The sequence below is a fragment of the Mytilus edulis genome, chromosome 3 (genome assembly GCF_963676685.1).
Source record: "Mytilus edulis chromosome 3, xbMytEdul2.2, whole genome shotgun sequence".
In the NCBI taxonomy this organism is placed as follows: domain Eukaryota; kingdom Metazoa; phylum Mollusca; class Bivalvia; order Mytilida; family Mytilidae; genus Mytilus; species Mytilus edulis.
The window spans coordinates 79,632,401-79,768,161 of record NC_092346.1 but is presented as its reverse complement, the minus strand read 5'-3'; the positions used below and the strand labels follow the sequence as shown (position 1 = coordinate 79,768,161).

Below are 135,761 nucleotides of genomic sequence, written 5' to 3'. Positions count from 1 at the left end.
TATCTTATGTATAAAATGAAGGATAAAACCTGGTTTTATAGCTAGCTAAACCTCTCACTTGTATGACAGTCGTTAATGTGATTGAAATTTTTGTAGTATGACTAAAAAGTAATTTACATCAAATACCAAAACTTATTTCTATTATTTTTTATTAATTTTAATCATATATGTTTTAACGGTATGATACTAAACATCTAACAGAAGGAATTGTGCTATCTTTTTCATATGATGATGACATAATCTTTCAATCAGTTAAATTGAGGTCTAGAGCTTGCATGTCAGTAACTGATAGTAGTCCTTTGTTCATTTATGTATCATTGTCATTTTGCTAAGTTACTTTTGTTACCTACTCTTACATCGGACTCGGAGTTTTATTTAAACTGAGTTTTACTGTGCGTGTTGCTGTGTGTTTGTTTGTTTTTCTACATTGGCTAGAGTTATAGGGGGAGGGTTGAGATCTCACGAATCATATTTAATCCCGCCACATTTTTGCGCCTGTCCCAAGTCGGGAACCTCTAGCTTTTTTTAGTCTTGTTTGATTTTTGATTTTAGTTCATTTATATGTTTAGGAGTTTAATATGACGTCCACTATCACTGAATTAGTGCACATTTTTGTTTAGGGGCCAACTGAAGCACGCCTCTGGTGCGGTCTTTTCTCGCTGTGTTGATAACCCATGGATGGCCTTCGGCTGTTTACTGCTCTTTGTCGGGTTGTTGTCTCTTTGACACATTCCCCATTTCTATGCTTAATTTTATGAACAAAAGACAACAACTGAACCGCAGGATCCTGACTTGGGACAGGCTCATACAACATGTAGCGGAGTTAAACAGTTGTGTCATGTGTGCTGTTGTTTGTTTGTCTTTTTCATTTTTAGCCATGACGTTGTCAGTTTGTTTTAGATTTATGAGTTTGACCGTCCCTTTGGTATCTTTCGTCCCTCTTTTGTGTAGGCGCGGCCAACCCTACCTTAACTTGATACAGTGGTGTAACAGTACAACATTAGAACAATTATAAAATCAGTAAAAAAAAAGCTTAGAATTAATTTCATAACAGTGTGGTCGACGGTAAAACGTTTGTAGGTTGTAACTCGTTTGTCAACGGCTATGATTTTATGCTCACCCAGTCTGTCAGAGGCCTTCCAGTGGGGATTGAAATATTCACTTGTTACACATTTCGATACATAAAATGAAACTTTCATTTTACAAAGCTTGCAAGGAATTTGTTTTAAAAATTTGTTATATCATCACATACAACCGTGTAATAATAATGTTCAGAGATGATATCATTTAATAATAATAAAAAAATAGGTTTATCCATTGTAAAAAAAACCTATTAAGTTGATGGGGTTTCCAAATAGCTTTTTGACTTTCCAATAACTTGCAAGTACGCAGACAGGGCAGAAGTATATTCTTTTGAAGGTGGATTATGCACTCGTTTTTAAATAAAACTAAGACCAGATAAAAGTTTAAAGATGACTTAATTCGACAACCGCAGTTGTTAAATCGCTTTGACGTCCGCAAAAAGATGATCAATCAACACATAGATATAGGAAGATGTGGTATGAGTGCCAATGAGACAACTCTCCTTCCAAGTAATAATTCATAAAATTAAACCATTATAGGTCAAGGTACGACCTGCAACTAGGAGCCTTTGCTCACACCGAACAGCAAGCTATAGAGGGCCCCAAAAACTACTAGTGTAAAACCAAACAAACGGGAAAACCAACGAGAAACGAAAAACACATATGAACTACATAAACAGACGACAACATGCGTTGTAACTTTTAAAACCAATTAAGTAAAAAAATAATCTGAAAGAACGTGCGATATCATATTAGGAAAATTGATGGTCAAACCATAACAAAAAATCAAGTAAAGAAGTTTAAGTATTGATTTCAACCTTTATAGCTTGCTGTTCGGTATCTTCGGTGTGAGCCAGGCTCCGTGTTGAATGCCATTTTTATTTATATTCAAATCACAAAGGTTATTCCTGATTAGTATTTTTAATTATTTTATTTAGGCGTTTAGAACCTTTGGTGACCTCACAGTTTAAATTTCTATAATAAGTACATCGTGAGCAGTGGACATTACAGACGAACGTTCACTTAATTTCCCCCAGTCAATGAATGGCTGTAGCTACACTGTTATGAATTTCATTCTAATTCATCAGATCGATTCAAAGTAGCTGACAAACATTGAACAAGAAGAAAAAAAACCGGACTAGGCAAGAATTTATGCACCAGAAAAGATGATAAAAACACTCAGTAGCAAAACTATTTATGTACAAAACAGTAAACGAAAACCAATATGAAAGACAACGACCAACGACAAACACTGAATTACAGACTCCTGATTTAGGACAGGCACATTCGGAATATTGCGGAGTTTTAACATGTTAGCTAGCCCCTAATCTGAGATAGTGACGTAACAGCATGACATACGAACAGACAGTTGACATTACTCGAAAAAGGTTTTAATCATCAGATTTACCTAAATAGATATAGGAAGATGTGGTATGAGTGTCAATAGGACAACTCTCCATCCAAAATACAATTTATAAAAGGAAACCATTAAAGCATTATTTAGATTATTTTCACATGTCTGTCCCAAGTCAGTAAGATCGTCAGTAGTTAGAAAGATTTATTGATGCAGATGCAGATTCAGATTCCATATTTTATTAAAGTCTCACCACATACAATAACATATACGTTTTTGTATTTACACAATAAAATATTCATACAGGTACATAAAACATACATGTATAACAACAAATTTTAAATTCACATTGTATGTGCCAATCTTAAAAGATTTAAGAGAGACTGTACAATCAATACAATTAACAAACAATTAGATATTGTACATATTATATATATTATATATTTGCTTATGAATATCATTAAAAACAGCATAATCAATTACATAAAAAAAAACATTTCTTCTGATTAAAATGCTATAGCAGGTTCTGGCGACACTTTCAAAAACTTTATCATTATTGAATAAAAAAATTAACTTTTCATTATCTGATAAAATGTCGTCCTGAATATGCATGAAATATTTGCCACTGGACGTTAAGCAACCAACAATCAATCAATCAATCTGATAAAATGTTAAAATCCACAATGCATCAATTTATTAAAAAAAAATATATTTTCATCAGTTAATGTTATTTTTTTTATTGAGTGTGTAATTACAGAGTCTTTATTGTTTTGTTAAATCAATTCGCAAGTTTTATGTACTCATGATGATTTAGAGCTTGACATATAAACACCTGCATATTGTTCGAGACTGTATGTTGTCCTCTAGTTGTATGTTGGTTGTTTTGATGTATAACCATATTTGCACTAAAGGTAATTTTGGTATTTTCTGTCTCTCATAAATTCCTTATTTAGGTTACTAGGCTCAATAATTGTGTTTTAGTTAAAGATTGAAGATTGAAGACTTACGAAAGGAATAAAACTCACTGATGCTTGATATCTTTTAAAAGATGCATGCTAACCCTTATAGGAACCTTGTAATATTTAAAGTTAATGTGGATTTATTAAATTTGATTGATGAAAAATTGGGAAAGATAACTCTTCCTTCTAATATGGAAGTCGATATACAATTATATGAATTTCCAAATATGTTTAAAAATGAGCTAAAAATATATGTAACCCGACTTTAAAGATAATTTTTCTATTTGTTAATTCCTTCTGCTTGAAACTGTAAATAAAAGCAACAGTAGTATACCTCTGATCAAAAGTAATAAATCGATTGAGAGAAAACAAATCCGGGTAACAAACTAAAATCGGATGAAACACCTCAACTATAAGAAGAGAACAACGGAACAACAGAACACTGAAATGCAACAAAAAAATATAAAATTAAAAGACAATACAACATACATAGAACGAACTTTTAGATAAGAACTGCAATATTCATGAATTGGTACAGGACATTTAATGAAAAAATGTGAGTTGAATCTGGTTTTGTGTTTTGTAAGCGTAAAACCCAAAGGCAATTACACGAAAGTATCAAAATACAATTACACGACGTACAGACATTGACACACTGGAAGATATAAGCAGATGTGGTATGAGTGCCAATGAGACAACTCTCCATCCAAGTCACAATTTGTAAAAAGTAAATCATTATAGGTCAATGTACGGCCTTCAACACCGAACAGCAAGCTATAAATGGCCCCACAAATGACTAACGTAGAACCATTCAAACAGTCAAACCAACGGTCTAATCTATCCCAAAAAGGAGAAACGAAAAACACTTTGTTTGTTCATATAGTGATTAAGATGATAACACAATGTTGACTGCTGTATCCCTATTTTTGACATTTTCCCTATTGTGTCTGTTTGTTTTGTTCACGCATCGTTGTCAATATAATTGAATTTGATGCGACTGTCATACAAGTGAGAGGTTTATCTAGCTATAAAACACATTCGATCCACCATTTTCTTAGAAAATACCTGTACCAATTCAGGAATATGACAGTTGCTTTTCATTCATTTGATGTGTTTGAGCTTCTGAATTTGCCGTTTGATTAGGGACTTTCCTTTTTGAATTTTCCTCGGAGTTCGGTTTTTATGTGATTTTACTGTTTGTGAGCCACATAAACAAACGACAACAACTGAACAATCGGTTCCTGACTAAGGACAGGTGCAAACAACTGCAGCGGGTCTAACCGTTATTAAAGGCGCCAACCGTCACTCGAAACAGCTGCACAACATTACAACATAGAAAGACACACTATATAAAAAATTGCACATTTTATTCAAGGTCTCATTCTAGGTCTTAAGTATCATACCTTGATTCCCTTGAAAGGGAATTGCTGATCAAAAGGACGCTATCAAACAAAGAGTTACAAATGTAGAAGTTAAAATCATCCCTTAGAAATGTTGCGGACATCATCATGAGTTAAATTGTTTGTTATTTTTTATCTGTTTCACAGATGACGACGAGTATGGTCAATCGTCGTTACAACACTCCCGTTCTCCTCTCCTCCGAATGTGACCTATCTTATGAGATTATCACCGGATTTTTACATGAGAAACAAGACGGATGTCACATGTAGAGCAGGATCTGCTTACCTTGCCGAAGCACCTGAGATAATCCAGTTTTTACTGTTGTTTGTCTTTTTTATTTTTATGCCATGGCATTGTAAGTGTATTTTCGAATTTAAAGTTTGAATTTGCATTGGTACATTTTGCTCTATCTCACCTTCTAATAAAATACTGTACTAATATTTTCATACGATATAAAATCATGCGTTTATTTTAAATAATTAAATTGTTTTGCAAATACCCCTGCTGAACATTATATATCTGTTCATTATTTTACAGAAGTCATTTTATGGGCTTTTGTACAAAAAATATGTCGGACAATTTACGTCATTTGTACGTCTTTAGAATGCAATTATGATAATTACAATAATTATAAACAAACATTTGAAATGAAATTGTGTCTCCTCGATTTAGTAACAAAAGCTATTGTTTGAATTAGTATAGACAGAAACATCAAAATAATTTATTTACATTGTCAAATATTCATTTCAGTTTTGTTTTTTGGTCAAATATAATTGCAGACTAACATTTTGTATTTCTAAATAAAAGTTGATTAAAAGTACAAAGGAACAACTTTATAATTGTCTCTTAACATTTGAAAATAAAAGAACAGAAGGAAATAATCTGAATGAATTCGTGCACCAGTGGCACGATCTTGCTTACTTGTCGTCATAGCTCACACATATAAAAAGGTACATTTCCGGCAATCTTTACAGAAACCAAGATGGACCTGAAGCTAGTTACTGTTTTATTTGGTCTCCTGTGTTTTGCACAGTCACTCCCGTTCCAGGTAAGTCTTAATATTTATGTTTCCAATGCATTTTTTTCCTCAGTTATAAAGGTGGACTGGTGTGTATATTTCTTAATAGCATTTTGATGATGATGGACGGCTGCTTAACGTCCAGCGGCGAATTGATATGAATATTCAAGACGAAAACATGCTTATGTTATATGAATATTAATCCTGATTTGTACTAGGTCGACACGCTAATTAGCTGAATTTTAAACATGCTAGTTCACAAGGTAACAGTCCACAGGAAGACATGTCATCTTACCCGGACACACTATTCTGACTCCGAGTCCCTGGTCTTACTTCTTAATGGCGCGTGCTTAGCGGGGAATTCCAATTTGAAAGTCTTTTGGTTTGACCCGGCCGAGGTAAGAATCCATAACTAATAGCATTTTGAAGTATTTGTTTAAAATAACCAAATTCATCCTGAAGATTTGAAATAAAAAATATCATGATATTTAGAATACAATTTTATTTGAAAGGGGCATTAGCTGTCAAATTTATGATCACCGATTTCACTAAAATTCTGAAATATTTTGTATAACCTAATGAATCATATATCCTAATTATAAAAGTCTAATACAAGCAATTTACAATGCGTGTACTCGATAGTATCACTATTTCATGTGTATTTTTCATATATATATATATTAGACTGTTGCATTTCCTGTTTCAATGTTTTTACACAAGTCATTTTGAGGACCCTTTAATTATAGCTTGCAGTTCAGTGTGAGCAAAGGCTCCGTGTTGAAGTACTTATACCTATAATGGTTTTTCATTTACAAATTGTGACTTGGATGGAGAGTTGTCTCATTGGCACTCATAGCACATCTTTCTTATATTCATATAATTTATGCGTAACCCATCTCTAGCGTAAAGGTTAACTCAAGGGTCACATGAATACGGGTTTAATTGACAACCATACCGCATCTTTTTTATGCCCCACCTACGATAGTAGAGGGGCACTATGTTTTCTGGTTTGTGCCTCCGTTCGTTCGCCCGTCCATCTGTGCGTCCGTTCGCTTCAGGTTAAAGTTTTTGGTCAAGGTAGTGTTTGATGAAGTTAAAGTCCAATCAACTTGAAGCTTAGTACACATGTTCCCTATGATATGATCTTTCTAATTTTAATTCCAAATTAAAGTTTAGTCCCCAATTTCACAGTCCACTGAACATAGAAAATGATAGTGCGAGTGGGGCATCTGTGTACTATGGACACATTCTTGTCGTTACATCAATGAGGTCGAATCATTCAATTTCAGGTGTTATATTATATATTATATACACGTATAACTAGAATTATCATTTTTCATCTTAACATCTTATTTCTAGGACATTTACTTCATTTGTAGACAAAGAAAATTGTCAAACTAAATTTTTAACAATATTTTTTTAATAAATTTAAATTCAGGAGAACCAAGCTGTATTAAAGTGTTTTAAAAATTGAAGCTACCAATATTGATGGCATTTCAATCCGAATATTAGATCGTATATTCTTAAATGCAAAGTTTTATTAGAAGAAAGTTATTTGTTATTTTAGTGATGGAATGAAGTAAAATTTAATCTTTTATATTTTTAAATAAAGGAACGTGGAGATATAGATGACAGAAGAGAACTGGAAGAAATCTTGAAAGAGCTTAAATATCTAAGAGGTAGTGTTAAAATTCAGTAATCACATGATAAATTCTGCAAGTACATTTGTTAAAAAACAAAAATGCAATTCATATAAGAACTCTATTTGCTTCCAAAATTGTACCACTTTGTCAACACAGTTTCGTTGACAAATCATAGTCTAGAATGATTAAAAATTGAGAATGGAAATGGGGAATGTGTCAAAGAGACAACAACCCGATTAGAGATCAGACAACAGCTGTAGGCAACTAATGGGCCTTCAATACATCGAAAAAAAAATCCCGCACACGGAGGCGTTCTTCAGCTGACCCCTAAACAAAAATATGCACTAGTTCAGAGATAAATGATTTGATGCGTCCGATGCAGTTTTCTGGATTTACCGTCACCAGGAACACTCACAACAGATTATTTGAAAGGCTTGCTATAGATCATGTATTTACCGAAGTACTAATTACTTTGATGATTGAGCCCTCGGGGACTGATACACAAATTTATTGATCACTAAATAAAAAGATGAATATGATTTTTTAAAGGAAAACCAAGACCAACTGGATTGCCTAAAGAAGACGATAGTAAAGGTACATATTAATGATATAAAATTTGGACATGGGATGTGATTGCGAATGAGAAAACTATCTATCCAATTTTAACTGAAGTCGATGAAAGCAATTATAATGCATATTAAAATCACGTCATAGATGTCAGGATTGCAATTTTCTACGTCAAGCCACGCGCGTTTCGTTTACAAAGAAATCGAAAAGATTAAATAAAGTACGAAGCTGAATCCAATTAACGACTCAAAATTAAAAATTACAAAATTTGTTATCATATTTGCTTTATGGACCTTCAAAAAGGGAACATTAAATTCTGTTTTTTTAATGTCTTAATGGGAAATTTCTTAACCTGATATTTGATCGTAAGAAACTGTTTAATTACTTGTTTAAAAAGATGCGATTTGTGGTTTTATCAAATGACACAATATCAATTAACCATTATTCAAAGAACATAAAAAGATTTTAATACAAATATGATACACTGTTGACCATTCCTTTGATTACTATATGTTTTAGCAGGAAAACCAAAACCAACTGGATTGCCAAAAGAGGACAAAAGTGAAGGTACATAGTGTTTTAATCAAATGTGTTTGTATTTGAAAATGGGCGTTAAAAATGAGTTACATTCCAAGTGTGTCTATTCGTAGTATTGATCGGGGTTCATGGTTAAGAAGAATTATCTGTAAGGAGAAGTATTTTAAAACATTTGTACGGGATTTTCATGTTTCTTTAGATTTCCTATAAAAACAAAATGTTTAGTCATTGAATGCATGTGCTATCTAGCTTTTGTACCTATCTAGAGCTAATACATTGGTTAGATGTGGTAATTTTTTTTATAAATTTCCAGTTTACAAAACATTGAATTTTTCGAAAAACTAAGGATTTTCTTATCCCAGGCATAGATTACCTTAGCCGTATTTGGCATAACTTTTTGGAATTTTGGATCCTCAATGCTCTTCAACTTTTTACTTGTTTGGCTTAATAAATATTTTGATATGAGCGTCACTGATGAGTCTTATGTAGACGAAACGCGCGTCTGGCGTACTAAATTATAATCCTGGTACCTTTGATAACTATTTACACCACTGGGTCGATGCCACTGCTGGTGGACGTTTCGTCCCCGAGGGTATCACCAGCCCAGTAGTCAACACTTCGGTGTTGACATGAATATCAATAATGTGGTAATTTTTTTTTATAAATTTCCAGTTTACAAAACATTGAATTTTTCGAAAAACTAAGGATTTTCTTATCCCAGGCATAGATTACCTTAGCCGTATTTGGCATAACTTTTTGGAATTTTGGATCCTCAATGCTCTTCAACTTTTTACTTGTTTGGCTTAATAAATATTTTGATATGAGCGTCACTGATGAGTCTTATGTAGACGAAACGCGCGTCTGGCGTACTAAATTATAATCCTGATACCTTTGATAACTATTTACACCACTGGGTCGATGCCACTGCTGGTGGACGTTTCGTCCCCGAGGGTATCACCAGCCCAGTAGTCAACACTTCGGTGTTGACATGAATATCAATAATGTGGTAATTTTTTTTTATAAATTTCCAGTTTACAAAACATTGAATTTTTCGAAAAACTAAGGATTTTCTTATCCCAGGCATAGATTACCTTAGCCGTATTTGGCATAACTTTTTGGAATTTTGGATCCTCAATGCTCTTCAACTTTTTACTTGTTTGGCTTAATAAATATTTTGATATGAGCGTCACTGATGAGTCTTATGTAGACGAAACGCGCGTCTGGCGTACTAAATTATAATCCTGGTACCTTTGATAACTATTTACACCACTGGGTCGATGCCACTGCTGGTGGACGTTTCGTCCCCGAGGGTATCACCAGCCCAGTAGTCAACACTTCGGTGTTGATATGAATATCAATAATGTGGTAATTTTTTTTATAAATTTCCAGTTTACAAAACATTGAATTTTTCGAAAAACTAAGGATTTTCTTATCCCAGGCATAGATTACCTTAGCCGTATTTGGCATAACTTTTTGGAATTTTGGATCCTCAATGCTCTTCAACTTTTTACTTGTTTGGCTTAATAAATATTTTGATATGAGCGTCACTGATGAGTCTTATGTAGACGAAACGCGCGTCTGGCGTACTAAATTATAATCCTGATACCTTTGATAACTATTTACACCACTGGGTCGATGCCACTGCTGGTGGACGTTTCGTCCCCGAGGGTATCACCAGCCTATTAGTCAACACTTCGGTGCTGACATGAATATCAATAATGTGGTAATTTTTTTTTATAAATTTCCAGTTTACAAAACATTGAATTTTTCGAAAAACTAAGGATTTTCTTATCCCAGGCATAGATTACCTTAGCCGTATTTGGCATAACTTTTTGGAATTTTGGATCCTCAATGCTCTTCAACTTTTTACTTGTTTGGCTTAATAAATATTTTGATATGAGCGTCACTGATGAGTCTTATGTAGACGAAACGCGCGTCTGGCGTACTAAATTATAATCCTGGTACCTTTGATAACTATTTACACCACTGGGTCGATGCCACTGCTGGTGGACGTTTCGTCCCCGAGGGTATCACCAGCCCAGTAGTCAACACTTCGGTGTTGATATGAATATCAATAATGTGGTAATTTTTTTTATAAATTTCCAGTTTACAAAACATTGAATTTTTCGAAAAACTAAGGATTTTCTTATCCCAGGCATAGATTACCTTAGCCGTATTTGGCATAACTTTTTGGAATTTTGGATCCTCAATGCTCTTCAACTTTTTACTTGTTTGGCTTAATAAATATTTTGATATGAGCGTCACTGATGAGTCTTATGTAGACGAAACGCGCGTCTGGCGTACTAAATTATAATCCTGGTACCTTTGATAACTATTTACACCACTGGGTCGATGCCACTGCTGGTGGACGTTTCGTCCCCGAGGGTATCACCAGCCTATTAGTCAACACTTCGGTGCTGACATGAATATCAATAATGTGGTAATTTTTTTTTATAAATTTCCAGTTTACAAAACATTGAATTTTTCGAAAAACTAAGGATTTTCTTATCCCAGGCATAGATTACCTTAGCCGTATTTGGCATAACTTTTTGGAATTTTGGATCCTCAATGCTCTTCAACTTTTTACTTGTTTGGCTTAATAAATATTTTGATATGAGCGTCACTGATGAGTCTTATGTAGACGAAACGCGCGTCTGGCGTACTAAATTATAATCCTGGTACCTTTGATAACTAATTAGATAATGTATCATATTGGCGACACTATGTTCACCCTTAAAAGTGTGTTTAGTGTAAAATTTGTTTTCTTGTTTCTTTAATATTAACTCGAAACACACAAAAAATAACACAATAATCGAACAATTATGGCCCGACTATTTCGACACTAAATGATCTTTATCTACAGTTGTAACAATCATGGAATGAATTTAAAACAAGATCAGGCCAAGGGAAGACAAAATAACAACTAGCTAGTTGATTTTCTTGAAATTTTTCAGAAATTTTTTTGTGTTACACATTGTTTGTGCATAACCTTTTTAACTTTGCAAATGTAGCTATTTCTAATTTTGAATGCTACTCTTTTTACTGTATATGTGGAATATTTATTCTTTAATCAAACGAGAGTCCTTTACATTCTTAAACTTTTTTGAAACACGTTGTTTCAGTTTTACCTATTAAACATGAAATGTTTTACATTGTCATATCGGGGCCTTTTATAGCTGACTATGCGGTATGGGCTTTGCTTATTGTTGAAGGCCGTACGGTGACCTATAGATGTTAATGTCTGTGTCATTTTGGTCTCTTGTGGACGGTTGTCTCATTGGCAATCATACCACATTTTCTTTTTTATATAATTTAGCTTTTACTCATTTTGAATGTCTCTACTGTTTCTTACAAATGACTTACTGGTCATGTAAACAGTAAATATATTTTGTTATTGAATTATATTATAGATTCTGTTTTATATATTCATTCCAACAAAACACTTTCCTTAGATGCAATTTTCGGTTCCTATATTTTTGTATAGCAAACGAAAGACCACCACCAAAAGAGAGAAAACTTGGAAAAGGCGGAAAAGATAATGTAGATGATGATGATAAATGTAAGATTTAAAATCATTGATAAGTCTTTGTAAAAAATATTTGATTCAGAAATGTTAATAGAGATGATACACACAAGACAATTTTTCTTTTTAAATTCACAATTGTTATCTTTTGAATTTTCTTTTTCTGTAGAACGTTTTGCAGAATTTGCAACATCATCTCTCTTTCATTAAGTTTGTTTCATTCATGCAGATGACTTTCTTAATTACAATGTGTTATTGTCAAATATATTAGGTCAGTAATCATTTGGCCATCCTTTAGTAGTCTTTTTTAATTGTTGAATATCGATGCAGTCTTTTCATGACATTGAATTAGTGCAATATCTGTTAACTATGTATCACAATAGACTACTAGTATATTATGTTAGATACACATTTTATTCCGTATCCTATTCTAGTTTCCAAGGTGCTTATTTAATAACAAAAGGCACTGTTTTATGATTTTCAATTGAGCTAGGAAATTTTAGCAGAATATTTTGATGCAATAGATTAATAAAATCCCTAAATAGATATAAGACGATGTGGTATGAGTACCAATGAGACAACTCTCCATCCAAGTCACAATTTATAAAAGTAAACCATTATAGGTCAAAGTACGGTCTTCAACACGGTGCCTTGGCTTACACCGAACATCCATCAATAAAGGGCATAAACATTACTAGTGTCAAACGGGAAAACCAATGGTCTAACCTATATAAAAACTAGAAACGAGAACCACATCAACAAACGACAACTACTGAACATCAGAATCGTGACTTAGGACATGTGCAATTGCCACGGGTTTAAATGTTTGAATGGTACCAAACCTTCACCCTTATCTGAAACAATAGTGTAACATCACAACATAGAAAGACACATTATCAAATATCAATTGAAATTGCTTAACTCAATCAAAAGACATATTAACTCAAGTGGACATACACTGAAAGAATGAATTTGTGTCAAAACGTATTGGATTTTTAAATTCAGTTCGACGTTTTAATTAAATTAGTTAGTTTTTCTTGCGTTATTGAAAAAAAAAAAAATTATGCTACGATGCGGAGAGTCGCCAAACACTGATCATTTCCCATACTGGCATTGGTAAAGAATTTTGAGTGAAACAAAAAAATCAAAAAACCTAAAAGAAGCAAAGCCTATACAAATACATTGGTATCAAATAAAAATCAAATCTGTTTTAGCTGGAAAACCAAAACCGACTGGATTGCCAAAACGAGAAGGCAAAAAAGACGAAAGCGAAGGTACATATTAGAACACATTTATATATCTGCAGGTGAAATTGACCGTTAACAGTTTTTTTTTGTGTCTGTCCAAACTGTTTAAACGTGGTAAGTGGTCTTGGACAATTGTGTTTGATAACATTGTGATTTTGATTTTCTAACAAAAATGGATCGTTTACAGTCATTACTGTTATGTCCAGTTATAGATACTTTTGACAATTGACAGTTAGTCATTTCAGATACACATTCAATCTATCCATGTAGCCATTTTCAAATCATAACCGTTGCTTTATAGGTATCTCATTTGCTATTGTTTTGTTATTTGGTTTTAGTTCCTTTGGTAAACACCACATCTTTGATTTATAATAATTATAAAAGTTCATATTAAATGGTGAAGATATGCATATGCATTATATTGCTTACCTACTTGCTTTTCCTATAATTTAATTATAAAACCTATCTAAAAACATTTATATCAGGATACAAAATTAATATAATCTGTTTTAGCTGGAAAACCAAAACCAACTGGATTGCCTAAAGGAGAGGGTAACAAAGACGAAAGCGAAGGTACATATTAGAACACATTTATATATCTGCAGGTGAAATTGACCGTTAACAGTTTTTTGTGTCTATCCAAACTTTTTTTAACGTGGTAAGTATTCTTGGACAATTGTGTTTGATAATATTGTGATTTTGATTTTCTAACAAAAATGGATCGTTTACAGTCATTACTGTTATGTCCAGTTATAAAGCCTCTGAACCCATTTAGAGCTTACACATAGTATTATGCTGGTTAACATATTTTTACTTCTAGAAATGTTTTTAATAGAAATCAGTTGATATTAATGGCGGGTTTTTTTCTATAATAAATTCCTTGTTTAATAAACGACCACCTGAAACAAGACAAACAGAAAATTTCGACCCAATTATTTTGAAATTTATAAATATTCGTCCATAATTGTAACAATGACGTAATGAACATAACAAAAAAGAATGCAACAAAATACAACAACATAGTTTTCACTTCTTTCCTTTCCTTTATAGTCTTATGTTTTATGTTACACGTCGTTAGAGTTAACTTTTAAAATTTGGCAGATGTAGCAATTTCTAGTTCATAATGTTAATCATTCTGTTTTATAATTTATGATAACGATAAACGTTTCTAAGATGTTATTTACTATTTGTATATGTTGCCTTTATTTATGTACAGAAAAGAAAAGACCCCCACCAAAGGAGAGACGATTCGGAGGAGGCGGAAAAGATAGTTCTGATACTGATGACAAAAGTAAGATTTTGAGGTTATTTTTTTTTAACGTATGGAAATGAAAAACATTACATAATATCACAGAGGAATGTTTCTTTCCTATTTGCAATTTTGACCATTTGAATTTTCTTCTTCTGTAGTACATGGTGGTTAGTTTGTCCATCAACATGATATACACCATTATGACGGTCTAACTAAGATTGTTTCATAGGCGAATACTTCCAATTGAAGTGAAATGTGTTTTCGTGTAAAATATTAATGTCACGAATTGTTTTGCCGTTCATTATTGTTTTTGTTAAATAATAGTGCAGATTATTGATTCAGTTGTCTCATGACTGTGAACTAGTCTTTCTTCGATATATATGTCACAATAGACAATTTAACATTTGCTACATTTTATTTTTCGGTATGATTCCTAGTGTCTCAATGTTATCAAACTAACGTTTTCCTTGACGGATAATTATTTTTAATTGAGTAAGAATGTTTAATAGCTTTTGGAAGTTATATTCACATATTCTAGAGACTTTTGACAATTGACAGTTAGTCATTTCAGATACACATTCAATCTATCCATGTAGCCATTTTTAAATCATAACCGTTGCTTTATAGATATCTCATTTGCTATTTTTTTGTTATTTGGTTTTAGTTCCTTTGGTAAACACCACATCTTTGATTTATAATAATTATAAAAGTTCATATTAAATGGTGAAGATATGCATATGTATTATATTGCTTACCTACTTGCTTTTCCTTTAATTTAATTATAAAACCTATCCAAAAACATTTATATCAGGATACAAAATTAATATAATCTGTTTTAGCTGGAAAACCAAAACCAACTGGATTGCCAAAAGGAGAGGGTGACAAAGACGAAAGCGAAGGTACATATTAGAACACATTTATATATCTGCAGGTGAAATTGACCGTTAACAGTTTTTTGTGTCTATCCAAACTTTTTTGACGTGGTAAGTGGTCTTGGACAATTGTGTTTGATAATATTGTGATTTTGATTTTCTAACAAAAATGGATTGTTTACAGTCATTACTGTTATGTCCAGTTATAAAGCCTCTGATCCCATTTAGAGCTTACACATAGTATTATGCTGGTTAACATATTTTTACTTCTAGAAATGTTTTTAATAGAAATCAGTTGATATTAATAGCGGTTTTTTTTTCTATAATATTTTCTTTGTTTAATAAACGACCACCTGAAACAAAACACACAGAAAACTACGACCCAATTATTTTGAAATTTATAAATATTCGTCCATTTTTGTAACAATGACGTGATGAACTTAACCCCCATACAAAGAATGCAACAAAATACAACAACATAGTTTTCACTTTTTCCTTTCCTTCATAGTCTTATGTTTTGTGTTACACGTGGTTAGAGTTAACTTTTAAAATTTGGCAGATGTAGCAATTTCTAGTTCATAATGTTAAATATTCTGTTTTATAATTTATGATAACGGTAAACGTTTCTAAGATGTTATTTACTATTTGTATATGTTTATGTACAGAAAAGAAAAGACCCCCACCAAAGGAGAGACGATTCGGAGGAGGCGGAAAAGATAGTTCTGATAATGATGACAAAAGTAAGATTTTGAGGGTTTTTTTTAACGAATGGAAGTGGAAAACATTACATAATATCACAGAGGAATGTTTCTTTCCTATTTGCAATTTTGACCATTTGAATTTTCTTCTTCTGTAGTACGTGGTGGTGAGTTTTTCCATCAACATGATATACAACATTATGACGGTCTAACTAAGATTGTTTCATAGGCGAATACTTCCAATTGAAGTGTAATGTGTATTGGTGTAAAATATCAATGTCAGGAATTGTTTTGCCGTTCATTATTGTTTTTGTTAAATAATAGTGCAGATTATTGATTCAGTTGTCTCATGACTGTGAACTAGTCTTTCTTCGATATATATGTCACAATAGACAATATAACATTTGCTACATTTTATATTTCGGTATGATTCCTAGTGTCTCAATGTTATCAAACTAACGTTTTCTTTAACGGATAATAATTTCTAATTGAGTAAGAATATTTAATAGCTTTTGGAAGTTATATTCACATATTCTAGAGACTTTTGACAATTGACAGTTAGTCATTTCAGATACACATTCAATCTATCCATGTAGCCATTTTTAAATCATAACCGTTGCTTTAAAAATATCTCATTTGCTATTTTTTTGTTATTTGGTTTTAGTTCCTTTGGTAAACACCACATCTTTGATTTATAATAATTATAAAAGTTCATATTAAATGGTGAAGATATGCATATGCATTATATTGCTTACCTACTTGCTTTTCCTTTAATTTAATTATAAAACCTATCCAAAAACATTTATATCAGGATACAAAATTAATATAATCTGTTTTAGCTGGAAAACCAAAACCGACTGGATTGCCAAAAGGAGAGGGTAACAAAGACGAAAGCGAAGGTACATATTAGTACACATTTATATATCTGCAGGTGAAATTGACCGTTAACAGTTTTTTGTGTCTATCCAAACTTTTTTAACGTGGTAAGTGGTCTTGGACAATTGTGTTTGATAATATTGTGATTTTGATTTTCTAACAAAAATGGATTGTTTACAGTCATTACTGTTATGTCCAGTTATAAAGCCTCTGATCCCATTGAGAGCTTACACATAGTATTATGCTGGTTAACATATTTTTACTTCTAGAAATGTTTTTAATAGAAATCAGTTGATATTAATAGCGTTTTTTTTCTATAATATGTTCTTTGTTTAATAAACGACCACCTGAAACAAGACACACAGAAAACTACGACCCAATTATTTTGAAATTTATAAATATTCGTCCATTTTTGTAACAATGACGTGATGAACGTAACCCCCATACAAAGAATGCAACAAAATACAACAACATAGTTTTCACTTTTTCCTTTCCTTTATAGTCTTATGTTTTGTGTTACACGTGGTTAGAGTTAACTTTTAACATTTGGCAGATGTAGCAATTTCTAGTTCATAATGTTAAATATTCTGTTAAATAATTTATGATAACGCTAAACGTTTCTAAGATGTTATTTACTACTTGTATATGTTTATGAACAGAAAAGAAAAGACCCCCACCAAAGGAGAGACGATTCGGAGGAGGCGGAAAAGATAGTTCTGATAATGATGACAAAAGTAAGATTTTGAGGTTTCTTTTTAACGTATGGAAGTGGAAAACATTACATAATATCACAGAGGAATGTTTCTTTCCTATTTGCAATTTTGAACATTTGAATTTTCTTCTTCTGTAGTACGTGGTGGTGAGTTTGTCCATCAACATGATATACAACATTATGACGGTCTAACTAAGATTGTTTCATAGGCGAATACTTCCAATTGAAGTGAAATGTGTTTTCGTGTATAATATTAATGTCATGAATTGTTTTGCCGTTCATTATTGTTTTTGTTAAATAATAGTGCAGATTATTGATTCAGTTGTCTCATGACTGTGAACTAGTCTTTCTTCGATATATATGTCACAATAGACAATATAACATTTGCTACATTTTATTTTTCGGTATGATTCCTAGTGTCTTAATGTTATCAAACTAACGTTTTCCTTGACGGATAATTATTTTTAATTGAGTAAGAATATTTAATAGCTTTTGGAAGTTATATTCACATATTCTAGAGACTTTTGACAATTAACAGTTAGTCATTTCAGATACACATTCAATCAATCCATGTAGCCATTTTTAAATCATAACCGTTGCTTTATAGATATCTCATTTGCTTATTTTTTGTTATTTGGTTGTAGTTCCTTTGGTAAACACCACGTCTTTGATTTATAATAATTATATAATTTCATATTAAATAGTGAAGATATGCATATGCATTATATTGCTTACCTACTTGCTTTTCCTATAATTTAATTATAAAACCTATCCAAAAACATTTATATCAGGATACAAAATTAATGTAATCTGTTTTAGCTGGAAAACCAAAACCAACTGGATTGCCAAAAGGAGAGGGTGACAAAGACGAAAGTGAAGGTACATATTAAAATAAACAAATATGTCTGTAGATGAAATTGACATTTGGTAGTAAATTACTTTCAAATATGTCTCTTCAAATTTTTGAATTTGGAAATTTTGTTTTTTACAATTGCATTCTATATTAATTCCATGCCAGTTTCTTTTAAAATAGATTCTGAAGAGTCATTATTTTATTTTGAGTTATTTAGTCTTTTGACCTCGGGTTATCGTTTGTTTATCTCTAGAAATATGTTTATGTAAATGGATTGATGAATCAGTGACGTATTTTATCATTTTCTTTTTCGTTAACTAAAACATGAAATTCCACAAACAATAACAATACATTACATGCAATGAGGGGGGGTAGGACCTTTATCGGGACTCCGAGATCAGGTGTTTTTAAGCTCGGGATTTCGGGATTGACCCTTTCGGGATCCGGGAATTTTTTTTTTCTGATTTCGGGACGTCGGGATTTACTTTATTTAAATTCGGGACCTCGGGATTTCGTGTTTTTAAGCCCGGGATTTCGGGATCAGGACCCCTCCTATCCCCCCTCTGCAATAGTTCCGAACAAAATGATGTATGTCAATAGTTGTAACATTTACACTAGTTTTGATTAATACATTAATTAAAAGTTATGTCTGGTCATGTTATATAATAAATAATATTTGCTATTGAATCATATGATATATTTTGCTGTAGATTTTATTGTAACGGAAGACGTTTATTTAAATGTATTTTTCATTTTGTATGTTAATATACAGGAAAGAAAAGGCCCCCACCAAAAGAGAGACGACTCGGAAAAGGCGGTGAAGATAGTTATGATGATGACAAAAGTAAGATTTGAATGCATTGCATTTCGAAAGCTATTCTTTTTTATAACCTTTGTAAATCAAACATTTTAACAAGACTGCATAACTGAACAATGAAGTGATTCTTTATTATTTAAAATTTTGATAATATGAATTTCATTCACTTTAACATTTTCTGCAGCATCTATCAATCAATACTACCTACAACATAATTTATGTCCCATTAAGTTTGTTCAAATGACGAATAAATTTGAAAGCTATATCAATTGTGTATTCTTGTTAAATGTTAATCACTGGTGTTAAACTGATCACCGTAACTGCAGTAACTGTGATCCCAACACGGCGGAGCCCAAAACAGTTAAATAATCTGTTTGTAACTTCTCCGTGTACACGCATTGTTTTAAAGAATTACTCAGCCGCTAGGTTGATATGTACGGTATTGTTGTATATGTGTGTTCTTAATATCAAATGTTACCTTGTCACCGAAATAATAGCCGTTGAAAATTTACGGAAGATCATCGTAACTCCAAGAATTTTGTTTGTTATGATAGTGGTAACTTGATTATTAGATAGTCGTAACTTGTACATGATCATAGTAACTTGTCAGTGATGATCGTTACTTTCTTTATATGCTGATGGGCGACTATACATAAATCGTGTTTGAATGTTTGATAACTAGTGAATAATTTACTAATTTTCTTTTTGCTTTGTAGATATACTAGGGTCGAACCATCTCCTGTTACAATTTAATGAAATTTCAAACTATAATTATAATAAAGTATAGTTTTAACATTAGGATGCATTATATTCTTAATATCGTTGACATGTGGTTGTCCCGAATAGTATACCAATACTTGTATAAATGATCATGAAAAATTGCAAACTTACCTTATGTTGAAAAAATATTTCGATCACGAATGTTGTTTACGCGTTTGTTGTTTTCTTTACACAACATTTATTATAAGCGAATATTCGGTTAGCAGGGGTTTCTGACAAAATCAGTTACTATGATCATAGACATATTTTATACAATTACGATTGTCTTTTTTAGTTATTTGTCCACAAGTTAAGACTATCTTCTTTCGGAGTTACGATGATCTTCCGTAAATTTTCAATGTCCAGTATTTCAGTAACAAGGTCACATATGATATTAAGAACACACACATAAAACAATACAGTACATATCAACCTAGCGACTGAGTAATTCTTTAAAACAATGCGTGTACACAGAGAAATTACAAAAAGACGATTTTACCTATTTTGGCATCCGCCATGTTGGGATCACCGTAACTGCAGTTACGGTTGTCAGTTTAACACCAGTAGTTAATGTCGTGACCTTTTTGGACGTTCATTATGAGTCTCTTTTTATTAACAATGTTGATAATTGTTGCAGTATTCTCACGACTATGAACTATTCTTACTTCGATTTTTTGTTGTAAAAAGACAAATTGATATGTCTATTGATTATTTTTGAATATGCCATTCTGGTTCGGAAGGTGCTAAAACTAGTCTGTACCTTTTACAAAACAAAATTTGAATTTGAGCAAGGAAACTATAGCCAACCGTTTGGAGGCAAGATATTTGCAAAACAACCTAAAGTTAAGAGATGTCCATATTAGTTTTATATTTGAATTCTTTACAAGCGTTTTATTAAATAAGGTAAAAGTAACCTTCAAATGCGGCAATGTGCCAAAATGTTTTTTCTATTGGTATTGGTGGAAAAAAAATTCTGTAAAATAAAGAATTCATAACTTATATTTGTAAGATAGTCTTTTGAATGATACTGTCTTTGTTTTAACCTTTGTGAGCTTCGGAAATTCTTTTTAGTTGAGATTTCGACTACGTCGCATAGTCCTAATAATTGACGTTATTGGGGTTCCAGTTGGGGTACACAAATCTTCATACATATCCCGGCTGTTTCCAGGATATATACTGACAACTCTCATATTGTGTAATTATCCACTCACGAACAAAGTTGTAATCCATATTGTTATGATGTAACCTATGCAAATACATATCAATAACTGAATAATAATTAAATTTGTATTTCAAAGAAAAACCAAGACCATCTGGGCTGCCAAAGGAAGACAAAAGCGAAGGTACACACTCACTAATCATACAAAAATACAAATATATCATGCATTTTTAGTTAAAAGGTTGTAGTTTTCATTTGATGATAATTTGTTCTTTTTAAGGGGCACCAATTTGACTCAAGTCCTCATATTTGATTGATAACATACTAAAACATATGTTCAAAATACTTAAACAAGTCTGAACAGTTAACACTGTATGTACTCAATAATATATTTCAGAATTTCGTGTGTATTGTAGTCTAGACGCCATCTAATTAACTTTCGAGATGACCATCGGAGACTGCCGATTGTCACATAACCCGATATAAACATAAACATAGAAATAAAAAAAAAAATAGCAATCTCGTGCAATTTTTTTTTTTTTTTTTTTTTTTTTTTTAGGTCTGTTTGATTTCATGTTATAGGCTAAAGAAACGGTTCATTATCGTTTTAAATGGAACAGATTATTTTATTGTAGATCGAATTGGCCAATGAAATGGTCTAACTCTGTTTAACTTTAAATGTTGACATTATTTACCTTTTAGTGGCGGACCATGATTTATACATGCGCAATTAGTCTTTAGCTATTGGATTTAATTGAAGGTCACATAAATACGAATTCAGTTAAGTTTCTTTGGTTATTTTGACAAATTAAACCAAATTGGTTGCTAAAAATGAATTATTATTTCATCATTTCTCTTATATTGATGATTGAACAAAATCAGATTCTATTTATTTAATATCTCGTAGCTAGTCTCCCTATAATGTGATAAGTTGTTGAGTGCTTATCGTAAATGAGATAATTTTTGCTGGCTTTATGACTTGTTAAGAAGATTTTTGTGTATGTTAAATGAACATCATTTAACCGTTAAGTTAAGTAAAAACCGAAATTAAAAGAGTATGATACGCTGTTCAACATTCTAACAATCAATGTGAGAGATTTTTTTTTCATCCAATTCGCTTAGATGTTTCACATCATAATCACCATTAAACAAAATAAGTGTAATGTATATCAGCAGGTTTAGTACTTCTGTTTGCTTTAAGAAATTGTAAACATTTTTCATCCATCTTTTTTTATTTACATCAGTGTTAATTTTTTATCATTACCGTAGAGGTAACAAATAGTTACCTATTAATTTATTATTTGCGTAAATCGTATGTTTTGGGAATATTCACATAACCGTTCGGACGTTAATTTTGAAGGCTATATCAATATTAAGTTAAAATAACTTCATAACAAATCAACACCCGAAAATAACACTCATCAAAGGAGAAGGGTCATTAAGGGCCATTTTTGGCCCAATCTCAAAACTAGTGCTGTGAAGGATTTCCTGGTGAAACTAACATGACTTTGCCATAAAATGTTATTTTCTAACACTTTTGGCCATTTTTTCACCATTTTTGGGCAAAAAAGTAAAAAAATCAAGAAAAAGTGAGAATTTCTGGATTTGAGTAATAACAAATTTATTAAACACAAGTTAAATGTATCCAATAATGCATATGTTATATAACAACACCAACAACTATATCAGAGTTTTTAATTGACATTAAACTGCAATTAAATGTCTTTTTTGGGGCAAATACCATTAAAAATATACATAAAATGAGGATTTCTGGGATTATTTAATAACAATCACTCCACAAATAGTTTAAATAACAAGTATGGTGCATATGTTTTGAATTGATACAGTTTACAATATCAAAGTTGTAAAAATACATAAGAATGCATTTTAAAGTCATTTTTTGGCAAAATACTGTAAAAATCTTCATAAAGTGAGGATTTCTGGGATAACTTAATAACAATCGCTACACAAATAGTTAAAACAAAAAGTATGGTACATATATTTTGAATTGATACAGTTCACAATATCAAAGTTGTAAAAATACATAAGAATGCATTTTAAAGTCATTTTTTGGCAAAATACTGTAAAATCTTCATAAAGTGAGGATTTCTGGGATAATTTAATAACAATCACTGCACAAATAGTTAAAACAAAAAGTATGGTGCATATGTTTTGAATTGATACAGTTTAAAATATCAAAGATGTAAAAATACATAAGAATGCATTTTAAAGTCATTTTTTGGCAAAATACTGTAAAAATCTTAATTCGTGTTTTGTTAAATGATTTGTAAGATTCTATTACTTTGTATTCTTTATTGTACCATAAATGTAATACGTTTATTATATGTATTTTTTCATCGTCTTGTATTTCTATGTAAAGGAAAAGAAAGACTCCCACCAAAAGAAAGACGAGGCGGAAAAGATAGTAAGTTAATTTTGTATGCATTGGTATGTACAAACTTATCTATGGGGCGAAAATTCTAATAATAATCCCATAATCACACAAGAGAACAATTAAGAAATAATTCATGGCAGCGGTAGATTTGTTTTCATTTAATCATAGGTTGGGCATTTATAATCGATTATTTTACCCGCTAACGTTTGTCATTCGGATGATTGGCTAAAACTATATTATGCTCTGAAAATTAGATATATTTAAAGTGTGATAATTCAAATTCGTTAATGTGATCAATGGTTATCTGCAGCTGTATATAATTCGTTGGGTTCTTTATTAAAAAATGTTTAGAGGTCAATGACAAGAGTTTAGTTAGATTATGAGATATCTAGCCTTTGTTCATTTTTCTTTGAAGATTTTGAGTTTTGTTTGAATTGCTTTATTGTTGGTTGCTTAACTTCCAGTTGTGTTTTACTTAGACATTGTATATTATTGATGACCATACTTCCAACTATACATATCATTCTGTGTCAAGAAGTTGATTTGTGTTTGTCGTACTTTGAGAATTATTTTTTTCAAGAGTTACTACCTGATATTACACGACAAACCACAGTATACTTAACGTCATACCATTGTACGTTCATTATAATAAATCTTTGTCAAAGATGAACACGAATATAATTCAACTGACGGAATCCTAATTCCGTCTCATTTTTGTCGATTGTGAAATCCCCAAATGAGATTTATTTCAGCTGAGAATGACTTTTCGTCGATTCCCCTTCTTTATCATGGTATTGTCTGTTTTAGTTCAAACCAATAATTTTTTCCCTTAAAATGTCCTGTACCAAGTCAGGAAAATGGCAGTTGTTATCTTATACTAGTAGTTTGTTTCTGTGCATGTTGCATCTTTTTTTTGTTGCACTTCAGTGTTTTTGTTGTTTTCTTGTTTTCTTCTTATAGTTGATGTGTTTCCATCAGTTTTTATTTGTAACCCGGATTTGTTTTCTCTCAATTGATTTATGACGTTCGAGCAGCGGTATGCTGCTATTGCCATTATTTTGCCGCTCGTTATATATTACATACTTTTATATCAACATCGGCCAGTTATGATTGAATCCGTTATGTTGCTCTTTACATTGCATTTTAAATATTTTTAAAATTCGTCTATTGGTTATGTTTATTCAATTAATCTGTTATTTCTTTTATTTACATTGAAACTAGTAAATTAAATCATGGCATTTTGATGTTTACTTTAATTTAAACAGATCAGTGTCCTGTAACATCTTAATTAAAGGATATGTTTAAGGTAGCACAATACAAAGATTTTTTCACTCCCAATCAGACAACTTTAAACTGATGTAATTCATTTCATCCTTCCTTATATTTTATAAATGAGGTACCAAAAGAAAGAAGAAAGATTAATCTTTCAAATTGTGATAATTTCATTGTTACATAATTATTACATAATTAATTATTATGTAATTAGTTGCTATATTGTGATGTCCACACTTGCATGAATTTATCGTCTTTGTTCTTCATATCATCCCAAAATATTTTATAGATTCTTGTACAATACAGCTTGGCCTCCAAAACTGTATCTCAGATTTTCAAAAACATCAATAGAACAAATTTTATACCCATTTGAATTTGGTGGTCTCTTATTAATTGATGTTGTAAACTTCATTGAAGATTTATGAGAGAATGAAATGCATTAGGAAAAATCTGAGACACAGTTTTGGAGGTCAAACTGTGTTGTGCAAGAATCTATAAAATATTTTGGGATGCTATGAATAACAAAGAAGCTAAATTCATTCAAGTATGGACATCACAATATGGCAACTTATTACATAACAATTAATTATGTAATAATTATGTCATAATGAAATTATCACAATTTGAAAGATTGATCCTTCTTCTTTCTTTTGGTACCTCATTTATAAAATTTAAAGAAAGATGAGTGGAATTACATCAGTTTAAAGGTGTCTGATTAGGGGTGAAAAATCTTTGCATTGTGCTACCTTAAAGATATTGATAAACTGAATTAAATAAATGAGAATTGTTTTTGCATTAAGGTAAACCAAGACCAACTGGATTGCCAAAAGGAAAAGACGGTAAAAACAAGCTAGAAAAAGATGGTAAAGGTATATAATAAAACTTGTCCGTATTAGTGAATGTCCTATCCCTAAACGAACTTTAATTGGGACAACTAAATCTCAGTAAAATGGATATTAATAGAAAAGTTAAAGAGTTTCAATGGAAATGTATACACAGGATTATATATACAGAAAACAGACTGCAAATAATGCGTATGTCAAAAGGAAAATGTCACTTATGTGATGAAAACAATAACATTGAAACTCTTGAGCATTTATTTTACCAATGTAACAATGTTAAACCATTGATAGAAACAGTTATCAGAAATTTACAACTGTGTAACTTAATAAATAACGATGCACTCGTTGAAAAAGATATTCTATTAGGAATCTGTTTAGATAATTCGAATAATATAATTGTTAACGCAACAATACTTTATTTTAAATGGGCTATTTGGAAAATACGTAATAAATGCAAATTCGAAAAAAATAAACTGAGTATGCAGTCTATACAGGCTTTGTTAAAATTGCATATGAAAAACGAATTAAAATTACTTTTACTACGGTCAGATATAAAATATATATGTAGATTAAAAATTGAACTCTTTATCGGAAATATGTAGGTAAATATTTTTAGTTCAACTGCTCTAAACTAAAGGTGTGTTTGATTCCATATGTAATAATAATACTATATCTTAGGAAGAACGTAGGGAACACTATGTTTGTTTGGTATTGGTTTTTTTGTACTGTAATTGATATTTGAATCTATGTCTGTGCATATTAATATGTTTATTTGTAAATTACACATATCACGTTTCTTATACATCAGTACTCACCACATGTGCTTTATACTTTTATAATCCATACGTCAGTCACAGAATCATTTCAACTTTTGTTCATTCACATTAATTCAATAATTTCTAATTCTAACTATAACTATTATTATTTTTTCAATCAAATATATAGTTTTCACGTTTAAATCAACACATGTATAATGTAAGTCAGTAAACCGGATATACGTTAATTATTATGAATTACAGTGCCAGTGATGCGTAGCAGGTAAAATCAATTGTATTGGTTATTTTTAAATGTATACTTATGTAAACTATGGGAAGTTTAAACTCATTTGATATTTTCCCTGGTCAAGTGAGGCTGTTAAAAAGCAGGGGTCCCTAAGTATGCGACCTGGGCTACTTAGGTATTTATATAGCAGGAAATAATTGAATAAAAATATTTGTTATCGTTAAAAAAAAAAAAAAAAAAAAATTGGGACAAAACATGAATTTTCAATCGTAAAAGAGGCTGAATATACCAAAGAGGTATTCAAACTTATAATTAATGAAAAACTGACAAACGTCATGAAAGAAACTCGACAAAGATACAGACGACAAACAACATTACAAAAAAATGACTGAGCGACAAAAACCCCACTTAAGACTTAGGGTGTACCCAGGTGCTCCTATGTGATAAGTCGTAAAGTTATATTTTATCCTAAGTTGATTTGAAATAATTAAATATTGTAAGGGTCTCATTATCAGATGTATTTTAATTCAATTACATAAGGGAATGAAAATCAACTTTGTTAATTTGTATGAATAGTCTTACTTGTAAACTTGTGAATGAAGTAATAAAGAAAATGATTAATAAATAAGTGAATATAACTCAATAACAAACTCTTTTACTTTGGTATTATTCAAACTTTTAATGAACATAATTGTTTTATGATTGAAGATGGCGATAAAGGAATGTATTTAAGAACAATAGATGATTTGGTTGCTATAATTGACAAAAATCTATGAATAAATAAACAGGTACGTACAGTTTTCAATAGTAAAATAAATATATTTGAAAATGGTTATAAAAAGGTGAAATTCGAAGAATGAACAATACCAATATGATAGAAATAAAGAAAGAAATAAAGAAAAAATGTACTGACAAATAAATGCATGCTCTCAAAATAAACAGCTTCTGTGTCACAATTTTCTTTCTCGAACTGTATATAATCATATGCGAAGTGTATAGTCTATAAAAAGTCAGAAAGAATATTGTATCAAATCATAGCAAGCAGCAAATGGATCTTTATTTTGAATGATATTTGAATAGAAGTTGGTGATTCAGGAAAAAGGTTTGCATTGAGCAATTTAAAAGATTGATAAAACAAAATTGATTTTTGGTGAAGTAATTTGGATATAAAGAAGAGTTAATGAATATTAAATTTTTAGCTGAAGTTTAAAAGTAACATATAAAAGTAGCATATGAAACACACTATATTTTGTGCAAACGTACATTGTTTTATTTTTATTAACGTTATCAATCATAAATATATCAATATATCAAAATTAAAGTATTGGTAAAATGCAAAAAAATTTGAACCCCTTTTGAGATAATTGATTGCGGAATATTTTGCATGTTCAATATAACGGCATTTCATAGGAACAACTATCAAAACAATTGCAAAGTAACAGTTTTAATTTTGTGATTTTGCAAAAACATTACGGATGTCTAATGAAGCAAATAACAAATATTTGATATACAAAGACCCTTGAAAGTAGTATCTAAAGTATTCACTATTCAAACAAAAGATAAAGAAGTGGATTAAACAACGGTGCTAGAATGAATAACATGTGGAATATACACGAACTAGTATTTACCTATGAAAAGTATAGCAGTCACAATAAAAATACAGTGTCATGTGGAATCACACGTATCAATTGATAATACATGTTGATCTAAAGTATTGTCATTTGCAAAGCCTTTACGAAGTTGATTTAAAATAACTCGTCAGAACCTATTTAGATTTAAAGAAAATGTAAGTCACAACCAATCCACCAAAAAACACTAACACAGGCTAAAAAGCATGTAAAAAAACAAACAAAACAAAAAACAGAAATGAAAGGTAATGGTAATAATCTTATCATCTTTTACAGATTTGTACCTGAACCAAATGAATAACCGAAATGATTATGGACTTTGAGAACAATACATTTATTAGTAAACTTTAACTTCTGTTATGTTTTTCTTAAACTTTTGTACAGAATAAAGAGTTGCATTTATTTTTCTTGTTTCTGACAAATAATATCATGCATAGTTAAAATCAAAATATCAAACAAATCAATGTTAAAATACTACGGTTGACAAACGGCAACTGCTGAACATTATGTTCCTGGCGTATGACAGGGTCAAGCAGTGACAGCGAGTTAAAACGTTTTTTTAAATAGGTTTATCCACCATTACCTGAAACAATAGTGTAACATCACAACATAAAAAGACACACTATAAAAAAAAAGTAAAATCACAAAAATACTGAACTTAGAGGAAAATCAATTCGGAAAGTCCATAATCACAGGGCAAAATCAAATAACAAAACGCATCAAAAACGAATGGACCAGAACTGTCATATTCCTGACTTGGTACAGGCATTTTCAAATGTAGAAAATGGTGGATTAAACCTGGTTATAAAATATCAAATGAAATGGCTTAAATCAATCTAAAGGCATACAAAACAATCAAATAAGCATACACTGAACGAATACATTTGATCTATGATACAATGTATATACAAAATCAATAAAATAAGGCTTGAGATGTTAAACAATATCCGAAAGACAACCATTACCTTGTACACAATACCGCCAAATATATTAATTTACACAGGTAAATACTAATAGTTTTGATGTAAGGTATACAGTAATTTTAAACGGATTTTTGTTTACAAAATAAATAATTTTGTTGTTCATAGTACGAGAACCGTGAAAATTTAGTCAATATAGAGTTTAATGCTACTGTCATATAAGTGGATGGTTTAACTATCTAGAAAACCAGTACAGGTTTAATCAACCATTTACGACATAGAAATTCCTGTACCAAATAAAGGCAACAGTAGTATACCGCTGTTCAAACTCATAAATCCATGGACAAAAAACAAAATCGGGGTAATAAACTAAAACTGACGGAAACGCATAAATATAAGAGGAGAACAACGACACAACACTACAATGTAACTAACACACACAGAAACGGACCAAGCATCAGACAAAATCCCACGAAAATAACAAATATAACATCAAAACCAAATACATGAATTTGGGATATCCAGTTAGGAATATGACAGTTGTTATCCATTTTTTTGATGTGTTCGAGCTTTTGTTGAAAGGAAAAAATTAGTTAAGTACCTTCTCAATAAAAGCAATCCTTTCATTTCTGCTCTGCTGGGATATTTAACACAGTTAAAAGGATGTTTTGATTTCTGATTTGTTTTTACTTTGATTGAACTGCATTAAAATAAGTAAAATTATTCATTACTAATAGCAGTGTAAAGTATTTACTTGAAAACTTATGCTTTTGTAAATTATATTTTCTTTGTTTTTTTATAATGAATTTTGCAATCTTTATTTTAAATGTGCATTCTTGATATAGAAAAAAAACAACAACAATAGAGTTGATTGAAAACAGGTTTTATTGTCAAGCGGATAATGTTATGCATATAAAACGTTATTCTTCTTGAAAAATATCCATCAATTTCATAATTTCGAGAGTACTCATATTTCTGAAGTAGAGAGACAAATATTTTAATAAAAATGTAGAGCAATTTCAATGAAAAAACAAGTTAAATGTGGAGTTGCATGAAAATTATACCAAAATTAACACAAATATGCATGCTTTTTAAGTGTTTATCTTTCTTTGAATTAATGGAGAACTTTGTTCTATGATATTCATTCTTATTTTTGATAAAGATGTTAATGAAGTTGAAGGGGAACTCTTTTTCTTATTGCTCTGTTCTCCATTGTGTAGTTTAGAAATATACATATTATATACGCGTGTGTTGCAGATGTATGCTATAAATATGTATAAACCTTGCAAACTGTTTATACAGGAAATAATCAAGGCCAAAGTTGCATTTTCAACGAAAGCGTTTATTAACAGAAGTATCCAAGAACATCCTGTTGCTGCAAATAGCCTTAAAAATATCCATATATCTTTTCGTTTCTCTGTATCATCAGTCATAATGCGTGGTCGGTTCTTTAGTCGGTAGACTGTGATAACAAACAGTATTATATCTGCTCCTGACAAAATCACAAGTGGAATAATCAAGGTAGCAATTATCGGCTCTCTGAACGAAATAAAACAATCTCTATCGCCGTATCCTATAGACTTTCCATCAGTTATTGTCGCATAGATGATTATATTTGTTAATATAAATATTAATCCGTACAAATAAGAAAACGTGATGTATCGTCGAAATGAGTGTTTGTTTCTACTTGCCGCCATTGTTAAAGCAATACTTCCGGTGCCAAAGATCTTGAACATATGCCACGCACAAACAAAAAGACTTCCGAACGACGACAAAAGAAAATAATGCATTAAAATAGCCAGTATGGTACAAAATGTTCCGGTTTCATTTGTCGTCATGAACAGAATGAATGTGATATGGTGCAATAGGAGTGAAACAGATAGACTCATTATGTTTTTACCAGGAACAGTTCGCAAGCTTGGGAATAAACAGTACGTTGTTAATGTCATGAGTAAAGACAATGACGATACTACACTACAAAAAATGAATATCACAAAATACATGTCAATTTTATAATCGTTTGGTATTTCTAAAGAATTGAAATCCTCCAAACAAAGCCACAGATTATTGTTTGTGTCTATGTGATAATCGTACAATTGAAACTCATTTACGAATCCATTCACTCTCACAATGAAATCTACAATGCTGTATTCATTCGACTCGAAAACTACATGTCTGCACATTAATATTTTCGACAGAAGAGGGTACAATCTGGGAAAACATGAAATTGACTGATTCCTCCTATAAATGACATCTGCGATAATCTTTTTATCCTTTAAGTTCATGGTATTAATATATTGGGCAATATCTTCACCAGATATGAGTTCTAGTAATTCACGTTCAAAATCAGTGCGATTCACTTGATTAATAGCTTCTATCAAGAGAAATAATATGCTATCATTTCGATTTTCAGAGTCGTTCAAACAAAATCGAGTTGAATAAGTTATATTCCGATTATATCGTAATTCCATGTTGGTTATAACTGTGTCAATAACTAATTCACTGTTATCCTGTTGCTCAAGTTTCAATGGCACAATATATCCGTAAATATTAAAGAACGGTTTGTCAACACAGCCTTTTTCATGGAAATATTTACTTACAAAACATCCAGCCGAACGACATATATCCTGTTAAAATAATAATAAATAGTTATAGAATAACCATAGAAAAAGTCTTTATTAAATTTCTAGTAGAATATACTGCAAATTGCACATAATATGTAAAAGACATTAGAAACTTAACACACAAAATACTACCGTGTAGAAACGGATATACGTGTTTTTTACATTGTTATTTTAATCACAAATCCGTACTTATAACATAAATGAAAGAACAGAACTCATATCTGGTCAATTTAATCGTTTTTCTTTTTTTCGTCTTATCACTGAAAACAAAAGACATTTTACAGTCATTCTTAAGTTTTATTTTGTATTCTATGTGGGTTACAAGTTGAATGTGTGAGCTGCATTTGAGATAAACTGAGGTAGCCTAATAGTAAGGACTTGATGTTTTTGATATTGAAGTTGTAAATTGATGTACAAGATGATAGATATATGTATAATAAAATGTTATCAAGATATACAATAACTAAATGCAAATTTAACATCGCTTTTTGAATCATAAATATGAATACGTTGTATAGAGAAGACTCAGTACTTCTAAAGATGATGAAGCAGCAGAAATGCACATGACCAAGACAACGACAGCTGAATCATGAAAACACCAATATATTGCAGTATACAAGGGCAGCAATGTTCACCATTTGTTTGAAGTATAAGAGGTATAAGAAGTATCAATTTGGATTTTTACAAATGCTTCCCCTAAAATTTTGTACTGAAAAGAGTCAAATGCATCTACATTGTATGCAATCAATGTGAATTTCAATAGACCACTCTTTCAATGTGGTTACCAATTCAGTCGGCAGAATGATTTTTTTGATGAACGACTTTAAGAGGATGTATGATTAGACACGTTATTTGGTCTTTGAAATTTCAATAGTAAATATATCAAAGCATTTCAAAATAGTATCAATTATATTAATAAATGAACAGATGTATATAATCTGGACACTAGCTGTAGTTCATAGAGGGTCAATAAAGAGTTTCTATCATTCCTTCTACTTTAGTATTTGTATACACGTTTTATCTTAAGTTATTAGGTAACAACATGTAATGTTTATAGATTTTTTAAGTTCGGTCTAGAGCGCTGGACACAGTGCAGGCTGTGTCGTCTCGACATCTCATAAGCAAACGTTCGAATTCTGTGGAGAGAAGAGCAAAAATTGCTTCCGAAAATTTGCACTTGGTTGACCGTAATTTCCGTATCACAGATGATAACGGATTTGTTCCTAATGTCGCCTCCTTTTCCCGAATATGACCTATCTTTTCGACTAAGTGTGTATTATTCGGTTGGTATTAACATGAGCAACACGTCAGTGCCACATTTGGATCAGGGTTTGTTTTTCCTTCCAAGGCATCTGAGACTCATATATGAGATCACCTCCATTTTTGATTTGGGTTCGTATTGCTCAGTTTTTGTTTTGTTTTCTAGGTTGTGTGTTGTGTACTTTCGATTGTCTGTCTGTCTTTTTCTCCTTTTCAGACAGCCAGAGTATTTTTAGTTTATTTTCGACTTATGAGTTTGAATGTCTCTTTGGTATCTTTCGCCTCTCTTTTATGTGTGAATAAATTTGAACTGTATCAGTAAACCTACCTTATAATGATCATATATCTGTGGTTCACGGCATTGGCTTCCAAGGGTGGAATACGATTTAATACGGAAGATATTAAATGAAGGCATTCGACCAGTAATCATGATTTCCATTGAACAAACGCACAAAAGGTATTCTAATGGATACCGATAGTTTTCCTTTTGACTGTTTTGAATTAATGATTCACAGTTTGGTGTAAATATTCTAAAATATATGTCTCGCATCTCCGTACAATCAGTACGACGTAAATGAGTATCGTTATCAATTGAATAAATAATGTTTCCTGCTGAAAAAACAAAAGCACGGTTCATTTTGTATAGTATTGTCACAGAATGGTTCATCATATCGTTAACGAATATGTAGTTATATTGCTTTGTTATATTGCAATCTTTGATCATGCCCAGTTTTTCAAAAATTGAGGGATCGTTCTCCAGAACACTAATAGGAAGAGGCATTGGACAGGATAACAAAGTATGCCACCGATAAAATTCTGTATGGTCGTTAGAAATACTTTTTGAGTCAAACGTATCGTTCACCTTTTTATTATGATCTTTATGAATGTGATTATCAAATAAATAATACTTGAAAGAATCTAAAAAGGTCTCAAAGTGATACACATTTTTCTCCGGAATGTTGTGATTACAAATATAACAAAATATACTTTTATAAGGATATGTGACTTTACTTTGTTCGGCTGTTCTGCATGCATTTTCTATATCTCTACTATATTCCGTCCATAACCCTGTTGAATTACACTTTGATATGATCGGTCTCTCGTGAAATATTACAGGAGGATTGCAAATATAGCAAAATATATTTTTGAAATATTTAAATCGATTTTCAAATTTGTTACACGCAAATTCGATGTCTTTATTAAATTTCAACCACGTTCCAGTGATGTTACATGTATGTATTAAGGATATATCAGAATTATTGCATTGCATCACATCTATTGTGCCCGGCTGGTACTTAATTAATCCGCACTTTTTATTAATAATAGTTTCCAAAACATCTTTAGCGGTTAAATATTCAGAAGCACCATTACATGTATGAATGATATCAACATCCCATTGTATAAAATCCGTTTCATTGTTGCATAGAGCACAAAATTTGTTCCGAAATGACATTCCTGTTAATTTAGACGTGACAGGTGCATTCTGAATTCTTTGTTGAATGCTTCGTCTCTTCACACATAGTTCATTAAGTGTTGATCTTGTATTTTTGGGACACGTAGATAACATTCTATATCCACTAGTAATTTCATCTGGTTCTGATGAATATATTATATCGCTTTCACATTTTACTTTTTGACGCGATAGTTCTATATCTGGACAACAGTTAGTAGCACTGCATCCTATACTACGATCACATTCCTCGCAGATATTTAATTGCTTTGGCACTGACGGAAAAGACCAGATGTTTAAAGCACTATTATGAAATTTCGCTCCACAAATAAGTGCGTATTGGTAAAATAAATTCGTTGCGTTGACATTGAATGCATGTAATGAAACGACTGACATGTTTAGAATAAAGGTTACCATGATAAACACATTCATGTCTTCAATAGTGTGTCTGTCTGTTATCCTACAAAATTATAAATTAACATCGTGTTTAAATTATAAATTGTAGCCTTTAATCGTTCTTGCTGTGTCAGATTAAAATAAACATCAACAGCAATAAAAAAAAAAAACTGTTTATTAAGGAAGAAAATCATGTTTCAGGAGATTTTATCTTGAGATTTTTCAGTTCGTCTTGTTGCTTTTTTGGCAAACACATCCATCTTAATATTGAAACTTTTTTTTTTTAACTTTAAGCACGAAACATCTGATTAAGATTAAGGTAATTTCTATTTGCAATATTGTCAGAGGCAACATAACATTGAATTAGAAGAAAAAAAGCACAATTGTTGTTAATGACATCAAATTAAAATGGTGTAAATGTACAGCGCTGCAAAAACTGTTGAGACAATCTTGAAAGATTATTGCAAATAAGCTACAATACAAATGGCAAATTAACAGTCTTAAACTTAATTTTAGTAAAACGAGTGGGCGAGAGAGCAAAGGAAACGGAAAACTGTATATGAGACTTTAAAATCCACAATTTTATAAAAATAATAACTTTAACATATATTCGTTATGTCCGAAATTTTGAACATTTTTTTTAATCGAATGGTGAAATTTCATGCATGACAAATAAGTACAACCGATATATTGACCAACAACTTGACAGTGGGAAAATGTTGACCCATATGGTATAACAAAAATTAATAGATAAATGCATTGTATAGGTTATACGTTATATAAACATAATAACGCGATGCCTGTAATAATGAGAAAAATATCTGTTGATTTTTCCAGACGATAGGTAAGTATTCAAAGACTAATACGTACCTTCAATTTCATTTGTGATAACAGTTTCCTCTACTGTAACATGCTGTCGGAAAGTGTGCTCTCCTGTTTCCTCCAAGTTTTATATTCCCATGGCAGACAAAATTAGATGATTTACGGCAATTTCATATCGTCTAAATAAACATTATAACAAAATTAATATAATTTCCCTGTAAATTGCTTTTAGAGAATAAAATTAACATGTAACTAGCGGGAATACATCTGTTGTATATTTGTCGTTTGCAATTCAGGTGTGTACATATGATTAATTCAGATCGTTTTCTAGTGTATTGTTCAATTAATTTGGAAATAATTTTCATTGTACATAGTATACCTCCTAATTCGTCCTGATCATCAAGATTATTGAGGAAGAAAATGGATATCGGGATTTTACATATATATTCAACCAAGTCGACTCTACATAAAATTGATAAAAGCCTAAATGCCATAAACTTTTCGGTGAAACGCACCAAAATATTATCATACAGTTAGAAGAATTGTCGTTAAGTTATGTTAGATGATCTTTCGTCTTTTTCTGTCAAACAAGTTCGAGCTTTAGCTAGCTATACAACCAGGTTTGACCTATCTTTTTCTACATACCAAAATGCTTGAACCAAGTCAGAAATATGACAGTAATTTTCATTCGTGGGTTGTGTTTGAACTTTTGATTTTGCAATTTGATAAAGGACTTTTTAATTATAATTGTCCTTGTAGTTTTGTTTTGTTTTACTTGTTAAGTTGATACAACTAAGGTACTTATTGTAAAGGGTTATAAACATGGAAAAACCATGTAAACTTACATTCTATCTTCAGTATTTCATTAGAAAACAAATAGAGATTAACCAATAGAGATTAAAACCAAACATGTATTTTTCTTCAAAAGATACATAATATCACTGTATTTGTCCTTACAAACAACGGAATACTGCTGAGTCTTCCAAATGCTCCACGAAACCTCTTTCTTAATTATCAAAATCAATTGTATCAGCAATCTGAGCCAGGCTTCAAAGTTATTTTGAAACTACATATTTTAGAGGGGGTGTGAATCAGACGTGGATACTAAAAAATTCCAAAGATATTTACAGACAATCTACGACTATTTCATATTGCAATAGTATTAAAACATTTGACTTTTGCGTTCGAAATTGAAAGACAAATTGAAAGAGTTGGTTCTGCTCTGATTTGTTAAGATAAAATGGCTAACGTAGATACAGGTATCTTGTATAAGGGAGGGATACATTTGTCTTTGTAAAACATCATTCTGATTTATACAAATATTTCTCTGAATCTGACATTACCAAGATGCTTGATTTCTTTTTTGACCACGTATTTGTTTCGTTCTTCAACAAACATTCGGCGTGCCCATGGGAACCAACTTGTTCCTTTATTCATATTGGGCTTCATTCATACAGAAACTTCTGAGTAAGAAAGAAAAGAAGCTAGCAGTATCCTTTAACTTTACCGTTATACAGCTGATGTCGTTCACTAAATAATTTAAAATTTGGGGACTATGTACTTCCCCATCTAACGTCAAATAAGAGATACCATAAGAACAGTTAAGTCTATATACCTCATATCGTGACTTATATTTAGAAATTGACAATGAGGGTCGGTGGAAAACAGAACGACAAAGAGATAATTTTGACTTCATTATTGTAAAGTTTTCAATTCTATAAAGCAACAATCCAGCACCACCTCATACGAAGTATATGTCTCCTAATTTTACTATATGCAAGGGCTTGTATTTTTTTTATCATGATTTCCTTGATAAAGAGTTGCTGCTTCACAAAGAAGAAATTAAACCAATATTTCCATTAGGGAAGTTACTTTCATACCTTCGTATGGAATATCCCTTTCACAAATGATACGGGATATGTTCCTCATGTCATAACTACAATCCCGTTCCCCGTTACCTGAATGTTATCTACCGAATTAGACTTATTGTCGGATTTGCAATAACATCAACATCACGACAGGTACCACATATTGAACAGGATCTGCTTAAACTTCCGGAGCCCATGAGATCACCCCGGTTTGTTTTTGTGGGTTTTGTGTTTTATTGTTTGTCTATTGGTCTTTTTCTATGTTCTGTTTTGTGTACTACTGTGCGTCTATTGTGTGTCTATTGGTCTTTCTCTATTCTTTGTCTGTTTATTTTCGACATATGTGTTTGAATATCTCTGCGGTATCTTTCGCCTTTCTTTCTGCATTTATACATAGATAATATATATATATATATATATGATTATATGGTATATCCATAGGTAGAATGGATATCAATATAACAAAAAAAAAACACTTTAAAAGTAGTTTGTACATTACAAAACTGTTCATAACAACAGAACGCCATAATTTAACAATTGAAATTCTAATGAGGGCTTTGGGTATCATATTTAGGTATAAAAATGAAATATTATCACTTTCATAAGCTATATAAAAAACATACTTGGTTTGGCACAGTTAAGGGTAAACAAACATATATTTTTTATAAAATTTTCCTTACAAAGAACGAATCTTGAAAATAGATAGTTGTTCTAGTCTTCCAGGAAATGTTTATCTTAATTTTTATATGTTAAACATGCAAATTAAAAACCCAGTACTTGTAGTAAGTGTCATCCTTATCGTTTCCATGTGAGATTGAAAGTTAAAATATCATATGACCTGAGGCAGTCTTTATTCAAGTTATGTAACTAAATGCATATGTATTAAATCTGTACTTTTAAAAACTAGAACAATTAAAAATGCTTTGGAATTCCATTTGATAACTTAAACAGCATTTTTTTTATTTTTGGGATAGTCTTTACACAATAAATCAACATCATCAGTGTATTCAAGTAGGCAATGTTTCCGGAAGTTGTGTTTTCTTAATAGATAAACGTGTGCAATTGAAGGTCAATATATCTCGTGAATAGAAAGATTTTAATTTCTTTCATTTTTAAGAGGAGTAAAGTATATTGCATATATATGTAAGTACACTGTATAAGTAATGATATAGATAATCACATACATGTTTAACTAGATAATTAAAATTGTTTCAAACAGAAAAATCTGCGATCACTAATAAAAGCAAAAAGATATATATGGCACTCTGTTTAAATCAAAATAAGGAACTCCTTACAAACAAAGTTTTATGAACTATACAAATGACTCGTTCATTAAAAGCTATGGTCCTATTCCCAAAATCTAAAACATATTGTTGTTTAATTCGTTCACGACTAGTCTTGTATAGCTGACTATGCGGTATGGGTTTTGCTCATTGTTGAAGGCCGTACAGTGACCTGTAATTCTTAATTTTGTGTCATTTTGGTCTCTTGTGGAGAGTTGGCACTCACACCACATCTTCCTATATCTAGTTGTCTCCTTGGCAATCATACCACATCTTCTTTTTTATATTTTATATATGAAACCATTACTTATTTGGTGTGCATCTTTCTTGGTAAAACTGTGTTTAGTTTCAGATAATTGTTTCAACCTGTTAATGTACAACATACAAAAAGGAAACACATTAAGATATTTAAAAATATATTATCAAGGGAAAACAAGTTAACAACGTAATAAACAAAACGTTGATGTTTTGGAGCAGATACTGTTTTTTTTTTAATGATGACTGTTTTCTCATCAACATTTGGTATAATGCCCGAATGTTCTCTCATTTAGCACGTAATTTTAAAACAAAATATTAAATTGAATTGTAAACAAATAAAACTAAGACATCAAAATATCTACACGTATTTGGTGTTTGTAAAACATGATATATTTAGTACGATATGTCATACACTTGTTAACACATTACACTGTCTTGTTGTTTACAATAGACAATGTTTTGAATTTGATTTATTGTTTAAAATAAATTTATCTTTGTTTTTGATTGCAGTTCATAAAACTTCAATACATATTTGTTTATAAGGGAAGACTTTTGAATGAACATTAGATTGTATTGATGTTGAGGAAAAAAGTCTCCGATTTTATATAGACTGAAAATATCGTGATATTATGAATATGAAATAAAAGTATCTATGATGAATTTATTTACAACCACTAGGGTTTTTCCTGCCTTGGGAATCACCAGACTTGTAGTCAGCACTTCTGTATTGACATGAATTATCATTGATATGGTCATAATAAATATAAATTAGCTGTTTACAAAACTGAATTTTTCGAAACAATTTTCATTTTCGACCAAAAGGAAAAGATCACTTTAGCTGTATTTGGCAAAACTTTAAGGAATGCTGGGTCTTCAATGATCTTCAATTTCGTACTTTTTTTAGTTTTTTTTTCAAGTTTTTTTACTCGAGTGTATCTGATGAGTCTTATTTGACGAAACCCGCGTTAGGTGTAATAAAGTACAATCCTGGTATTTATGATGAGTTATTTTTACAACCACTAGATCTGTGGAACTGCTGGTAGAGTTTTCTCCCTGAAGGTTTGCAAGTCAGCACATCTGTGTTAACATGAATTGCCATTAATATTGATAGTAATAATTATTAATCATTAGTAACTATATGCAAACCTTTGAAAATTACGAAAAATTAAGGATTTTCTTCCCAATGACAGATTACCGTAGCTGTGGCGGGTATCACAATTAAACTAGTCAGCCCTTCCGTGTCAAACTGAGGATTTTTTTTGTCCTAAACTTTCCTGAATCTGGTTCTTTGTATACGTTTTCTCGGCAACAATTTTTCATGATATAATTAGTAAACAAGCCTTTGTGTTCCAATCATATCCCTGTGACCTTATTATACTGCTCTATTTAGACGATTTCAGTTTCTGTGCTTGAAGGTTGAACTCAGGTTTAAACACAGCTGTTTCATCAACCACGCCTCTTTTGGGGAGATATATAATATTCATAGATATTTTGTTTTGTTAACTTAGTGGTTACCAGATATGATATCTATTTTTCCTCTCATAGAGACATTACTTGGGAATGTTGTTAGTAAAAAAAAAAAAAAACATGTAGCGGCAGCCTTGAATTCTGAGGGAAAGTGAAGACAGGGGTAGTACAGTATAAAGTATGTATAAGTTTAAACTCTTAGAAGTTCGGGGCATATACATGTTGAAAATTTGTCGCACAGTCCTAACAAAAAGTAGTGCATATGAGAGTTCCATTTTAGGATATAATTTTTTTTCAAAAATCCGTAGTAAAATGTGTACAGTTTTAGCCGTAAAAGGAGTTCCTTTGGAAAATTGCAATGTCTGTATTTACAGAACTGCAACCTGAATGTGGTATTCAACAATTTCAAATTTAAAGACTACTAATTGATGGACTTATTTTAATGATAATTAATGAGAAAGTGAAATGATTTATTATAATATTTAGTCAAGTATGATAAAAGGTACACATGTTTATAGAGAGTAGCTTTCAAATATTTGCGCTTTAAAAGACTGTTGTGCAGATGGATGTATGTTTTCTCTCTCGTTAAAGGGGCATTAGCTGTCAAATTCATGTTCACCAATTTGACTTAAATTCTCATTTTTTATTTATAACAATGTTAAACATTTTCCCAAACTATCAAAAGTATAAAATAAACAATTAACAGGCCATGGTCTCAATAAGATTTAGCTTCGTTTCGTGTGAATTTTAGCAATGACGCTATCTAATAAAATTTCGAGTTGACCTTCTATTACCATATAAGCGATGTAAACATAAACATAGATATGAATAGTTTAAGCAACTCGTGTAGTTGGAATTTTATAGGTCTACTAAATTTTGTATTATAGATAAAAAAAAAAAAATTTATCGTCGTTTTTTCCTAAATAAGAATGATTTTTGTGGATCGAATCAGTCAATCAAATTATTTACCTTTGTTTCACTTTCAATGTTGACATTCTTTTCCTTTAAATAACCGTACACGGACAATGCATGCGTTATTCTATCTATTTCTACGGGGTTAAATTGGAGTTCACATGAGAACAGGTTTAATGAGGTCGAATTATTCACTAGTAAGTGAATAATTCACTATCCATTTTTATAAGCTTTATTTGACAAAATTGAACCATTTAAACTGCTAAAAGTAATTTATTTTTTCACTATTTCACTTTCATTAATGATTGAACAAAAAAAAATCATACTTCAAATTTTTTATATATTTCGTAGCTAGTGCTCCTTTAAACAGAGCCAAAGAAAGAAAATATTTATTTCCAAGAAAATGCTTGTACTAAGTTAAGAATATCATGATCAGTTACACATGCTTAAAAGGTTAAATTTTGTTTTGAGACATTTTGGTACTCTATTTAACCTAAAGAATTGTCACTTTTTCTTTTCCTTTTCGCTTGATTTCTGATGATAAATTCAATCTTGTTAGTTTAGTTTAAACATATTTATTTTTAGCGGATTTGGAAGCATGTTTTGCAACTTATATTTATCCCTTTTCACTCGGGTGCGAGTGCTGACAGTAGCGGAATTAGCCTGCTCTTTTTGAAATCTACAAGGGTGTCTTTTACGTGCAAGATATGTGGCTCTCTCTTAACACGGGTCAGCCATAAATGAATCTTGTTGAATATAATTTTTTTTTTGTTTTGTTTTAGGATGCCAGAATAAGGATAACATAAATCTTAAGAAATGAATACGTGCGAAAAACAAATTATTTGCAGCTACAGGCACACTTTACAAAAATATGTTGATCCCATAATAGTAGTGGATGGATTATTCCAAGTAGGTCACTTTTCTGCAAACCAAAGAAAACAATTATATAATTTATTGGAAACTTATTCGGACAGACAGTACATTTGGGATGCATTATACTTGTTGATGCTTGAGCAATGCGAACTTCAATCTTTGTTGGAAGTGTTGCTTGGGAACGGATACAGGGACGTAGCTATAGAAATGAGTCAAAAAGTAAGGATTGCGACGTCACAACAAAAACAAATTGTCTGTATTCATAGAACCAAAACAGGAAACTCAAGTCATCGATTTGCACAAAGATTATTTATGAACTTCAAAATTAACACTCATAACAATGCATTTATCAATCCACGAAAATATTGTCATGAAGAATCTCAGAAATATAAGTTACAGTTAGACAGATGTCAGAGTAGTGAAGATGATACCATCAAAACAGAGATTGCTGATAAATATGCAGCATGTCTTTTGGCAGAAATCGATTCTCATTTAATGTTATATACTAAAAATGGTTTTCTTAGTGGTTTAATGATAGAACTGAAAAGACTTATTCCAAACACAACTAACTCAAGCATAACACATTTATCCTATCAATCACGACTAGCTATAAGATATGCACTTGAAGGTAAGCATGATGATGAGGAAGAGCATTTGCAAAGTGCTATTTGTACATCTCTTCTTGTAGGTCGATGTGTGGAAATCTCCAACTTGCTTTACATATATGCGTTTAACCTTCTTTGTCGTTATGAAAAATACCCTACTAAAAATCTGCGTGACAAGGTAATTCATATTGCAGAACTAGGACTTCAAAGTGTGGACGAAGAAGATGAATTGATAAGAGAGTTTTGGATGCGTCTTTTTATAATACGAATTGTATATTGTTTGTTAGGATTAAGTTTCAGAGGTGATCCGATATCTGGAATAACAATCGATAAACAAAGTCTAAGGAGAGCAAAACTAATGCTTGCTGAACTTGATCGTCTTTGGGAAAGGATAGAATCTCGTAGAAAAATCATGTATTACGTAGCTAAAGCAAGAGTTGCGGAACTTGAGCGGAATGTTGGATATATTGATACAGTTTCATTATTTCTAAATATGGCAATAAAAATAGGAGAGGAAGGTGAATATGGCGAAACGCAATTCATTAAAGAATATGCCACACACTTCAAACCTGACAAAAATCAATTTTCATCATCAAAATTTGACAGTTTCAATATTCCTACAGAATTGCTAATGCTTCCCCTAATTGAAGATGACACAAGTAATCGTGCCTTGTATGAAAATAATAATTCTGAATCTACATTAAACACATTTAGAAATGAAACAGGGAAATATGAATATACCGATAAAACTAGTCTTAAATCTGTTAATCTGCCAAAACAATGGACAAGACTTCATCCGGAATCTCAGATAGAACAAACAAGGTTTTCCCGTGTAAAGCAAAAGCTAACAAATGAATTTTATGAATCAACTATTCAAAAGTCAGAAACATCAGTCAAATATCTTTCCGATAACGACAAAACAGCTCTATGTGATAAAACGTACAAAAAGACAATTATTGAAAAATACGACACTGTTCCAAAATTGTCAGAGCTAATGGAAAGAGACGAATATGTTCTAAAGTCTCTAAATATTCAAAAAATAGAAGACCGGAATATTTTAGAAGCTGATGAAACACATGTAAAATCATCAAAATTTGATGATCATAACGAAACGGCTGCAAAATCATCTTTTGAATGTAAAACCAGACCAGTTTTAAAATCTCGTGGATCTGACAAGATATTGAAAAGCACTGCAAATACCCACGTTATTGTAAAGCCATCACAAAGAACCATGACAGAAGACACGAACGGGGATCATACTATTCTAAAGTCACCACATAATACTAAAACTGAAGAAACAATCGTCAAGATTTCTGCATCGATCAAAGAAAACTCGAATTCTTGTGTCGATAAGTCATCTATCCATGAATTACATACGCCGAATTTAGAATCGTATGATTTCCAAGACATTCATGGCTGCTAAATAAGAGTCAAGTTTACTACACGTTTATAATTATTATTACAATGTAAAGTGATACAGTTTAATATTAAGATTCTCTATGGTTATCATTATTGAAAGTGGAGCAGGATTATTCAGTGGTGTTTTGGACATATTGTTGGCTTTGTTGATAGTTTTTTGGTCATTTGGTATTTAAGAGATGCTTATTGTTGTTTTGGTAATACATAGAAAACATCTTTGTGACTCTTTGACGTATATACATTACAAATGGTCAAGACAAGATTGTAGCTCGTCTACTCAGCTAGAAGTCTGAATCTTATGTGGATTTTTAAACATATTTGAATGATTTAAATCTTAATACTTCGAATTTTGCAGCAAAGTCTGTCTTTTCTTCGCTTGACACTTCATTTTTTCTGATAACATAATAGATGAGTTCTAACATTACTATATCGTTGGGTTTTTTTTACCGAAAAGACTCAGACGGTGTATTGATATCAGGTTTCATATGGAAAAGAATGTACCATGTCAAAAAGATTAACTAACAACTGTTTCAATTATAAAGTTCTCACAAAACTATCTTAAACAAGTTCGGTGAACAGGTCTTTCCAAAAGATAATTGTGATTCAGACTAGAAATAATGTACAGTATTTATTGTGCATTTCCCCCCCCCCCCCCTTAATTTGTATGAATCGGGCAGTTTTTTTGTTGTACTTATTTTTTTTTTCTTTGTTTTATTTTAATTAGTATTAGTTCAGTCATTTTATTTCCTTTTTAATTATATAAAAGATGTGCCTTCTTGAAATAATTTGTAAAAAGGCATATATATCACACATTAAATATACTGTCTATGTTCATATGTGTATCTTCAGCTGTTTACCATACTGATATGAGACCTCTACCTGGGTTTTGCTCTACAAGAAAACTAGTTAAATTGCTGTCAAATAAATAAATATATTCCGAAAGAATAAGCATAATTTTATCGTTCTTATGAAAGTCTTTATATTCGTACTTTTAACACATGTACACTCAGTCTATTTACCTTATGCAAGTGGTCTATTGTGTAAGAAAGAAACTAGAATCTTGGAAAGCTACGTTGACATATATGCACACAAAGGCCGTCACCCGAAGTTTATGATGTCGAAAATTTCAATTCTTGATCAATGAATAAAATTAAATACAATATAAAACTGAAACAAACAGAGTAGCGTTTATTTAGACCACCTTACATGTAATGTGAAAAATTGGAAAAGATAACAAATCAGTTATTCAAGTAGTCTGCCTCGGAGAAGACTTGTACTAGATATTCATCATACGATGAGCAGCGGTAACGAAATTACAGTAGACTATACCCATTTGGGTCGATCTGGCCTCGTCGTTTCCAATTTATGCCTAGGAACAATGACGTTTGGTAAAAATGAAAAGTCTTATTCAGCCGTAAGTACTAACACATACTATGTGTGTGCTAATGCACGTTTTATATTATGTATGTATACACTTAGGTACATAACTATTTACCTTATATGGAAGGTCAATAATATCATTACGTAAACCACATATACATGTATATATGAAAATATAACAGTCAGCAGTTTTAAAGTACTCTTGACTTATTATTAAGTAGTGTGAGTTACACAACCAAGAACAAAATATATACAAAAAAGGAAACCGTTTATCCGAAAGCTTCATTTTACAGAAATACAACGTATACGTCACTTTATACCCACATTTCAAAGTAAACGAAAGGAGTGTACAAATTCAAGATGTTTATTAAAAGCCATATTACGTCAATTATATATAAATACTTCTTCGGGGGAAACCAATGATTGAGTGGTAAACCAAATTTTAAGTAGACCTAATTTCATTTCCCTTTATGTATATCTCACACATAAGTGTCTATGAAATCAGCAGAAAAAATCCCAATAAAGTGTACTTTACGGACATTAACGCGTATTTCTGAACATGTCACAAAATAACAATAGATGGCTCTCAACTGCAGTTATCGTAATGATAAAGGAAATGAGCATCATCAAATAAATCCCAAATTATAATGGAAATAAACAATATTGGAGTAATGTATTTTAGATACAACAAAATATATGCAAGTTACGCCGGGGTCACACATCTCCAATTTTTACTGGCATCCTTGATTGGACCATTCCCGAATAAAATTCGTCAGTCGTATTGTGTTCTGTAATTGTCGATAATCTGACATGGGTATTAATGCCGAATTGCTGGACTGTTTCGGAATCTGGCCGGGTTTTTTTCTCGTTTGAGGTGTTTTGCATTTGTCACTTCGGGGCAGCCTGTGTATAGCTTGCCATGTAGTATGAGTTTTGAGGCTTAATTCCGGTTGCCCTTATATAGGGTCCATGGGGAAGGTCAGTAGCTCCTGGATTTCAACAATTCAGCATGAAATTATGAAGTAATATAACAGACTCCATGATAGACATATTGGTGAAATAGTCAGCCTTCGGATCATTCAAATTATGTATTGATTAACAAGTGGATATCAAATCTTTGGAAAAAGTTGTAAATTCAGTTTAAAGGTTATATAAAATGGGCATGAACAAGGAAAAATAGATCTTTAACGATAGCTTTTTCTGAACTTTTGATATATGTGTATATATACCCGTTTTGTAAATATATACCTTTTCACTGTTTTGATCTTTTGGAAAATGTTGTTTGTGCTGTATTTAGACCCCTTTATCAAGAAATTTGTTTTGCATGCACACGTATAGAAATTGCAGTTTTTATCCAACGCAATTATAGGTTTGAACGTTGTTTTCAATTTAGTAGATATAAAAAGATGTGGTATGAGTGCCAATGAGACAACTCTCCATCCAAGTCACAATTTATAAAAGTAAAAATTATAGGCCAAAGTACGGTCTTCAACACGGTCGGAGCCTTGGCTCACATCGAACATCAAGCTATAAAGGGCCCAAAAAGTTACTAGTGTAAAACCATTCAAACGGGAAAATCAACGGTCTAAACTACATAAATAAACGAGAAACAAGAAACACTTATGAACCACATCAACAAACGACAACTACTGAACATCAGATTCCTGGATTTGGACAGGCGCAAACCGTTGCAGCGGGTTTAAACGTTTTAATGGTATCAAACATTCACCCTTATCTGAAACAAAAGTGTAACATTGTATTTTAATACCCTGTTCTAGATAGTCAAATCTGACCCCTTCCAATGCAAGGCGAAAAAACATAGACTATTTCAGAAAATTTAGCTGAAAATGAAACCCTGTTTGTCGGAACATACCCGGTATCATATATATAGCGAGCAATCCTCCGGGTAAACGTAGAATGGCCATTGGGGTATTGTCACACAAAACAACCATTTCATGTGTAGATTTACTTTGGGTGTTTAAAAAAGTTGTCCAAGTCACCAATCGGATGGGCGAATCAGTATAAAAAGAAATCAGAGTATGTGTTTACTTAATGAATATGATAAATTGCCATATTCAATACAAGTTTCAAGTTTTCAAGTTTTATTAAATCAGGAAAATCAATACAAGTATAATGATGTCTTCTCCCACATTGACATGATATTACATCACATAAATAAATATATATTATGTATGACAAAATATCAAATCAAGGTTAAATGAATAAAATTACAAAGATTCAAAGCATAATTGTATGTAATGGCATATATTTTTTGTGTCATCAATATTTTGTGGGTTAAGTAAACTAATAATGGTTTCCATAACTTTTTCAGGGCACAGATCTTGTGAATTAAAATTTAGTTTATTAAATAGTTGTTTTCTATAATTTTCAAATTTTTTGCAATAAATAAGGAAATGTTTTTCATCTTCTATTTGATTGCAGTTAGAGCATATTCTGTTTTCTCTCTTAATTTTTGGTCTGAAATATCTACCCTTTTCAATCAAAAGAGGGTGGGAACTAATTCTTAATTTTGTAAGATTTCTTGTTATATTAGGAGAACATTTATAAGATAGATAATTTTGCAATATAAATTCTTCTGAATAAATATTGGCATAGAAATGTAATTTATTGTCTTGTTCAATTGAACGTAATTTTTCTAGATTATGCAAAGTGTTATTAGAATGTTGGTTATTAATATTTTCCTTTAATTTCTTTAAATTGAGATTATTGTCTGTTAAATTATATTTTTCAATAGAGTTAGAGATAAATTTGTGCCAAGATCTGTGTCCATCAGTATATAATGAATGATCTAATTTATATGTTTCACTAAGCAATCTGTCAGATGGAAGCTGTTTAAGTCGATCATAATATTTAAGGGCTAGGGTTAGTATATGATTCAAAGTAGGTTGTCTTCCTAATTCACACTTTACTGCCATATTTGAACTTCTCTTGTGAACTCCTAAAATATTTTTACAAAATTTATTATGAATTTTTTCAAAAGGTAATTTATCAATATTTGAGTCTTTTATATTGTAGTCACTAATCCATATTTCAGATCCATAAGTACTTATGGGTTTTATAAGAGTATCAAAAAGTTTTAATTTTAGTTTATGATCTATAGTATACAATATTAGCAGATTACGATAGTTTTTTTTTGTTTTTTTTTTTTTAAAAGGGTACACCCATTACGCCCTGATAAAATATTATAAGTAATAACATTTACATTATTAAGAGTACAATGTATAGAAGTCTATAAGTTCATAGTGTAAATCATGTGTTTACGGAACATCAATTTGTTTTGATCATTGACCCAGTGACATTTTCACCTGATCTTTTGTGCCTTCAAAAGTCGTCTTATTGGCGAAAATGCAACATCTATATTTTTATATTCAGGGGTTTATTATTGGTTCTTCCTCTTTCGTAAGAAACCAGTTTCTTATAATGATTCATTAAATTATACCTGCGTTTAAAATTATTATTTTCCAAGACTTTGATTGTAATTTCCTCTTTGACAAAGCTGACTTAATTCCTGTGTCATTTTGTGGAGAGTTGTCTCATTGGCAATCATACCACATCTTCTTTTTTATATATAAGGAAGGTTATCACTGGTTCTGTTGTGAAATGGAACCACTTATTTGAGAGCATTCACAAATTAATTACAACCACGTACGTTGTTCATATATTTAACAAATTAGTTTATATGTATAAGATTATGCAAAAATGTAATTTTGTCAAAATGAAAACATCTGGGTAATTATGGTACCAAATGAAGGCTTAAACGAAAAGATTGTTAAAACATGTATTTGCGTGTTCCTAGATTTATACAAGTCCAACCCAGACGGATGAAGAAAACTCACATAAAATTTTAGATAGATTTATAGAACTTGGAGGTAACATGATTGATACGTCAAACTTATATTCTCACGGAAAATCAGAAGAGACAATTGGACAATGGTTATGCAGGTGATTATTGTTAAACAAACACTTTCGTTAATGTTGTTTCTTCGTCTTCAGTTCAAAATAAAGCAAGTTAGCGGTATGTCAAATGTAAAATAACAATACATCAATTTATAAATTAAATTTCGTCCAGGAAAATTGTGTTTTGCTGTCCCAGTCACTTCGTGTATAACCATGACAACGACTTGACTAATAAAATATGTAGATATTAAAAGATGTTATGCCAAAGGACAGCTCTCCTTCCAAGTCACAATGTGTAAAAGTAGACCATGATAGTTCAACATACTGTCTTCAACACGGAGCATTGGCTCACATCGAACAGCAAGCTTTAAAGGCCTAAAAAATTACTAGTGTAAAACCATTTAAAAAGGAAGACCAACGGTCTTATCTTTACATAAAAAAAAAGAGAAACGAGAATCATTTATGAACCAAATCAACAGACGACAATCACTGATTTTCAGATTCCTGACTTAGAATTGATTATAAACAAATGCAGTGGGTTTAAACGTTTTTATAGATACCAACCTACACCTTTACCTCAAGCAATAGGGTAACACCACAACATAGAAAGATACACTAAAAATATCAGTTGAAATGACTTGCATATATACAGACGGACGGACGAACACACTGACTTATACTTCTCACAATAATGCCCACCTTAGACAGAAGTATATTTAGAAAAACCCCAATGAATCATAATTAAATCGCTTATGTGGAAATTTATCAAACACATTTTGGCCAAAACAGTTCAATCCACAAGAGTTAGAGTTTCCAAGTAGTGGATTTAATCAATTTAATTGCATATCCCTGATGCACTCGTGATTATTATAGTTAGTAGGTTTTCATAGAAACTCAACAATTTGTGTTATAATTAAACGTCTTTTAACATAGCTAAATATATCTATATGGAAACAAAACGGTCATCTTGAGCATTTACAGATGACGTATCCAGTGAAAAAAAAATCTACTAAACGTCCAAAAAAAAGTCAACTTTTTAAAATGAGCAATTAAAACATGTCACATGCACCCCTTTCTTACAAAAATCATAGTAAGCATGAATTGTTAATTCTTTTTTTGAAAATGTAGAGAAATAAAAATCACAGCTCTTTCATGTATCGAAAAATAAAGTTCCTTCAATGGAGAACAAAAAGATAGGATGTTGCCAAACAGTGATAAATTTATTTCTACTTCTTTTTATGAATTTGTATAATATGTGATAAATAGATTATAGCATGTCCTTTTTCAATCGGGTCATTGTATCATCCCTATACCCTTATAATCCCTCGCCTAGCGCAATTGGCTAATTTAAAAGTCTCGGGAAATTGCCAGGGCCGATAAGAAAAAGGCCATGTTATAATCTGTAATCATATAACCATGAAAATATAGATATAAAAGGAAACGTAAAACGTTTTTATTTTTGACTCCGTTATACAGTATAAGGTTAGCTGGTAGGGTTTCAAAAATGAAATCATTTGTGCCGTAAGTACAATTTTTGTCGATGATGTTTGTCTATAACCAACATATGAGTTTGTTTGCCCTTTTTTCATATCTCCTTACTGTTTATTCACTGATAAAACAACAGCAGTTTGAAACTCACATTTACGATTTCAGAACATTAGTATTATAAAACCTTTTTCAGACAAAATCGTTCAGACATTGTTCTTGCAACCAAAGTACGTGCACCAGTTGGACCAGGGCCGAATGATAGGGGACTTAGCAGACGACACATTATACAAAGCTGTCAGGAAAGTCTACGACGATTACAGACAGACTTTATAGATTTATATCAGGTACAATAAACAATATTGAGATGGCATATAATTTCATGCATTAAAACTAGTAACAAATACATGCCGTGAAATGTGAAATTATAAGTTAAAGCAATAATACTTGTGATTATTGCATACATGCATGTTCCATTTCGGTTATATTGAAATTAAAGAACTTTAGTTATATTATACTTTGTACGCTTCATACCATACATTGTCATTATATTTATTATTCAGATGCATGCTTGGGATGATTCTGTGCCTCTTGAGGAAACATTGCGAACGTTTGACGATCTAATTCGAGAAGGAAAAGTAAGGTATATTGGTGCCAGTAATCTTAAAGGTTGGCAGTTACAGAAAATGATGGACATGTCTAAATATATGGGATTACCATCTGTCATTACTTTACAGGTATTATCTTTTATAGAAATATTGAAGAGATGCCACAGCATTTTGGCATTAAAACTTCTACATGCAAGGTTCTATGTCTTTCTCATTTTTGCAATTTAGTTTTAATAAACCAAATTTTGGTAATTTAGACCCTTTTAGAGTTTTCCTATCAGATACTTGATAATTTATTTTAAGAATTACGAGAGTTACGCACATATTATTTATTCCATATATTTTTCAGACCTGGGCATAAACTGCTTCACTAGATATACAAAATTTTCAGCAAAATTCAAGAACTAATCATATCTTTTATAATGTTTGTATGACTTATGCATGTCTAATTACTTCACCTAAAAATGTGTGTAATTTAGCACATGGTACAGAAAAGAAGGAGGTAGGATAAGTGCCAATATTATTTGGCACCTGATATTAGAAATAGTAAACATATAGGATTTATTCAAACTTATTATAATTTTATTGATAATGAACCAGTTGTTTCAATCTGTAAATTTTATTAGAAAAGGCCCCTATACTAGTGATGTCACTATGACGCCATAAACATGTGGGAAATAACGTATTTGCCCGAAACTGGCAATTTATTTCTTTACGAATCATTAATATTTTACAATAATTGTATAATTGGGATATGTTTCCACAATTTTAGCAACAATATAACTTACTGCGGAGAGAATCCGAAAACGATGAATTCGAAGTCTGCAGCAACGAAGGAGTAGGTGTTTTGCCGTTTGGCGCATTAAAGGGGTATGTTGTATATTTGAAGTTATCCATAATGTCTTTTTATGTAAAGATGTTCATTACCCCTTATCATACATATGTGCCACTGACCATTAAAGCTCGAGTTAAGGGCAACATTTTTCTGATTCAAGAAACATTCGTGCATTGAGTTTATCTGCAGAGTCATTTGATACTAAATGTGTATTTTTTAAGTTTACATACATGCTTGGCAACTGATATGAATGTCCGTATCCAGTAATATTGAATGAGGGTGGTTCTGATATCACGAGCAAGATGCCTGGACGGGGACGAAGCCACAGTAAACTTAAAAGATTTAGCACTAAATAAAAACCAGGCTTTTCATCATATCAGTTTTTTTATTTTGGAGAAAACAAAATAACATATTAGTTACAAAAATGGAGTTGTAGTTGCAACTTTTCATGCATTTTTTCTATCGGAACTAATTAGGCATCATATTAGCATGCATAACTATATAAAACCGCGATAAATTATGATTCAGGATGTATCAACCGATGGTGCCATTAGTTTTTTCAGTGCGAAAATATCATCCAAGGTTCACCTAAAGAAGTTTTGTTTTGCATAGTCGAGGAAAAACATTATTATTCTTATTTCTATACTGACTTTCAATTTCAAACGAGCAGTATAATAATTACATCAACATATTCATTGTAAGATGTTGAGCATGACATCGAGGAAATATTTTAATTTATATAAGTTTGCATACAATGCAGTATTATAACAAGCAGCCAATGGTTGTGAATTTAACTTCGTTCTGAGTAGCAATTTAATTCTCCCAGACAGAGTTTTGATGATGCAAACAAAGATTAAGCTAATTTCTGGCTTCTCACATGATCATACTTTGGATGGATAGATCGAACTAATACTATAAAACAACAAATGAGCTGACTATCAAATAATGAAACGCTTTCCCCCGAAATGATTTTCTTTGGCTGTTTTTGCATGTTTCTTTTAACATCAAAGAACATTATTACAGACCGTATTATAAAGATTCTTATTAGATAATACATTAATTAAAATTTATAACAACTTTTTTTTGGTGTCTTCTGCAGTGGATTACTAAGTGGAAAATATAAGAAACAGAATGGTAGTATTGTTGTAACATCAGGACGTTTGTCACATGCCAGTTCTATAGGCTATAAAAGTACACAATCATGTCCAGCCCTACAGAATTATGAAAATGACGATTCCTATTGGAAACTTATGTCAACTATGACGCAAATGGCAAAAAATCATGGTAATAAAATTGTATGTTATTTAAACAGTTTAATTCATAATTATCAAATGTTAAAAATGTCAGTCCTTAGGATGCAATGACTACAGAACCATCAGTAAATCATGACTGCTAGTTGTACATATGAATAAAATTAGATGTCGGTATATGTAAATAAAACTGGCAAACTGAGACCTAAAGGTATTGTTCATTTATTAAACAAGAGGCAAGTGTCTATTTAATATGTCAAGCTCAATTCCATCCAATGTTTATAGAAAGATTATCAAACGTATCAGAGACTATCAATGGTTTGCTAGTATCATATAGATACCCGATGACAACAGTATTAAAGATTAACCATACTGACAAACAAACAACGAGATACCAGACTAGGAGCATGCACATTAATTTATCTTACCTCCTATACATTTCCAGGAATATGATTGGTTAAAAGCGTCCGCGTGCAAACCGTGTATATTTGATATTAGGTTAGTAGGGAGGCGGGGCTTATCTCATACACGGTTAGTAGTGGAGTTACGTCCCTTTATATTCCTTATTAGGTAAGAAGGGGGCGGGGCTTATTTCATACACGGTTAGTAAAGGTGTTATGTCCCTTTATAAAAAACAAATCAGTACTGAGAAAAAATCTTAAAAGTTCCAACAGACGAAGAAATTGATGATTAAGATTGAAAAAAATTCATAAAACACATTTAAACCTTACAAGTCGTTATTGTTGGCATCTGTTTTTGTAGGATCAATGGAAGTATTTTCTTAGTAGACTTTCTCATTTTGAGAATCACTAGTCTTAATTTCACACGTTAAGATAGTCGGTAAGATAAATTCGTTACATAGTGTACTAGTGACGTAATACGGTATATATGGGGTCAGTAAATTCCATATGGGGATTCGAGCTTCGCTCTCACCCCATATGGAATTTACTGACCCCATATATACCGTATTAGGTCACTAGCACACTATGTAACTAATAATATCGTTGGGTAAAACAATTTTTAAATATCACAACCCTTTGCCTTGTTATTTATTAGAGCCATCTTTAATGATATCAATACATTATTAATTAGAAATGACATTTTGAAATGAAATAGTTATATTAATAACGTTAAAATTCGATTTTTTTCCGAAACGTATTGCTATATTTGTATATTTTTAAAGGGAAAACTGTCAGTCAGATCGCATTGAGATGGGTTCTGCAAAAGAACATTGTGGCGTCTGTTATCATAGGTGCCACTAGTATACAACAGTTAGAAGAAAATATGGCATCTGGCAGTGGATGGCGATTATCACACGAAGAAGTATGTTTTTATTCATTTATTTTAGCAGAACCGATTTGAAAAGACAATTTAGTATACGTCATTAAGTTTTTCGGTCACGTTTCAAACACTTCGACAACCTTAATTTCAGCAATGAGACATCTCGCTTGCGGCCACTTGCGTCCCTGATGAGTCTTATGTAGACGAAACGCGCGTATGGCGTATTAAATTATAATCCTGGTACCTTTAATAACTTTTTACACCACTGGGTCGATGCCACTGCTGGTCGACGTTTCGTCCCCGAGGGTATCACCAGCCCAGTAGTCAGAACTTCAATGTTGACATGAATATCTATTATATGTTATTTTTTTTTTAATAAATTTCCTGTTTACAAAACTGAATTTTTCGAAAAACTAAGGACTTTCTTATCCCAGGAATAGATAACCTTAGCCGTATTTGGCACTACTTTTTGAATTTTGGGTCCTCGATGCTCTTCAACCTTGTACTTGTTTGGTTTTATAACTATTTTGATATGAGCGTCAATGATGAGTCTTATGTAGACGAATCACGCGTCTGGCGTATTAAATTATAATCCTGGTTCCTGTGATAACTTTTTTTCGGCTACCTTAAGTTCAGCAATGTCAGATATCTCGCTTGCGACCAAGTAAGATCTTTCAGCAGCTGTCATTTATTGTGATAGTTATAAACACTGCAAACGTAAATTCATGAACATGCTATGAACATGTGTTAATTGGTTGCAAGCAAAAATAATAAACACTACAGGGAAACATCTGACATTACATTAAACCTTGACACGACCATTTTTCAATGTTAAGGCCGTTAGGTTTCTCGTTTGAATTGTTTTACATTGTCTTATCGGGGCCTTTTATAGCTGACTATGCGGTATGGGTTTTGATCATTGTTGAAGGCCGTATGGTGACCTATAGTTGTTAATGTCTGTTTCATTTCGGTCTTTTGTGGATAGTTGTCTCATTGGCAATCATACCACATCTTCTTTTTTATATAGCATAACTTGTTCTGATTACAATGGTTTCTTTCCTACCTAAATTTATTTACTCTAACTAAATTAGTAATTTCGTCACACAGAACGTCCAGTGTCAAACATGCGTTAAGCAAAATATGTAAATACTGCAAGAAGTATGTCACCAAACAGGACCAAAATGAGTGAAACCTCACAATGTACCAACCTTAGTTAAAAGAAACAATGAAATTAATATCTATTGTTATTTTTTTCCTTTTATGTTTGTAGATGATGGAATTGGATACATTGTCACAAAGAAATAATCATTTTGTGCAGAATCAAGGAGATATATGGAAATCAAAGGCCAGAATAATGTTCCCAAATACTGTATAACATAGCTCATTTATATATAAACATTAATAGTTACAAAATGAAAAACCAAATACAATCTTATTTTTATATATATATCGTGTATTATCATACATTATTACACAATGATATAGACTGCAGATAAACGACTTAAACGGTATGTGCTATATACTTTCTGGTCTAGTCGTAAAATGAAAAGCATATGATGTCATTTATTGGTCAGTATATTACCTTTTAGTTACTATTATAGTACATGCTGCAGTGATTTCAAGAAATGAGATGTAAACATAATCATATCTTACCCAAACGTCTACAATATTTCATCTGAACCCTATTATATTATATGCGATTCACCAAATTAGTGTCAATTTCGATACGCAGATAGCCAGATCGATACGTAGTGGTCTCCTTTTGCCAAAATCAGTAAAACTATATTGATTGTTAAAATGGAAAGAATAGTAAAAATACGTTTCTAACAGATCATAGTGTTTCTAAATATCAGGACTACATACATCCTGTGTGAGTGAATTGTTCGGTTATTCAAATCTATGACGATGTACTTTCAATAGTATATGTAAACTGACGGTGTTATCTGTAGTTTTAGAAGAGCTTTTTTTTGTACACTTTCTGAGCTCTTAATTCGTGAACGCGAAAGGGAAAGCATAGTTGTAGTAGTTTTCGAACTAGGATGAGAGTGTCGATCGGTAATTCCCAGTTTACTTTTGTATAATCGATAAATACGTCTGTTACAGATATAAGCTATAAAAATATAAAGTCCCTGTAATCCATTGAGACCTGCTATTACAGCATAAATATGTATTTCATTAATAGTTATCCCACAAGGACGCGGTGTGTCAGTGTAAGATCCCCCCGATGGCCGGAGGCCAGAGGGTGATCTAACACTGACACACCAAGTCCGACTGGGATAACTATTTTACATCCCAGCTGTTTTAGATCAGATGAAAAACCATTTACAATTCATAAAATCTAGTTTAAAACGCCACACAACCATAACAATATACTTTATATATTACTATATGATGTATACCCTTTTTGACCCCCAAACACGATGAGTAGATATCAAACAATGTCAACTCGCCCCACTTGCCAATCGGCCCACACTACATCGCCACTTTATAAAAATATCGTCCCACTCTTGTTTACCGACTTGCCCCACTTGGAAAAAGTGTAAAATCATATTGAACAATCAGTCCGAAAACTCACTAATTAACGAAAAAGGTTAAAAACCCACCGAATAAAGGTCTGACAACTCGCCCCACTTATAAAAAAGATCTTGCTTCCTTTAAGTATGTCAAATTACTATTATTTCGTATCCAGTCGTCCTGGTGTAGTGGTATGTGTCGTGGCTTTATATGCTAAAGGTATTGAGTTCGAATCCCAGCATATACACTGGATTTTTTCTACGTGAATTTTGATAGATAGTCTTTTCCGTATAATTAATTATAAGTTTTATAGTGGATTTGACATTCCCGCCAAAATGTTACAGAACAAAGGAAAGCATGCATAACAAAGAAACTCAAACTAGGGTGATCTGGTAGGGGTGATCCGGCTCAGATCACCCCTGTTAGAACAAAGGAGCTGGGGTGTAATTAACGAAGAAATTAACGAGCAATAATATCCACGAACATCCAGTATTAACGAAAAGTTTAATGAAAATACCTACTTCCATTTTATTGTTTCTAGTATCAGATAGGGTTAAATGTAAAGTAGTTCTTATGAATAGTCTATACACTGTTATTGTATATAAAATGATATTGATAGTAAATGTTGCAATTAATGGTGTCAACTCTGTTGCGACAAAGCTTTCTAACCGTGAGATGAAACATTTTCCATTACGTCCATACCCAGTGGACTTGGCTGTTACAATGTATATGACTATAATGCTGACAAACAATAACAGCTGCAGAGACGTAAGTAGAAACGATATACAACCAGATCAATGATTTATTTTGATTTGCCTTTAGTGTATAATTTATTAGGATTTTTTCGCTCTCTAAAATCGTTTTGTCTCCAAAAACATCGGTGTATGTATAGTAAGAATCTTCTGTTTTATTTCTAGGCTCAATGCAAATAATGGATTGCAAACTGAATATTTCCTTCAAATCGTTTTGTAAATATGTGAAATTTCTTCACGAATACCCGTAGTGGCAAACCTATATGGAAATGTATATCCAAACGGTCGATTATACAAAGATGCATGCAAATATGGTTCACATTGTTCACCAATTAACTGCTTTCCTTTGAAACATCCAATTTTGCGACATTTTTCCTGAAATTAAAAATAAAACCAGCTATATGAGGTAAAAGAATAATGACTAGTGCACATGCAAAGAAAAATGTCTTGTGTGAATATGACAGTTGTTATCCATTCGTTTGATGTGTTTCAGATTTTGGTTTGGCCATTTGATTAGGGACTTTCCTCTTTGAATTTTCCTCAGTTCAGTATTTTTGTGATTTTCTTTTTTTATGCATCAGTTATTACTACAATTTGCTAAAAAAAAAAGATTATGTATATGAAAATTCACATTCTCTGACATCTTATTATAACAAAAATTATAAGAAAAAACAGTTTTTTTCAATAGAAAAATAAAAATGAAAGAGAGAATATAAACCATGATACACATTTCAAATTTTAATTGCCTACTAGTGTTCAGAAACGTAGTGGAAAAAGATAGGTGAGATATACAAAAGGGGCATTCGAACTCATAAGTCCAAACAAACAGTGGCATGGCTTAAAGAAGAAAGAGACAGACAGAATTCAGTGTGAACCAAGGCTCCGTGTTGAAGGCCGTTCTTTGACCTATAATGGTTTATTTTTACAAGTTGTGACTTGGATGGAGAGTTGGCTCATTGACACCCATAATACATCTTCTGATATCTATCTATGTCATGTTTCAATTGATTTTTAAGAGTATAATTATGTTGCATGCAGTATTGTAATGTATCGTCAGATTCAACTGTATGTTATCATTGAACAAATTGAGAATAATGTGTTTACCTGAGCAGAATCGTAAATTTCGTTGTGTTTGCAAAGTGGTGTGTAATATTTGCGATTAAATATGTCCCAAATGTCAGACGCGGGTGTTAAACTTATTATATCAGTAAACCTGTCCCTCTCAGTGCAGCAGTTACAAAAGAAATACAGTAACGGATAAATAACCTGACCATCCATACAGTTAAATAGATAGCATTCAATGTTTTCCTGTGTAAACTGTTTCAACTCAACTGGTTTATCGTTGAAATATATCATTTCCCTTCAAACTGATTCCCGCATACTTTATACCGGTATATGTAGTTTTGTGTCATACTTTTTATAACGATTTCGTTCGACATCGTTTCACATGCTGATTGAACATTTATATCGCTTTCTGGTTCACACATGGTTTGATTTCTTTTATGTTTTCTGCACAGTGTAAAATTCCTTTGGATATTTTTAGTTAAATTGCACTGAAATTGATCACCAAGACTTAATAAATTTGAGATACTAAAACTCAAAACACTGAATGGAAGAGGTAACTTGCAATCAATATTATACTTCCATTTTTTGTAACGTTTTTAGCACAGAATTTTAGAACTTGATAATGAACTGATACGGTTCGCTGACACTGGTTCATACCTAAGATCAAGCGCGTCATCAGGATACAAGTAATAACTTATAATACCTCCTCTAGACATATGTACTGAGTATAACTCCTTATTCCTAATTATCGTGCTTTCTTGTGTATTACATATATGTAGCAATATATATGCCTATACGGATGTGTCGCTTCTATCATTCCACCATTTAGACAAGCGCTTTTTATATCTTTGTCTTTAATCTTCTAAAGTCCTGTTTTGTTGCAGGTTGAAACTTCGAGTAAGTTTGATTTTTGAGGTGGATTGCACATGAAGCAAAATATATTATTGTATGGTGGGTATGAACTATCGAGCGTTTTACAGGCATGTTCAATGTCTTTGTCATATTGACGCCATGTTCCGGTGATGTCACATGTCTTTATAAGTTGCGGCTTTTTACACTTTGCAGCTTTACCTATGATTTTTTCGCTTGGAACAAAGGAAATTAGACATTCGTCTTTAATTAAAATTGAGAATGGAAATTGCCTTTTTAACAATATCATATAGAGTGGAATACATTTCAAACGTTGAGTCGCATGAAATATTTACTTTCCATGATATATATTCAGATACATTATTACATAATGCGCAAAAGTTATTTTTAAACGACAGTGAAGTCTTATTAGATGTAACTGGAGGGTGTTGTATAGTTTCGTACACATTACGTGACTTTGTACATTTATTTGTGATATTTTTATCTGTTCCCTTGGGACAATTGTGTATTATTTTATATTCATCACCAAAATACGATATATTATCAGGTAAATAAGTGATTAAATTCGAACACTCAGTCTGGTATTTTTCATGTAAGTTTATCCCTTTATCTGGACAGCAGTTGTCGTTTAAATAGCATAGGTCATCACTTTTACATAATGGGCACATATAAAATTCCTGTGAAATTTCTGGCATAACCATTTGGTTTCCTTGTTCTGAGAATGTATGTCCACACAACATTGAGTATTGGTATAAAATGTGTGTTACGTTAATATGACCAAGGTTCAAAACAGCTGTTACAGAGCTATGCTGGAGCAGAATGCCGAACAGAAATGGAAATAGCATTTCAAATTATTCACAATGACTTCTGCAACTTTATGATATCAATGGGAAAACAAGAATATATATAAAATTTTATGTATCAAAATGAAAATTTATAAAGTGTAATAATTGCATTCCAATTCTTTAGTTAAAATTTTAGAATTTCACAAAAAATCTTAATTTTCTTACCTGACAGTTAATAAAGGTAGGTCGTTTTATATTAAATGCGTTCAAACAACACTAACATTTTTTACGATGAAATATATCATTATAAACATTGTTTTGTGTAGCATGTCCTTAACGGGAAATAACTGTAACATTTTTTTAGCTGTTGCAGTCAATTCTATGTAGTCTCCTACGTCCAACAGTTAAAACATGTGATTCTTGTAAGCTCTTACTCTCTATCAAGTACTAGTAAATCAATATAGGAAATGCAACTCTGGAATATCATATCAACTTGGAAATATTTACTCCATATGCTGGCACTGCTGAAATATGCTACATAGAAAGATGGAATTCATTGGCAGTTGAAATTGTCTCTTATGCTGTAAATATTCGTTTTCAAACGACCCGTGCTGTCCATTTCTAGAAGCAAGACAAGGTATTGAACATGCTTAAATGTTTCTAGTCTCTTAATGTCAAGTTCGAAGAGGTAGATACGTTCGACATAGTTACAAAACTTATCATCTATATATCGAAACTTGAAGGATAATGCTTGCTTCTTTTCATTCTCCTGAAGAAGCTCCATTATTTGAATAAAGGAGCAAGACGGAAAGAAGAGGGCACAATTATTTCCCATGGGAAAACCGATAATTTGTTATAGAAATCACGTCCTCTAAACGTAACAATTATGTTTTTCACTAAAGAATTAAGCATCTTCGACTATTTACCGGGTTTGTGATAACATGAGCAACACGACGGGTGCCACATGTGGAGCAGGATCTGCATACCTTTCCGGAACACCTGAGATCAACCCAAATTTTTGGTGGGGTTCGTGTTGCTCAGTCTTAAGTGTTCTATGTTGTTTCTTGTGTACAATTATTTGTCTGTTTGTCTTTTTCGATTTATGAGTTTGACTCTTCCTCTGGTATCTTTCGACCCTCTTTCGCAATTGATAATGCCTGTTTTAGATAATTTTTTGTTTGCATTAGAGTTGGTTTTACTTCTAATCCAATATGGCGACATTTTAAAAGCTAGATATCAGTCTTTCTTTTTCGGTATTGCTGTTAAATCAATAATTCATGCATATGATATTAAGTGAGATTTGGTTATTACACAGGTTAGCTGAAATGTCACAAAAATAGATAGAAGTCAATTTGAAAACTGAAACTATTTCATTTTTTATGCATCCAAGTTTAAAGTATTTCGTCAAAACAGATGAAACCAATATTCCAGTCTCTGTAAAAAAATCTTTTTGTTTTGCTAATTTCTTACATTAATGAAAAACCGCATTCAATCATTAAAATAATGATGATTCGTTGAAGTTTAAGTGTTTAACTAGTGTTACTGTTGGAGAAGGACAATTTGATCATTATCGATGTTATCTGCTTTATCTGATTGGTAAGTATTTTAACCTTCGTCAAAATTACAATATTTTTATAGTATATTTCAAGGAATTTAGTATTAATCATCCTGATATCAGTGTTTTTGTACAGCACAGTGTCTTTACTATGGTTGTTAGGCTATCAGTCTCCAAAATTATAACAAGTGTTAGTACGTCGGTACCTACATATTTATAATTAAAAAAAATTCTCAAAATCGTTCGTTTATAAATTAAGAAAATTATTAAGAAAATAAGATTTCAACTCCCTCATGCATAGTTGACTTTAGATAATTTGACATTGTTTTATAAAATCAGGTTTAATCCACCTTTTCTACTTTACAAATGCTTGTCAGGAGCCTGTAATTCAGTGGTTGTCGTTTGTTTATGTGTTACCTATTTGTTTTTCGTTCATTTTTTTATCTAAATAAGGCCGTTAGTTTTCTCGTTTGAATTGTTTTACATTGTCTTATCGGGGCCTTTTACATGTATAGCTGACTATGCGGTATGGGCTTTGCTCATTGTTGACGGTCGTACGGTGACCTATAGTTGTTAATGTCTGTGTCATTTTGGTCTCTTGTGGACAGTTGTCTCATTGGCAATCATACAACATCTTCTTTTTATATTGTACAAGTCAGGAATATGCTAGTTGTTGTCCATTCGTTTGATGTGTTTGAGCTTTTGATTTTGGCATGCAATTTATAACGTAAAGTTAACAATTTTTACAGTATTGGATTGATTACACTGTTGGTAGACCATTAGTCCCAGAGGGTATCATCAACTCTGTAGTCATTACCCCGATACTGAAATGATTAATGACAAACCTTTCACAAATTTTCCGTTTGAATTCAAAAGTTTTATGTTTGAGCTCTCCTAGACAATGGTAACCTGCAATAGATTTGTCTATTATTTAAGGTTCTTTTTGGTCAAATAACTTTTCCACTGTTTCGGTTCTCAAACTTCCTGGGCTATCACATATGTGTCTTTGATCGTTCCTTATGAAGGTAAATCATTAAAATCGCATCGAACGCATACAAATAAAGGTTTTTTTGTGTGGTATTATGTGTGTTTTTGTTTATCTATCTGTCTATTATTATTGACTATTATTATTGATGGAAAGTTCTTTTGATTCCATTTTGTCTCATGGAAGTGTACTCTACATATCCCGCATTCTAAAAATCTTTAAAAAAAAAAGGAATAAAGATTCAATATTTTTATTCACATTAGTATACGATATAACATTTGATGAAAAACTTTGTGTGAAAATACTTAAAAGTAAAAGTATTATGGTTTCAATTGGTTCTAAGGTATAGAAATGCAGTATAAAATTAAATTGAGAATGGAAATGGGGAATGTGCCAAAGAGACAACAACCCGACCATAGAAAAGGCAACAGCAGAAGGTCGCCAACAGTTCTTCAATGCAGCGAGAAATTCCCGCACCCGGAGGCGTCCTTCAGCTGGCCCCTAAACAAATATATATTCTAGTTCAGTGATAATGAACTCCATACTAAATATTATTTACAAGTGGCACGTTTTTACTTTTCTAACCACCATGCACAGTATATACAATCCTATTCTGAACTTGTTTGTTGGGAAGGCGGAAGTGATGTCATAATTGTTGACTGCGATTTTCGAGCAGTTAATCCAATTATCTCAGATTTATACATTCGGTATATACGTTCATTGAAAATGTAAGCTATAAAAATGTAGAGTCCTTGAAACCCATTTAAAACGGCTATTGCTAATGAAATTGGTGTCTTATTGACGAAAAAATTAATAAGCAACAATATCCAGGAACAACCAGTTGTTGTGAAAAGTTTAATAAAGATGCTTATTTCTTTTTTATTTGTTTTAGAAACTGCAGATACAGCCGAATTCGAATAAATTTTCTTGTATAGTTTGTACGTCGTTATTGAATATAATATTATGTTTATGATAAATGTGATAATTAGTGGTACCAAAACTGTCGCAATAAAGCTCTGAACATTTGAAATAAAGCATTTATTATTATATCCATATCCAGTAAATGTTCCTGTGGAAATGTGCAAAACAGTTATGTTTATGACTACTATTGTAGCGGCAGAACCATAAGCGGAAGCAGTGTATATCTTAAAAGTATATTTACTTTGATTAGCTTTTAGAGTAGACGAAAGACTATCGTGTCCAAATATTCTGAACATATGAACCGTGCCCATGGTAAAACATCCGAAGGTAGATAGCAGAAAGAAATGGGTAACTATACCGATAACCTGACACACTGTTGTATCTGCAGCATCGACGAGGATTAATATCAAATAAAGTATATTGTATATAAGAAGAGAAAAAACTAAGCTCATAATATTCTTTCCCGGTAGAGTTTTAAGTGCGGAAAATAAACAGTATGTTATTAAAGTCGCCAATAGGCACAGGACTGAAATAACAGTGCAAGTTATCATTATTGCCAAATATACGACGTCGTTTTTGTCATCTAAGTTAACAATACGATAAAAATCCTCAATGCATATTCTCAAGATTTTTTCAGAGTCTACATGATATTGATAAAATTGAAACTTTGCGTCATAATCGTCTAAAATTATTTCATTGTTTTTTTGGGATAATCTATACTCACTTTGTGTAAATAAAACATGTCGACATACTAACAAATTTGATATAAGAGAGCGGTTCCTATTTACACAAGCTGTAATATTTTCGAACTCCATATTTTTCTCAGTTAAAATTGACTGATAATCGTATTTTACAGTTATATTCCTTTTGCTTAAACTTTTTAAAAGACGAGAAGAGTAATCTATTAGAATTTCTTCTATGTCTGCAATATATTCATAACTTGATATCATTATATCAATTCGAACAAAGTAGGAAATTGATTTGGCTTTTGGTTTAATACACAACGAAGTTGAAAATGAGAGCATTTCATCGGAATCCTTCTGTAAAATCTGTGTTATTTCTGAATGACTATATCTTGATGTTAACACAAACGGAAACACATATGCAAGTGGTTGAGAATATAACGGTGTTGGTAAATACTGTTCACAACTACCTCCTATCATTTGTTTTCCTGGAAAACAGTCAGTTTGGCGACATCTTTGCTAAAATTAAAAAAAAGTTGAAATAGTAAAATTGTATGTATTAATACCATAACACTCGATTTGTAGTTTCCGAGAAACCATAGTTTTTGCTGAAATAAAGTACATGTATTATGTTTACCAAGGTCCATCTAGCAGTACGACCCATGTTCAGGTGTCACTCGTTTTGATGTGTGAGATACGCAGCTAGTCAGAATATGCATGTTCAATCCAGTGTTTCGTATAAGGGGAGTGACTATCAAATTGAATGTTTGATTCACACACCTAACACACGGCTATAATATATACTTACATCTGTACTAATTGTTTTGCCTGGTCTTAAAAAATCGGAAGGTGCAATTTCCGTCAAATCGAGATCAAAGGTCAAAGACGAGAAATTGTATATTTTTCTAGATATCAGCTTAATTGCATATTCTGTCTTCTTTATAATAAAATCATGTATGCAAACAATTTAAACTATAAGCAGAGAGATTCACAGTTACGTATCTAGTGCATTTTGAATATTTAAAGCGTGTTTTTGACTGCTAGCAATGTTTCCTTGATTTTTAGTAAAAATGAGTGCAAACCAAAAAAAAAAGAAGCTTATGCATCTGAATTACCGCTTACAATTGAAATAAAACCTGTAAAAATTAATGTAAATGAAGTTTTTGACATTATCAGTTTCCTATAATCATACTTATTTCTAATTAGACAGCAAATCATAAAAACTTATGCAGTTTTCAAAAAATAATTGCCATTTGTACAGTTTCTTCCGTTAGAAACATTGTATTCATTCAACATAAAATTGAAGAAGAAAAATTTGAAGGATTCTATTACTGTACAATAGAGGTGCACATTTTTCAAATGAACATAATCATAAGAAATAATTTACCTTAAGAGTATCATAAATCTCGTTCAATTTACAGTCAGCAGTGAAGTATTTGCGACTAAATATATCCCAAGTACCTGAACCAGGTGAATGGGTCGTTGGCACAGAACAACAATTACATAAGATGTATTGTAAAGGGTACAAATTGCGATCATCCATACAGTTAAATAAATCACAAGCTAAATTTTCCTTTACATACTGTTCTATTTCTACTGGTATGCCATGATTATAAACTAAAAAATCTTTCAGATGGGTTCCACATTCTGTGTAGTGGTAAGATAGTTTATCACTGTGTATAACTATACCGCGTAACTGGGTTTCACAAGCCCATTGTAATTCAAACTCACTATCAGTTTCACAATATGTTAAATTCCATCTGTCCTTTTTGCACAAGGTAATATTTCTATATTGCTCATCGATTCCGGTCAAATTGCAATGATAAGACTGAACTTGAGAAAACTGTAGATTAGACATATTGTGATTCAATAAATTAAAGGGAATGGGAAAATTACAATCAAATCTGTACTTCAGTGTTCTGTATAAGATCTTGCAACGTTTAGTGCCGTCTGTGAATGTAATCTCACTTTCATAAACGTACCTCCAGCTATAAGCAACAAGATTCGTGTACCAGTTATACGTAACGATATCTTCTATTGGTAAATCCACTGTGTACATGTTTTTATTTCTCAATATCACACTTTCATTCGTATTACATATGTAGCAATATATATTCTTGTAAGGAAATGTCGTTGCAACATTAACGTAAGCATTACAAGCCTTTTCTATATCCCTTGCGTATGTGGTCCAAAGTCCAGTTTCATTGCATGAAGTGATCTGTCGTTCACTTGTCTTTTCGGGAGGATTGCAAATGTGGCAGAAGATGTTTTTATATGGCGGGAAAGGATTAGTCATTGTTTGACATGCAAAGTCAATATCTCTGTCATAATTATCCAACGTCCCTGTAACATTGCATGCTTCAATAAATTGATGACCTGTACATGTTTTCACATTATTGTACATTTTTTTACTTGGAACAAACGATATTATACAATTGTTCTGGAGTGCTTTTTCGACAATGTCGTTTAAAGTGGTAACTATGTCATATTTTATATCACACTGTACATCTATCTTCCAAGGGGTAAACTCTTTAATATTGTTACACATAGCGCAAAACTGATTTTTAAACGACGTATATGTCTGATCAGTTACTGGAGGATATCTTATTATATCGTAAATATCACGTGGCTTTGTACATTCGTTGAACATACTGTCAACATTGCCATTCGGGCAAGTATTCACCATTTCATATTCATATCCAAAAGTTGAAATATTGTTTGGTGAGTGAACAATTGCTGTCAAACACTCCGTCTTTTTATATTTCAATCCTTGCTGAGGACAACAGTTATCGTTAATATAACAACGGCTATCGTTATAACATACCGGACACATATTATATTCCCATGGTATTTGTGGAGAGTGCATTGTTTTCTTGTTTTCATCGAAGTAAGGTCCGCAAAGTGATGAATACTGATTTATGATATTTGTCATGTTAACATTATCCAAAGTCAAACGCGAAATTACAATGGTAAAATGTATCAAAGTTTCTAATAATGTGAATTGAAGATTCATCATTGACAGCCTAAGTCTGTTGATTATCAAACTCCTTAAATTACAATGTATAATTGGAACAATGCGTAATATTAGTGAAAATTCGTATACATATAGTAAGTATAAGCGTACCAATTATGAGTATATTCATACGCTTTATACGTAATTTAGTTAAGACGAAAAAACATTTTGTATGATCCATTTACATATCCGACAACCGGATTACACTAAAAAAAAAGCTTCCGATGACATGTCTACTAATCACATGACTTGTGATTACAATACAATTCCAAACATAATGAATTGTTTGCAGAAATTATTTAAATCATAGTAACATACCAAGAGAGCCGAAATAGATCTGAGCCGACAATATTTTACTGTATGGGTTTTCCTCCTTATTGAAGACCGTACGGTGTCCTATTATTCCTCATGTATATTCCATTTGAATATTGCTGAATATGTGTCTGATAAGCAATCCTAAACAATCTCCTTATTTTATATTGAAATCTCACTGTTTGATTCACTACCATGAAAGGTTAATTTAATTGTACTTGCATTTAGTGAGTTTTCCCTGTCATACTTATGTTTTCCACATAAAAACACATAGCATCTTAAATAACTTTAATATAAGTGTGTTTTTTCAGTACCAACTTGAGTCACTTCCGTTTTGTTTATCACAATTTATTATATTTATAAACTGTTACAGTAGTAAAACTCGTTTAAAAACATGTTATTATCTGATTTATATGACGAAAATAAAGTTACGGTTAATGTACATCAGTAGAAAAGGTTAGATGATTTTGCATAAACAAAAATATGTAATGTTACTGAATACACTCATATGTAAACGTGAAATTTGTAAAAATGTTAATCGTTTTTTAAGCAGATATTTTGGGTGTCATATTGATAAATGTTCCCTTCCCGTTTTACCTCAACTGGCTCAAAGGGTCAGTGTGAAATTTTGCTGTTACTTAGTATCCATCGGCTGTCGTCCGTCGTAGTCGTTTATTCATGTTTAAAGCAATCTAAAATGTAACTACTGTTTCCAATGGAACAAAACATGGTCACAGTCAACTTTATAGAATTACTATAAGTTTGAAAATTTTAATTTTAGTTTCTTGTGTATAATTCGGAGTTTAGTATGATGTCCATTATCATTGTGCTAGTATACATATTTAAGGGGCCAGCTGAAGGACACCTACGGGTGCGGAAATTCTCGCTACATTGACGACCCATTGGTGGCCTTCGGCTGTTGTCTGCTCTATGGTCGGGTTGTTGTCGCATAGACACATTCCCCATTTCCTTTCTTAATTTTATTTATCGGTTTTTATTATGAATATCAAACTGGATTAGGCTCACATAACCAAAAAATATTTCCATATAGTTAATAGTATATCGGAGAATCAACCAAAAAAAGTATTGTAAAACAATTGAAACTGTTTTTGGATGACGAAAGTATAACCCGCTGTCGTGATTTAAAACAGAATTCAAAACAATATAAATAATCAAGAATATGCAAACTTTCCTGTTGTATTGTACTTCACACCCCACCTCTATTATTCTATTTCTATAAGTTGATTCATTTCTTTTTAGTTTTTAAGTCTTTAAGCATTTTTTTCTCCAGTTTGATTTAAAACGAGGCAAAGCATTTTCCCTAGTTTCACGGGTGAATTCCTGTTCTGTGAAAATACAAAAGCTTTTCTATGAGAAAAGGACTTTTGTGAGATTTTTAAAAGTGTTCAAATTTTGTGGTTTATTGTATTTTTCTAATCAGTTGTAACTAAAACACCCTTTCTCTTTTCACAAATGTGACCTACCGAATAAGACTATTTACCGGATTTATAATAACATAAGCAACACGACAGGTGCCACATGTGGAGCAGGATCTGCTTACCCTTCCGAAGCACCTGAGATCACCCCAAGCTTTTGGTGGGTTCGTGTTGCTTAGTCTTTAGTTTTCTATTTTGTGTCTTTTGTGCTATTATTTGTCTGGTTGTCTTTTTATTTTTAGCCATGGCGTTGTCAGTTTATTTTCTTTCTATGAGTTTGACTCCCCCTCTGGTATCTGTCGTCCCTCTTTTGTACACATGTACGGATTTTTAATATATTAATAATAATGACGCAAAATAAATTTTATATAGTACACCTATGATAAAGATCTACCTGCTCGTAATGTCGGATGATTTATGCTATAAGTTTAGTATAATTATCTAGTTTATGTGCTTGTGATCTTTGAAGGATGACGCTTTAGAAGCCTCAAATGTTCTATATTTGAAAACTGCGAATATAAATGTACCCCATAGCCAATTTTGTCTTATGTTTTCTTCGTACATGTTTCAAATATTGCACTGGTAATGAATGTGTAAAGAAAGACAACAGAAGTATACCGCTGCTAAAAAGTCATAATTTGATTGAGAGATAACAAATCGGCGTTACAAACTAAAACCCAAGAAAACACATCGCCTATAAGAGGAAAACAACGAAACAACAGAACACTAAATAGTGCAACAAACTTATTTCCTCCACTATCGCGTATTTTGTGTGTAACAATAAGTTCGGTAGTTCTTATGGAGTGAATTTAAGGACACCTTATAATAATGATTTGCGATATCTCTTTCATTGATTTGGGAGTTTTCTATGCGAAAGAGTTATTTTTTTCTACATTTAAAGCTAGAGTTACGCCTCTTCTCACAGGTATTTACAATTCAACAAAATTGTTAAAGACTTACTTTAACTCTAATTTCCGCTATATAGATGATGTTCTTTCACTAAAAAAATCAAAATTTGGTGACTATGTGGAACGCATCTATCCAATCGAACTAGAGATAAAGGATACTACAGATACAGTTAAGTCGGCTTCATATCTTGACTTACATCTAGAAATTGACAATGAGGGTCGGTTGAAAACAAAACTTTACGACAAAAGGGATGATTTCAGCTTTCCAATTGTGAACTTTCCATTTCTAAGTAGCAACATTCCAGCAGCACCTGCATACGGGGTATATATCTCCCAATTGATACGATATTCCCGTGCTTGCATTTCCTATCATGATTTTCTTGATAGAGGTTTGCTGCTCACAAGGAAGCTATTAAACCAAGAGTTCCAAATGGTGAAGTTGAAATCATCCCTTCGTAAATTTTACGGACGCCATCACGAGTTGGTTGACCGTTATGGAATAACCGTTTCACAAATGATATCGGATATGTTCCTTACGTCGTAGCTACAATCCCCTTCCCTTTCATGAATATGACCTACCGAATTAGACTATTTACCGGATTTGTAATCACATAAGCAACACGACGGGTGCCACATGTGGAGCAGGATCTGCTTACCCTTCCGGAGCACCTGAGATCACCCCTAGTTTTTGGTGGGGTTCGTGTTGTTTATTCTTTAGTTTTCTATGTTGTGTCGTGTGTACTATTGTTTTTCTGTTTGTCTTTTTCATTTTTAGCCATGGCGTTGTCAGTTTGTTTTAGATTTATGAGTTTGACTGTCCCTTTGGTATCTTTCGTCCCTCTTTTCTTTTACTATTTGCTGAACTTAGATTTTTGTTATGTTTTATAATGTTTGTCAAAAAAGTATAATAAAGTTAAAATAGAGCAGTCGAGACAAAATCGACAAGTTATCTGTCATGTCTCATTACATTTTTTCAACAAAATATCTCCCCAAAAATAGCTATTAATGGAGTAAAAACTATCATTTACTTGAAACTTTAAGGAAATTTGATATTCCAACGTTCATACTAGGACACAACGAAAATCATTTGTAATTGTACGTATTCATAAAATAATATACAGAAAAACTCAACAAAGATACCGGGCTTGTAATTTTGTTTGGTCTACAAAAGACTCAACGTTGAAGCACGAATAAAAAAGTAAAGTACAAAGTTGGCGCTCATTGGAGGAAAAAGCTGAAAGAGTTTGCCAAATACAGCATGCAGGTATTCTATTCCTTGGATAGAAAATCATTTGTTTTTCGAACATTTCAAAGTTTTGTTAACAGTAATTTTATCCGCTTTACCATAACAATAACGACAAATATCATTTGGATTAAAGTTAGAGAAATTAAAAAAAGTGTCATTGATCCTTTCTTGGTAAAATTAAGGTTAAGGATACAGATCAATTATATTCATAGTGAAAATAAATCTTAAGACATGCCTATACAAGAACAAGACTTTTAAAAAGCAACCAAAGACAGCTATACTGACAAACAAGATATGTCCAGCAAAGAATTCATACAAATGTTTGCGAAATACGAAATCATAATGGTAACAGGATATTCGATAGAGAAAGTATATAATCTTTTGCTCATTTTGAAATACTTCTTCTACGATTGAAATACTAAGTTATAACCGAAAATCTAATTGATTTTCATTGTTGCGTCCTATAGACGGAAGTCATTGCGACTATTACAATCAAACATTTGTAATAGGATTTCTTTATAGTTCTGAAAACGTAAAACATATTTGTTATTTGGCCATTTCTTGTTGTTGGCTGTTTGAAGTGAAAATATTATCGAACATTTAATGTGATAGTGTTCTCTCAGGGATATCGATGAAGTGAACCCGACTTGTAGAAGTGAACCAATAGCTGTGTTCATCATACGCAGATTCCAAAGGTGATTTTTTTCCGAAATTTATTTTTTACTGAGATAGTTTATAATTATTCTAATGTTTGCTACTTTTATGAGTAAGATGGAAGACCGTTCGGCTCGGTGGCAGAATTGTGTATCCGTGTACTAGGGTTATATTTCTTCACATGGACTGTTACTATGTGCGATTTAATGATACCAACATATTATTGGTTTGCATGTTAAATTTCGAGCTTGACGGTAAAAACCAATCCATCCATTTATATTTAATTTTTGCTACAATTGTCATATAAATATTTAAAAAAATAATATTATTTCCGAATTTGTGATTGTCATGAGCATATTAATATTTGCCAATCGTGGACCATATTTCCCATATAGAAGTTATGTAAGCAATAAGCTCTGTTCGTGTATCTTGTTTGTATCTTGTATGTTAGAGTTATGCCTCTTTTCCTATGTTTTTAGCAATAAATCAAATTAGATGGGTAATATTCAAAGATACCTAAATGTATCAATGCTTTCAGAATTTCAGAATTATTGTTATGTGTCTCTTACTCTGTTATACATTTCTATATTTTGTTATATTGAAGTGACATCTAAAAAGTTTAATCACAAGAACTCTGAAGAAAACTCAAAACGGAAAGTCTATCATGTGTTTCTGTATGGAGGAAGTTGCGATTTAAAAAGATATAACTTCATTGAGCGTGCACGAATGTGTTTCTGCATGTAGGGAGTTGTGTTATTAACATATATTACCGATATAAGGCTCATGACATGTGTTACTGTATGAAAGAAGTTGCAGTTTAAACGGATGATATTAATTTCACTGTTCATAGCATGTGTTGCTGGCTAAAATTAGGAATACACTTTTATATTACTAAAGGGATTTGCAGCATAAATAGATAGTACCGATTTGAGGCCTCCTGACAATTATTCCTTAAAGAAGTGGCAGTATGAGGGGATTTTTCCGATTTCAGTGCTCATGATATGAGTTTCTGAAAGAAGTTGCAGTATAAAGTGATCTTACTAATTTCAATGTACATGACAAGAGTTCATTAGGTACATATTTACTAACACTAAATGATGTAAGTGGCAAACTTCCAACATAAAGAACATCGTCAGAAAAGGACCTTAGAATCAAAATTCATCACAGAATACCGTTGTCTTAGAGAAGAGACTAGTTCTCTAGATGATAAAATAATAATATAACTCATGAACCATATAATAAACTTCTCATCTTGTGGTACACTCGAGGCCTTAAGTTGAGTTATAATACAATTCATTGTTAACAATTACGAAGGCAGAACCCGCTTTAAGTATTTCTTTAATTAGTAAAAGAGTAAGAAGATAAGGTGTGATTGCTAATTAGACAACTCTCCTCCAGAGACAAAATGACGTAGAAGGTTTGGAAATATAGGTCACCGTAAGGCTTTCAACAAGCTATAAAAGACCCCGAACAACTGTTAAACAGTTCGCTCGGAAAAAAAATCAACGGCATGATAAATGTACAAACAATGTCGATATAAAACTCGTTTGAAGGCGCCGACCCCTAAACTGGGACAGTGGTGTAGCAGTACAACACAAAAACCTTAAAAAAATAAGTTGGAAAGGGCTCATCTTATCAGACGAGTAAGTTATGTGAGCCAATAGAAAGCCAAACAGCATCAAAATTAAGAGAGACAAAAAAGCAATAAAAGCGTCCATGTCAAGTAACAAGAGGAATTTCCTTAATTTTAATATAATTGCATAATTTATATTCTATGAAAGGAGTAGGTCCAGTAAGACCCCTGTTCGGCCTCAAAATAAAGCAGTTTTACAAAATTGTTAAAATGTAAACTTTTAGTTATCTATTAGAAAGTAGAATGCTTCTGCTACATAAATGTGGGCTGTTTTTGAATACATTGCACATATATCGGGTACTAGCATCATTAAGTCATGCTAAATTACTGAAATCTCAACAATTTTAGCATTCAAGTTATATTTTAGACGGTTTCCGTCTTAAATGAAAGTGGCCGCTTTTGTGTTCATTCTTAATATTGAAATGTGAGTTGTATTTGATGATATTACATAACATATATAAAGGTTGAGGATGAACACGGATGCAGCCACTTTCATTTTTGACAAAAAATACCTGAAAAGTGAAATTTTTGGCATATTTGATAGATTTCTCATATTTAAGCTTCAATCTGAGCGTTTGTAATGACAACATCAGTTAAAATCTTTCACATAAACGTATTGAATCAACTGAAATAGACACTTAAGTATTTAAAAAGTGTCCAAAATCGTTCATCAGATGAACCTGATATTTGAGGCCAAAATCGGCCCTTACCGGACCTACTTCTTTAGAGTCAAAATTGAGCTACCTTAGTTCAGTTCAATATCATGATTTACATATAAGTTTATATAAAATCACACAAGTACCAATTCTCCGGCTCAAGTCAGATGGTACGCTAGACATCCGGTTTACAGTAAACCCGAGGCAGAAGAGCTCAAGTGATCGTTGATATACACGTTTAGATTAAATATATAAGACCCTTGGTCCTGGAATAACCTCCTGAACAGAAACAGAACAGTCAAAATCATTTACGATTACTTTTTCCGAGGGAATGGCAACATTGTAAGTTAAGGAAACTCAAGTCCTTAGATGGAATTGATATTTCGAAATGTTTTGAAAGTCGAATTATAAATAAACATTTAACTGGCATATTGTCAAGTTTTCATGTCAGAATTCAACACAAAGACTATTGGAGGTTTTCACATTTGAATATAGGTCTTCATTTAAAAATTCTACATTCTAAACCTCTTTATTTCAAAAACTCAAAACTTTTAAATATATATATTAAGGGTATTATTACATTAATAAGATATCTATTGGGTATTTTGTCTTGGTGTGACTACAATGTTTTGGTCTACGTTGTTTTTAATTTCCAAGAAAGAATAAAACACGATAAATATCATCATCCATAATGTATGTGGTTCGGACTCCTTTAGGCAAATTTGATCTTAGATGCATTTGCCCATTTATTTATTTCATTTTTGTCACTATTATGCCGATACCAAGACAGAAAATTGCAGTTGTTATTCATTCGTTTGATGTGTTTGAGCATTTGATTTTGTCATTTGATAAGAGACAGATTCCATTTAGAATTTTCCTTAGAGTTCGGTATTTTTCTTTCCAACTTATATATTCTTTTCTTTTAGGGAAACTTGGGACAAAAACCAAATGTATGTCATACATATGCATCAAATTAAATGCTTTTAAGTTTGTAAAAAAATCATATTAATGTCATTCAAGATCGCTTATAAAAGAATAAGTGTAAAAACTAGGAAAATATTTCAGTACTACAGTTCCATATTAGTTGTGCATGCATATTTCCTTTTCAAAAAGATTTAAAAATTTGGACTATAACTTCTTTTGAAGTCATGTGTTCCAAATTGACTACACATAAGAAAAGTCATCAACTGAAACATTCTTTCACTTTACCAACTTTGGTGATTTTATCATATAAAGTTATAACTCAGCTTATAGAAATATTATTTAGATTAAGACGTTGAAACAGAGCGTCTGAAATCTGTAGACAGAATTAAATTTACACAGTAATTTTACAATTTTTGCAAAAAACTTAAAAATTGCAGGCAAAATATTTCTTGAATTACTTAAAATTATTTACATTGTTGAAATACATCCTTTGTGACCGTGGCTAGAATATTTCGAACCACGAATAAGAAGACACTTATTAGTAACTACACGTAAATTGTTCATAATAACTCGAAACAAACCATGAAGCCATGTTAGCACGACCCAACTGCAATCATAAAAAACACGTAACCACGCGTAATAATCCGTAAACAATCCGCAAATAAATCTTAAACTAACCGTAGCAAATTGTAATAAAATATGTTACTTCTCATTAACGGCTTTGAGAAAGCAGTTTACAGTGAGTTACGCGTTGCTAGCGGTTTACGTACGGTTTACGATACTTACGTATTTTTACGATAGACTACGAATTGGCGATCCAAGGACTTGTTCGAAAAATCATTGAATGTGAAGGGGCATAAGAGAGGTTATCGGGTTGTTACAAGTGTACACATTCGTGTTTGACAGAAGTTTGTGAAGTTCCCGTTTGTCGACTGCTCATAAAACTAAACACTATTTTGATTTGTTCATTATTTAGAATGCCATTTACAACTAAAAAGTAAAAGCACTACCCATCTGCTGAATAGTGGAGTGACCAGGCAAACAATTTTCAACTTTAGTGGACTACCCTACCTTCAGGCTAAATTATGACTTTTTGGAAAGAGAAATGTTTATTCTTTAATTTTTGCCTGGTCGTAGAATTGAAATATGGTGCATTTTTTTAAAAATAAGGTCAAAGGTTAGTGATTGAGTTTTTCACTATTGTCAATTTATTTCACAAGAGGTTATAAAAAGTCTCCAAAAAATATCTGAATAGTTACTAAAGTAAAAATTCAAAATGAAATAAACTGTGACACTTCATTTTTAACTTAATTTGAAAATAAGAGACCACCAGATGCACATTTTAAAGGGAATTCAGACTAGCAAAAAAAAAAAGAAGGAACTATCGAATCTCATTTTTTTTAGTCGCATGTTCTTCTAAAGATATATTTCTCAATTTTACGGCATTATAAAAAGAATCGAAGTCAATTTGGTTTTTGCTTTGATGTATATTTGTTGCCAGTCACAAATATTTCACAAGGCAAATAAATCAAATGAGTTTAATGATGGACTAAAGTTTCAGCTTATATTCTAGCTCTATGAACGTTTTAGGTTTTATGTGCCTTTGCCTTACAAAAGCACATATGGACCTCTTAGAAACAGTGGTTGTATGGGGTATTTGAACAAACAAAGTGTATGGCAACTTTCGAAAACCTGACATTAATCATCGTTTTCATCGACGTCTTCTTCCAATATTGCGCGGTGAGTTAAATAATGTCTACAACAGTCAGACCCTTCACATAAACAAATATTGGTATACGCGGATTTCTTTTGGTTGAATACACAGTTGTTATTGCAATCTGTTTTCCCTTGTCCGTATACGTACAAACAAGGTCTTGAAGGAAATCTACTGACATCGGTCTCTCAAGGAAAACCGAGAGCAAATCGTTTTTATCCTCTTACCAGCCAGAGTCTTTGCAAAGAATGATCAGTCACTGGTTTAGCAATATGTGAGTTTATCCAAACTTGCGTTTGAAGCATTGCACATGGGATGTGCTGTAAAACATGTTTTCATATGAGGGAATTTTCACAAGACTGGCATCCTTTGTGGCGACAAACTCCGACCTTAGCTTGTTTAGATCATCATGAAGATATCTGAACTTTCCTTTTCGGATCATACAATGGATGCACTTCCAATGTTAACGGCGATTCCTAATCTCACGTTTAAAAACTTATCGGATTTGGCACAACGTTTTTGGAATTTTTGTCTTTAATGCTCTTCAACTTTATACTTGTTTCAATTGGCTTTCTAACTATTTTGATCTGAGCGTCACTGATGAGTCTTATGTAGACGAAACGCACGTCTGGCGTATCAAGTTATAAGCCTGGTACCTTTGATAAATATTATCATAACTTGGAAGATTGAAAGAAGAGCAAATTTCTTCTTCAAGGAGATGAATTATATCACATTTACAACATTTCCACATGGTATCATCATCATGGAACAGAGCTCACGGCATGGGACCAATAGGATATGCCAATATCCTTACTACAGTCTCATTCTCACGAACATTAGCAAGAACTAAAGCACAAAGAACTATTTTTACTGGGTTTATATGTGCCTTAACAAAGTCACCTGATTTACACTTGAGTTTTAAGGTCTTGGTCGTATCATCGAAAGTATTGAGTGCAGACCTAGACATAGGACTGTAGAAGACGTGTGTTTCAGACTCAGTAGAGCAGCCTTCCACAAAACATTTAACCATCTGGTTGCCACGTTCAAGAGATTTAAGAAGAGAATCATGAACAATTATTGGGGCTTTTATTTCTGTAGAAATACTAGTATCTATCAATGGCTTAGGATGATCGGCAACGTTAAATGGATCGGTCATTTTTGAATGCATATACCTATCAAATCAGAGACATTCTTCTTGTCTCGTATCATTGTCGTTTGCTTGTTTTCTTCAAATTCAATTTCTGCATCTGTGGCTAATCCGGATCTTGATCTCTTATTAGAACTAAAACGCGCAAGGATGTGTATTGTAAGCATCCATCGAAGTAAAGCGTTTTTTTCCTTGTCAGTCCTATGATGCTCTACAACCTTTAGAATCTTTAATAATAGTTTTCTCTGTAGGCATATCACTTTAGATACTATTTAAGGCTCCATGTTTATGTCTGATTGAAATCTCACCTGACATAAAGACAGATTTTACCGTTTCAGACAGATTCAACATATCCACTGTGTAGGCTGGTGTCCACCTAGTATAGTTCGTCCGATTAGTAATGAAATAGCATCGCAACATTGTAGCTACTATTTTCAAATGTAAAAGCCACTACCCATCCCGTTCGACCCTAATGTTCTATAGCAATATATCAACTGCACGAAGAAACATATCCCAAAATGCAAAGGTTAGTGATAGTTTACATGAGTTTATTCTGAATTCTTCAAACAATGGCAACATGGTTCTTTAGAATTAGGAAAATAAATGTGCAGTTCCTTCAGCGCTTTTAGGTGTTTCAGCAAATGAACTTTGACATTCATTTGGTTCAATGTTAATTAACGATTTCATCTTAAAACCAATTGAATAATGCTTTTAAATTAATCAAAAGAGCAATGAGAGCTAGCCTCATATACCTAAGTTCATCCTCGAACACGTCTGGAATAGACCATTTTACATTTGGAAAACAGCATACAATTAAAAATGTCAAATGTTTCCACAGCATATTGTTGAACAGCACGTTTTGGCATCTCTAAACATAGTTGTAAATACTATTACCATGTCGAGGCTTGGCATCTATAATCTATAAACGGAGCATAGGCTACAGACGAAATTTCAGATTCAGCCTTTGGTAAGAACCGGTCCAAAATGAAACAATTTGTTCAGTACTTTCTGCAGAAAATGGAATCAAATCTAAGTTTTGTCTCGACAGAAGTCGCAGAAATACCAAAGACAGGACAGATATATCTCGGTTTTCGATGAAACAAGACACAATCTTCCAATACACATTAGAATAACGAGGAGGTCCATACCGTTCTGTTGGCTTGTCGAAAGGTAAACATCCCATAAGATTGGTATTCGAATCATTCAACGTTAAAGATCTTTCTAGTTTAATCGTTTGAAAATTCGTTTTGATACTGAAATACAACTCTAGCCATAGAGTGAAATGTATTTTTACCATCGATTGTTTCAGCATTTAAGTCAATATGTTCTGCTACCTTCTGTATAATACGACCACCTTTTCTAAATACAACAATACCATTGGGTACATAGGACATGTCTTGGATTCTGTCTATCTCCAAATTTGCTTAACTAGTCCGATATCTACATACTTCAGAATAGGATGCACAAAAACCATGAGAGTTTGGATTTTCAATAAAAAAAATTAGAGCCAAACTCATGGTGTAATTGTAATGCCAAAGCAAGATAAAATGGGGTTAACAGGTTTATGTTTAAAGCAAATATGCATTCTGTTATTGCCAGGACTTTTCGCAGTTTGTCGACAAGAAGATTAGATACATTACTACAATATTTAAATGAGCATCAGAATAACGAGTAGGTCCATATCATATTCAATGAACTATAATGCAAATTTTAAAATCCTCAATGTAAAGTTAATCTATAAGAAATACTGACTTCGAATGGCTTCATAACTTTACAATAGGTAGTTTAAAACATTTTAATTCGAAAAAATTTGAAATTATCAATGTAATCTAAATTTACAAATGTTGAAACCACATCGTTAAAATAAAACAGGGTGTGCTTTCCCTAAACTGAGTGAAAATGGACAAAATTTTAAAACAAAAATAAGGAATTCTAGTTTTGAATTATGAATAAACAATTAAACTCTGTATAAAATGCAAAATCATATGTCAAAAGACAAAAAAAAAGTAACAAATTCAATTTTTTTCACATCTTGAAATTTGAAAAAAAAAGTCCAAATGTCTTTTTTCTTTCTATTTATAAAAAAAACCTGCACCGCATGAAATGTCTACAACCTGGAAAAAAAGTTAGCTTAAGGTATTGGCTTTGCAAAAAAAATATTTATCAGCATGCAGGTATGCGGCGGCCGGTCATTTAAGTAAGAACCTTTTTCTTGATCTGTCACTCCACTAGAAAACTTGTGTGTGCAGTTTAGCGATAACAACGTTGATGTTCTGATAAACTTTGGTAAGAATTACATTTTTTGATGCTATGAAATTGAAATATCTAATAAGAAACTCTTCCATCGAAAAAAAACTACCTATTGGGTGAATAAGTGTTGATTGTGTAACTCCTGATGTAATAAGTCAGGATAGATCGAGGGATAGACCAACAGTTGTTAATCGGGAACATGACGAAATAACATCATCAAATATTCAGTAAAATATTATATAAAAGTAGATTTTCTACCTTAAAATTCGGTTTGTAAATTAGCATTTTATGTATTTGCAACAAAACTGGAACTCAGCAAGTTAAAAATGAACAAAATAAGAGACAACGTATGTGAAAGGAAAGAATAGCTTTGAACAATTTAGCGAACAAATATAATTGTATTACAATTAAATTCTTGATATTTAGCAATCATAAATTAAATAGGCAATGGTTACAAAAATAATGTATACTTTATAACCACATACATTATGAACAAATCCAGGAGTGCCATACAGATGAAATTTCAGAAACTATAAATAGGATGCTGAAAAGGTTAAATGATAACAATTACCTTGACAACACTTCATATGAGTATTTAACAAGATACGAAAATAAGAGACTAGGAAGATTATATATACTACCAAAGACACATAAATTAAATCAAATTGATCGAGAAAAATTTAAAGCAAACAGTGAATACTAAAATGAAGTTCAAATCCCTGGTAGACCAATTGTATCGTTAAACAAAAGCACTGTTGAAAGAATTGGTCAATTTATAGTCTATTTTTTTAACCAGTTGTAAGTAAACTTTGGACGCGACCACTTTTATCAACAAAATGGAGAATGTAAAAGTACCGAAAAATATTCAACTACGAAGTTTTGATATTTCGAATATGTACAATTCACTCACACACAAAAAAATAATCGAAGCGATCGATAGAGCCTGCTTAAAAATGCTTGAAATAAGATTTTATATACCTCTTCTACCTAAGAATAAAATTCTCGAACTTTTCAAGTACGTGCAAACAAATAGTGAATTTGAATTGAATGATATAATATTCAAATTCGAGTATTAAAACAAGATGTGGGATTCCTATGGGAAACCAAATGAGTCCTAGTTTAGCTGATATTAGAATGTTTGAAATAATTTCAAAAATACTTGAACTATTACCGTACAAATCAATATCACTCATTCATCATTCAATCGGGACTTTGTCCTATTTTATTCCAGTAAGAAGAATCTTTTGGTTTTCGTCGACATCGCTTATACTATACACCCATTAATTTGATTTACACATGAGATATCATCGCACAATATACAGTCTCTAGACATAACTGTCTTCAAAGGTGAACGATGGGAAAAAAACAAATTTCAGACATCAAACTATATAAAAAAACGACTGATAATTTCCAAAAACTGGAACGAACATCAATCAACCCTACATCAGTATTCATAGGATTCATTACTGCAGAAATTATTCGCATTATAAGATCTTGCCATAACCTGAAAGACTTCAATAAAAAAGTTCATCTTTTTATGACTTGTAGCTAAAATAAAAAGGGAAATAAATAACAAAACAAAAACAGAAGACTTCAAGGTAGAAAAAAAAAGAAACGAATTAGAACTTTTACACAGGTGTCGTATCCGAATCAGAGAAATCAAACTTGAACTATTTTACATATTACAAGAAAGGAAGCATACAGACTAGGGATACCTGATGAGAATAGGCCTAGGTCTACAATACCATATCCGAAACACCTTTTTAGTATTAGAAACCCAGACCTGATCTGGATTTCTATTCTAAAAATACACACTCAATAATTATACAACAAACATGCAAGTGTGAATTTCTTGAAAAATATGAAAATAAATGTTAGAAAATGTATTCCATAACAAGAAATATTTATCATACACTGCGTTTACCAGCTCTAGATTACACTGAATGTATGCACATAGAAAATGGAATTAATTATGAAGGATTAACAAGATATACTGGATTGATTTTAACATAAAATTCATGCAGTGCATTGTATTGTAAATATATGTTTTGTAGATATATGCATATTCATGTACATATTTTGCAATCTCTCTGTTCCTATGTATCTGCAATGGTTATGAGAATAAATATATTGCCTCATGGTATTGAGAAATGTTGTTATTAATTGTTTCATTTTTATAAAGGCAACACACCCATCTTTAATCAGAGAACTCTAAAAAGAGAAAGGATTAGTTAAGAGGAATTTGATATATGCCTGGCTTAAAAAAGTTGTATTAATATACGAATTACTCATTAACTTTATCTGTGTTAAAATTGAATTGCACTTCGTCTTCCTACTGGAAATGATGGTAATCAGATTTCAAAGGACGTTTCGTGTTATGGTAGGTCTTCGGATTTTAGGCATGATTGGGTAACCCGGTTTGTGCGTTTTCTCATTGTACGCTGGGTTATTTTTCGCTAGCTTAATGCATCTGAGTCTGATATTTTTACCGGAATAAGAATGAAAAAAAATCGTGGATCGAATCAGTCAATCAAATGATTTACCTTTATTTCACTTCCAATGTTGATATATTTTTCCTTTTGATAACCAAACACGGACACTTCATGCGTTATCCATCTCTAGGCAAGGGGTTAAATTGAAGGAGTGTATCAGACTGATTTGTGTATAATACATAAATAAATAACAAACACTATCATATTTATGTTACTTCAGCCTTAATTTGAATCAAATGCCATATTACACTGTAAAATTAGGCAACTACCACGTACGTGAAATTTAGTTGATCTTTCTGTAAGTTCGAGTAATATAGGAACGTTTTACGAAAAGTGTCATTTCCACTCTTTCTATTGTAAACTTATGGCATATAAACAAAGACGTTAGTGAAAGATACACAATGCGTCGTTTTTTTTGTTGTTATTGTTTTGTTGCTGTCAATGACTTTTACTCACATATCATTCTATTTTTATAATGTATAGTAAGCTACAACTTATTTCGGCATAGTGAGCATTGATCCATACACATGATACAGGAGGATGAAATTTGGCAGACATCGTGCATCTATTCAAAGATTATAAAGTTTTGGTAACTTTTCAGAACATAACTTTTCATTTTATATGCATGAAAAACAATCACGTATTTTAGACCTTCTACAAATGGGAACCAGGGCCCGTATGCATAAAGCTACTTAAGTTAAGATTTTCCTTAGTAAACACTTAAGTTAAGGAAACTCCGCCCTTTTTATCTAAGTGGTATGCATAAAAAATCTTAAACTAAGTATTTCCTATTTAAAATCTTAGTTGTTTTAAGTCACGCCCACAAAACTTAAGTGGTATGCATAAAATTCCTTATACTAAGGAAACGCCTAAGATAACACTTAAGTCTAAGGTACCTATAGAGCTTCCTTAAATTTTCAAAAATAGTTAAAAATCAATCGAAAGTCTGCGTTTTTTGCAGAACATTAATATGTTACCTACAATTAAATTGATTAATAACTATATCAGTAATAAAATACTAATTATTCGTTCATGTATTGCTAAATATTAACGATCATCGTAATTTTCTTCAAATCACGTATAATCAACAAATCAAGAGATAACAGTGGGTAGTTATATACAATTTCCCATATCTCGTGTGTATACCGCAAAGTACTCAGTTTTTATACTCATGTAATTCATGGTTCTATTTTTCTTTTGTTTAATCTGTACGTCCACGTTTTAATTTTTTTTCCTCTGGGGGATCATTTGTAACCGTAAGTTAAAACAGAATTAAGGAATGAAGAGAGGGCATGCAAAGCCACATTTTTTATATCATGTGTTTGTGGGGTTTTTTTTTTTGGGGGGGGGGATTGGGGGTCATTTGAATTTTCAATTTAGTTTTATTTTAAAGATGTAGGGTATACCCTATTTTCTTTCTCACTTTACAGGGACAAAATCAAAAAGTTTTAAGACCTACCCAGGGGTGGATTTTCTTTCATAAAAAGGGGGGGGGGTGTGGACATGGACCTTCATTTTGTTTAAACAATAATTAAAGTTAATTGTTTATGGAACCACTGTTACGGCAGTCAGGGCCCGTATGCATAAAGCTACTTAAGTTAAGATTTTCCTTAGTAAACACTTAAGTTAAGGAAACTCCGCCCTTTTTATCTAAGTGGTATGCATAAAAAATCTTAAACTAAGTATTTCCTAAGTAAAATCTTAGTTGTTTTAAGTCACGCCCACAAAACTTAAGTGGTATGCATAAAACTCCTTATACTAAGGAAACGCCTAAGATAACACTTAAGTCTAAGGTACCTATAGAGCTACCTTAAATTTTCAAAAATAGTTAAAAATTAGTCGAAAGTTTGCGTTTTTGGTAGAACATTATTATGTTACCTACAATTTGATTGATTAATATATATATCAGTAATAAACTAATTATTCGTTTATTTATTGCTAAATAATAAGTAAATATTACAGATCATCGTTATTTTCTTCGAATCACGTATAATTAACAAATCAAGAGATAGTGGGTAGTTATATATACTATTTCCTAATCTCGATGTTATGTATACCGAAAAGTACTGAGTGTTACACACATGTAATTCATGGTACTTTTTTTCTTTTGTTTACTTTGTACGTGCACGTTTTTTTTTTTTTTAATTATTAAATATACCGCGCGGTATCAATTTTAACCGTTAGTTAAAAACCGAATCAAGGAATGAAGAGAGCATGAAAAACCACACTTTATATATGTGTGGGGGTGGTTTCTGTTTTGCCGGGTGGATGGGGTTGGTGCATCATTTGAACTTTCAATTCAGTTTTATTCTAAAGATGTAGGGCATACCCTAATTTTTTGTTCACTTACCGGGACAAAATCGAAAAGTTTTAAGACCTACCCAGAGGTGGATTTCTTTCATAAAAGGGGGGGGGGGGGTATAAAACAATAAGGTTGATTGTTTTGAATCACTGTTACGGCAGTCAGAAGTCCCCATGGAATTCGTCGGTTATTTTAGGTATTTGTGCTACCTTACTCGTTTTAAATTATTTTTTCATATTACCTTATATATTCAGAGAGATATATTGCGGTTCGAAAATATTTCTAAGTTCGTTAAGATGTGGAGAATATACTTACTGTAATAATTTGTTTTAGTAAAGATTGTAGGACTTTTGAAATATACCCTAGTTTGTATATTGATTTCTGGAAAACAATCTACCCTCCCCCTTTTTTTGTTGTAAAAGGGAAGTGATAAAAATGTTAATTTCACATCAAAATAGATTTTTTTAAACTATAAGCAAATGAAGGCAAGGGTTCTGGACAGGGAGATGGCAGCGCATAATAAGCTCAACGATAAGTGAACATTTTATTGGAAAAAAGTGTTTTGTAAAATTATTTGTAAGCACATGCATGCTTACAATGCTGTACTCAGTCTTGTGCTACGCCACTGATTTAACCTTGATCATGTTTTGTTAGAGTTTAAAACATATTGTTGTCTCCAGAAAATATTACACCCATGAAAGATAATTAAAGATTAAGTAGAGGAAAGTTTTGAATTACCAATGCTCATCCGTCAAAGCATCAACCATAAAAAGCGTTGTCTTATATGCGCCAATTGTTCATCATTAAACTATGTTACGTTCTATTGAATTGTGTTACATGCCTATATCAATTTAACCCCAGCTCTTTAAAATAAAAGCATGCATCGATCAATAAATTAAAATAATCATAACAAACTTTTACACGGATGAGTACATGTGATGAGCTAATATTTATCATTCGGTAACTAGAGAAAGGTTCCGATTTAAGTATTCCTTAGTTAAGTGAATACTTAAGTAAGTTTATGCATACCATTTAAGAATTTGACTTAACTAAGGAAATTCTTAGTGAAATCTAAGTTTAAAGAATACTTAAGTTAAGATGTTTTATGCATACGGCCCCTGAAGTCCACACTCCTACACCCCCATGGAATTCGAAATTTATATAAGATCATGCAAGTTATTTATGATACCCGGCTTACTCGTATCAAGTTATCTTTTTATATTTCCTTATATATATTCAATGAGATATATTGCGGTATCGAACATATTGCTAAGTACGTTAATATGTTGAGAATAATACTTACTGTAATAATTTGGTTTAGTAAAGATTGTAGGACTTTTGAAAAGTGCCCTAGTTTGTATATGGATTCATGGAAAAAATTTCTACCCTCCCCCTTTTTTGTTGTAAAAGGGAAGTGATAAAAATGTTAATTTCACATCAAAATAGATTTTTTCAAACCATAAGCAAATGTAAGCAAGGGGTCTGGAAAGGGAGATGTCAGCGCATAATAAGCTGAACTATTAGTAAACATTTTATTGAAAAAAGTGTATAATGATTTGTTTTGTAAAATGATTTGCTTACAGTGCTACTCTTAGTCTTGTGCTACATCACTGAAACCTTGATCATGTATTGTTAGAGTTTAAAACATATTGTTGTATCCAGAAAATATAACACCTATTAAAAGATGATTAAAGATTAAGAAGAGGAAAGTCTTGGATTACCGAAATATTTTCTTCCAATGCTCATCCGTCAAAACATCAACCTTAAAAAGCGTTGTCTTATATGCGCCAATTGTTCATCATTATACTATGTTACGTTCTATTGAATTGTTTTATACATGTATACCAATATCAATTTAATCCCAGCTCTTTAAAATAAAAGCATGCATTGATCAACAAATTTAAATAATCATAACAAACTTTTACACGGATATGTACATGTAATGAGCTAGTATATATCATACGGTAATTAGAGAAAGGTTCCGATTTAAGTATTCCTTTAGTTAGTTAAGTGAAGACTTAAGTAAGTTTATGCATACCACTTAAGAATTTTACTTAACTAAGGAAATTCTTAGTGAAATCTAAGTTTAAGGAATCTAAGTTAAGATGTTTTATGCATACGGCCCCTGAGTCGGATCTTAACATGTACTTGTGATTTGTTACAAACCGGTATTTTTAGAAATAAACAAACAAATGTCGAAATGTTCAGGACTTAATTAAATCTGTATTTGGGTAAGATGATGCAAGCACACGATTTTTATCACGTCTTACACTTTGAGAAACAAATAATCTTTCACTACTTTATTAAAATATTGTGTAAAAACGTTAATTATATGCTATGAAAGTCAAGTGGCTCGAGCATTTTTCTGAGGAAGTTTTAAAAATTTTTAAAGATATAATTTTACAGTGGGTTAGCTTTCATTAGTCTTCACTATCCTATAGATTAACAACTTTTGGTTATATTTATAATTTAGAATGTTAATTGAAGGTGGAGCACGAATACACAGTTAATTAATTGTATGTATGTGCTATTTGTATGCAAGAGTGACAATCCTTTATATTATGTGCTGATTCGAAAAAAGTTATGACTCGTATTAACAGAACATTTGGACTACCAGATCATGGCTAAACATGTTGCAGCTGCCGCCAACAGAGCTATAGGACTTTTAATTTCGAAACATAAATCGTTTGGAGGTTTTCCGTTTCGAACATTTTCTAAACTATACGATTCAACAGTTTGGAGCACTATCAGCTATGGAGTAGCAGTATGGGGAGATAAAAACTTTTCCTGTGTAAACGCGGTTCAGAATAAAGCGATTCGCTTTTTCATGGGTGTTGGACGATATACACCAACCACGGCGATAATCGGTGACTCGGGATGGATACCAGCTAATATAAAACAATGGAACAGTGTCAGTAACCAGTGGTGTAGGCTAAAAAACATGGACCGTAATAGACTTAACTGCAAAATTTTTAAGTGGTCAGAAGTTTGTAGCTTGAACGGACGTAAATGTAAAACCTGGAACTATAGAATCCGTCAACAATTTTTATCAGCAGACATGATGATCCTGTATAACACCGAAAATGTGGATAAAGCCTTGGTTAAGAATGTACTGTATGACAAACTTTTATCTCAATTGTACGATGAATGGTCAAACAATCTCAATAAAACTGTATCTTAAAGGAATGGTAACGGTGGAAATAAGTTGAGGACATATAGAACTTTTAAAACTTTTTTTGGTCGATTTGAGAGGCTACCCGTGCAACAACGGACTTGCGAAACTTGTAAAAACATTGTTGAAACTGAGGAACATGTCTTGTTAGAGTGTCCGTTGTACGATGATCTGCGAAATGAACTTTTTAAAATTATTTTTTCAGAACACTCAAACTTTTAAAATTTTTCCAACCTGGATAAATTGTCTATTGTTCTAGCCAGTAACAGTGATAGTATTATTATTTATAGTGCCAAAATCTGCAAATTTATTTAAGATAGAAGACGTCGATTTTTATATCGTTAAACTTTTTTTTTCCTTTTTTTAACTGTAAATATAAATATTTTAAGGAAAATTTTTAATCTAGCTGTACAGTGATATTGATAATTATTGATTTTCAATATATATACATATATATCTTTTAATCCCGTCTCTCATAATTCTTTTTAGAATGGCATTAATATTTTATATTATTGTATGTATTCGTGTATTATGTTATGTATTGTAATATTAATGGTGAGACGTAAATAAACTATTTGCATTGTATTGTATTGTATTGTATTGTATTGTATTGTATTGTATTGTATTGTATTGTATTGTATTGTATTATATTGTATTGTATTGTCTCCCTTTAACATGTTCATTATTTTATAATTAAGTATAGGTTTCTGATATAATTTTGAATTCACTGGCAATACATTTCAGTCCTTACTATTGGTATACCAAAAACATTAATGTACGAATATAATTTCATAAATTTGAGACGTTTAAAATGATTACATACCAGTAGAAAGAATCGTTCATCATTTTTGAAAAAGACTATAAAAGAAAGTCGATTATTTATCTCCCCTTCAACCGGCCGTGCAAGGGCTGTATAGCCAGTCAATGTCGTTAAAAACTTCCACTTGTTGTATCTCCAATAGATTGAGTGGGAAATTAACCAGAGTTATCTAATATTAATCACAGAGAGGGACTAGCAAGCCATTTTTAAGTGTAGCTTATTTAACGTTTAAAAGATGTTCCACTTTTAACGAATGTTTCTTTATACAAATATAAGGACTTTGTTAGCTAAATCTACAAACTGTGTTAGATATTATGAATTTTTATAACAATAGATCAATATGCTACCTGATAAACTTACTGTCATCTATTTATACATGTTATATGACTGTTTACCTGGGATTACGTCTTTTACATGTAGCAAGTCAACCTTAAAGTTCATATATCAGTAACTACTTATCGAATATTCAAAGTTGAACAATCATTATTCCAGACCAAAAACAGTAAAAGACAAATGTAAGTAAATGAAAGCGAAAGAGGAAGTTATTCAACCGCTCGGGAATCAATTTTCAGTTAACTGGTAAAGATAACTGATTACACATTTCGATATCTTAATTTAGATATTAATACTATTAACAAAAAACAGCGGGCTCCACCAAAACGAAAGTACTAATTTTTTTTATTGAAATCATAGTACAGTAATATAATCTTTAACAGGGACGTCGTAGATTAGGTATACATAGATGTCAAGATGAAAGTGTGGTTGGTATTTATGTCGCGAAGATGACATTCATAAAGTCTAAAGGATAAGTAAAAAAAATCAAAATCCCGTAACAAAAAAGAGTGACAATATTAAAAAAAAATCAAAGAACAAAACACAAAACACAAGGCCATATGTAGTTTCCGAGTACACGTACCATGCTTTATTTCTAAACTAGAAGTCTTGTCTTTGGTACGATTGTCAAAATGAATGTTTTACTGGTCGGTGTGCGTTTTCACTATATAAAACCAATCAATATAATGGTAGGAATATATGTGTTACTATTGCGTGGAAGTTTTAAAAGGTAATGTAAGAGATTGCTATCATTAAACTAGCCGTGCTGGATATACATTTTGTACGTTGTTTTCGTGAAGTTTCTGCTCTGATTTCCCTCAGAATCCAGAACATAACCATAGCATTGATGAACCATAAATTAAAGGAATTTTACACAAGTTTCCTTCAGCTTAAAATGATTTGTTTTCTTAAAGTCCTGTGACAAATATATATAATGTCTGCATGGCAACTCTTTTAAGTAAATGTCAATTAGTCTGAGTTCATAGATATAGGAAGATGTGGTGTGAGTGCCAATGAGACAACTCTCCATCCAAATAACAAATTTATAAAAGTAGACCGTTATAGGTCAATGTACGGCCTTCAACACAGAGCCTTGGCTCACACCGAACAAAAAGCTATAAAATCATTCGATAATTTGTTTAATAGTTTGTTGTTTATTAATTTATTCAATAAAACTGTTAGTTTAAATTTAGAAGGTTAGCTCTGCAAATATATATAGTCGGTATATAGAATCCGGGAATATCTCTTTTTAAATGCACTATTTTACCCCTCATATTTCTTGAGAAATTTAGCCATCTGGGGTTGGCTTAAACATGGGTTGACTTCACTAGTTTTAAAAACAACAAATATTTAAGTTATAACTTATAATGAATAATTTTGACAATGCCGGTCTTCTAAAATAATTTCTGCGAAAACAAAATAAACTTGACCCGGATTTTTGTATTTATCATTCTAATACTTAATTATGGCATACAATCTGCATACTCCGCCTTATGTGTCCATGTGTCTCACTTTGTTGTCAATTCAATATTAGAATACATATTCAATTTTGAGTTAAGAGCGTGTTTTGATTTATTTACCCATCACTTACTGCGTATTTTTGGATTTATTTTTGTCCTTTGTTACTGTGTTGGTTTTTTTTTTGTTTTTTTTTTTTGGTGCTTGGTCCAATTTTGACAAATCAAGCTCTTTTTAAAAGTTTTTTTCTATCTGTTCTAATATTAAACTGGTACCCGACATGTCATGATCATCTCATTTTAAATGTTTCACATTGAATTATATAGTGACCAATCGTGCATACAAAGAGAGAGGTAAAAGATACCAAAGAGATAGTCAAACTCAAGAAAACAAACTAACAATGTCATGGCAAAACACTAAAACTGCCCAAAAGACAAGTTAAAGGCAGCAAAGAATACTAAAGACTGAGCAACATCCACCCAACCAAAAACTGGGGGAGATCATATATACATAACTGTTGTATAAGGCAGTACGACGACCCGTAGTTTATAGTCTTGTCCCGATGACTTTGGTGGCTATAAGTGACTCATTTGTTACCATACGTACAGCTATCATGACTTATTATAACGAACTCTTTCAAAAATAATAGTGGTGCCAAAAGAAAATTCTGAATTGTTTATTTTAACAACCATTATTGTTAAAAAAAAAACCAGCTAAAGAATAAAACAATATATAAACACGGACGGCAGTGCATAATTCTCTATATATAAATTACATACAAACTAATACTAGTACTGACAATTCAGACCCAACACACGCAATTGATATACGAACTTGTTTATTTACAGAAGTTAGCATGCAGATCAGTCCATCTGATCCATTAAAATTATTACATTATTGTCGTAATGTCGTAAGACTAAACAAGACTGCAATCTAGCTACTTCGTATGACTAAATATGAAAAAGATTAAGATATAATCAAATAGAGCTAAGGAAAAAAGATGAAAATATAATAACATATAATGAGGCATCTCTTGTAATTCCAGTGTTTTTAAATATTTCCGTTTGGTTTAAAAATCAAATTTTCAACTTCAAAATAAAGGGTCGTCTAAATTTGCGTATTATTCACACAAGTCCAATCTTCTATCTAACTATGGATAGGATATGAATGACTACATTTTAACTCGGGACCATTTATCTGTGTCAGTTAACAGCGATGTTTTCCACTCATGTCTGAGAGTTGTTTTATTGTCCCAGTCCAGTCGTTGTTTTCGATAGTATTTGAGTTGGTTTTGTTTTTATTGTCTAAGCGGTTGTGTTCGTTAATATCAGACTTCTAAATTTTAATTTAGGAAGTGAATGGTATAACAAATATGTGTAGCCTCCAATAATTTATTCGCAGTCAATTTATACTTTTGCTTTTAGAGTTTGAAATATCGTATAATGCATATTTCCGACTATCCTTTTTTTAGACTGTAAGTTGACCTCTATATATCTTTGTAAATTTGTTTGTGTACTGGAGTTAAAGTCTCATTTACGCTGCGTCTGGCATGCATGGATCTCTTTTTAAAATTTAGAGAAGGGCTTTTAATGTAAGTCGACCAGTTTGTGATTATATTTGTGCATTCATTAAAATCAAATTCATTACTTGAAGAATTAATCTCAGTAAAAAGGAAAGTACGTTGTCCGTTTTTATGATTGGAGTAAACTATTGGTACCAACATTTACCTCTTTTATTTCAAACTTCAAACTAACTGTGTACATGTACTAGTAATTAGACACTATAATCCTAATGTAGGAATCAATGAAGGAAAATAGTTCAAGCATTTAGGGCTGTATCGATTTTAACGAAATTCCCAAATAAACCCTTGCCAAAAGAATGTGTATTTACGATGAGAGAGTTTTTCCTCATTTTCTACCGAAATCACACCCATGAAAAAGGGGTTCATATCAGATTTTCGATGTCAATGATCGCAAGAAGAAACATAAAATTATTTGAGCGACAGGCCCCATTTAATGACAAAACTGAGGTTAGGTCAGACATGTATTTAGCACAGCAAAGTATTTCTTAAAACTGTACCTTTAATTGTACACTTTTTAGAAATAGTATCTGGAAAAAAAATCGTCTTACTCTATAAAAAGGTCAAGACAGTTTGAACCACAGGTATTAATACATTAAATTTAGACACCAAGTGCTTCATAAATAAATATTTAGTGAAATTATGAAAATTTGTATGCCGTTGACATGTAAAACATTAATTGACTTAAATTATAGAATACCAAAAAATAAAATAATTTTAGGCTATATAAAAAAAGAAGCAAAATGAATGCTAAATATTTCAACTATATGTACTGGTCTAGTCAGAAAAGTGACATTCTTCAAAACCAAACCGGCAAATCAAAATGAAAGATAAGTCACACAATTGTTATGTTAAAGCAAACTTATTTCAGATTATACATGTATCAGAAAAAAGATAAGTTAGTGTTGTGTATTCGTGAAATATTTGCCGCTGAACTATTTATTACTCAATAAGTTGAGACTTATCTGATGGTTGAATTATAACAATGCTATATACTGGTATCCCTAATTTTGTGGTTATATGCAAATGTCTGCAAAGTGTTCAGTCGAACTATTCATCGATGGTGCTTAAGAAAAAAAACAGACCCGCGCCAAGTATGAAAAAACTGAGAACACTGCTCGGTTTTTTTAATCATTCGATGATATCAAATCTTACATTTGATGATGCTTTATAGAGGGCATAAAGAGAGGGGGTAGGCTCGTATCATAGAGTTTAAACATACAATTGATTTTGGTATTTGTAGAACACTGTATACACTTAAGTATCGCATGAAAAAGTTTCACGAAAGTTGTGAGGGGAAAATGCATCAGCTTGAATATTTCTTATGGTGCGAGTTACACCATGTTCCACTAACTACACGAAATAAGGCGAAATAAAATTGCCATTTAACGATGAAAGAACAATTAAAACTTTCTTGCACATTGATCTTTTTACCGATTTCACAAATTACGATGAAGTGATACACGATTAGAAATAATCAGTTATTCGCGGTCATTGTATATCAATAAAGTATTCTCAGGTTTATTTAATACTAAACTCACGACGCATAGATCTCGAGGGACCACGCAAAAATATATTTTGTATGTCCCTCTTAAAACCACATTTATTTTTACTTGCCATGTCAATTTTCAATGCGTTTAAAGTGTTGCCACTAGGGGTCATGTCACGCCATCTCATACAAAAAAAAGGTTCATTCCCTCTATTCCCACTTTTTATAAATTTGGTAGGAAAAGGTAAAATTTCATGTGGGAATAGAAGGAAAACTTGTGCTAACAAAGGATTTATACGGTTCAAACATTGTTTAATCAACTGTTAATTGACCAGTGTTTTTTATTAGAACAGGTAATAAGTTATTTTTGCATCTGTATGAATTCTGTTTTTTTTTAAACAAAAATAAATAATGAAGTAAAGTTAACAGTTTTCACCCATTATTATCTTTGATTATTGGTCCAAGTAATTATATTTTAAAGTATACTTTTATTCCACATCTTCAGCCAACAGGAATCACCAAAAGCATTAAATTGTCGTTTATTTAAAGTTACTTTGGAGTTTGAGAAATATTTATTTTGGATGACCGGCAGATATCCTTATTTCTTAAATTTGGATCTTGAACATGAAATCTCCAATAGAAACTGGAAGATGGCAAAACATAGAAAGAGAAAACAGAAAATGTATATTGTGTAATTCAGATGCCATTGGTAATGAATACCATTACATTTTTAATTGTTCAGCTTTCGATAATTGTAGAAAACAATGTATTGCATTTAACAATAGAAATAGAAGTTTTATGACTAAATGAATTACCCAAAATGTACAGAACTGAACGAACTTTGTAAACTTATTAAGGAGATCAATAACAAATTTTCTGACTGAACAATTGTGAATGCCTCTATCTACTTTCGTACATTATTTATTTATGTAATTGTATTGAAATATGTATAATTATCTCTATACCTTTCGGTAATTTGGTTTGTGAGAATAAAGATATATATATATGATTATACTTGGTTATAATATTATTTATATTTATATAAGATTATACTTGGTTATAATATTATTTATATCATGATTTATTAGTAAAGCAGACAATTTTTTAAAGTTACAAATTCAAAAATTTTAAAATAAATTTGACTCCAATCTATTTATCATAATTTTTCTTTATTTTTAAGTACAAATTCAAAAGTTTAAAAATAAATCTAACTCCAATCTATTTATCATAATTTTTTTCTATTTTTAAGTATTTATTTGATGAAAAAAGAACATATTACAAATAAACGGGCGCACTACGTTTACGCGCATTTGGGGATTAAAATATTTTACGTTTGCGCGCAGCTTTTGATTACATTTGCGCGCATTCATTTTACAGGTAAACTCAGGTAAAAATATAAATAAAAATTAAATTTAATCATAATTTACTATATTTTCGTTTATTTTAAAAATAAATATGAATATCAATTATTAATTTTGAAAATATTTTTTAATTCAAATTATTATATATTGTTCATATTGTTACTGGAGTTCAATAAATTTTGTTTCACTGCAAATAGTTTTCGAGTTAAAGGCTATTTAAAATGCAATAAAAATGAATAGTCCGTGTACTTTGTTTTAGAGATCTAAACCATTAAAAAGTTGGCGGGAAATGAATCTCACTAGATTTAATTGGTATCTTTTTACTTCATTAACTGTGAAAGAATAACAAGGATTTTATTAGAAACGAGACGAGTCGAGAAATTGAAATTTACATATAATGCATACAACGATCAAATTCTTTGAATATTACCGTCTTTGTCATGAGAAGGATTAGCTGGATTAGAAAGGGCAACTTTTTGCCTTTTTCACGCAAAAAAGAATCATTAGTAACAATGCAGATATATGCTTTTATATTCCAACATTTATAACTGTTTTTAGTATGTAACTGTATGCACACTTTTTTTCATATGTCTAGTTTATCTATCCTTTTGGGAATTTTGCGGTTGTATCATTTTGGGGATACAAAGTTCTAACATTTTAGAATATTTATTTAAACAACTGTCTTTGGTCAGGCTTAAATGAACTCATCAGATCAAATTGTGTAAATCAACTTTTCTTTTACAAACAGGTTGACAACTTTTTATAATTGCTTGTTTTTTCTTATATTGAAGGTATATGATGTTTATATTTGACCAGGTTTAGCTTTATGACTAAATACTTTCCAATGGATAAAAAAAACTTTATGAACCGGACTTTGGACTTTAATAAGGCGTGGAATAAAGGTCGTTCTTCAAGAGGATCAGTCAACCAGCTACAAGATATGCAACAATCGGCACATTCATGTGTCCAGTGGTACAACACTCTGGACTGTGGAAAACAAAAGATAAGAGATTTTTTGATCAATCTCGACAATATCAACAGAATTCAATCTGATGACGAATATATAAAGACAATTTACATGGATGCATTCATCATTATGGATTCTATTGCTAATAAGATTGCTAAATTGAAGACAAATTTGTCAGGTAGACTTGTGAAAATGGGTAGTGCATACAATCATATGAAAATTGACAAACCGGATGAGTTTGATTTCACTTATGAAATGAGCATTGAGAATATCTTAAACGAAAAAGCAAAAATAACAGAAATAAAATTTTACAAAGGCAGACTTATCATATATGTTGATTTCGAAGGGGATCATCCCGACATTTCTGAGTTTGATTTTCTTAGTTTTCAAATTGATGGAATACTCGAAGAAATTCTATCAGGAAATGGTAGCAAAGATGCAGAATGCTATAAAGGTGTACTTAGACCACATGGTGATGTCTATATTCTCAACACGACGGCCATTGCGTATGAGCTGTTCAATGTTCTCGATTCTGTTGTTGCTAATTTAGATCTACCCAACAACTGGAGCATCGGAGGATACAACTTTCCCAAGTATAGTGGATTAAGGTTAAATATACCAGCATACCTAATTCAGTTTGCTTATCAACATCCTGACAAACAAACGCCATTGTTAGTATCTTTTGATTTTGCACCAGTTTTAAGGCTCCCTCAATATATGCAATATACTTCAAACGATATTGTTGACGAATATTTAGTTCGCCATGGTTACATTAACACCACGTGGCAACGATTAGATTCTGGAATTACAAAGGGTGGATACTACAGTTTTGCAGAGGAAGAGTGGTTGAAAACGTATGATTCATCATCAGTCCCGAAAGTTGTCATTAGAGTTTGCAAGGCTTTACACAACATGGTGAAATTGAAAACACCTAAATACTTGAATAGAAATGTTGCGGCAGAAATAGCTGAATACCATCGAAATAAGGATTACAATAAAGGTATACACGAAAAAACCAATACTTTTATGTTGTGGGATTTTAACTCAATTAAAACAAGGAAAATTCGAAGTCAGTCAGAATTTGCAACCCTCCCTGATGTGTATGAAAATGTTGGAGGTTACGATTATGTTTCATCCTATATTTTCAAACGAATAGTTATGACTCTTATGGTTCTTGATAAATGTGACGGCCGAGAATGGGCTGAAGATGATATACCCGACCTTGTAATAAGTGTATTCCTGATAATAAATGACATTATTATGTCAGTGAATCAAGCTACGATGGTGATAACATCTTTTAAGGAAAAAAAAAGAAAAAGAGGCACATTCGTATCCTTTAACATGGTGCCACGATCAGAAGTTTATAAAAACACCGAATATTGGGATCAAAGTATAACACGAGAAGAGTTAGTAATACCTTTGGAACATCTGCTTGAGCCAGAAAAAATATACAAAAGATCGGATAAAGCACTAACCACGCATCTTCCTGAACTAAAACCTTATCTTTTACTTCATGACGCTATAAGGAAGGGAAAATGTACAGGATGTTCGTATCTCTTTTTGCGAGAACAGTTTACTGAGGAGGCTAAAAAAGTAGGTTTAGATGATGGGATAGAAAGGGTAATAGAATTACTGAGATGTGTGTCTGACGGGTCGTCAAAGGCTATTATAAGCATAAAGACACCCGAAGAGGAAGATGACCAGGATTATAACTTTTGGATAACGCGAGCCGAATTACTCGCACTTATGAAAGAAAGTAAATTGTGACATAATATTTTTAAACAACTGCAAATCATATTCCTATCAAATATATGCTGACAGATGAGACATTTTTGTTAAAAAAAAAAAGTAAACCATTTCAAAACAGTACTAAACAAAAATATTCATGAAAGGCAGAATGATTTTGTCTAATATTAAATTTGCTATTCTTCCAGAAAAAAAAACACTACGGAAGAATATAGACATAGTTTCGTTATTTTGTCTGTGTTTCCGAAACAAATGGTCTCCGGATGATCATCATAACTAGAGTATCCCTTATTTGATTGGAATTACATATAAATATACAAATAACAGGGAAATACCTCTATTGTAAACAGAATCAATAGATAAAAAAGCTAGTTTCGAGATGATTCATTTAGTATATATATATATATATAGAAAATATAAAGAATAAGAGGGAATAGCATATATATTTGTAGATAAAAATTCCAGGTCACAACTGCTAAAATATACTGAACATAAAATTAAAATAATTGTAATCGGTTGTTTCTTGATGATTTATGTAGTAAACTTGCTGGATTTTAATAAAACTTTTACATGAAGTTAAAGAGTAAACATACCTACGTAACTTTTTCTTTCACAATCACGTACGAGTCCATATACCGGATGACAGACGTGTTATTTGACCCCGTAACTGCAACAAAATAAATCAATGGCTGATGTCATTACTAAGCATCAGAAGAAAAGCCTTTTTCATTTAGAAATTGTGAATATTAGAAAGAAGTAAATTAACAAAATTACCGAACTTCAGGGAAAATTTAAAACAGAAAGTCCCTTGTCAAATTGCAAAATCAAAAGTTCAAACATATGAAACGAATGGAAAACAATTGTCATATTCCTGACTTGGTACAGGCATTTCCTTCTTAAGAAAATGGTGGATTAAACCTAGTTTTATAGCTAGCTAAACCTCTAACTTGTATGATAGTCGCCTAAAATTCCATTATATTGACAACATTGTGTGAACAAAACAAACAGACATAATAGGTTAAATGTCAAAATAGGGTTACATCAGTCAACATTGTGTTATAATCTTAATCACTATAAAACAAACATGTCACTAAAGGAAAACAAAATGGCATATAGACAAAGCCCATAAGCAAAAATAAAAGACTAGAATACACATAATGACACATAGCACAATAATATAATAGCAAGATGAATAAGTACCGAACCACGCCAAAAGGATATTACTAAATATGGACTAAACAGTAAAGATTAATAATTTACAAAGACAATTGAAAACACGTAATTTTAAAAGATGATAAACAACGTCAGTATATAGAATCTATACTTCAAGGCCATCATGTATTATTTGTGAATTTGATACGGAATATTTATCAACAAGAGTATGGTATCTTCCGATGAATTTTGTTAGAAAAAGGACGAGACGTTCTTCTGAAGGAACCCCGACTCATATGAATGTATGAAGAGGTCGGTAAGGAAAGGCGCACAGTTCGTTTCCATAGAAATGCCGCCAATAGCTTTAGAAGCAGGTGTCTTTTAACAGTCGAAAATATCAACGGTACATGGTTTTAATATTATTTGAAAAGTATCTGAATTTTTCAAGTAATGATTACCTTCAGGGTGTTCATGAGTCAAATCAAGGGTATGCAGAAGGGTGTTCTGTGGAACACACAAATCAAATGCTTCAGTGTTCCGTGTAGCAGGAGAGGACCTTGGGAACCCTGTCGACGTCCTAGCCGGTTTTTAGCTCACCTGGCCCGAAGGGCCAAGTGATCTTTTCTCATCACTTTGCGTCCGGCGTCCGTCATCGTCGTCGTCCGTCGTCGTTAACTTTTACAAAAATCTTATCATGGATAGAGATAAACTGTAAACATCAATAATGTTCAGCAAAGTAAGACCTACAAAAAAGTCAAATGACCAAAATTGTCTGTTGACACATTAAGGAGTTAGTGCACTTCAATTTTACAGTTTTACACGAAAACCGTCTAAAATTTGACTAAAATGCTAGAATTTTGAAGATTTTAGTAATTTAGCATGACTTGATGGTGTTAGTACCCGATATTTATGCGTTGTATTGTAAAAAAACAACCAATATTTATGTAGCAGAAGCATTCTACTGTCCAATAATAAACTAAAAGTTTACATTTTAACAATTTTGTAAAACTGCTATATTTTGGGGCCAAAAAGGGTCTTACTGGACCTACTCCTTTAACCAAACTTGACCACAATATTTAAAGTTCTCATTATATTATTGATAATTAACCAGTGGTTTTAATCTGTAAAATTTAGTGAAAAAATGCCACTAGTGATGTCACTATGACACCATAAACATGTGGGAAATAATGTATTTAACTGAAACTGGCAATTTACTTCTTTACGAATCATTAATATCAAATTGTATAACATGCTTGATCAATTGTAATCTGTATCCACAATTTTAGCAACAATATAACTTACTGCGAAGAGAATCAGAAAATGAGGAATTCGAAGTCTGCAGCAACGAAGGAGTCGGTGTTTTACCGTTTGGTGCATAAGAAGGGTTAGTTGTAAATTTGAATTGATCCATAATGACTTTTATTTATGTAAAGATGTTTATTACCCCTTATTTTATATATTAAGTGCCAGTGTGCCACTGACCATAAAAACTCGAGTTAAGGGCAACGGTTTCTTCTGATTCAAGGAACATTCGTGCATTGGTTTTATCTTCAGAGTATTCCATGAATATTGATAAAACGTTTTGCCATTTTTAATCCCATTCAGTTTTTATTGATAAACTATGTTATTACTTCAAAGCAACTATTAATTAGATACTCAATGTTTATATTGTTAGTTCACATACTTGATTGACAACTCTAGTAATGTCCGTATCCGTAATATTGAATGTGGGTGGGTCTAATATCACGAGTAAGATGCCTGGACGGTGACGAAGCCATAGTAAACTTAAGGTTTTATGTACCCGTCTGTAGCCATTTTTGTACGAACTTTTCAAACTTCAATTGTATCAAAACTACAGATATTATGAATAATAGAGATAGGTCATTTTGTACATATTCCAATGGGAAACTTGATGCAAAGCATTATTTTTTACTGTTCCATTACATTTAATAGAAAAAGAGGACTTTGAGGCAAATAAATCAAATTTTTTATAGAAAACAGTAAAAAATAATGCTTTGCATCAAGTTTCCCCTTGAAACATGTACTAAATGGCCTATCTCTATTATTTATTATATCTTTAGTTTTGATACGATTGAGGTTTGAAAAATTTGTACCAAAATGGCTACAGAAGGGTACATAAACCTTAAAAGATTTAGCACTAAATAAAAAACAGGCTTTTCATCAAATCAGTTGTTTACAAAAATAGAGTTGTAGTTGCAACTTTGCATGCATTTTTTCTAGCGGAACTAATTAGGCATCATATTAGCATGCATAATCATATAAAACCGCGATAAATTATGATTCAGGATGTATTAACCGATGGTGTTATTAGTATTTTCAATGCGAAAATATCATCCAAGGTTGACCCGAAGAAGTTTTTTTTTTGCATAGTCGAGGAAAAACACAGTATTATTCTTATTTCTATACTGACTGTAAATTTCAAACGAGAAGTATAATAATTACATCAACATATTCATTGTAAGATGTTGAGCATGACATGGAGGAAATATTTTAATTTATATAAGTTTGCATACGATGAAGTATTATTATAATAAGCAGCCAATGGTTGTGAATTTTACTTCGTTCTGAGTAGCAATTTAATTCTCCCAGACAGAGTTTTGATGATGCAAACAAAGATTAAGCTAATTTCTGGCTTCTCACATGATCATACTTTGGATGGATAGATCGAACTCATACTATTAACAACAAATGAGCTGACTATCAGATAATGAAACGCTTTCCCCCGAAATGATTTTCTTTGGCTGTTTTTGCATGTTTCTTTTTACATCAAAGAACATTATTACAGACCGTATTATAAAGATTCTTATTAAATAATACATTAATTAAAATTTATAACACCTTTTTTGTGTCTTCTGCAGTGGATTACTAAGTGGAAAATATAAGAAACAGAATGGTAGTATTGTTGTAACATCAGGACGTTTGTCCCATGCCAGTTCTATAGGCTATAAAAGTACACAATCATGTCCAGCCCTACAGAATTATGCAAATGACGATTCCTATTGGAAACTTATGTCAGCTATGACGCAAATGGCAAAAAATCATGGTAATAAAATTGTTTGTTGTTTAAACAGTTTAATTCATATCCAATGTTAAAAATGTCAGTCAATAGGATACAATGACTACAGAACCACCAGTAAATCATGGCTGCTAGTTGTACATATGAATACAATTAGATGTCGGTATATGTTGATAAAACTGGCAAACTGAGACCTAAAGGTATTGTTTATTTATCAACAAGAGGCAAGTGTCTATTTAATATGTCAAGCTCAATTCCATCCAATGTTTATAGAAAAATTATTAAACGTATTAGACTATAAATGGTTTGCTAGTATCATATAGATACCCTGATGACAACAGTATTAACCATACTGACAAACAACCAACGAGATACCAGACTAGGCCTGAGCATGCACATTAATATATCGTGGGGTAAAACAATTTTTAAATATCCCAACCCTTTGCCTTGTTATTCATTAGAGCCATCTTTAATGATATTAATACATTATTAATTAGAAATGAGATTTTGAAATGAAATAGTTATATTAGTTGATAACGTTAAAAAAAATCGATTTTTTTTTCCGAAACGTATTGCTATATTTGTATATTTTTAAAGGGAAAACTGTCAGTCAGATCGCATTGAGATGGGTCCTGCAAAAGAACATTGTGGCGTCTGTTATAATAGGTGCCATTATTATACAACAGTTAGAAGAAAATATGGCATCTGGCAGTGGATGGCGATTGTCATACGAAGAAGTATGTTTTTATTCATTTATTTTAGCAGAATCGATTTGAAAAGACAATTTATTATACGTCATTTAGTTTTTCGGTCACGTTTCAAACACTTCGACAACCTTAATTTCAGCAATGTCAGATATCTCGCTTGCGGCCACTTGTGTCACTGATGAGTCTTATGTAGACGAAACGCGCGTATGGCGTATGAAATTATAATCCTGGTACCTTTAATAACCTTTTACACCACTGGGTCTATGCCACTGCTGGTCGACGTTTCGTCCCCGAGGGTATCACCAGCCCAGTAGTCAGCACTTCGATGTTGACATGATTATCTATTATATGGTCAATTTTTTTTATATAAATTTCCTATTTACAAAACTAAATTTTTCGAAAAACTAAGGACTTTCTTATCCCAGGAATAGATAACCTTAGCCGTATTTGGCACTACTTTTTGGAATTTTGGCTTTCTAACTATTTTGATATGAGCGTCACTGATGAGTCTTATGTAGACGAAACGCGCGTCTGGCGTATTAAATTATAATACTGGTACCTTTGATAACTTTTTTTCGACAACCTTAAGTTCAGCAATGTCAGATATCTCGCTTGCGGCCAAGTAAGGTCTTTCAGCAGCTGTCATTTATTGTGATAGTTATAAACACTGCATACGTAAATTCATGAACAAGCTCTGAACATGTGTTAATTGGTTGCAAGCAAAAAGAATAAACACTACAAGGAAACATCTGACATTACATTAAACATTGACACGACAATTTATCAATGTTAAGGCATAGCATAACTTGTTCTGATTACAATGTTCTCTTTCCTATCTAAATTTATTTACTTTAACTAAATTAGTAATTTCGTCACACAGAACGTCCAGTGTCAAACATGTGTTAAACAAAATATGTAAATACTGCGAGAAGTATGCCACCAAATAGGACCAAAATGAGTGAAACCTCACACTGTGCCAACCTTAATGAAATTAATATCTATTGTTATTTTTTTCCGTTTATGTTTGTAGATGATGGAATTGGATACATTGTCACAAAGAAATAAACATTTTGTGCAGAATCAAGGAGATATATGGAAATCAAAGGCCAGAATAATGTTTCCAAATACTGTATAACACAGTTCATAAACATTAAAAGTTACAAAATAAAAAACCACATACAATCTTATTTTTATATATATCATGTATTATCATACATTATTACATAATGATATAGACTGCAGAAAAACGACTAAAACGGTATGTGCTATATACTTTCTGGTCTAATCGTAAAATGAAAAGCATACGATGTCATTTATGGGTCAGTGTATTACCTTTTAGTTACAATTATAGTTCATGCTGCAGTGATTTCAAGAAATGAGCTGTAAACACAATCATATTTTACCCAAACGTCTATAACAGTTCATCTGAACCATATTATCTTATATGCGATTCACCAAATTAGTGTCAATTTCAATACGCAGATAGCCAGATCGATACGTAGTGGTCTCCTTTTGTCAAAATCAGTAAACAATATTGATTGTTAAAATGAAAAGAATGGTAAAAATACGTTTCTAACAGATCATAGTGTTTCTACATATCAGGACTACATATACATCATGTATGAGTGAATTATTCGGTTATTCAAATCTATGACGGTGTACTTTCAATTTTATGTAAACTGACGGTGTTATCTGTAGTTTTAGAAGAGCTTTCTTTTTGTACACTTTCTGAGCTCTTTAAAATTTGTGAACGCGAAAGGGAAAGCATAGTTGTAGTAGTTTTCTAACTAGGATGCTAGTCTCGATCGGTAATTCCCAGTTTACTTTTGAATAATCGATAAATACGTCTGTTACAGATATAAGCTATAAAAATATAAAGTCCCTGTAATCCATTGAGACCTGCTATTACAGTATAAATATGTATTTCATTAACGAAGAAATTAACGAGCATTAATATCCACGAACATCCAGTATTAACGAAAAGTTTAAAGAAAATACCTACTTCCATTTTATTGTTTCTAGTATCAGATAGGGTTGAATGCAAAGTAGTTCTTATGAATAGTCTATACACTGTTATTGTATATAAAATGATATTGATAGTAAATGTTGCAATTAATGGTGTCAACACTGTTGCGACAAAGCTTTCTAACCGTGAGATGAAACATTTTCCATTACGTCCATACCCAGTGGACTTGGCTGTTACAATGTATATGACTATAATGTTGACAGAAACAATAACAGCTGCAGAGACGTAAGTAGAAAGTATATACAACCATATCAATGATTTATTTTGATTCGCCTTTAGTGTTGACGTTAGTCTCTTCTGTCCAAACACTTTAAACATATGAACTGTACACGCAGTAAAGCAACCAAGTGATGATAGTAAGAAGAAATGAGTAAGTATTCCAATTATCTGACATACCGCATTGTTAACGTTCTCGGCCATTATCAATACTAAATACAGTGAATGGTACAGTAGCATGGAAAATGCCAAGCTCATGATGATTTTTCCAGGAAGAGTCCTCAGTGAGGGAAATAAACAGTATGTTATTAATGTTGAGATAAGGCATAGTGTAGATATTAAAGTGCATGTTATCATTATGGCGGAATAAACAATACTATGTGTATCAAAATGGCTGATCATATTTCGAAAATCCTCAATACAAATTCCCAAATTCTTCTCTGAATCTATATAATACTAGTAGAATTGAAAATTGACGTCGTAGTTCAGCAATGCAATTTGATGGTTTTCTTTCGATAACTTATATTCATTCCTTGTAAATACGACATGTCTGCATATCAACAACTCTGATATAAGTAGACGACTGTTATATGTACAAACCCAAGATTGTTTGGTTTTAATTTTAGAAAGATGTGATGTATAATCGAAAGTAACTGTTATATTCTTATTGCTTGATTTAAGAAAATTATAAGTATAATTTATTAGGATTTTTTCGCTCTCTAAAATCGATTTGTCTCCAAAAACATCGGTGTATATATAGTAGGAATCTGTTTTATTGCTAGGCTCAATGCAAATAACGGATTGCAAGCTGAATATTTCCATCAAATCGTTTTGTGAAATATGTGAAATTTCTTCACGAATACCCGTAGTGGCAAACCTATATGGAAATGTATATCCAAACGGTCGATTATACAAAGATGCATGTAAATATGGTTCACATTGTTCACCAATTAACTGCTTTCCTTTGAAACATCCAATTTTGCGACATTTTTCCTGAAATTAAAAATAAAACCAGCTTTATGAGGTAAAAGAATAATGACTAGTGTACATGCAAAGACTAATGTCTTGTGTGAATATGACAGTTGTTATCCATTCGTTTGATGTGTTTCAGATTTTGATTTGGCCATTTGATTAGGGACTTTCCTCTTTGAATTTTCCTCAGTTCAGTATTTTTGTGATTTTCTTGTTTTATGCATCAGTTATTACTTCAATTTGCTAAAAAGAAAAGATTATGTATATGAAAATTCACATTCTCTGACATCTTATTATAAATAAATTATAAGAAAAAAAAGATTTTTTCGATAGAAAAATAAATATGAAAGAGAGAATATAAACCATGATACACATTTTAAATTTTAATTGCCTACTAGTGCTTAGAAACGTAGTGGAAAAAGATAGATGAGAGATACCAAAGGGACATTCAAACTCATAAGTCCAAAAAAAAAAACTGTGGCATGGCTTAAAGAAGAAAGAGACAGACAAAATTCAGTGTGAGCCAAGGCTCCGTGTTGAAGGCCGTTCTTTGAACTATAATGGTTTATTTTTACAAATTGTGACTTGGATGGACAGTTGTCTCATTGACACCCATAATACATCTTCTGATATCTATCTATGCCATGTTTCAATTGAATTTTAAGAGTATAATTATGTTGCATGCAGTTTTGTAATGTATCGTCAGATTCAACTGTATGTTATCACTGAAAAAATTGAGAATAATGTGTTTACCTGAACAGAATCGTAAATTTCGTTGTGTTTGCAAAGTGGTGTGTAATATTTGCGATTAAATATGTCCCAAATGTCAGACGCGGGTGTTAAACTTATTATATCAGTAAACCTGTCCCTCTCAGTGCAGCAGTTACAAAAGAAATACAGTAACGGATAAATAAGCTGACCATCCATACAGTTAAATAGATAGCATTCAATGTTTTCCTGTGTAAACTGTTTCAACTCAACTGGTTTATCGTTGAAATATATCATTTTTCCTTCAAACTGATTCCCGCATACTTTATACCGGTACATGTAGTTTTGTGTCATACTTTTTATAACGATTTCGTTCGACATCGTTTCACATGCTGATTGAACATTTATATCGCTTTCTGGTTCACACATGGTTTGATTTCTTTTATGTTTTCTGCACAGTGTAAAATTCCTTTGGATATTTTTAGTTAAATTGCACTGAAATTTATCACCAAGACTTAATAAATTTGAGATACTAAAACTCAAAACACTGAATGGAAGAGGTAACTTGCAATCAATATTATAATTCCATTTTCTGTAACGTTTTTTGCACAGAATATTAGAACTTGATAATGAACTGATACGGTTCGCTGACACTGGTTCATACCTAAGATCAAGCGCGTCATCAGGATACAAGTAATAACTTATAATACCTCCTCTAGACATATGTATTGAATATAGCTCCTTATTCCTAATTATCGTGCTTTCTTGTATATTACATATGTAGCAATATATATTCCTGTACGGATGTGTCGCTTCAATCATTCCACCATTTAGACAAGCGTTTTCTATATCTTTGTCTTTAATCTTCTAAAGTCCTGTTTTGTTACAGGTTGAAACTTCGAGTAAGTTTGATTTTTGAGGTGGATTGCACATGAAGCAAAATATATTATTGTATGGTGGGTATGAACTATCGAGTGTTTTACAGGCATGTTCAATGTCTTTGTCATATTGACGCAATGTTCCGGTGATGTTACATGTCTTCATAAGTTGCGACTTTTTACACTTTGCAGCTTTACCTATGATTTTTTCGCTTGGAACAAAGGAAATTAGACATTCGTCTTTAATTGCCTTTTTAACAATATCATATAGAGTGGAATATATTTCAAACGTTGAGTCGCATGAAATATTTACTTTCCATGATATATATTCAGATACATTGTTACATAATGCGCAAAAGTTATTTTTAAACGACAGTGAAGTCTTATTAGATGTAACTGGAGGGTGTTGTATTGTTTCGTACACATTACGTGACTTTGTACATTTATTTGTGATATTTTTATCTGTTCCCTCGGGACAATTGTGTATTATTTTATATTCATCACCAAAGTACGATATATTATTAGGTAAATAAGCGATTAAATTCAAACAATCAAGCTGGTATTTCTCATGTAAGTTTATCCCTTTTTCTGGACAACAGTTATCGTTTAAATAGCATAGGTCATCACTTTTACATAATGGGCACATATTAAATTCCTGTGAAATTTCTGGCAAAACCATTTGGTTTCCTTGTTCTGAGAATGTATGTCCACACAACATTGAGTATTGGTATAAAATGTGTGTTACGTTAATATGACCAAGGTTCAAAACAGCTGTTACAGAGCTATGCTGGAGCAGAATGCCGAACAGAAATGGAAATAGCATTTCAAATTATTCACAATGACTTCTGCAACTTTATAATATCAATGGGAAAACAAGAATATATATAAAATTTTATGTATCAAAATGAAAATTTATAAAGTGTAATAATTGCATTCCAATTCTTTAGTTAAAATTTTAGAATTTCACAAAAAATCTTAATTTTCTTACCTGACAGTTAATAAAGGTAGGTCGTTTTATATTAAATGCGTTCAAACAACACTAACATTTTTTACGATGAAATATATCATTATAAACATTGTTTTGTGTAGCATGTCCTTAACGGGAAATAACTGTAACATTTTTTTAGCTGTTGCAGTCAATTCTATGTAGTCTCCTACGTCCAACAGTTAAAACATGTGATTCTTGTAAGCTCTTACTCTCTATCAAGTACTAGTAAATCAATATAGGAAATGCAACTCTGGAATATCATATCAACTTGGAAATATTTACTCCATATGCTGGCACTGCTGAAATATGCTACATAGAAAGATGGAATTCATTGGCAGTTGAAATTGTCTCTTATGCTGTAAATATTCGTTTTCAAACGACCCTTGCTGTCCATTTCTAGAAGCAAGTCAAGGTATTGAACATGCTTAAATGTTTCTTGTCTCTTAATGTCAAATTCGAAGAGGTAGATACGTTCGACATAGTTACAAAACTTATCATCTATATATCGAAACTTGAAGGATAATGCTTGCTTCTTTTCATTCTTCTGAAGAAGCTCCATTATTTGAATAAAGGAGCAAGACGGAAAGAAGAGGGCACAATTATTTCCCATGGGAAAACCGATAATTTGTTATAGAAATCACGTCCTCTAAACGTAACAATTATGTTTTTCACTAAAGAATTAAGCATCTTCGACTATTTACCGGGTTTGTGATAACATGAGCAACACGACGGGTGCCACATGTGGAGCAGGATCTGCTTACCTTTCCGGAACACCTGAGATCAACCCAAATTTTTGGTGGGGTTCGTGTTGCTCAGTCTTAAGTGTTCTATGTTGTTTCTTGTGTACAATTATTTGTCTGTTTGTCTTTTTCGATTTATGAGTTTGACTCTTCCTCTGGTATCTTTCGACCCTCTTTCGCAATTGATAATGCCTGTTTTAGATAATTTTTTGTTTGCATTAGAGTTGGTTTTACTTCTAATCCAATATGGCGACATTTTAAAAGCTAGATATCAGTCTTTCTATTTCGGTATTGCTGTTAAATCAATAATTCATGCATATGATATTAAGTGAGATTTGGTTATTACACAGGTTAGCTGAAATGTCACAAAAATAGATAGTAGTCAATTTGAAAACTAAAACTATTTCATTTTTTATGCATCCAAGTTTAAAGTATTTCGTCAAAACAGATGAAACCAATATTCCAGTCTCTGTAAAAAAATCTTTTTGTTTTGCTAATTTCTTACATTAATGAAAAACCGCATTCAATCATTAAAATAATGATGATTCGTTGAAGTTTAAGTGTTTAACTAGTGTTACTGTTGGAGAAGGACAATTTGATCATTATCGATGTTATCTGCTTTATCTGATTGGTAAGTATTTTAACCTTCGTCAAAATTACAATATTTTTATAGTATATTTCAAGGAATTTAGTATTAATCATCCTGATATCAGTGTTTTTGTACAGCACAGTGTCTTTACTATGGTTGTTAGGCTATCAGTCTCCAAAATTATAACAAGTGTTAGTACGTCGGTACCTACATATTTATAATTAAAAAAAATCCTCAAAATCGTTCGTTTATAAATTAAGAAAATTATTAAGAAAATAAGATTTCAACTCCCTCATGCATAGTGGACTTTAGATAATTTGACAATGTTTTATAAAACCAGGTTTAATCCACCTTTTCTACTTTACAAATGCTTGTCAGGAGCCTGTAATTCAGTGGTTGTCGTTTGTTTATGTGTTACCTATTTGTTTTTCGTTCATTTTTTTATCTAAATAAGGCCGTTAGTTTTCTCGTTTGAATTGATTTACATTGTCGTATCGGGGCCTTTTATAGCTGACTATGCGGTATGGGCTTTGCTCATTGTTGACGGTCGTACGGTGACCTATAGTTGTTAATGTCTGTGTCATTTTGGTCTCTTGTGGACAGTTGTCTCATTGGCAATCATACAACATCTTCTTTTTATATTGTACAAGTCAGGAATATGCTAGTTGTTGTCCATTCGTTTGATGTGTTTGAGCTTTTGATTTTGGCATGCAATTTATAACGTAAAGGTAACAATTTTTACAGTATTGGATTGGTCACACTGTTGGTAGACCATTAGTCCCAGAGGGTATCATCAACTCTGTAGTCATCACCCCGATACTGAAATGATTAATGACAAACCTTTCACAAATTTTCCGTTTGAATTCAAAAGTTTTATGTTTGAACTCTCCTAGACAAAGGTAACCTGCAATAGATTTGTCTATTATTTAAGGTTCTTTTTGGTCAAATATCTTTTCCACTGTTTCGGTTCTCAAACTTCCTGGGCTATCAAATATTTGGCTTTGATCGTTCCTTATGAAGGTAAATCAGTAAACTCGCATCGAACGCATACAAATAAAGGTTTGTTTGTGTTTTTGTGGGTGTTTTTGTGTGGTATTATGTGTGTGTTTGTTTATCTATCTGTCTATTATTATTGATGGAAAGTTCTTTTGATTCCATTTTGTCTCATGGAAGTGTAATCTACATATCCTGCATTCTAAAAATCTAAAAAAAAAAAACGAATAAAGATTCAATATTTTTATTCACATTAGTATACAATATAACATTTGATTAAAAACCTTGTGTGAAAATACTTAAAAGTAAAAGTATTATTGTTTCAATTGGTTCTAAAGTATAGAAATGCAGTATAAAATAAAATTGAGAATGGAAATGGGGAATGTGCCAAAGAGACAACAACCCGACCATAGAAAAGACAACAGCAGAAGGTCACCAACAGGTCTTCAATGCAGTGAGAAATTCCCGCAACCGGAGGCGTTCTTCAGCTGGCCCCTAAACAAATATATATTCTAGTTCAGTAATAATGAACTCCATACTAAATATAGTATGTTTACAAGTGGCACAATTTTACTTTTCTAACCACCATGCACAGTTTTAAACATATATACAATCCTATTCTGAACTAGTTTGTTTGGAAGGCGGAAGTGATGTCATAATTGTTGACTGCGATTTTCTAGCAGTTAATCCAATTATCTCAGATTTATACATTCGGTATATACGTTCATTGAAAATGTAAGCTATAAAAATGTAGAGTCCTTGAAACCCATTTAAAACGGCTATTGCTATTGAAATTGGTGTCTTATTGACGAAAAAATTAATAAGCAACAATATCCAGGAACAACCAGTTGTTGTAAAAAGTTTAATAAAGATGCTTATTTCTTTTTTATTTGTTTTAGAAACTGCAGATACAGCAGAATTCGAATAAATTTTCTTGTATAGTTTGTACGTCGTTATTGAATATAATATTATGTTTATGATAAATGTGATAATTAGCGGTACCAAAACTGTCGCAATAAAGCTCTGAACATTTGAAATAAAGCATTTATTATTATATCCATATCCAGTAAAGGTTCCTGTAGAAATGTGCAAAACGGTTATGTTTATGACTACTATTGTAGCGGCAGAGCCATAAGCGGAAGCAGTGTATATCTTAAACGTATATTTACTTTGATTAGCTTTTAGAGTAGACGAAAGACTATCGTGTCCAAATATTCTGAACATATGAACCGTGCCCATGGTAAAACATCCGAAGGTAGATAGCAGAAAGAAATGGGTAACTATACCGATAACCTGACACACTGTTTTATCTGCGGCATCGACGAGGATTAATATCAAATAAAGTATATTGTATATAAGAAGAGAAAAAACTAAGCTCATAATATTCTTTCCCGGTAGAGTTTTAAGTGCTGAAAATAAACAGTATGTTATTAAAGTCGCAAAAAGACACAGTACTGAAATAACAGTGCAAGTTATCATTATTGCCAAATATACAACGTCGTGTTTTACATCTAAGTTAACAATACGATAAAAATCCTTAATGCATATTCTCAATATTTTTTCAGAGTCTATATGATATTGGTAAAATTGAAACTTTGCGTCATAACCGTCTAAAATTATTTCATTGTCTTTTTGGGATACTCTATACTCACTTTGTGTAAATAAAACATGTCGACATATTAACAAATTGGATATAAGAGAGCGGTTCCTATCTACACAAGCTGTAATATTTTCGAACTCTATATTTTCATCAGTTAAAATTGACTGATAATCGTACTTTACAGTTATATTCATATTGCCCGAACTTTTTAAAAGACGAGAAGAGTAATTTATTAGAATTTCTTCTATGTCTGCAATATATTCATAACTAAATATCATAATATCAATTCGAACAAAGAAGGAAATTGATTTGGCTTTTGGTTTAATACACAACGAAGTTGAAAATGAGAGCATTTCATTGGAATCCTTCTGTAAAATCTGTGTTATTTCTGAATGACTATATCTTGATGTTAACACGAACGGAAACACATATGCAAGTGGTTGAGAATATAACGATGTTGGTAAATATTGTTCACAACTACCTCCTATCATTTGTTTTCCTGGAAAACAGTCAGTTTGGCGACATCTTTGCTGAAATTAAAAAAAGTTGAAATAGTAAAATAAAATTGTATGTATTAATACCATAACACTCGATTTGTAGTTTCCGAGAAACCATAGTTTTGGCTGAAATAAAGTACATGTATTATGTTTACCAAGGTCCATCTAGCAGTACGACCCATGTTCAGGTGTCACTCGTTTTGATGTGTGGGATTTTAAATACGCAACTAGTCAGAATATGCATGTTCAATCCAGTGTTTCGTATAAGGGGAGTGACTTTAACTATAAAATTGAATATTTGATGCACACACCTAACACACGGCTATAATATATACTTACATCTGTACTAACTGTTTTGCCTGTCTTAAAAAATCGTAAGGTGCAATTTCCGTCAAATCGAGATCAAAAGGTCAAGGACGAGAAATAGTATATTTTCCTAGATATCAGCTTTATTGCATATTCTGTCTTCTTTATAATAAATTCATGTATGCAAACAATTCAAACTATAAGCAGAGAGATTCACAGTTACGTATCTAGTGCATTTTGAATATTTAAAGCGTGTTTTTGACTGCTAGCAATTTTTCCCTGATTGTTTAAGAAAGTAAAAAAAGTTTATGCATCTGAATTACCGCTTACAATTGAAATAAAACCTGTAATTAGTGTAAATGAAGTTTTTGACATTATCAGTTTCCTATAATCATACTTACTTCTAATTAGACAGCAAATCATAAAAACTTATGCAGTTTTCGAAAAATTATTGCCATTTGTACAATTTCTTCCGTTAGAAACATTGTATTCATTCAACATAAGATGGAAGAAGAAAATTTTTAAGAATGACAAAAATTTGAAGGATTCTATAACTGTACAATAGAGGTGCACATTTTTCAAATGAACATAATCATAAGAAATAATTTACCTTAAGAGTATCATAAATCTCGTTCAATTTACAGTCAGCAGTGAAGTATTTGCGACTAAATATATCCCAAGTACCTGAATCAGAACCAGGTAAATGGGTCGTTGGCACAGAACAACAATTACATAAGATGTATTGTAAAGGGTACAAATTGCGATCATCCATACATTTAAATAAATCACAAGCTAAATTTTCCTTTACATACTGTTCTATTTCTACTGGTATGCCATGATTATAAACTAAAAAATCTTTCAGATGGGTTCCACATTCTGTGTAGTGGTAAGATAGTTTTTCACTGTGTATAACTATACCGCGTAACTGGGTTTCACAAGCCCATTGTAATTCAAACTCACTATCAGTTTCACAATATGTTAAATTCCATCTGTCCTTTTTGCACAAGGTAATATTTCTATATTGCTCATCGTTTCCGGTCAAATTGCAATGATAAAACTGAACTTGAGAAAACTGTAGATTTGACATATTGTGATTCAATAAATTAAAGGGAATGGGACCTTTACAATCAAATCTGTACTTCAGTGTTCTGTATAAGATCTTGCAACGTTTAGTGCCGTCTGTGAATGTGATCTGTCGTTCACTTGTCTTTTCGGGAGGATTGCACATGTGGCAGAAGATGTTTTTATATGGCGGGAAAGGATTAGTCAATGTTTGACATGCAAAGTCAATATCTCTGTCATAATTATCCAACGTCCCTGTAACATTGCATGCTTCAATAAATTGATGACCTGTACATGTTTTCACATTATTGTACGTTTTTTCACTTGGAACAAACGATATTATACAATTGTTCTTGAGTGCTTTTTCGACAATGTCGTTTAAAGTAGTAACTATGTCATATTTTATGTCACACTGGACATCTATCTTCCAAGGGGTAAACTCTTTAATATTGTTACACATAGCGCAAAACTGATTTTTAAACGACGTATATGTCTGATCAGTTACTGGAGGATATCTTATTATATCGTAAATATCACGTGGCTTTGTACATTCGTTGAACATACTGTCAACAGTGCCATACGGGCAAGTATTCACCATTTCATATTCAATTCCAAAAGTTGAAATATTGTTTGGTGAGTGAACAATTGCTGTCAAACACTCCGTCTTTTTATATTTCAATCCTTGCTGAGGACAACAGTTATCGTTAATATAACAACGGCCATCGTTATAACATACCGGACACATATTATATTCCCGTGGTATTTGTGGAGAGTGCATTGTTTTCTTGTTTTCATCGAAGTAAGGTCCGCAAAGTGATGAATACTGATTTATGATATTTGTCATGTTAACATTATCCAAAGTCAAACGCGAAATTACAATGGTAAAATGTATCAAAGTTTCTAATAATGTGAATTGAAGATTCATCATTGACAGCCTAAGTCTGTTGATTATCAAACTCCTTAAATTATAATGTATAATTGGAACAATGCGTAATATTAGTGAAAATTCGTATGTAGTAAGTATAAGCCTACCAATTCTGAGTATATTCATACGCTTTATACGTAATTTAGTTAAGACGAAAAAACATTTTGTATGATCCATTTACATATCCGACAACCGGATTATACTACAAAAAGCTTCCGATGACATGTCTGCTAATCACATGACTTGTGATTACAATACAATTCCAAACATAATAAATTGTTTGCAGAAATTATTTAAATCATAGTAACATACCAAGAGAGCCGAAATAGATCTGAGCCGACGATATTTTACTGTATGGGTTTTCCTCCTTATTGAAGACCGTACGGTGTCCTATTATTCCTCATGTATATTCCATTTGAATATTGCTGAATATGTGTCTGATAAGCAATCCTAAACAATCTCCTTATTTTATATTGAAATCTCACTCGTCTGTTTGATTCACTACCATGAAAGATTTGCATTTAGTGAGTTTTCCCTGTCATACTTATGTTTTCCACATAAAAACACATAGCATCTTAAATAACTTTATAAGTGTGTTTTTTCTGTACCAACTTGAGTCACTTCCGTTTTGTTTATCACAATTTATTATATTTATAAACTGTTACAGTAGTAAGACTCGTTTAAAAACATGTTATTATCTGATTTATATGACGAAAATAAAGTTACGGTTAATGTACATCAGTAGAAAAGGTTAGATGATTTTGCATAAACAAAAATATATAATGTTACTGAATACACTCATATGTAAACGTGAAATGTGTAACAATGTTAATCGTTTTTTAAGCAGATATTTTGGGTGCCATATTGATAAATGTTCCCTTCCCGTTTTACCTCAACTGGCTCAAAGGGTCAGTGTGAAATTTTGCTGTTACTTAGTATCCATCGGCTGTCGTCCGTCGTAGTCGTTTATTCATTTTTACAGCAATCTTCTTTTCTGTAACTACTGTGTCCAATGGAACAAAACATGGTCACAGTCATCTTTATAGAAATACAATAAGTTTGAAAAATATATTTATCGGTTTTTCTTATGAATATCAAACTGGATTAGGCTCACATAACCAAAAAATATTTCCAAATAGTGAATAGTATATCGGAGAATCAACCAAAACAAGTATTGTAAAACAATTGAAACTGTTTTTGGATGACGAAAGTATAACCCGCTGTGGTGATTTAAAACAGAATTTAAAACAATATAAATAATCAAGAATATGCAAACTTTCCTGTTGTATTGTACTTCACACCCCACCTCTATTATTCTATTTATATAAGTTGATTCATTTTGATCTTTTTAGTTTTTATGTCTTTAAGCATTTTTTTCTCCAGTTTGATTTAAAACGAGGCAAAGCATTTTCCCAAGTTTCACGGGCGAATTCCTGTTCTGTGAAAATACAAAAGCATTTCTATGAGAAAATGACTTTTGTGAGATTTTTAAAACTGTTCAAATATTGTAGTTTATTGTATTTTTCTAATCAGTTGTAACAACAACACCCTTTCTCTTTTCACAAATGTGACCTACCGAATTAGACTATTTACCGGATTTATAATAACATAAGCAACACGACAGGTGCCACATGTGGAGCAGGATCTGCTTACCCTTCCAAAGTACCTGAGATCACCTCAAGCTTTTGGTGGGTTCGTGTTGCTTAGTCTTTAGTTTTCTATTTTGTGTCTTTTGTGCTATTATTTGTCTGGTTGTCTTTTTATTTTTAGCCATGGTGTTGTCAGTTTATTTTCTATCTATGAGTTTGACTCTCCCTCTGGTATCTTTCGTCCCTCTTTTGTACATATGTACGGATTTTTAATATATTAATAATAACGACGCAAAATAAATTGTATATAGTACACCTATGATAAAGATCTACCTGTTCGTAATGTCGGATGATTTATGATATAAGTTTAGTATAATTATCTAGTTTATGTGCTTGTGATCTTTGAAGGATGACGCTTTAGAAGCCTCAAATGTTCTATATTTGAAAACTGCGAATATAAATGTGCCCCATAGCCAATTTTGTCTTATGTTTTCTTCGTACATGTTTCGATTATTGCACTGGTAATGAAAGAACAACAGAAGTATACCGCTGTTTAAAAGTCATAAATTGATTGAGAGATAACAAATCGGCGTTAAAAACTAAAACCCAAGAAAACACATCGACTATAAGAGGAAAACAACGAAACAACAGAACACTGAAGTGCAACAATCTTATTTCCTCCACTATCGCGTATTTTGTGTGTAACAATAAGTTCGGTAGTTCTTATGGAGTGAATTTAAGGACACCTTATAATAATGATTTGCGATATCTCTTTTATTGATTGGGAGTTTTCTATGCGAAAGAGTTATATTTTTTCTACATTTAAAGCTAGAGTTACGCCTCTTCTCACAGGTATTTACAATTCAACAAAATTGTTAAAGACTTACTGTTTGCTGAACTTAGATTTTTGGTATGTTTAGTAATGTTTGTCAAAAAGTATAATAAAGTTAAAGTAGAGCAATCGAGACAAAATCGACAAGTTATCTGTCATGTCTCATTACATTTTTTCAACAAAATATCTCCCCAAAAATAGCTATTAATGGAGTAAAAACTATCATTTACTTGAAACTTTAAGGAAATTTGATATTCCAACGTTCATACGAGGACACAACGAAACTCATTTGTAATTGTATGCATTCATAAAATAATATACAGAAAAACTCAACAAAGATACCGGGCTTGTAATTTTGTTTGGTCTACAAAAGACTCAACGGTGAAGCACGAATGAAAAAAGTAAAGTACAAAGTTGGCCCGCATTGAAGGAAAAATTTGAAAGAGTTTTGCCAAATATAGCAGGTATCCTATTTCTTGGATAGAAAATCATTTGTTTTTAGAACATTTCAAAGTTTTGTTAACAGTAATTTTATTCGCTTTACCATATCAATAACGACAAATATGTCATTGATCCTTTCTTTGGTAAAAATAAGGTTAAGGATACAGATCAATTATATTCATAGTGATAATAAATCTTAAGACATGAGCTATACAAGAACAAGACTTTTAAAAAGCAACCAAAGACAGCTATACTGACAAACAAGATTTAACATATATGACCAGCGAGCCAAACAAGATATGTCCAGCAAAGAATTCATACAAATGTTTGCGAAATACGAAATCATAATGGTAACAGGAAATTCGATAGAGAAAGTATATAATCTTTTGCTCATTTTGAAATACTTCTTCTACGATTGAAATACTAAGTTATAACCGAAAATCTTATTGATTTTCATTGTTGCTTCCTATAGACGGAAGTCATTACGACTATTACAATCAAACATTTGTAATAGAATTTCTTTATAGTTCTGAAAACGTAAAACATATTTGATATTTGACCATTTCTTGTTGTTGGCTGTTTGAAGTGAAATATTATCGAACATTTAATGTGATAATGTTCTCTCAAGGATATCGATGGAGTGAACACGACTTGTAGAAGTGGACCTATAGCTGTGTTCATCATACGCAGATTCCGAAGGTGATTTTTTCCTAGAAATTTATTTTTTACTAAGATAGTTTATAATTATTCTAATGTTTGCTACTTTTATGAGTAAGACGGAAGACCGTTCGGCTCGGTGGCAGAATTGTGTATCCGTGTACCAGGGTTATATTTCTTCACATGGACTGTTACTATGTGCGATTTAATGATACCAACATATTATTGTTTTGCATGTTAAATTTCGAGCTTGACGGTAAAAACCAATCCATCCATCTATCTTTAATTTTTTCTACAATTGTCATATAAATATTTTAAAAAAGAATATTATTTCCGAATTTGTGATTGTCATGAGCATATCAACATTTGCCAATCGTGGACCATATTTCCCATATAGAAGTTATGTAAGCAATAAGCTCTGTTCGTGTATCTTGCTTGTATCTGGTATGTTAGAGTTATGCCTCTTTTCCTATGTTTTTAGCAATAAATCAAATTAGATAGGTAATATTCAAAGATACCTAAATGTATCAATGCTTTCAGAATTTCAGAATTATTATTATGTGTCTCTTACTCTGTTATACATTTCTATATTTTGTTATATTTAAGTGACATCTAAAAAGTTTAATCACAGGAACTCCGAGGAAAACTCAAAACTGAAAGTCTATCATGTGTTTCTGTATGGAGGGAGTTGCGATTTAAAAAGATATAACTTTATTGAGCGTGCACGAATGTGTTTCTGCATGTAGAGAGTTGTGTATAAACATATATTACCGATATAAGGCTCATGACCTGTGTTACTGTATAAAAGAAGTTGCAGTTTAAACGGATGATATCAATTTCACTGTTCATAGCATGTGTCGCTGGCGAAAGTTTGTGTTCCTAAAATTAGGAATACACTTTTATATTACTAAAGGGATTTGCAGCATGAATAGATAGTACCGATTTGAGGCCTCCTTACAATTATTCCTTAACGAAGTTGCAGTATAAACTGATCTTACCAATTTCAATGTACATGACAAGAGTTCATTAGGTACATATTTACTAACACTAAATGATGTAAGTGGCAAACTTCCAACATAAAGAACATCGTCAGAAAAGGACCTTAGAATCAAAATTCGTCACAGAATATCGTTGTCTTAGAGAAGAGACTAGTTCTCTAGATGATAAAATAATAATATAACTCATGAACCATATAATAAACTTCTCATCTTGTGGTACACTCGAGGCCTTCAGTTGAGTATTTCTGGAATTAGTAAAAGAGTAAGAAGATAAGGTGTGATAGCTAATTAGACAACTCTCCTCCAGAGACAAAATGACGTAGAAGGTTTGGAAATATAGGTCACCGTAAGGCTTTCAACAAGCTATAAAAGACCCCGAACAACTGTAAAATAGTTCGCCCGGAAAAAAAAATCAACGGCATGACTAATGTACAAAGAATGTCGACGTAAAACTCGTTTAAAGGCGACAACTCTACTCTAACCTGGGTCAGTGGTGTAGCAGTACAGCAAAAAAAAAAATAAGAAATCAGTTGGAAAGGGCTCAACTTATCAGATGAGTAAGTTATGTTAGCCAAGATCAAAGCTAAACTCTTAACAACATCAAAATTAAGATAGACAAAAGAAAAGCAATACAAGCGTCTATGTCAAGTCACAAGAGGAATTTCCTTAATTTTAGTATAGTTGCATAATTTATATTCTATGAAAATTTAGAGTCAAAATCGAGCTACTTTAGTTTCAGTACAATATCATGATTTACATATAAGTTTATATAAAATCACACAAGTACCAATTCCTCGGCTCGAGTCAGACGGTACGCTGGACAACCGGTATGCAGTAAACCCGCTGCGGAAGAGATCTAGTGATCGTTGATATACATGTTTAGATCTAAGTATATAAGACGCTTGTTCCTGGAATTTCCCCAGAACAGAACAGAACAGCAGAAAATCATTCACGGTTTCTTTGACAACTTGACAATATTTATCTGGCATATTGTCACGTTTACAAAATGACTAATGGAGCTTTTCACATTTTAATATAGGTCTTCAACTAAGAATTCTACATCCGGAAACACATGGAAACTGATAGAAGTCATCCCAAACTCGGATGAACTATGAAATTCCGAAAATAACGCCAGATGATATAAATATTTTAATATAATTAGAATAGCATTATTTATCTATTGATGTAATATTTACAATATTTTGTAAACGACTAACAATATGCAGTTTGTCTACCTGGAGAATCCCTGAACTTCTGGTACTAATGAAACAGGGACCTTCACTGAGATAACTGTGTCAGTGGAGTAATTGTTAACAGCGAGCAATACTGTTGTTGAATAAAAAAAAAAGAATTCTACATTCCGAACCTCTTTATTTCAAAAAGTCAAAATTTAAGATTATATATGACTTGTTAAATGCATTATTATGTTCATAAAACATTTTGTATTTTGTCTTGGTGTGACTACAATGTTTTGGTCTATGTTTTTTTTTCAAGAAAAAATTAAATACGATTAATATCATCATACATAATATACGTGGTTCGTACTACCTTAGGCAAAGTTGATTTGGTGCATTTGCCTATTTATTTTATGCATGTTTGTAACTATAGTTTCTTAAGGTTCTACGTGTTTATGCCGGTACCAAGTCGAAAAAAAAGTTGTTATCCATTCGATTGATGTGTTTGAGCTTCTGATTTTGCCATTTGATTAGAGATTTCCTCATAGTTCGGGTTTTTTTTGTTCCAACTTATATATTCTTTTCTTTTAAAGAAACTTGTGACAAACACCAAATCTATGGCATACATAGGCGTCAAATTAAATGCTTTTAAGTTTGTTAAACTTTCATATAAGTGTCATTAAAGATCGCTTATAAAAGAATAAGTGTAAAAACTAGGAAAATCTTTCAGTACTACAGTTCCATATTAGTTTTGCATGTATCTCCTTTTCAATACATTTTTTAAATTGGACTATAACTTCTCTTGAAGACATGTGTTCAAAATTGACTACAAATTAAAAAAAAAGCCAGTAACTGAAACATTCTTTCACTTTACCAACTTTGGTAATTCTAACATATAAAATTATAACTCAGCTATAGACATAAATTATTTAGATTGAGATGTAGAAACCAAGCTTCTGAAATGTGTAGACATAATTACATTTGCAATGTAATTTTCTGCGTAAAACTAAAAACTTGCGGGAAAAATATTTCATGAATTACTCAGAATAATTTTCATTTTTGAAATACATCCTTCGTGACTGTGGCTAGAATATTTCGAACAATGAATATAAGAAGACACAAAAAGAAAAACAACAAACAACAAAAACCTCACACACTAGAAGCGGATTCAAGAAGGTTCAGGAAGAATACACCCTTTTCCCCAGGAATTTGAAAATATCATTTAAAAATAAAACGTCTTAAAATTGTTCGCTTTGCTTTGCTTGACGTATTGGCTACTATCTAACCACAAATCCTCGATCCGCCCTTGCAACATTAAATAAAGGCAACAGTAGTATACCGCTGTTCAAAACTCATAAATCTATGGACAAAAAACAAAATCGGGGTAACAAACTAAAACTGAGGGAAACGCATTAAATATTAGAGGAGAACAACGACACAACATTAAAATGTAACACACACAGCAACGGACTAAGCTTGCAACACTAAGTAGGATATTGAAGGAACACAGGCGTGACTGCTCAATAGTTGCATTTGACCGCTAGAAATTATTAGTTATACGGTAACTTTTTCTATGGAAAGACGTAAGATCACCAAAATAATGAAATTCGAGTAAAATGCAAAAAGGTCCCTTATCAAATAGCAAAATTAAAAGCTCTTACACATCAAACGAATGGATAACAGAGTGAAATTTGATTGTATGTTGTTATGATGCTTAATTTACTCTCTAACAAGACTTAGTACCGCGATATAAAGACTAAGCTCACTCTTTATCTCGCCTAAGCTAACTCGTTACCACGATTAAGTTAAATCTCTTTCACGACTAGTAACTCGTTGGAACTACTGATTATCTCGTTCTAACGACTAACCTAATTCATGTTAACACTAATCAAACTCCTTATAACGCCTCCTATTATCAGAAATTAGAGCCGACTAAAGTTATATGAAACTACTTACTCTAGGGTGATGTGTATCAGATGTGGATACTAAAATATTTCAAAGATCTGATAGAACACATACAATCTAAGTCTCTTTCCTCTTGCAATAGTGTAAACACATTTGACTTTTCCACCCTATACAGAAGTCCTGCCTATGTCAAACTAAAAGACAAATTGATAACATTGGTCCTGCTTTGTTTCATAATAAGAAGGATTAAAATAGATACAAATATTAAAGGTAGGGATAAATCGTTCTTCGTAAAAAATAAATGTAACACAAAAAAAAACAATCATATTCAAATAAAAACCTCCCTGAAAACAACATTATCAAGATACTTGATTTCTTGATTGACACCATATTTTTTACGTTTGAAGGACGTGATTTTCATCAAACAATCGGTTTTTTTTCCATATGAACCAACGGTGTTCCTCTTCTTGTCGACTTGCTTCCGTATTCGTGAAGGCTAACTTCATATAGGAGCTTTTTTGCAAGAATGAAAAGAAGCTAGCATTGTTCTGTAACTTCACGTTTTACTATATTGATGATATCCTCTCACTTAAAAATTGAAATTTTGGTGACAATGTTGGAAATATTTGTCCCATTGAACTTGAAATAAAGGATACAGTAAACTTACCTCATGTTTTAATTAAAATCTTTAAATTGACACTGACGGACGATTAAGAACCAAAATGTATGACAAAAGAGATGATTTCTGCTTTCTAATTGTGAATTTTTCATTTCTATATAGAAACATTCCAGTAGTGCTTATATATGGACTATGTATCTTCCAGTTGATGCGATATTCCAGAGATTGCATTTTCTATCATGATATCCTTGATAGAGGGTTGCTGCTAACAAGGAAGCTATTTAACCAATATATACATGTGGTGATGTTCAGATCCATATCATTGAACCTTATGAGGTTGATATCATGAGTTGGTTGGCCGTTACTGAATATTTGCTTCTCAGATGATGACAGATATGACCAAAATGTCGAAACCACAATCTTATACTCGTTTCCTCGAATGTTACAATCGAATAAGCTTCATCACCGAGGTTGTAATTGCAAATGTATAGCATCATGATCGGTAACTCATGTGCAGCAGGATCTGCTGACCTTTCCGGTGCAACCGATATCAACTTCGGTTTGGTTATTTGGGGCGAGGAAGGTTCGTGTAGCTTAAAGTTTTCTGGGTTGTGTTTTGGATACTGTTGTTTGTGTTTTAGAAGTTTTTATTTTTACTGGCAATGACATTATGACGACTAAGCTCATTCGTTATGACGATTTAAATAAGTTATTACATAGAGTGACATAGTCGTTATAACCGGAAGTAAGAAACGTACAATTAAAAACAACGACGATGAAGTAGAGCTAATTATAATGGTACAACAGTGCCAGCGTTCTGAAGGTCAATATGTATCCATAGGTATAGGTATAAAAAGTTAACTTAGTCGCTAAAGATTTTATCCCGTTTTTAAAACCAAATACTTTTGTATAAATGTTATTAATTTTTCAAATCTTTGTTTTGCTTTTTTAACATTTATTTTTTCAGTCTTTAGAGATATGCATACCTGTATCGAGACCTGTATGTTAGAGGTTGAATTTCGTTCATGTGTTGCACAAGTCACTTAAGATCAGAAAAACCTAGTAAATTGTTTTTGAAACACAAAACGCTTTGCACATGTCTACATATGCAACACAATACCACATTAAATATAGTATTGAAAAACATTAAAAGCTTTTATGACTTTTCACCTTTTGCATAATCGAATAAAGGTAAAAAGCAGGAAATAACATAAAAAATTAACTCTTCAATTATAGGCTGTTGAAATTTTAGAAATATCCAATAAAATAATTAAAATCCGTTTTTGATATTAAATTTTCATAAGAGTGCAGTGAGCCCATGAAGTTGTGACATCAGTCTAAAATGAAATAGAGCTCGAAATTATATTTTTATGATAATTTTCATATAAAAGTACAAATAAAATATGGGAAATTTTTACTTTTCATTTGTTTTGTAAATTATAATGAGTTTAGACGTCCACATACATTTAATGAGTGTTGACCTTGTTCTAGAATAGGTCTGTCACAATTGACAGTATGGGAGATAACGATCCTAAATGACAAAATCAATTAAAGTATTTAACAGCTTGCATTGTTTAAATTAATGCATCAGCTGTAATTAAGCCACTAGATTCGATAGTCCATTATCAATCAATTAACAAAATATTTTAAGTCAAGGAAATATTGTCCCAGGAAGACCGTGTGAAAATAAAGTTTTGCGTTCTTAATGTTCTGTACGTCATTTGGGGTTCAGCCTGACGAGAAAAATCAATAAATTTGACATGATTGGTTATGGAAGTATTATATTTTATTTTTGCAATGTATGTTTAAGATTCGATTTGTATTGTTGTATTTGGCATGTGCCACCGGTGTTGGTTACGCCTACATTTTTCATTACGACGTGCGGATGACTTACCATTTTTTCTTGTAATTTTAAAAGCAACCAATAATGTGACTAGACAATCCAGCTGTGATCAGCGGAAGAAAATCATAATGTATATATTAGTAACAATTGAAATTGGCACTTATTATTTCAATTTTAAGTTTCCTTAAACTGAGTACAAATGTTAAAGCGGTCACTTCTGAATGTAAACGTTGTAAAAAAGACGTTATTTATTAAGTTAAATATAAACATAAGTTTTGTTTTGTTTTTTGGTTTAATAGTTTAATTATTTTTTTTTAATTGTTCACGCCAAGGTCTCCTGTTTTGTTTTAATGCAAATATTTATTTACCCAAATCCATGTTTTTAATGAAATTTCCAAATGTCTGGTGTTTTTTTGGAAAGAAAAACAAATGTGTAAGGATTGAAAAAGAAATTCATAATTTCTAAAATTGTAGTATTTATTGAATTTTTCACATATTGTATAAGCTGATTCAAGCAACACGTTGCTTCGATTTGAAGTCCAGGATAGCGCATGATCATACCCCACAGTCATCCCGAATGTTCCCTGAGTACAGGTCATACATTTGACTCCAAACTCATAAAAAACTCATATCTATAAATTATATAACCCGGTCGACCTTCGGGTCCGTTAAACTTTGTGCCTTCCAAGTACTATAAATAAGTTATAAAGTAATGTCCTCCTCAATGAACTATTACAGAAATTGCAGGTGTCATTGGAAACATGGTTGGTCCTGCTGCTAGTGCAAACACTGCTAACCCTTCTAGGATTTGCCTTCTTGTTGCTCTGTAATAAAGATGGGGATAGTCTTAAGATATATGGTTTTTATAAGCATTTATTGAAAGATAGTGAAGAAACGAAATGTACTATTTACTCATATTCGATGGTACAATAATCTTTAAAAATTATAAAACCTTTTTCAAAATGAAAAAAAAACCACACACACACACACACACACACACAAAGTTAGAAAAGATTACTTTGGCCATTCTTTTTTAGCTGTTGTGTAAATTATTTTTACTTGAAAATCTTAACACTTTGGATTCATCGTTAAATCAGTACCTCGATACTAAAGAGGCTTTTGACATGCAATAAACTGTTTAACGTTAATAATAAGTTTGTTGTCAAAATATGCTTATTTTACAGACACAAATCAGTAAAAGCCTACAAGGAGCCTTGAATACTTGGGCTGGATACACAAGATTTGTGTGTTGCTGCGGCATATTAAATGCATCAGCGTTTATAAAAGTCGTAATTGAATTTTTTATCCATGACAAATTTTCAGTTACATAAGCCTAAATAGTTTATATTTCAAGCATTAGAATTAATTAAAATGAGTGATGTGTCACAACCGTTTTGTAATTTGTACCCACTGAAGCTTTATTAAGATTTAGTAACTGGACCACAGAACTGTCGTCATTCAAAAACCTCGTTGACATATATTTCTTCGTCAGGTGCATATATAATTAATGTAATGTTAGATTAACATTACTACAGAATCATAATTTACAGTTTTTATTTGATCTCTGTGTACATTTTGCTATGACATAATGTTCTTTTCATATTTTTTAATATTTTTTTTTCAATTCAGAATTGCTGTCTACTCGAACATTCGTTCTAATTGATGTACCCTAATGTGGCACAGTATACCAATCAAAGTAAAGTTAAAAATGATGAGACAATAGTATGGCCACTATGCATGAAATTGTAAAAGTCGTTTAAATGCTCTTTAATGCCTTTTACAAACAGTTCAACATTTCTAATGGTATTGACAGAAAATATAAAATGCTCATTAAGAATTGACCCTGTATTGACTATCCTGAAGATGTTTCAAGTTAATTCCTGATTTGAAGCCATCCTTATTAATGTTTTTCCTTACTGTTTTAACCGTAAAATGAGCATTAATCAAAAATCAATTACATTAGAATTATCAGTAATGATTTTGCATTTAAAACTCTTTTATCTCTACTCGACCCCCATTTGATACAACATTACTTTACAAATAAATCTAAAATGTTCATTTAAATAAAAACCAACATCTTTGATGGTATCGTTTCGAGGTTGAGTGGTATTTTTTCGAACCAACATAACTTATGTGGCTCATTAATTATTGGCATCGTACACCACAGATATACGGCTGGTGATTAATGTATGATGGTTATGAAGATATGCAAATTAGATGTTTAATGATTTTCGTTCCAATGTCATACTGGGGTCTCGATGAATGCAAAAAGATAAAGTCTGCACTTTATGCATTACGCCAATTACCGACCTACAATACCTTATAGACATTTTTTGTTGAAGTTTTTCCTTATTTCATCTAAAAATGCAAAGAGATGCTCAGCTTAGCTTTGTTTATATATTCTTTTACACCCAATTAATAATTCTACTAAAGTATTTTTTATGAGTGGAAGTGCATAGAAAATGGATAGATGACTAATTTTTGCATGAACTCTCGTTAGACACGAAAGTTGTTATCCCGATTTTGTTTTTTGTCCATGGATTTATGAGTTTTGAACAGCGGTATACTACTGTTGCCTTTAGTTATCCATGTTTTCTCCATGGACATAGAATGGTTTCTTCGTCATTAAAAGAACATGTATCACGCCTATTTCGACCAATATAGAGCAGCTCAAGCGATTATGTTGTAGGATTATTGTAGTGGGTTGGTTCATAAGATTCGGGTTTTTAGTACTCACATGCTTCTTAACAAAAATGAAAATGACCAAAATACCGAAATTCAAAGGAAAATTCAAAACAAAAATTCAACTGCCAAAATCAAAAGCTCAAACACATCAAACGAAGAGAAAACAGATGTCATATTCCTAACTTGAAACAGGTTTTCCTTCTGAATTTAACCTTGTTTTATAGCTAGCTAAACCTCTCACAAGTATGACAGTGGCATCGTATTTCAGTACTACATATAACCCATAATGTGCCGTTATTTATGGATATTTTCGCAAAGCGTCAGTTTATTATGGTGTGTTGGTTTTTTAAATTGTCTTACCTAATATTTTAAGCAGGGACTAATTCTATAGACTCAGATTTAGAGGTTGACATTTCGTACAAATGGATAAACACCTCTCTTTTGTTAAAGATAATTACGATGACTTTAAATATCTTGTGTGGGGTTTTTTTTTTGTTGCTGTATCATTTTTTTTTCATGTCAATAGTGAATCGAAGTATTAAGATTTTGGACATAATGACTGAAAGAAGAAATACTACAGCTGACATGTGATGGAAATTATAATGTTAATTGCCGAAAAAAATATATGGTAATTTGATAATAGAATATTAAAAGACTATTAAAAAGAAATTATTCAACTTTTGTTAAAACATTTCGATTCCCTATAAGGTTTCGATAAAGTAATTCGGTCAAGTTTTATATCCAGATCCTCATTTACATGTTATCATAAATATCATCCATATATATATCACATACTTTATTAATATAAATGGGAGTAGTATTGAATTTATCTGCGTCAACAAGAATGATTAATTTTCATGATAATATGTTTTAAATACGATTTTTTGGACAAATTTATACAAGTCTGATGCACAAACGTACGTAAGTCTTGTCATCTTTGGACCGTAGAATGTAATGCATCCCCTATTAGCAGTATAACGTTGACCTCCATTGAGTTATATGAATTATAATTATTAATTAGGTGTCAAAGAATATAAATAAATCTAAACTGTTCATCTTTTGCGTTTTCTGAGGAAAATATAAAATTTGAAGGTCTCGTAAAGTACGTCACTAGACGAAAGAAGATATGCTGCATAAATTTTGCATTTCATAAATGATCAACTTTATAAATAAAAACAAATCAAACAAAAAACTCTTCAGAATCGTATAACACGAATGATACTGTTCGTTCTGACCGATGAGTTATAATTTTTAATGTCCATAGCGTCAATTTTGTTTTTGCACAAACGTTATTGACACCGCCACACGGATTTGTCTTATGTGTCCTTACAGATCGAACTTATTCGCGGATCCTTATATTTTGGCCACTTAAAGTCCGATTCTAGAGTTTTTACGAATTTTAACGAGATTTTTACGGTTTATTAAGGGTTATTACGAGCTATTACGATATATTATCGGCAAAATTCAACGCGGATTTGTTACAAGTTATCACAAATATCTACGAGCAGATAACGGACATTTTACGAGCCTTTCAAGGGTTGTTACTAGTATATAAGGGAATGCAACTAGTCACCAACGCTTTTACGTGTAAGCTACAAAACGTTTTGAGTTAGTTACGGGTATTTCAGAGTTCTTACTATTTTGAAGCTATTGTAATTTTCCCGAATAGTTAAAATACACGTAGAATTATGCTAAGTATTTGAGTTGCAATTCCGATGATATTTAGTACTTGTTACGACACGAAAAGTGCTCGTTTTAACTCGTAATAAATTGTAAAGCTATCGTAACATAACCCGACTGCAATCGTAGACAACCTGTTAAATTGCGTAATAATCCGTAAGTAACCAGTAACAAATTGTAAACTTACCGTTACAAATCGTTATAAAAAAAATGTAACTACTCATGATTCTTCTATGCAGTTCATCGAAAGTTATTATGATGACATTTACAATTAAAAAAGATTACTCGTATACTGAAAACTTGTGTGTGCAGTTGAACGGTATTGACGTTGATGTTTCGAAGAACCTGGATAAACATCGCATGGATTGATGCCTTGAAATTGAAATATTTTATAAGAAATGCTTCCATCGAAAAAAAACCTATTGGGTGATCAAATGTTGATTTTTAACTCCTAGTTGCTTATAAATCAGGATAGACCAAGAGTTGTTAATGGGGAAGCATGTCAAATTTATATCATCAAACATTTAGTATAAATAGTTATCAAAGGTAACAGGCTCACAACTTAATACGCCAGACGCGCGTTTCGTCTACAAACGATTCATCAGTGACGCTCAGATAAAAATAGTTATAAAGCCAAACAAGTACAAAGTTGAAAACCATTGAAAAATCAAAAGGAAAATACATATCAAAGCAGATTTTCTACCGTAGAAATTTGGTTGGTGAGTTAGCATTTAACATAAACTAACTGCACTTTTAATTTCTTGTCATGCTATATACGTAACAGTAGTTCAATTTGCATTTCATTGTAAATGCGTTTTTCCATTTAAAACTTCGATACCGACTAAAGGTATTCACGTTGGTGTTACTATATATTTTTTTTTAATACTATCACCGAGTTTTAAGTTTTCCTGTTACTTGATTAAAAAAGATGAATGTTATTATGGTTGAGGTCGAAACAAAACATCTGATTGACATTTTGTTATTAGGGAAGTTGTTTTGAAATCTAATTTGAAATATTGAAATGTGAATAACGGGTAGCGAATTTATTGGCAGGCTCGTTATTAAAAAGTCAAGCGTATATACTTATTAACTCGGGCAATAAAAAGGAAAGAGTATTATTGAGGCTGACTCGGTATCAAAAAAATATTCGAATTTATTGAGTTACTCTCCATAAATGCAAGGGTATTTATTGGCCTACTCGGTATAACCAAGAAGGTTATATACAAGACGAGTGTATGTATTTGCTGACGAACGGTTTACGACACTTACGGATTCTAACGAGTTGTTTATGAAGAAAAAGATTATGTTGACAATTTTGGAATATTTTGACTTGTAAAAAATGACTCTTCTTTCCCGGGTCCTTTAGAGGGACTGCGAGTTGAAGCAAGTTGTGCTGAGTTATTTACGTATGCTTGCGATCGACTACGAATTGGTGATCCAAGGACTCGTACGAAAAATCATTGAATGTGAAGGGAGCATTAGAGAGGTTATCAGGTTTTTGCAAGTGTACACATTCATGTTTGACGGAAGTTTATAAGTAACCCGTTACTCGACTGCTCATTAAACTAAACAATTTTATTTAGAATGTCATTTACAACTAAAAAACATTATCCAAATTTTGAAAACTTGTATTGAAATATCTAATAAGAAATTCTTCCATCGAAAAAAACCTACCTATTGGGTGATCAAGTGTTGATTGTTTAACTCCCAGTGGTTACATGTAATAAGTCAGGATAGACCGAGGGATAGACCAACAGTTAATTAAAATGGGGAGCATGACGAAATTACATCAAATATTACTTAAAATATCATATAAAAGTAGATTTTCTTCCTTAAAATTCGGTTGGTGATCAAGCAATAAAATATAAACTAAAAGCACTTGAATTTCATGTCATGATATATATGAGTATGTAGTTAAATTTGCATTTCATTGTAGATGCGTATTTTTATTAAAAGTTCTGTACCGACTAAAGGTATCCAAATAGTTTAAAGTTTCCATGTTACTTGATTAGAAAAGATGAAGGTTTTTTATGGTTGGGGTCGAAACAAACCATGTGATTGACTTTTTTATTAGGGAAGTTATTTGGAAATCCAAAGGGTCGCGAATTTATTGGCTGGCTCGGTATTAAAAAGGCAAGCGTATATATTTGTTCACTCGGATAATAAAAAGGAAAGAGTATTATTGAGGATGACTCGGTATTAAAACAACATTCGCATTTATTGAGTTACTCTCTATTAAATGCAAGGGTATGTATTGGCCTACTCGGTATAACCAAGGAGGTTATATACAAGACGAGTGTATGTATTTGCTGACTACATATTATAGGCAAGTTTATTTACTTGATGGCCCAATATAAGAGTCAAATTAGTAAAACAGGAATCGGTTTTAAAGGCAATTGTTTTATTGACTGTATGATAGGCAACTATATTTATTGACATACGGTATTATAGGCAAATGTATTAAATGGCTGACTCTGTATTATATGAATGCGTATACAATGGCAGAAACAGTGTTTTAGGCAATGATATATAATGTTTAACTCATTATATGTTAGCTGACTCGATATTATAGGCGAGATTAGTCGATGATATTACTCGCTATTAACGGCAAGTGTACTTATAACGAAACATTTCAGATCGTATATCAGTAAAACAATACAGGTTATTTCGGTTTTCAGAATAGATGTCCTTTTGTTGCTTTTTAAATGGTTCAATCAATGTTTTAATAAAAGTGTCGGTAAGTTACATGTAGAGATTATTGTTTTTCTTATTATTTGACACATGATTGTTTAAAATCTAAAATAAGATCAAATCCCGTTTTTATTTTCTTGAAAAGCTAGAAGCTTTATTCCTATCGTAAAATGTATTATCAGAACTGTAATACTTCAACTGTATAGTGATTGAAAGATTCATTTTAGGAATATAATTTTTTACATAAAATGATAATTTATCCTTACAAAAGACTGTCTTAACTGATATGAGGTTCTTTAGTCAAACAGTTATCCTTAGCCTTAGCACCCTTGTGAACAACACCTCAATAAAAGACGATGTCTGTGTAAAAGAGGGACGAAAGATACCAGAGGGAGAGTCAAACTCATAAATCGAAAATAAACTGACAACGCCATGGCTAAAAATGAAAAGGACAAACAGACAAACAATAGTACACATGACACAACATAGAAAATTAAAGAATAAACAACACGAACCCCACCAAAAACTAGGGGTGATCTCAGGTGCTCCGGAAGGGTAAGCAGATCCTGCTCCACATGTGGCACCCGTCGTGTTGCTTATTTTATAACAAATCCGGTAAATAGTCTAATTCGGTAGGTCACATTCATGAAAGGGAAGGGGATTGTAGTTACGACGTAAGGAACATATCCGATATCATTTGTGAAACGGTTATTCCATAACAGTCAACCAACTCGTGATGGCGTCCGTAAAATTTACGAAGAGATGATTTCAACTTCACAATTTGGAACTCTTGATTTAATAGCTTCCTTGTGAGCAACAACCCTCTATCAAGAAAATCATGATAGGAAATACAAGCACGGGACTATCGTATCAATTTGTAAGAGGTATGGTTGTCGTTAATTATACAAATATATATGTTATTCGTATTGATCATTTGATCTTAGTGAAACCACACGTTTATTGGTGGCATTTTTTAAACAAATAATGATTTCACTCATATTGTGTTCATCATTACTGTTTTAGAGTCGAATTATTACAATAAGACGTGTTGGTATGGAAAAAAGTGAATGACAATACTAGGAATTAAAAACTTTGGTTGTTTTCTGTTCTTTGTTTCATTTACCACGTACTAGTAAGTAAATTCGGTACTATGTTCACATTATGAATAAAGGGATACCGGTTGCATACACGGTTGAGCCAACAGTTTAATTAATATTCTCTTTAATATATCACTTTTTTTTAAATCTTTCAAACTACTAATCTAAAAAAAATGGCATAGAAAAGAAATTGTTTATTTCATATAGAATTATCTAATCCAGTCAAAACATGAGATGATTATTAAACATAAAAATTAATATATAAGAAGATTTATTTATCATGATTTTTTTTAATACCATTTTTCAATTAATATTTGGAGAACTTTATTCGTTTCGGATTTAGATATTTCAAGTACATTTTTTCTCGTGACAATGACCAACCTGAAAGATCATGGAAGAAATTTGACCCTTAGAATCGTTTTTGTATAACGGAACGCGATTGGTAAATTTTTAATTTAGATTCCAGCGATATAATCATAATTAATATTCAGTATTTCTATAAGTTGTATATCCTCATTTTCTTGAGTAAACAGATTAAAAGATTTCTATTATGAAAATTCTGTCAAATATGAATTATGGAAGAGATGTTTATTGAATAAAAATACAGATATCATCAACTACTCTATCCAGTCCATTGTATTTAGTATGCTACGTTGACCTTTTGTAATAGGCCTTCTCACTACGAAGCACTCACGTACCTTACAATTCGAATAACATCATCGTCGCTTATTAATTTAAACATGTTTATATTTCGGTACGCGAATCAAATGTACATTCGAGTGGAAAATCCTGCGTTCCCCAAATTTCAACTATGTTATCCATTTCATTAGTTATAAGATATGAAGCCAATTTTATTTAATTCGGATTATAAAATCAGGGTGGAGAAGCGAATATTCTGTTTTCGCTTCATTTCCAAAATTGTTCATATTCAAAGAAATGAAAACGTTTTATTACTGTAAAAGAATTTCTTGCACCCGCGTGTATTTTGTTAATACTCTGATATTACATTTATTGTTGATTGCTCATTCT

General features: G+C 31.8%; 7 protein-coding genes across 16 annotated transcripts; 3 read left to right on the top strand and 4 right to left on the bottom strand.

Annotated features, from left to right (window-relative positions):
* Positions 1-5,682: 5,682 nt before the first annotated feature.
* On the top strand, positions 5,683-28,870 carry LOC139517565 (basic salivary proline-rich protein 3-like). Of its 8 annotated transcripts, none has more exons than XM_071308773.1 (19): positions 5,686-5,844; positions 7,427-7,493; positions 8,007-8,051; positions 8,547-8,591; positions 12,046-12,120; positions 13,299-13,358; positions 13,845-13,904; positions 14,548-14,622; positions 15,423-15,482; positions 16,121-16,195; positions 16,993-17,052; positions 17,689-17,763; positions 18,561-18,620; positions 19,367-19,438; positions 21,469-21,513; positions 23,710-23,754; positions 25,797-25,865; positions 27,549-27,628; positions 28,745-28,870. In XM_071308773.1, exons 1-18 carry the CDS (start codon positions 5,779-5,781, stop codon positions 27,614-27,616), a joined length of 1,122 nt encoding a protein of 373 aa, XP_071164874.1. In that variant the 5' UTR covers positions 5,686-5,778; the 3' UTR covers positions 27,617-27,628; positions 28,745-28,870. The 8 variants fall into 8 exon arrangements, with proteins under 8 accessions (XP_071164879.1, XP_071164874.1, XP_071164877.1 ...); XM_071308774.1 differs by having other exon boundaries at positions 5,687-5,844; positions 8,544-8,591; positions 25,797-25,859; XM_071308772.1 differs by having other exon boundaries at positions 5,687-5,844; positions 8,544-8,591.
* A 1,534-nt stretch (positions 28,871-30,404) lies between these two features.
* Positions 30,405-36,106, bottom strand: LOC139517564 (uncharacterized). The gene is made up of 3 exons (XM_071308770.1): positions 35,989-36,106; positions 33,601-35,182; positions 30,405-32,015 (listed from the first exon to the last, which is right to left on the bottom strand). The coding sequence occupies exons 2-3, from the start codon at positions 35,152-35,154 to the stop codon at positions 30,480-30,482; spliced, it is 3,090 nt and encodes a 1,029-aa protein (XP_071164871.1). The 5' UTR covers positions 35,155-35,182; positions 35,989-36,106; the 3' UTR covers positions 30,405-30,479.
* Positions 36,107-38,567: 2,461 nt separating this feature from the next.
* On the top strand, positions 38,568-45,570 carry LOC139517560 (uncharacterized). 2 transcript variants are annotated; one of them, XM_071308766.1, is made up of 2 exons: positions 38,568-38,671; positions 42,511-45,570. In XM_071308766.1, exon 2 carries the CDS (start codon positions 42,545-42,547, stop codon positions 44,627-44,629), a length of 2,085 nt encoding a protein of 694 aa, XP_071164867.1. In that variant the 5' UTR covers positions 38,568-38,671; positions 42,511-42,544; the 3' UTR covers positions 44,630-45,570. The 2 variants fall into 2 exon arrangements, with proteins under 2 accessions (XP_071164867.1, XP_071164866.1); XM_071308765.1 differs by having other exon boundaries at positions 38,658-38,951.
* A 100-nt stretch (positions 45,571-45,670) lies between these two features.
* Positions 45,671-105,187, top strand: LOC139517562 (1-deoxyxylulose-5-phosphate synthase YajO-like). 2 transcript variants are annotated; one of them, XM_071308768.1, is made up of 8 exons: positions 45,671-46,039; positions 49,823-49,968; positions 51,605-51,755; positions 51,972-52,145; positions 52,789-52,886; positions 53,951-54,135; positions 55,285-55,424; positions 105,051-105,187. In XM_071308768.1, exons 1-8 carry the CDS (start codon positions 45,920-45,922, stop codon positions 105,153-105,155), a joined length of 1,119 nt encoding a protein of 372 aa, XP_071164869.1. In that variant the 5' UTR covers positions 45,671-45,919; the 3' UTR covers positions 105,156-105,187. The 2 variants fall into 2 exon arrangements, with proteins under 2 accessions (XP_071164869.1, XP_071164868.1); XM_071308767.1 differs by lacking the exon at positions 105,051-105,187 and adding an exon at positions 56,653-56,893.
* Positions 64,143-69,157, bottom strand: LOC139517559 (uncharacterized). The gene is made up of 2 exons (XM_071308764.1): positions 66,900-69,157; positions 64,143-66,031 (listed from the first exon to the last, which is right to left on the bottom strand). Exons 1-2 carry the CDS (start codon positions 68,526-68,528, stop codon positions 64,517-64,519), a joined length of 3,144 nt encoding a protein of 1,047 aa, XP_071164865.1. The 5' UTR covers positions 68,529-69,157; the 3' UTR covers positions 64,143-64,516.
* A 591-nt stretch (positions 105,188-105,778) lies between the features above and the next one.
* Positions 105,779-108,437, bottom strand: LOC139517563 (latrophilin receptor-like protein A). Its single transcript, XM_071308769.1, has 2 exons — positions 107,988-108,437; positions 105,779-107,255 (listed from the first exon to the last, which is right to left on the bottom strand). The coding sequence occupies exon 2, from the start codon at positions 106,662-106,664 to the stop codon at positions 105,816-105,818; it is 849 nt and encodes a 282-aa protein (XP_071164870.1). The 5' UTR covers positions 106,665-107,255; positions 107,988-108,437; the 3' UTR covers positions 105,779-105,815.
* A 3,921-nt stretch (positions 108,438-112,358) lies between these two features.
* On the bottom strand, positions 112,359-121,557 carry LOC139517558 (uncharacterized). Its single transcript, XM_071308763.1, has 2 exons — positions 115,144-121,557; positions 112,359-114,260 (listed from the first exon to the last, which is right to left on the bottom strand). The coding sequence occupies exons 1-2, from the start codon at positions 116,695-116,697 to the stop codon at positions 112,746-112,748; spliced, it is 3,069 nt and encodes a 1,022-aa protein (XP_071164864.1). The 5' UTR covers positions 116,698-121,557; the 3' UTR covers positions 112,359-112,745.
* Between the last annotated feature and the right edge of the window lie 14,204 nt (positions 121,558-135,761).

Excerpts from the sequence above, each read along its gene's own strand:
- LOC139517565 (XM_071308772.1), top strand. The coding sequence starts at position 5,779 with ATGGACCTGAAGCTAGTTACTGTTTTATTTGGTCTCCTGTGTTTTGCA. Across the intron at positions 7,494-8,006 it reads AGAGCTTAAATATCTAAGAG|GAAAACCAAGACCAACTGGA; the intron begins GTAGTGTTAAAA and ends GATTTTTTAAAG. Across the intron at positions 8,592-12,045 it reads AAAAGAGGACAAAAGTGAAG|CAAACGAAAGACCACCACCA; the intron begins GTACATAGTGTT and ends ATTTTTGTATAG.
- LOC139517564 (XM_071308770.1), bottom strand. The coding sequence starts at position 35,154 with ATGAATGTGTTTATCATGGTAACCTTTATTCTAAACATGTCAGTCGTT. Across the intron at positions 32,016-33,600 it reads AGATATATGATCATTATAAG|GATATATGTCGTTCGGCTGG; the intron begins GTAGGTTTACTG and ends TTATTTTAACAG.
- LOC139517560 (XM_071308766.1), top strand. The coding sequence starts at position 42,545 with ATGAATACGTGCGAAAAACAAATTATTTGCAGCTACAGGCACACTTTA.
- LOC139517562 (XM_071308768.1), top strand. The coding sequence starts at position 45,920 with ATGAGCAGCGGTAACGAAATTACAGTAGACTATACCCATTTGGGTCGA. Across the intron at positions 46,040-49,822 it reads ATGAAAAGTCTTATTCAGCC|ATTTATACAAGTCCAACCCA; the intron begins GTAAGTACTAAC and ends GCGTGTTCCTAG. Across the intron at positions 52,887-53,950 it reads CCGTTTGGCGCATTAAAGGG|TGGATTACTAAGTGGAAAAT; the intron begins GTATGTTGTATA and ends TGTCTTCTGCAG.
- LOC139517559 (XM_071308764.1), bottom strand. The coding sequence starts at position 68,528 with ATGATGAATCTTCAATTCACATTATTAGAAACTTTGATACATTTTACC. Across the intron at positions 66,032-66,899 it reads AGATTTATGATACTCTTAAG|CAAAGATGTCGCCAAACTGA; the intron begins GTAAATTATTTC and ends TTTTAATTTTAG.
- LOC139517563 (XM_071308769.1), bottom strand. The coding sequence starts at position 106,664 with ATGATCAGCCATTTTGATACACATAGTATTGTTTATTCCGCCATAATG.
- LOC139517558 (XM_071308763.1), bottom strand. The coding sequence starts at position 116,697 with ATGGATCATACAAAATGTTTTTTCGTCTTAACTAAATTACGTATAAAG. Across the intron at positions 114,261-115,143 it reads AGATTTATGATACTCTTAAG|CAAAGATGTCGCCAAACTGA; the intron begins GTAAATTATTTC and ends TTTTAATTTCAG.